The sequence below is a fragment of the Nesoenas mayeri genome (assembly GCF_963082525.1).
Source record: "Nesoenas mayeri genome assembly, chromosome: 1".
NCBI classification, from domain to species: Eukaryota; Metazoa; Chordata; class Aves; order Columbiformes; family Columbidae; genus Nesoenas; species Nesoenas mayeri.
In genome coordinates, this window is record NC_137541.1 from 194,093,960 (window position 1) to 194,198,310 (window position 104,351).

Here is a 104,351-nt window from a genome sequence, read left to right on the forward strand (position 1 = left end):
CCATAGCAGGTTTTCCCACTTCTTCAATGTCACCCCAGAGGTGCTACCACTGTCACTGATGTGCTGGGCCTTGGCCAGCAGCAAGTCTGTCCTGGAGCAGGCTGGCGTTGGTTCTCTCATCGGGGAAGCTTCTGGCAGCTTCTCACAGAAGCCAGCCCTGTATCCCTGCCTCACTCCCAACCCCACCCTCCACCCCCCCGCAGCTACCAAGACCTTGCCATTCAAACCCAGGGCTCAGGGCTCTGCTCTCGCTGTGCTGCACTCCTGGGCTGTTGAACCCTCACCTGTGGGGTTTTTTTCTCCAGCTCCTCCCAGGTTACAGAATCAAAGAATGTTTAGGATTGGAAGGGACCTCAAAAGATCATCCAGTCCAATCCCCACACTGGAGCAGGAACACCCAGATGAGGTTACACAGGAAGGTGTCCAAGCAGGTTTTGAATGTCTCCAGAGAAGGAGACTCCACAACCCCCCTGGGCAGCCTGTTCCAGTGTCTGTCACCCTCACTGAGAACAAGTTTCTTCTCATATTTAAGCGGAACCTCCTGTGTTCCAGTTTGCACCCACTGTCTCATCATTGGTTGTCACCGAGAAGAGCCTGGCTCCATCCTCGTGACACTCACCCTTTACATATTTATAAACATTAATGAGGTCACCCCTCAGTCTCCTCCAAGCTAAAGAGCCCCAGCTCCCTCAGCCTTTCCTCACACGGGAGATGCTCCACGCAGCGCTTCCCCGCGGCTGGGGCTCCCGGCGCGGCGCTCCGGGTCCAGATCCGGATCCGCCTCAGCGCCGCACGGCTCCGCCGGCCCCTCCGCCGCCGCCAGGTGGCGCCGCAGCCCCGCGGGAGCCGCCGCCGGAGCCGCCCCGCTGCCCGCCGGAGAGGGACCGCGCACCCGGCACCGACACCCCCTGGGTTTGAAGAGACACAGGGGTTTTGCCACGCCTGGGACCGCCCCAGACCCGGGGACCCAGGCGAGAGGAACGCTGTAGTAAGGCTAAACATTTCAAACATTATAAACGTGCGCGGTCAAGAGGATCAGCACCGCAAAGCAGCGGCGGCGGCGATGCCTTTCTGGAAGGTCGTGGTGCTGCCCCAGCTGCCAGGCATTAGCTGAAGTCCCGAAAGCAGTACAGTAAGTTATTTAGAAATACACATTGCTGCATCCAACAAGCTATTTGAGCCTTTTAAATGCCGGGACTCGGTGAGCAGGAGGTAATAGCCCGGCAGGGCCCCGGGTATGGCTGCCGCACCCAGACCAACAAAGATAATGGAGGGAGTGGAGCATGTCCCTTATGAGGAAAAGCTGAGGGAGCTGGGTCTCGTTAATGTTTATGAATATGTAAAGGGTGAGTGTTGCGAGGATGGAGCCAGGCTCTTCTCTGTGACAACCAGTGATGAGACAAGGGGCAATGGGTACAAGCTGGAACACAGGAGGTTCCACTTAAATTTGAGAAGAAACTTCTTCTCAGTGAGGGTGACAGACACTGGAACAGGCTGCCCAGGGGGGCTGTGGAGTCTCCTTCTCTGGAGACATTCAAAACCCGCCTGGACACCTTCCTGTGTCACCTCATCTGGGTGTTTCTCCTCCGGCAGGGGGGTTGGACTGGATGAGCTTTTGAGGTCCCTTCCAACCCCTGACACTCTGTGATCCTGTGACCGGCGCCTTTGTGCCCGGGGTGGCCGGCACCGACCTGTCCTGCCGGGACCGCAGCAGAGCAGCGCTGAGGTTCCAGACCCGTTTTTATGGCTGGGGAGGATCCCGCACAGAAATGGCCCCGCCGATGCAGAATGAAACCTCCGCGACCGACCCCGCCCGTGAGAGCGGGACGTGCTCGCCTCCCTCCCGCGGAGGGCAGCGGGGGTGCGGGCGCAGGGCGGCGGGACGCTGAGGCGCTTCGGCGCCCGCGGGAAGGAGGCGGTGGCGGACGCCGGAGCCGCCCCTCTCCCGCCCACTGCGGCCCGCCCAGGGCCCGACCGCCCGCCCGCCCGGGGCCGGCTTCGCAGCGGCGGCCGTAGCTGCAGCCGCCGCCCGTTGCAGCGCCGGCGCCGATGCCTCCTGCGGCGGCCCGGCAGGGAAGATGGCGCCGTCCCACGTCCTCAAGTGTTGCCAGAAGGTGCTGGCCTGGGTGCCCGTGGCCTTCATCGCCCTGGTCGTGGCCTGGTCCTACTACGCCTACGTGGTGGAGCTCTGTGTGTGTGAGTGGACGGGGAAGGTCGCGGGTCCGGCGGCTGCCAGCGGGGCGGGGAGGACCCCTCGCCACCCGCCTGCTCCGGGGGCCTCTTCTCCCGAGCGCCCCGGCGGGGATTCCTGTGCGTCCGTCCGCCCCAAGTGCGCCTTCAGGAGGGCGAGAGGACACCCCCCTCCCCTCGGGCGCTTCCCCCGGGGCCGGGTTTACCTGTTTGTCCTCCGGGGGCCGCGGGTGAGGACGGCGGGAGCGGTGCCTCAAGTGCCGCATGGCGGCGGGTCCCGGCCCGGGTTCCTGTGGAGAAGTGAGGGACGGGGACGGGGGAGGAGGAGGAGGAGGCCCAGGCGGGAGGTTCGGAGCCTTCGCTTGGGGACGGGCCTCTCGGGGAGCCGGTGAGGGACAGAGACCCCCGGGCTCCATGGGGGCTGCAGAGCCCTCGTGAGGTCTCTGCCCCTCTTGTCGACCCGGGAGAAGTTTCCCCTCTCTGTTTTTTCTGTTGTTAATCTTCCTTGTGTATCAACTCCTTGACCACCTTATGGGTGTATTTATTCCTTGCCCTCTCACCCCTGCTTCTAATTAAGAAGCCCAGTGTCATAGAAGCATAACGAAGCTGGAAACATCCCACTTAATCGGGCAAGGGAAAGGATTTAGGGCTTATGGGGTTTTGTCAGACCACGTCAAGGCTTTCTGGACGAGGGCTCAGCATTATGTAAATGTGACTTGCAGTAGGTGACGGTCAGGATGATATTTACCCTTATCTGTCTGCAGGAGGAGGTTGGCTTTCTACGGGCAGGGTGAACGGAGCAGTGCAGTGATGTGCAGGATTTGTCACTTGGTAAAACTTGCAATCAGTGCAGGAAAACTAAGGAACGTGTTACTGAGCATTTGGCATGTTTAAGTAAGGAAGCTGAAAAGAAAAAAAAAGTACAAAGAATATATAAGCTTCATATAGGTCTGCCTCGTGTCGGTAGGTTTTTGTAGTTGTATTTGTGTAAAATATGTGCTTTGATATGCCTAGCTAAAAATAAAAGGCTTGCAGATACTTTATATCTGGGCAGACTTGTCAGTGCATCCTGTCATTAGAAACAATCAGTTACTTTTTTTCTGGAGGACTTAGTTTTTGGATAACTTTTTGAATGCCCATGGTATTTCGCTGCCTTTTGTGTTAGCTTTTTGTATGTGGTCTGGAACATAAACCACAGACGAAAAGTTATTTGGACTTAAAATAGCAGAAATATAGTTGTAAAACAATGCTTGTTGAGCTGTTATGTGAAATGTGGATATGAAAGAACGGCAAATATGTCAGTGTATCCAAACTTGCCAGATTGCTATGGTTTAGTAGTCTGGTTTTGTGAGTAAATAATACTGGTTTTCTGAGAAAATTGTTATTAAAACTATAAACACTTAGAATCAAAATTTAGACGGTCTTCAACACTAGAGGTCTGGGGTATGGGGGCTTGTTACAGCAGTTCTGAGAGGGGCTGTGGGAGAGGTTATAGACTCAAGTTTTACAGGTGGGGTGTGAAGGTTTTCTGTACCCCTTACAGTCTCCCCAGTATGACAAAAGGCAGGTTAGGGCTATGCATTTATTCTCTTAAGCAAAGAGACATGCCCAGGGTCACACAGGTGGTCTCTGAGCTGGGAACAGAACCTTGACCTACGAAGTCCCAGTTCTGTGTCTTGATCACAGAGTGGGTCAGGGCTGGGTGCTGGTCAATAATTTCTCCTTTGCAGGCACAGAGAATCTGCAAAGACCCTTCTGAGGTCATTAGGGTTTCATTTGTGTAAAAATTATTAAGAGAGTTGGCTCCTGTTTATGCGAGAACTTTCACTTCTACAAATCTGGTTTCTAGATATATGGCACTTTTTCTCACAAATCAGCTTTATTCTTAACATCAGCACATACAGACTATTAAGAAAAAGTGATGTTTAATAAGAAAATTACTTATTTTTATTACTGTCACTGAATTTTACAGTTGTTACCTGTCTAAATCATACTCAGTGACCAAGGATTTTATTTCTCTGTGAGTTTTGTATGTTGTGGGTTTCGTTTGTGGTTTTTGTGGGTTTTTCTTGTGGGTTTTTTTTTGTTTTTAGCCTGTTGAATTTTGGTTTTGCTCCTGATAAAAGGTCATCTCATCAAGGGGGAGGAAAGAGGGCTTGGGATTTTTTGCTTGGTGGGTTTGGTTTTTCGTTGTTTTTTTGTTCCTCCATTTTTATTTGCGTGATTTTCTTTTACGCTGCAGTTGAGTTCAAACTGGCAGAGAGGATTTATAGCGAAATACAGGTTATTCTGTTTCTCTTTGCAGGTATGTTTACTTTCTCCCAGTGCTACTTATGTTTGATTTTGGTTTGAAAACCACTGAGCTGTGTACTGTGAGGAGGAGCAAGGACATGCCTTTAGCACACTACTGCTGAATGAGGTGACGCTGGTCTCTGCAGATGTTCTCATACAGCAGGTGCAGAAGCGGGGCTTATGGCTTCTTGCACTTCTGCGGCTTTGGCAAAGGGCACAATATGTGTAACGGGAAGACAGATGGCAGAAGGGAAGCTTTAGAAAAAAGGAGACACAATAGAAAATTTCGAGTAAATACTGAGAGTAAAAGAAATCGAAACCACACAGACACCAGTGTTTTTTAAAAGGTTATTCTTAAAGATTTGATAACTGTTAAGACATGACGCCAAAAAGGAGGAAGGAAGAGAGAAAGTTTTCATTCCTCCATTTCTTCTTCCTGTTTTTTTCCTCCTTGCAGTCCCTGCTCATGTATTAAAGGTTAAATATGTGTATTCAGGTAGTAGGTCAAGCTGGAAGCCAAGCTTAATGTAGTATTATAAAAGATTCCTAATAATCAAAGCAGACAGTGGTGAAGTTGGGCCTGCTTCTTTCATCACCCTCCTTTTCCTTTCAGTTTTACTTTTCTGTGCTGCTTGCCCCACCCTCCTCTGCTGGGCTAGGTCCTCTGTATCTTGCTTTTGGTGCCTGATGGGCTTGATCTTACTCAGTAATTTGCTGCTAGTATGTGTTTACTCAGTTAAGCCTTCCCTATAACCCTAAATTATATTACTTGCATACTGGCAGTGAACACTGAGGGGGACTGGTGTGGATAAGATGAAAGGCAATTTGTGAGCTGGTCTCTTGTTTTCCTCCCATGGAAACTGCCAGCATCTTTGTATCTCAAAAATCTGTAAACGTGTAACTGCAGGAACTGCAGAAGACTTCAGGCAACGTCTCATTCAGGTTTTTTGGACTGTTTTGAAGTAGAAAAACATGAATGAACATTTTCTTGTTAGATTATTTCTTCTTTTCACACATAACTTGCCCAGAGCTCTTTTTGCAAGAAAGCACACCTAGAAATACATAATGGATATTGTAAAATAGCTTTTCTTTAGTTTAAAACAATTCCATGTGTTCTTTCTTGTTATCAAAACATGTTTTGCTTTTTAACATTGCTTTTGTAAACAATGGCAGTATTATGCTGCCAGTGAATTGAACTGATTGTGTCTGCTTACCCCAGCCTTCAGAAGCTCAGAAAGAGCGGAGCTCTTCTCTTGCAGTCCATTTTAATTTATGGATGACTTGTATCTTATCACCAATCCTGAACATCTTTGTAGGTGATTTGCGGTAATACAGACTGGCTAGACGATGGTCAGAACACGCTGTTCTGACACGTAGTAGGAGTTGATGAGTGAAGCCAACCTGTTTCCTACAGGCTAGAATACTAGCAGAGTGTGGTAGTACAGTCTGCACTGAGAAAAAGACAAATAAGTTGATTTTGGTTGAGTTGTCTGGAGAACCTAATTAAGGTGTATTGTCTGGTTTTATTAAAAGAAATATATTTTGTTCAGCTTAAGGTTTTACTTCTGTAGAAAGAACTATATGTTCTGAAAAGTGCAGTCCTGGCTCTTCTGGGCTGAGAGTTGTAAGGAGAATGGCTTGTTATATAGATTTTCTAGTCTTGTAAATGTATGAGTGTTTTTATGCCTCAAACTCTGCTAAGTATGGGAAAACGTGATTTGGAAAGCTACCAGAGTGATTAGTTTGGTGTTCTTTTCGTAGCATCTACTTGCAGAAAGGTTTGCTCTTTTAATACAGTGTAATGTCTAATGTGTCTAAAATACTGGCAAACAAAGCAGTTTGTAATTTAGAATTCATAACTTCATGTTAATGGCAGAAATTGAATTCCTTACTGTTCCAGGAGACTATGCTAGTTCTTGTTAATAGGAGAGAGCTCTGATTTCCCTAAAGCACAGTCCACATGAGAAGCACATGGTGATCTGTTGTAATGCTCCCATTTGAAGAGTCTGTTGCATAAACACAGAGAAAGTAATTCCATCTGCCTCGTCCAGAAGAAATCTCTACTGAAAATGCAAATGCAGTAGCTACTAAGCAATGGCAAGGTGATATTATCAGCAGTGTATCAGTAACTTCTGATTTCCAGCTACAGCTGAACTATCAGCACTGAAGTACAACATTTGCATGTTACGCATGCAAGAAGTGTTCCCGTACGAAAAGAGGGTTACTTTTCAAGAAAGAGAACAGTAACTTAAACAGGTTAGATGTTAGTAACAGTTAACAATGTTTATGTGCCTCTCATGACTTTCTAAATAAAGAAATTTAACTGCTTTGGATGTACTTAGGTGTCTCAGCTCAAGTGCACGTATTACCGCCTAAATGAAAACCTTTTCTTTTATTATAAATCTGCAGAATTCCTGTTAAGGTGCTCAAACTGGATACCAATATATTGGAAAGCTAAACTCTCGGCTGGAGTAGAAAGATTATTTATCTTCTTATATGGTGCTTTGCACTGTACTGGTTATATTGGTTTATAAGGACGGGTAGGCATGTGCCCTTTATATGGCATGAAATCTGCTCTCTTGGCAGTCCTCTAATCAAAAATATGTTCCAGGAGCAACAGAACTAGTCCGCCTGGTTTCCTGGGGAGTTGGTTTGTGTCTGCTCTTCCTCTTCTGCCAGCAGAAGGACTCTGTCCCTCTTCTCCCTCCTGGTGCTCTGTCTGCAGTGCCCACCACAGCTCCCCATCATCAGTTTTCTCCTGTATCTGCTAAAGGGTCCCTGACAGCTCTGAAGTAGTTGGCATCTTTCCTTGATCTCTAGATGCCATTTGGTCAAAAAGACATATGGTACTGTGGCCAGCTGGGTGTTGCTCAGCTTGCCAGGGGGGCAGGCAGAAAACCAGCACTTGAGCTCAGAGCAGCTGTCTCCTAACAGGGAGTGTGGGTTGTCTCTTCTACTGGTCCAGCAGCTTTGGTGAAACTGGCTGGCATATACCTAGTGTGACACCTCCACTGAGTTTCAAAACTTGGCCAAAACTGGTCCATGCGCAAGATGGCTTCGGAGTAGGGGAGGGAAGGGGCTTAGAGAATGCTGGGAGCTGAGCACCAGTGTCTGAGCCAAAGCAGGAGCTCTGCTTGTGATGTTACTCTTGTAGCTGTGCTCACTCACTGCTGCCGTGCTTCTTCATTGCCTTTTACATGTGGGCTATAAAGCTTTTGTTCTTGGTTTGAAAGGGCTTCGATAGCATGAGTATTTAAGATAATGAAAAATGATTTCTTCAGAATTTTTCTACTCTCAAATTTTTTCTCTGGTAACAACAGTAGGAGCTTTCTGTATATCTTTAGAGTTAGATCAGTGAACTAAAGATGCACTTTCATTTTTAATCAGGGGTTTTACATTACTGCATGACTTACTAGTCTCCCAGTCTTCCCACAAGACACTATGAATAAAAGCACCAGCATTTCAAGTGTCGATTTTCAGTAGATATCACTTCGATGTCTCTGGCCCTCTGCATACTTTGAACTTCAAGTTCTGCTGTCTGTTGAAAAATATTGAAAACTTGATCTTTAGCAGCTCATATTTTTGAGTTAATGTAGACGTGCTTTCCATAATTAAAAAAAAAAAAAATTACATTGTTACAAAGATGGGTATCTGAGCTGAGGTGAAACACTTGGATGGGACTGTACTTGCTTTTACTTTTGGAACTTGAGTCTGCCTGTGATGGAAAACAGGAGTAGGAGAAATCCTAGTTGTCTGTTGAAAATTATGCCTGTAAATGCTGAGGGTTCACGGTGTGCATTTTTAATCCGTTCAATACGTCAGTGTTTATCCCGCTCTTTCTGTTCAACAGTCTCCTGCAACTGGTAAGAGTTTATGCTGGTTTAGCATGTACTTTCCTTACAAAGGTTATAAACAATAGGTGCCCGAGTTTCTGAAACAGCTTAAATGGAGTTTTCAACTCAGTCATTTCACTCCTCCCCACTTCGTACATATTTTTACTGTAACAGGACAAGAGTATCCATATTTCTCTCATTGGTATGTATGAAATTAAATGGAAACTTTTGAGAAGTAACCACAGGCCACTTTTCTGTGTGAGCTGAATCTCCACCAAGGTGAAATACATTTGCTCTTTTAGCCACTTCTCCAGTATTACTTCCTTCTGCTATCACTAAATTGTTTTCAGTGGGTTGTGCCTAAGTCTCCCTGTCCTGGGTCAAGAAAAAAACGCATGACTTTTCCCCCCTCTTCTGCTTCCTCCACACCCCCAGTCCTCAGTGGTGTGTCTCCTATGTAACCTTTGACAGTCTTCTCTTAGCTGAGCTAAAAATCAAGTTCCTCCTCTGCAGCATTTCAAGCATCTGCTTTTCCTTTTTTTTTTTTTTGAAAGACCAAATGGCTCATCCATTCCTTATTCATGTTCCCTTTTGACTATTAAAATTGTCTTAAGAGATTGTCAAAGAAAATAGGATCACAAGAGCAGCATGCTTTGCCTCTGCAGTTTCTGCAGCACTGTCTCTGATGCTATATATGGTGCAGCATTGTCTCAAATGTGAAGCACGAAACCATTTTAATTATATGATTTACAGAGAGATCGAGTGAGGGTTTTATGCAGGGTTTTTTTTGTTTGTGGTATTTCAGTTGTGCATCCTAATGTGTGTACATCTCCAGAGTGGGGAATTTTTATGCATCACTTGTGAAGCGCTAAGCAGCGAGAGAGCTCTTTTTTCTTTCTTCATTTTTTTTTAATTTTTTTTTTTTCTTTTTGCCTATTTGGGACCAAAAAAATTTAGGGATGAAAGTATAATTCATCTGGAATTAGGCAAGCTGCTGCTGCATAGACAATGAACCAAAATTTAGATTAAAGCTGAACAACCTTGAGAGGAAGAGACATGATTGGTTTGAAGCAAGCTAAACAGGCAATTATTTTAAGCTGGTTTGCAGTTGTCTGTGATAGACTTAAAACTTGGATTAAGTGCCTCAGCTACTACTTTGTCATAGTGTGAATGCAGAGAACCTGGTATTGTACCATTCTTGACAAGTAGTCACTGCTTTTAGGTTTGTCAAATTTGGATAAAAAAAAATGAGAAGTGTATTTCCACAATGCTGGGCTTGATGGTACCTGAAGGCTTTCATGTCTATGGGTTTGTGACATGCAGATTTACATTGCAGAAGAACCCAAAACAGAGCAAAATTTGTTTTCTGTTTTGTTTTGCTACAAAAATCCTTCGTAAGTAACATGCAGGTAATTTGGGTGGTTTGTGTTCTTTTTATTGTTTGTTTGCTTGTTTTAATAGTATCTGGAAAAGGATGCAAGTTCTGCGTAGGATTTTCATGTAGATCTTTTGTGTGTGTGTATTTTTATCAGTTTAATCTGTTGCTCCTTTAATTTCATGTTTGTTTGTTTGTTTTTAATAATTATTTATAAAAGAGCTCGAGTTCAGCCTAGTAATTGCATATAGAGATATTACTTGTGTTGCAGGGCAGACACCCACTGAGATAAAGCTAAACCAGCATCTGGTGCAGAGGGTAGGCTTGAATTTTTAAATAATTCAGAATGTAGACAAAGGGAAGCTTGAAGACCAGTGAGCACTAGATTCAATCATTCTCTCCTTTTGTATGGCTTTTTTTCTACTGACGTTCTTAAGCTTGTAAAGATTCTGTGTTTCTCCCTTCTTCCCTGTTTGTGAGCAGATCTGGTGGTCTGGGAGAGCCGTTGAGCACACACAGAGCATCAGGAGCAGCGCTGACCTGCCTCAGCTGCCTGGTTTTCTGACAGTCTCCTTTCCTACTGTGTGACAGTGCTCCCCTCTTGCTGCACGGCTTCTCTGGAGTCTTCAGACGAGTGGCTGCACCCCCTGATCCCATCCTGGTTTACATTTCTGTGTGGCTTCTCAGGAGGAAGCAGGTTTAAGAGTCTGGTTCACCTCACACTTAGTCATAGATGTTTAGAACTAACCACTTTCCTGATGTAACTTTCCATAACTCTGGTTTCTGACTTCTTTGTTAAACTAGTGGCAATACGTTCCTGTTCTTCACAAACATTATTTCTCGCCAGTGTAACACTCTCCAGTACTTCACCTGCAAATGTTGATATTCTTGCAACTGTATTAGGATATGTGATATCTTGGGAAGATGGCAGCGAAAGTTAATTCTCTTAGTAGATGTCATACATACATCATACTATACTCATTTCTTGTGAGGCAGTTTGCCTGTCCTGCTGTGTTACATGCAGCGCTGTGCCGTGGGAGCCCTAATACGTCTCTGAGGTATAGCAAGCAGCACCATTTCTTCCCTTGGCACACGTTACGTTAGGATTTATAGTATTTCAGTTGACCGTTTTACAGAGTCCTGAGTTAATGCTTTCCAAGAATACATGATGAACGGTCAGCAGGCAGGTGAGCTCTTAGAATTTTATTTATTCATTTACTGGGAGCAATATTACTGAATGAGAGCTATATGGATGATAGGCTATGCTCTTTTGTATGCTTGCCTCTCTGTTTACTCTGGAGTACTTTCTAAGTTTTATTATAGCTCTTCTGGAGTATCCAAAAATCCCTCTGCAGTGACGTGTGCAGTCTTTGTGCTGTCACTTTTTCATGTTCCTAAGTGGTCCGGTAGTTAAAGGAGAACTGGTGCAACCAAAAAAAAATGTCCTTCTGATCTTGTTCTCTTGCCAGAACTTCCTGTCCTGTTGTTCCTGATGGTTTTTACCCTCTGCAGCACCTTTTGTTGTGTTCATGAGGAGTCACTGGTTATGTCTTCCTTTTTGCAAAGAAGCTAGAGGAAGTAGCTTTAGCTACAGTCAAGGTTTGTCCTGAGATATTTCAGTTCAAGTAAGGTTTAATGAGTGACATTTTGTTTTGCAAGAACAAGCAGCTAAGCCTCCAGCAACAAAAGATGACAGCATTTGTTATCAACCAACTTCATAAGCCATATATGGACAGATTCTCTAAATCCCCATGAGAAGTCTTTGAACCTTTATTTATTCAATTTTAATAATAAAAATAACATTAAATGTTTATTAATATTTACAATCTAGTATGTCAATGACATTAATTCCTCACCATTAAACTTTCCCACAACTAATAGATGTGTTTTTAAATGACATACTTTTCAAAATTTCCTTAAATGCAAAAGGTTGGCTTACTAATATCTTAATTGGAGTTCATGTAAATCACATTACTGGCTGTTATGTTGTTAATGTGTTGCTGGCAGGAATCTAGCTCTTCTCGTCATAGGTGGTTCCAAATCTAATCTCAGGTGGCAAATACCACTCAAGCCTGACAAAAGCTACAAAAAAAATGGAAATTATAACTTCATTTGAGGAATCTAGTGACCTAATGCATGAAAAGAGATCAGCTTGTTGGGTGGTTCAGTTTCTCCCATTACCCGATGAACTTGGCAGCAGCAAAATCCTTCTCTCAGAAAACAGAGTGTCTAATACTTTGTAATGAGATTTACAAGGAGATTTTTATCCACTGAGTTTTTCAAGAAGATTTTGTCCTAATATTTGAGGAAGGACTTGTAAATGGGCAACTGATTTTGGAAGAGTCTGAAGCCAAATGCAGAGAAGAGTGCCTGATTAATAAAATGGATCCCTACAAGGCAATGGTTCATGTGTGCAGGTTACAGCAGCTGTGTCTGGAATTTTTGTTCCCCATGAACTGGCACCTCTGCTGTCCTGCCTTCATACCTCTCAGCTGTGTGGAATAGTTAAATACAGACTGTTGCTTTGTTTTCATCTGTCTAGAGCAGAAGTAAATAGATTTACTTGTAGCATTCTGAGCCATTAAGACACTCAGCTTTGAGTGACCTTAATATTCAACCCAGGTACTGCCTGGCAGTTACAACCACAAACTAGTGAAGAGTGTTCTTTTTTTGAAATGAAATTCTAACTCCTTAATTACCTGAAAAATTCTCTTACAAGAATGAATTGTATATTGTGGGTTTGGTAGGGTGTGTTTGTGTGTTTAAGTATATCGATGGTTTCTGGTATTACCTGGAGAACACCTAACCTCATGTATAATACAACTCTGTACAACATATGATACTACCACTCTGTCCACACCAGCTGATTATCCTGTTTGTATCTCCTATCTCTTGCAAGTGTCCTTGTTGTGTCTTAACTGTAGAACCACTGGAGACACTCCTAACACAAAAAGCCCTTTCACAAATCCAGATACTTGAGCATAGTGTTACTATGAGCTTGATCTGGCCGGCCTGAGTGTAAATACCCCTCCTTCAAATGTAAATGTAATTGATTAGTGGTGTGGACATAAGCTAGCTCCACTCAGATGCTTCTGAGTTTCCATGTCTGTCTGCCAATTCTGTCTTTTCCTATTCTCTCGTGTGCCAGAGGGAGCTCAGCTCACTGACTTGTGCAAGTAAGAGCTCTCTTTGTCTTTTAAGAAGAAACCAGGCTTTCTTTTGGCTGTGTTTGATAGCTTAAAGGCAACATTGGAAACAACTTACGTGCAGCACTTCCAAACTACTGGGAGATAAAGCTGTTATTGTTACAATAAAGTAGAATTTTTGGGAAAGATTTGAATGAAGAATGTCGAGTAATTCAAGTAAGCAGCTGAGGAGAGCGTGTAGAAATAATGCTGGTGTTTGAAATCCATCAAAATGCAAATAGAATGTGCAGTGGCAATAGTGATTAAATAGCTGAAGAAAATCAAGTTACATTAGGTTTCTTTGAGCAATTATGGTAAATTGAAAGTGAATAGTGCTTCTCAGGGAATAGGGCTTTTCAGGGACAGCAAACCTGGTATGTTGCTGCAGCCGAATGGTAACTTTATGCAGAAAAAACCTTCAGCTATTTGGGCTGATACATCTCTTAATAAATAGTGGTTCTTGACATGGACATACATTTGGGACTGTGAGGTTAAGACCTGGCAGCACATCCTCCTGCATGCTAACCAAATGTAACTCCTGGTTTTGAAATAACTTAAAACGTGCAGACACCCTCAATGAGAAAACCATTAGGAGACCTTTGGTATAACTTTCAAGAATATTTTGTAGAGGCAGAGATAAGGAGTTGTCTATAAGATTTTGTGGGCTTCAGAAGTCAGCTGCCTTTGTAGCTGTATTTTTGAACCGTGGAAGTGGTAGCACAGAATTCATTATTCTCAGAATATACAGCAGAATCTTCTCAGTTGTTATAGCTTAATTCATCACTAAATGTAACTCAGTACCCAAGGAGTATCTTGCATTGATTATGCTAATTTTTGCTGTAGCCCTGTTTGTATTTATGCATGTATTCTCTGCATTGAGGCTGAGAAGACCTTGGCTAAATAGAAAACTCCTTTGGTTTTGTGACAAGAAAATGTTTTTTGGGCAGCAAGCCTCTGGTTGCTCTTACCTACTCGTTATAGTGAAAGCATTGTGTTAATATAGTTTTAACCATACAAGACATCATAACAGTGGCTGGTAACAAATAATAAAAAGGGTCTGCAGTGCAGCTAGAACTGCCCTATTTGAAATATGAATGTTTTTTACTCTTCCCTGATAATGCTGCTTTGAATTTTGTAGCAATGGGCATTGCGATCATGAACACAGAAAATTTGGTGGCTGTAAACAACAGAGCATCCACCTTGCAGCGAGGTGTCTCTGTGCTGGCTGCATTTTCTTCCTCCTTTCTCTTTCCACCCTGTATTTCTTCCCTCTCCCCTCCCTGCAGTGCTTTTAAAGGTATCATCTTGTGATCCCTCGAAGTTGCTGAGGAGCTCACTCCAGTGCTGTTGGTGTGCACAGTGTGCATGAGGAGTTTGGGCTTTAGCTGGTGTGCTGGTGGAAAGGGCTGCTCTGCTTTAAGGTGTCAGTGGCCCTGGCAGAGTTTCTTTTCCCTCTCACGACTGACGGTGTGTGACCCAAGACAGCAAAGAGCCTGTTCACTGCCATCCGCTTTTCATCACTGCAATTTCCCGCAGTTTGTGATCACTCAAACTTGCCTTCAGTGGTGGCTCAGATCTGAGATGAAGTGCCTGGGTTCTTGCTTTTGCCATGTCTGTCTGCTACAGGAGAGTGGGCAAGAGTTGCAGCAAGAGTTGTCCACCACAGGTTGTGCCTCCGAGACAAGCATTGTGTTTGAGCTGGGCAGCGGTGCAGCCGTGCTGCACAGCAGCCGTTCTCTAAAACATTACTTTCTGAATGACTTAGCAGTGCATTGAGGGGAAACCTGTGTCCTATTCCTGGAGAACTGGAATCAAGTAAATAGTCAATCTATATGAATATGAAGATAAAACAATTCTAGGTTCATGCAGCTGAAATTGCTGCAGAGGATGTTCATTCCAGCTGGTGGCAAGTCATGTGCACAGTTCCTGGGCCCCCATAGCCTTTCAGCAGGGACCTGGCAACATCTTGCTGCGTTGGCTTTTGGCTGCATGATGCTGTCAACTCAGTCATCTTGAATCATTTATCTAAAAACAACTCCCTGCTGCTTAGGGAGGAAAGCACCTAGTGGGTGCCTGCCAGTCAGGAAATAAGAAATAGCTCATTGTGGAAAGGTCACAGAATTATGGTTTTCAGAGAACAGTGGAGAGGTGCTAAGGTCTTAATGCCCTGGCACGGTCCTGTAACAGAAGTCAAATGAGTATTTGCTCAAGGAAATTCACTTATTGTCCCACTTGTGTCAGTAAGTGATGTTTCTACCATCTTGTGAGTGATTAAGGTCTGCATTTGCCAATGGGAATTATGTTACCATCATTCTAAGTTATGCTTTCAATTAAATGCCATTCTCTGAACAAACGGAAACTTTGGGATAATGTCAGCGGTGCTTGCATTTGCAGATAGGGTAATGCCCATGGGGAGTTCCTGTTGAGTTTCAGTACTGGTAACTTCTGGAAATAGGTGCTTGTGTGTCTATGCATGTATATATGTATTTTAACCCTTTTCCTGAAAAACAGAGAAAAGTTAAGGCTGTACCTCTGGTGAAGGGATGCAGCTGCACATTTTTCAATCTCTTCTTCCCACCTATGAGGAATGTCAGCCAAAATGTGAATGTTACTCTTGAGGTTTATGGAAAGGCTGTAATACCCAAAGTATGGAGCCATTGTGGGAGGGGGCAGGGAGAAATAAACATAGCACATCAGTAACAAGATCAGTTATTTTCCTTTTCTATGCTTTTATATTATTTGCAGTTTAATTTCTTGCTTTGCAAGGAGCATATCTAGCTTTGATTGGAATATGCCTTTTGGGGGAGTAGGGAAATGTGGTGTATGGGGTTTGTTTTCTTCCAAGGTTGAAGGTGAATGCATCTTCTTTTAGCATGCCACTTCGAGGTCTTGGCAGATCATTCCACCTCTTTGCTTCAGAATAGAGAGATTTGGGTTTTTTCATATTATGTAGTGATTTGGAACATGCTTGAACGCTTCATAGCAATCCTGAAAATAAACCTGAAACTGAAAGCAGACCAGCTCCCTAAACATACCCGATCTTCCAAGATGTTCTGGGAAGTTTCCTTGAGGCAGCTTTAAAAATTCTCCAGAGCTTTCTGAAATTTGCTCCTCTGTCAGTTCATACTCCAAGAAGAATGCCTCCAACAAATGACATTTTCCCCCAGTCTCATTTGTTATACAACTAATGATGTCCCTATGTCTGCAGGATTGTTTCCTGTGATAATCTCTAGGCTTCCGCCTCTTTGATTCCTGTGACATAGGTGAGATACAAGATAACAGACAACAATGTAAGGAAGAGTGTCCAGAAGGAGGTAAACAACTGGGGTCCTGAAGAAAAAAGTGTCTTTCCTGCCAGGGGTGATGCTAGGTGTCTAAATCAGAACTAAGACAACTTCTTCCTCTGATAGAGCCAAACTTAGAATTTCTGCTTGTCCTCTAAGCTAAATTAAAAAGTACGTTTTAATCCAACTTCATAAAAGGCTATATCATGTATTTTGGAGGTGTTATTGTGTAGAAAGTGAAACCACACACTTAGTTTTGTGTACTTCATGTTGCAGTGACCCCAAAGTGCTGGGAGGTTTAATGTGTGAGCTGCTCGGTGGTGTAGGACCAGTGAGCAGAGCGTGTTGGGCCTTTGCAACCCTGGACAAGCAGCAGCAGCATGAAGTTCAGTGTAGGCCTGTTGACCTCTCTTCACTGGCAGACTTTGCTGCACTCCTTCCTCAGTCGGGCCAATTTTGGAACCCCTGAGTTAGCCAAAGTAAAGCTCTGTGCTGCAGTCAGACAGGGCTTGTTCATTTCACTTGCTTTGCTTGGTGTTGTAACACAAAGATATTGAATCCTTTGAAATTATGAGGCCATTGTGGCAACTCATTGTGTGTATGGGCATGTGAACATCTGCTTCTGAGCTCTTTGCAGTGAACTGCAGCTTGCACTGTCTAATCATATTTTTTTTGTCCTTCCCCAGCAGTATCTTGCTGGAACTTCCAAAGTCTGATCGAGAAACCAGAAAGTTAATTTTAAGAAGCCAATCCTAAGATTATTTTTTTCTCTTATTTTGCCTCTTTGTAGCTGAGAAATAGATCTGTGGGGATACGTTTTAAAATCCTCAAAAGAACAGTGCTTGCATTTCTGAAATACAGACAGGCTTGTGTTGAGTGCAGTATTGAAGGCAGTGCCAGTGCATTGTATCCAGTTTATAGTTTGTTGCGTCCTGAGGTTAACATATAAATCATATGCAGTGCTTATTTTGTTCAAAAAAATAATAGGAAGCAAAAAGGCAGTGCTAATTTTTCCCTCATTCCCCCTCCCCCCAACAATAAAACGTGTTTTAGAAATGTTTAAAGTGAAAATGCTATAAATTTAGTGGAAGCTGACAGCAATATCTAAGAGGAGAAGAGAACAGAGAGTTAAGCTTGGAACGTAAACTACAGGCCAGGGAGAGTGGGACACAATGGTAATGTCTTGTTCTGTGTTGTTTGGTTTTTGGTTTTTTTTTTCCCTGAACCAGAGTTCAAAAGCTAGAATTGATTTCTTGATCAATTATAAAAGCTGCTTGTATAAAGCTGCTTGTTACATTGCCAGCCTGGCAAATACTTAAAGGTCTGGTTTATGTCAAGATTAAATGTTAACTTATTTAAAGGAAGGCTTCTCTTAGTAGTATAAAGATCCTGTAAAAGTGTTGATTTGTCATTTGCTGAGTGAATTTGGACAAGTAGTAGGATTGCTATTTAATCTATCTGACAATGGAAATAACAACCATGAAAAGGCTAGAAACAGAACACTTAACTTGCATGGACTTCGGAGGCAGAAGAGAACTGGCCATATTTTATTTTTAATTAAACTCAGGATGATAAGACAGGATGAAAATCACAGGTGTTTAAGTGCTGACTTTTACCTGCAGGAATTTGCCAAACTAAAATTGTTCTGCACAGTGTAATAACTGCATTCTGACCTAAGAGACCTATGTATGAAAGGGAATATTATCTTTTGGTGCTGTGAAGCTTTATTATTTTTTATGAGGTTTATTTAGGGATCTTTTTGATGACGTTTCACAGGTGATATAATCTTCAGCTTTTTTTTCCTGCATGTAAAGACTGTTCATTATTTTGAGTATTCATATATCAAATTTGGCTCACAATTTTGTTTTGTACCAAAAGCAGAAATTATGCTACAAATCATGGAACTCTTTAAGCAGGAGTACTTACAAAAATTTTCCTGTAGTTTTATAGAGGATGATGTTCTCCCAACCTGTTAGAGGATAGGTAAGAACTCTTTTGTGTTTCTTGTCTAGGGAAATACATGTTTGTCCAGCTGTGTGCAAAGGTCTTTACTTAAGACACATGAGAAGCCAAAGACAATACTTCAGCTGAAGTACTTTAAGTATTTTTTTTAATTGAGCAAACAACCCTGCTCAGCAGGCTTGTTGTAATTTTCACATTTTAAATGATTTTATCTTCTCCTTGTGTTGTTGAAGAGTTTTAACTAGAGAAATAACACATTAAAATTTCATGCTAAAACACTAATAGGATTTGCTTTAAAAACAATGCGACTACTGTAGCATGCATTTAAACAGTACTGGGGTTGTATCATGGCACAACTGGACCTGTTCTTATACTCACATGCAGACTTTGCAGGTAGTTGCGTGCTTCAGGTCTGCTTTCCTGTGTGGATTGTGTCCCTGCTTCAGACAGGAACCTGGGAGGAGGATGTGCAAGTATGCATAACTAATGTGAAATTAAGGTATTCTTTAGGGCTGACCTCCTTTAGTTTGAAGCCAGCCTTGTTTATTCTAAATGGTAATTTATTTCTTCTTTATGTGGAAGAAACTGGAACCTTTTCCATTAACTTATTAGAGGCTTCCATGAATGGAAAAAGGGTGCCAAGTGGATATTTTAAAGAAAGGGAGGGGGAGAAAGAAAAAAAAATCTGCATAAAAATATGTCATCTGTACATTGAGATACCACCTCATTGCGTCTCTTGTTGACTATAAAAAGAGGCATGGTTGCATAATATAGTTGCAAACCCTTCTACTATAGATATCTGCAGTCAAGTGAGCCACATGCCACTCCTGTGACCAAAGTAACCCTTCAGAAGGGAGCCTTGCAGATTTAAGATTCTGGTATGCATCAGGAAAAAAGTCCTTTGAGCTGGCAGAGAGACACAGACTGTAGAAATGTCAGAGCGGAGTGAGAGGAGGCAATGTGGAGTGAGGTGAACTGCAGTAGGAGGGTGTGCTCTCTTAACCTTTTGCTCATGCTGATGACCAGAAGGTTAAATTTGCTGTGTAAGATGAAGAGTTGGGAAAATATCCTTTCCTTGTAGAATTTCAGGAGTTCAGCTTCTAAGGAAGAGGAGTGACATGAACAGAGCGACCCAAGAAGTACAGCAGCTCCCCGTTCAGCATCTTACCTGAACTGATGAGTGATGTGCGAAGGTTTTGGAGAAGCCTGGAGGCAGGAGGATGTACTAGTCAGGCAGTATATGAGGTAGATTTGAACAACAGAATTTGCGGTTGGGCTAAAAGGAGATGAGGACATAGGAGAGAAGGAAGTGGAGAGGTTTTAACTATGCCTGAAGAATTCAGATCAGGGAAAATAAGTCAAAAATAGCATGTGACAGGAAGAGAGAAGTGGTGGGGGAAAAAAAAAACCAAAAGGGAAGGAGGTTACATGTAACACAGTTTCACAGGGTCTTCTGTAAGAACTTTATTTCATTTTCTGCTTTCCAGTGGTACACCTGCTGGCCTAATTGTTTACATGCCTCAGAAAACTTTGCTAGGTGCATATCTGAAAGAGAACATCCATAAACTATGATCTAATTAATATCTGTGGAAAAGAGTGTGCTCACTTGGAACCGAATCTCCTCAGCTGCTCCACTGACTCACCAAGCCTCAAGGGCTGGCAGGAGGAATATGAACTACTGTTGTAACCCAGAGCAGGTTAGGGAGGCTCTACTAACACCTGAAGTGCATTTTGGAACAAGTCAGCTGTCTCATATATCTGACTTACAGCCAAACATTTGATTCACTATGGATTTACTTACCATATATCTCTTTTTTTTTCTCTTCCAGTTACTATTTCTTCAACTGCAGAAAAAGGTAATCTAATTTTTTTTTTTTTTAAGATGTGAATAGTTTTGTTGCGCACAAGTCTTAAGGGATGTTGAATTTAAATGTACTCCTTTATGTGTAAGCTCTGTGTAATGAGTAGATTAGTGCTAAGAAACAAGGTAAATATTGCGAGGTTGAGTTTGTTTAGCTTCTAGTGCCAGAAGCTTGGGATAATGACAAGACCTGTAAGTAATGCAACTATGATTTAGGTTTGCAAATATTTTTAGATGAGTACCTTCTAAAAACAGAAAAAGGAGAAGAGGGAAGTAACTGCAGCAGATCCACAAATCCAATTTCTTTTTATTGTTGAACGCACCCTGTGACCTGAAAGACTTTTGGAAGAGGAAGAACTGTTGGTTTGCTGCTTGCCATTTTCCAAAAAGCTTACGAAATTCTTCAGAACTCTGTTCTTTAGGACTGGTTGTATTTGCAAAATACAACCATTTCAAAGGTGGCTGCACATTTTAATTTTAATTTTCCAGGTCAAGTTGTCAAGGCCTTGTTTTAACAAACTTTGCTTGTCTTCTTATTGGCTTTGACGAATATATACCATAGTGAGTAGTACTTACAGAGACACAAACTGACAAAAAAAATCCAGTGTTCTTGTTCTTCTGCTTCTTTTAATTGTAAACAAAAACTAGCCTAGCGGATGATTCAGTTTCAGGAGTTCAAAATACAGAGGGTTTTTTGTAAGACTTTTTTTTTTCCTGTAAAAATACAAATGTTTACTGGGGTATTTGTTTGGGAGTTATTTCAGCTTATTGGTGGGGGCATGAGCAGTAGATTAAGCATAGATTTGTAGTTTCGCTGTGCACAGAGGGCTGTCTTCAGAGCATGAGATCATGAGTAAGAAAGAGGCACTTGTCTCTTTAATATTTTTGCAAAAGGGCATAGAAATTAGAGCTTTTCTCTTGTTGGGGAGCATCCAGGAGAACACTATGAAAGGAAGGAACCTTGACTGGATCTGTTGTCTTTCATCTTCTTATGAAGAGGTGAAATTGTAGGAAAACCTCCAAAATAAGCTGTAAGCCTTTCAAGATGGGAGCTGTGTCTTAACCTGGTGTTTTTACACTACAGTGCACAGCTGGGCTTCACCTGGACTCCACAAAATTCTGCAGATTGCTGCTTGCTGTGTTTTACTGTTGACCTGTATATGAACAAGTTATATTTTCTAGTTTCTACCAGAAAGGCAAAATCTATGGCTTAGTTAAGGAAGCCAGCAGAGCAATGATCCCTGTCACATCTCTGGCTTTAATGCCGATGTGGTGCCTGTCTGACTGAATCAGGTGCTCTTAAATCTACCAGAGGAAAAAATGCTTGATTAATTAATGAGACTGACAGCATCATTGGAACCTGACTGTTAGTCTTTTAATAGCTGTCACCTGCATGCTTTTTGCACCTTCAATTCTAAATCATGTCACAGGCATTCTGCATATATGAGTTTCTTTACCATGGAGGTTGATCTTAAAATGAGATATGAAGTCTTTTTTTTCTTTATTTGAAATGAAAGCTGTCATAAGTTTTTATGAAGTTCTTATAAGCTAGTTCACGATATCCAGGAAATAACATCAGAAGAGTCACAAGGCCAAAGTACCAGTAACATTGGTATGTAAATCAGTAATGTGTATCTTACTAAATATATTTTGCTCCATATTGCAGTGTACAGTGTTGAAATCCTTTTGATCCAGTATTTAATTATAACTTGATTAAATTAGTGATGATTTCTTCACCCCATTAAGGCTAATTATTTCTTTGTAATTTCATATTCTTGTCTAGATTTATATCCATTAGGAGATGGGAATAAAGTCAACTCTGAATCTCTCCTAACAATATAATATACTTCTATTATAGATTATTACCTCTCTGTAGTCCAACTCTGTTTTAGAAGTGTTAAGAATGATTCAGAAAAGTATGTTAAGGGCAAATCTTAGCATCCTCTTTAAATATGCTAAACCCTCCTAAGAGCATGCCTTAAGACATTGTCCTCCTGAGGGTATAAATTATGGTCTAATATGCATCAGTGCCTTTAAAAAGAAGTGACTTCACTGGGTCACAGTGTGGCATCAAGAATCCTGGATTCCCTTAGCTTAGCCAGGACTTCCTCATGACTTTGAGCCTAGCTAAACTGGCAGATATTAGGGTTTGAGACTTTTGACATATTTTCCATCTAGCTTGTAATTAAAAGAAAAAGAGCCGAATGGGAATGAAGCTGGTATATATTTGTACTGGAAACTGATGCAAGATGCTTCAGGGAGCAGTCTGCAGAGGAGATACTGCTGCCTAAAACAGTGGGTAGATGGACTGCTGAGGTAAAGCCATCAAAAATGTTCTGTTCCCTCCCTCTCATTTCCTGGGGAGCACTGACAGGAGAGATATCTGTAATTGCAGTAGGAATGGCAGCACAGGAGTGGGGAAAAAAAAAGCAAGGATTTATTCTGTGCAGGGCGGGTTATGGACTGCCGGCTGCGGGCTCTTCCTTCTCTAGACTGAGAGGTGCCTGTCACTGGAACAGCTGGAAAAGTCTTGCTCTTCCTTGAGTTGCCCCAGCTGGGCTGTGGAACACAGGCCCTTGGCTTTTAATGAGGTGACAGATTGCAAGATCACAATTATTGCAGAAGTGCAAGAGCACTTTAACAGCTGCCTCTTTCTGGTAGATACTGGTAGCACCGGCACAGACCTGTTCCCTTGCTGCAGCCAGCCTTGGTGCCTGTTGTTCTGTGTGGTGTTGGGGCACTTACAGCCTGTGACAAGACTTTGAGGTTCCGCTCTTTGAAGTATTGTGTGCGCACTAAAAATAATCCTTCGAAAGAATTTGAGTTCTGGGGGTGATTTTTATGGACAGAATAGAACTGTTTACTGTGTTAGTTTTGCTGTGCCTTGCCCTTCCCTGAATCTCATTTTCTTTCAACTCCTCTCACCCTCTTCTTCCCCAAAGCTCTGATCTGTGCAGCTGATTCCACTCCAATTTTGTGTCCATTATTCCAAACCATTTTCTCATGCTTTAATTGCTTAACCACATTATGTTTGGATGCGTATAGTATGTTTTTAATAAAAGATAATTTCTAATTATACAGTGCCTAGTAGAGTGATACACAAGTTCTCTCCTGTCAGGATGACAATTTTAGGATGACTTTAAAAAAACATTTTGCTGCTTTGCATTTTCAGTCAGCTCCACAGCTGAGAATTTACCCAATCTGTCTGTAAGGTTAGAGAAGTCGGATGCAAAGGTAAAAAGCATAGTTCTCTGAAGAAAGCTCAAATACAGTTTGTTTGGGTTTTTACTGTAACAAGCAGTGAAAATCCTGAAAGGTGATTATTTAGGATCATGTCTTTTGCAACTGTGCATATGCATTTTCAGAGCTGTTGGAAGCTCCCGAACCATCCATGCAGCATGTTGTACAGCTTCCTAAAGGACTCTCTTCATGTGCACGGGAAAGTAGGTCAAGTTTCCTTCTTCCTGCAACTGAAGATAATATAAGTGAAGATAATGTAAATGTTTAGTGTGACTTCTTTTCTGAGGCTTGTTGTTCTGGCACAACTGATCTGTTTCCTCTTGACTAGTGGTAAAATAAACTGTTGGAGGAAAGAAGATTGGAAGAAGCTTCCTGGATCATAAGGTCTGGGTCTCTGGTCTTTAAGGCAACCATATCACACAGATCCATTCACAAATTGATTGAGCTCCTGCTAAAGCCACCTACATTTTGTTGCCACTGTGTCTATAATAGCACAGCTCTTCCAGATTATATTTCTGTGATGTTTTGAAAGTAAACAACCAGACAATTTTTAACTTGCAGACAGCTCTCATCTGAGAGTGCAGTCTTCTACAAACCCCTGGTTTGGAGGTTTTACTGTCACCGATGACCAGTGTCTTCTGCAATGGCACAATACTGTGCTGTTTCTATTAGAAGTAGAAATTAAATGGAATTCTGTAGGTCAGTTCTCAAATATGATACTATAATCTAGACTGGAATTGTAGCATCTTCCTTATACACAGTCACTTACATGTCACATGTGAATCTGTGTTCAGTTCTGTTGGGGTTTTTGTTGGTTAGGTGATCGTTTTTTTTCCTTCAAAGCCTTTTTGGAATTGTACCAAAAAAAACCACTTTTTTTTTTTTAAAGGAATAGCAACCATCACATTTGGCAATTTGATTGGGTTTTCTTTTTCGTAGTGAATGCTTCTAGTCTGCAAAGTCTAGCCAGGGCAAGGGGGTTTTACATAACTTAATTTTATGAGGTGATTTGTAGTGCAGTAGTTTAGCCCTCATCAAAGATGAGGGATTTTATTTCTTGTTCTTTTCAGGTATATTCACCCAACTCTTATTTGTATTTTATTGCAGTTGTCTACCTTGTGGTTTTTCATCTGTCATTTGTCATGTTTGTATGGTCCTATTGGAAGACAATTTTCACATCTCCTGCATCCCCCTCTAAGGAGGTAAATATAAAATTAGAAAAATGTCAATGCCTTTTTCATAAATAGCTGAAATGTTTGCAGTGATGAAACTTGTTTGCAGTGCTGCATGATTCACCTTCCCCTTCTCATTATCTAAAATAGAACAGCATGACAGTGTATCGTGAATGAAAATTATCAAATTGCTGTTAAAATAGTGTATACTTTGTGTAATGACATTTCCTTATATGAAATGTGCTTTTAATTCATCAGAAGTTTGACAGCCATGTACAGTGGTTTGCTATGAATTAGCTTGCTTGAAACCTGGAATTTTTAAAAGCTATAAATACAGTGACCACCTTTTTATATTTCCATTTTGGGCAATTTTGGCCTTTGAGTAAGAAAAAGTAGTAGTTCAATGTATACTCATAACCTGGAGGACTGAACCACTTAGTAAAAAGTCAAGGGTTAAGGTTTAGTGACAATTGAGAAATAAATCCATAAAGGAGCTTTACATAATGGCAAAAGAGTGCATGGTGACTCTAAGAAGTTTTGTTTTGAAAAAGAAGTGTTAATTGCAATAAGCCTGAGATGGTTTACCTTGTTTCCTATTTTCTCTCATGCGAGTGTATGTAAGGATTAAATTCTGGCACCAAATTTAAAATTATTCCCTTCCTTGGTTTTATAAAGCTTTTAAATTGGCTAAACTGCTTGAGGTTTTGGTTGCTCTATAGGAGTTTATTTTTGGCAAGACTGACTTGCAATGCTAATGTCAACCTTAAATGTTTTTGGAAAGAGTTAAAACCATGCTTCTAAGGAAAAGAAAACACTGCTCTGCAGTGCTTAATTATGGCTTAGAGATCTGTATCTTAGAAAGTTACAGAATATAAAGTAGAAAAAGGCTAAAGACTATTCTGCTGTTTAGTTAAGCAAAAAGATTAGTCTTGAATAGTTAAACCTAAACATTAAAAGGGATTTGTCTTCAGGGTGGTTCATTTTGACTTTATCTGGGATAGTTCCATAGGAAAATGATAAAGCAGGTTAGTTCATTGAAATGTGACTAGAACCCTGTTATTCCAGGTTTTGTAAAACTATATGAACTAGAGCTTTTCATAATGCTAATGCCTAGTAGCTTTTACCGTCTGCTTGGATTTTCAATAATAGAAAACTTCTGACAGTACTTATCCTGTAGTTACAGTAATGTCATAGCAAGCTTTTAATATTCAGTGAGTGAAAGGGATGGTTTGGGCATATGGCATGTCATTAATATTTCCTGTATCAAGTGGGGGGATAGAACAGATTTAATACAGTTTTCTTGTGCAGCTAGCTTTAAAAACAAAAGAAAGAGAACGAAAGGTTTAAAAAAAAAAAAAACCACATAAAAAAACACACAAAAACAAACAAACAAACAAAAAAAAACCCACAAAAAAAAAAAAAAAAAACAAAAAAACCACAAAACCAAAAAACACATAAAAGCCAACTGAACACAAAACCTACCACCACTTTTTCTCTCTCTGGGCAAGTCCGTTCTGTTTATGTGCCAGTGAGTATTTTATGCTGGTTTTACTTAGAAACAAAACCTGACTTCAGAATCTCCCCATTGTATGAAGAGTGTAAATGTATATATTTTTAGTCATTCAAATTAGCCATTCTTGCAAAACAAATAGCATCCTGTGATCTTACGATTGAACTAAAAAAAGGATTCTGCAGCTGCTGTTGTCTTAGTGTAATCCCTTTACATTTGTCATAAGAAAGAACAATCAACATTATACAAGATCCAGAAGGAGGAAGGAAACAAAGGGACTCTTTCTGTTTTCAATAAGAACTGCCGGAACCTCATTGGAAATTCTGTTGGCTGTGTGGTAACAGCCAACTTTTGATGGCTTTGAACATATCCTGCCATTGTCCAAAGAGACTGTGGTCCCATGGCCCTATTGATTTCTGAAATTGGAACAGAAATATAGCTCTTTGGAAAAACAAAATCCTATCCAGGATTTTTGGAGTAATATTATGATGTTACTTGGACAAATTTAAAAAGTTTTAAATCTTGGAGTTTAGTTCCATTTCTGTGCATTAATGGTTTGCCATAGAAACGGCATCTGGAAGTAGTATTTCATGTTTAATGCAACTTCTGCTTGATTGCAGGTCATGGAGACAGGCATCTTGTCACCTAGGAGACTCACTAGGGCAATAGGAAGGAAGGCACATTGCACTGCTGTTTGCTGGCACGATGTTTCATATCTGTCTTAACTGGAGATGCTCACATCGAAGGTTTTTCGTATTTGAGTAAATATCTAGCTTAGAGACGGATATTAAAAAGTGAAGTCAAATTCTTGGTGATGACTGAAATATTAAACTTTAATTTCACTCTTCACAGAGATTGATCCTAGTTTCTGATTATTTAATAGAGGATTGTGATGGCTTAGGCTCAATAACTGGGATGATTCTATATGTAATAGGAGACAACTAGATTCTGTGAGATATTAGGCAGCTAATTTGCATTCTGTCTTAGGAAATAACACAGAGAAATTGCAGCAATGTCTTACTGCTTCCTCCTTTCTGTAAGTGGAGTCTTCATTGTTGCTTGCCAACTGACTGTAATCCAACAGAGGGGAAAGTACAGGATGAGAGGAAAATCCATATGAGCTAATCATATACATGTTCTTGGTAGGAAAATGTGGTCATATTAAACCACACTAAACCATTTTTTGTTCCAGTTGCACACAGAGCATTTTCCACTCACTACTATGAACACTTTGTCTATGTGTGCTCATAAAAAGGGCTCTTGTAGTCTATATGGGAAGCTCCAATTCTAAAAGTATTTCGGAACAGAAAAAACCAAAGGAAATAGCAAGTTCAGCCCCAACTGTGCAGGGCCTTGTCAGCACACTGGGTTTTGTGGGGCTTAATGGTAGAGCTCATAATTTCAGTGAATATCAAACTAAGTGTTTCCTGAGTAAGTAAAAAGGTCTCCAGGTTCTTCTGGTAAAGCTTTAACAGGAATGCTCCTCATGCTTTACTTGGAATTGTAACTCTCTCTGAACTGATCAGGCTTTGCTGAAGTTGCTTTCAATACAGCTCGTTGATTTTGAGACTAGTGCTACCTATTCCCAAGTAAAATTCCAGTTAAACTCTTTCAGCTTCTGTGCTGAAGCCTGAAAACCCCCCTCTTCACTTCTCCCCCTCCCTGGCTTGGACTCCTCTCTAAGCCAAAGAGGAAGTGGGACAAGAGAACTTCAGTGCCCTGTAGCAGCGAAGGACTGTTGCACCTTCCTCTTGTTCCCAGATCACTTAAATTTACACTTATCGGGCATTAAAGGAAAGGTTGCACCTTCTTAAAACTTCCCTGAGGCACTGGCTTCCTTTGTGTTGAAGGGAAAATGTCATAGATAATGGAACAGAGATAAAGATTATTTGCTTTAAAATATGGCCAGGACCATCATGGAGTTTTAAGGATCTCCTGTAATTCCTGTAGCATTTGTTTTCCTTTATGTGGAGTTTTTTGAGTTGGGGTTGTCCAAAGACATAGGATTAAGATACTTAGGGTCTTTTCCTTGGACATTGACTTAGGACAACAAATAATAACTAATCTCTTCCCTTAATTTAATTTTCCCCCTTCCTCCTAGTTCTGCTTGTCAAAAGCTGACAAGGAACAGTATGAAAAAGAAGAGAGACCAGAATCCCAGCAGGAGATTTTGAGAAGAGCTGCTAAAGACTTGCCTATCTATACGACAACAGCATCGAGAGGTGAGAGATAAATATAATTCTGTGCTCCTAAAGCTGCCAGTTTAATTCAGTGAAATTAATTCGATGTCACTGAATGAAAAATCTACTAAGCACATATTGCAAAGGCCATGACCTTGTTGTGTTACTTGTTTGGGCTGGGTTTTTTCCCCCCCAAGAGAAACTGGAGTCCTTTGTCTGGGGATCTGCACATGTAGCCAGTATTTGGATTTAAAAAAAAAAGTCCTCTTTTAGCAAGCAGATGGATGACAACATTTATCTTCAATTGTGGCTACAAAAAATAAACATAGCAAAGAAATATAGCTAATACAGCTCAAAACAGAGAAAACAAAACTTTTAGCTTAATTTTATAGTCGTTTATATCCCCTTTAAACTTATTTTTCTGAGCTGTATGAGTTTAGCAAGAGGAGAAACATCGTACTTAAGACTGGAATTTAAGAACGAATAAATGTTTCATTCCCATCTATAATTCAGTACAAAGCTAGTTCTGGGCTATTTCTGTATTTGCCTTTAATACATATAGGCATTTTTATTCCAACTTATGAATGAATTGTGAAACTGCTGTCTTATACATATGTATATTCTTAAAAACCCTGAGCTTTTAAATGCATATAAAACTGCTCCTCTTTCTTGAAACTAGGAATGCTGGAGAGTTTTCCAAAACTTCTCACAGTAACTGTTACCAAGGTTTACTGTGACTTTTCAAACAAAATCTAAGGACACCTGGCTTTTTTGCATACAAACCTCTCTTTCAGGGAATCCCACTCCTAAATTCCTGGAGAGGTGTGGGAGGCTCTTGCCAGCTCTCAGCAGTTCTGCGTAGCTGTATGTGTTGGCTTTCCTCCTTTCAAACTCCCTGCACTGGTTTCTTATTCCCATTGAGAAGAGCCTGAAGGCTTGTTTAAAAATATCTGGGAAAGATGAGGAAGAGCTGATTTACCAAGCAGTCTGCTAGATCGCTGTTTGCTGAAGAGGACAGAGAAAGTCGATACAGAAAGCTGGCTTGCTGAAAGAACGTAGTTTCACAATGGATTGCCTGAGTACCCTGTCCAGAGGTGAAGGAAAGCAAGTGGTAGGGGATCAGTGCCTGGGGATGAAGGATGGGAAGAGTAAATGGAAGTGAACTCAATATAGTAGTAATAGATGAGAGTGTTTTACATACTTCCATATGTTACATTTCTTAAAAAAAATCAAAAGTACATATCATGTGAGAGTAGGCACATGAAGATCTGTGAGAACAGGGGTGGCTGGGAGGGTGGGAAGCTCTTTGGGATTCAGTTCATGTTAAGGTGGAAAGCCATTGTAAAATCAAATGAATTCTAATGACTTGACCCTTGCCACTTGAATGCAGCAATCAGATACTGTGATCGATGCCAGCTGATCAAACCTGACCGCTGCCACCACTGCTCTGCATGTGACATGTAAGTTACTGCACCTGAAATGATGGATTTTTCTCTCTCCTGTGATCATCACTTTAGTGTGCTCATGTCTTCAGTGTGTCAGTTCTCGTGTAACGGCACATTTTATTATTTGTTACTCTCTCAGACCCTTAGTACCTGAATTTTGTGAAAAAGCAAAGTTCCTCATGTTGGTGCAATATTTTTATTGCAGCCCCATTGTCCAAAGTGGCAGAACTTTTTAGGAAAGTTGCTTGCAGCTTTGTAAAATAGTGCTTATATTGAAAAAAAAATAAATAAAAATCAGTGATTCGGGCAGTTCTGAGAGACCTGCAAATGCTCATTTTAAAACACTTTCATTGTGTCTTGCTTCTGCAGCCTTGAAACAGATGTATGTTACTAATCTTTTAAAATTTAAAAAAATCTTATATCAAACATTGGCAGTGGAATTACATGTCTAAACCATTTTAAAGGTATCACTGCTATTCCTCAGCCTCATTCTGGATCATCAGAGAAGTCTGTAAGGTCACTGAAGACTGAGGCTATGAGTGGGACTTAAGTAGTCTGAGCCTGAGCAAATCTAGTTAACTGAAGAACCCAATACACATCTTTTGGTTAAAATCAAACTTATTACCAAATAAAGTGAATGTGTATCTGAAATGTCTAGTATCTGTCTTGATACTAAAACTGGATGAAAATGACATGTGCACTCTTCAACCACCTGCTGTGCTGCTCTTTTCCTCAATTAGCGTTAGAAAACAAAGAAGCAAGCAGCAAACAAAAAAAGCAGCAAAAGTCTACCTGAGGTAGACTTAGTTGAAGTGAATGCCAGGCTAACATACCTTATCCACACGACTTGGAAGGATCCTTTGGATTTGTTTTCTCTCAATGTGCACAGTGATACTAGTGTGGCTTGATGAACTATTACATGGTGTTGCTCAGCATGTTAATTTAAGAGACTCTCTTCATAACTGTTCTGAATCTCACTTGGTTCTTTTGAGTGAAAGGATGGTTGCTATAAAACTGAGAATTGGCATGACTGAGAAAGACTTGGAAAAGATACAGTGGGGCAAAATACTTCAAAAATAAAAAAACTGTGGAAGCTTAAGTATGTGTCTTAGAAAACTTGGTGGGGTTTTTTTTGCTTTAGCTTACTGGGAATTATCTCTTTCAGATGCGTATTAAAAATGGACCACCACTGTCCATGGTAAGTTTATTTAAAAAAATATGAATTAGATCCTACATGATGAATTAGATGCTGCTTCAGAAATGCACCCTTGAAGTAAAACTTGATTTTCACAGAATTTCGTGAGGCTTTAATATGTGAAAATAAATTGTGTTTCTAATGTGTGTTGCAATATAGAGTTGTAGGCCCAAATCATACAGTTTCTTGTTACATAGCGAAGGCCTGGCATTAATGAGACCCATGAGAAATGGCATTTATTTTCATTAGTTTGGTATTGTTACCAGGAGAGGAGATTCCCACTACATTGTGACAATCAGTTCTCGATTCTAGATGATACGTAAGACTCACTCAGCCAGTTACTCTTCTGTAGTTTGTATTCACTGGTAGTTGGTAAAAAGATTATCTGCTGTCACTACAAAAATACTGTTATCAGTATCCGTTGAAGGTGATTGTGTAACCAAAGCAACATCCACTGAAATTGATGGAGAGGCTCCTGTTATCTTCCACGATGACTGCACTTAGTTCATCGTGTGTGAGACACTTCCTATGCAGCCTGTACATATCATATGCTTTGCCAGCTCATGTCCTGTCTGGTAGAACTTTGTGGGGGCCCTGATCATTTGGCCTGAGGAAAGAGGCTTCATTCAAAATGGTAGCTTAAAATGCTTCTGAAGCGCTAGTGCCAGACTGTTTCGGACATACCACTGACATCATACACATGTTATGCTCTGCAAAAATTGAATATATTGTTTTTTATTTTATTTTTTTGTATAGCATAGTAACCTCTTTCTTTTTCCCCTCCTTCTAGGGTGAATAATTGTGTGGGATTTTCTAACTACAAATTCTTCCTCCTGTTTTTAATGTATTCCTTACTGTACTGTCTGTTTGTTGCTGCTACAGTCTTGCAGTACTTCATAAAGTTTTGGACAGTAAGTTCTAAGGCTTTTTTGTTGTTTGTTTGTTTAATCCTGCATGTGGTAATGGAGACTGCATCAGCATGTTGTCACTCACCATTAACTCTGTCCCATAGGTCATTACCATTAACAGCATCAATCAAAGTGACTGAAGCAGGAGAACCTTTCGAATATTAGCAAATTAAATGTATTACCCTGCCCAGGATGAGTAATTGGGGGAAGAAGTTCCAATGAGGATACTGTGCAATTTCTCTATTCCATCAAAATCGGGCAGCACAGCTCAATTTTTTTTTGAGACTATTGAATATGGATAATGTAGATATAGAAAGAACTGGCTCTATCAAGCAATTACATATATATATATATATATATATATATACTTGTGTGCTTATATATCTAGATAGAAACACACGTATATATAAAAATACCGACAAATGTGAAATACACATAACAGTTTTGCATCTTCCTAGACTTGTCTATGGATAGTCTGCTACCAGATAAAGCAGATTAATTTCTTGGGAACTGACCAAGCTCTGTTTTGGAGTCCTTACATAGGCATGTCTGAACTTCATACTAGTGGCTTTTATCGAACTGATATGGGTAGAATGCTAAAATATGTACGGTGTTAATGATGTACGATTTACTTGCAACTGTTACCAGTTGTCAAATAGATTGAATAACATTTATGTGAAGGGCAACTATCCTTCTGCATCAGTGTTACATTCTTCCTATCAGTTTTGTTTGAGTCACAATCCAAGCTGAACTGAGTGTCTTCTGGAGTCAGTCCCCTTTATCTCCAAAACCTTGTACTGTGCCTTCCTGTCTTGAGGCAGAAGAGCAGCGTCAGGATTCCCTTAATTAGTTTCCATTAACTATCATGGGAAAAATCACTGTGAGTGGAAGGCGCTCCATCGCATAAGTAAATAACAGCATGTATTTCTTAGATGCTAGATGCTGTCACAGTAACTGGGAAAAACAGTTGTTATCCGTAGCTGTAGAAATAATCTTTATTGGAGCAAAAAGATGTTGCCATGTCAGGATAGGAGAAGCTTGATCATGAATTCAGAATAGCTGTACTTTGAGACAGTTGGCATTAGACAGGTAAGGTAAATGGTGCACAAAGTATGTTTGTTTGTGTTCATCTAAGCCTATGGGTCTGATCTGCCAAAGTACTGCGTTTCTCTTAGTCTGTCACTTCTGTATAGCAGCCTGTGACTGGAGAACAAGGAACTATGTGGGAATTGAGCTATCGGTACTGTGTGAGATGAAAGCCATAAATGTATTTATCAGTCATAGCTGTGGCTTGACAGATATTTTAAATGAAATGGTCTGATTCTGCTGTTCAGTCTTGCTTGACTGTAAATAGTTAAATTTTTAATTTGTGAATGTGCTGCTCCCAGACATCTGCTTGTCTGCTTTCCAGTGCCTGATATGCAATTTCTAATGAAACTGTAGATGTGCTCTTACATATTTACCAGTCAGTGCTTGAGCAAAAAAATGAATTTGCTTTGTCACCTCACTTTGTAAGTGTTAGTGCAACAAAAGTCCACAGGACATCTAACCACAACAAATGTTTAATACCAGCATTTGCTTCAAGGCCTTTCCAAAGCCCATCGGACACAATATTGAAGTGGATGCTTGAGCAGAGGAAGTAAACTTCAGAGGGAGTTTTTTATTATTATTTAGTTGTTTAAAATGCTTCCTGCAAGAATGGGCTACTCCTGAAATATGGCAATAGACAACATAGTTGTGTGCTTGCATTTGTTGCTTTAATTTCAAGTTACTTCCAAGTGAAGGGGTGGTGCCGTGATCATATCATTAGAGTAGGTCATCATTAGAGTAGGTCATCATTAGAGTAGGTCTCTGACTCACTTTACTCGTGTTAAATCACACATTCCACAAAGCTAATACTCCTCTGATTTTACAATAGCCTGATTAAAGTAGACTTCTAGGTGGCAGCACCATAATCATAGAATACCAGGTCAGAAGGGACCTTAAGGATCATCTGGCCCAAGCTTTCTTGTCAAAGCACGGTCTAGACAAGGTGGTCCAACACCCTGTTCAGCTGAATTTTAAAAGTGTCCAGTGTTGGGGAATCCTCCACTTCCCTGGGGAATTATTCCAATGGCTGATAGTTCTCATAATGAAAAGTTTCCTCCTGTGTCCAGTCAGAATCTCCCCAGGAGTTACTTGTACCCATTACCCCTCGTCTTTCCCACATGACTCCTTGTAAAAAGGGAGTAGGCTTGCAAAATTTAGTATTATGTAGGCTTGTAATGTTTAGTATGTCTCTAGTATATAACCTTTAGGCAAGTGCTGTTGGCTGCAGAATAGAGTACTGGAAGCTTCTCTGTACATCTGTATCCAGAGCAGAGTGCTGCTGACAGGCGCTGTCTGTAGGCTGCTTCACTACATTGCTAACACTCAGCTTTGTCTGCTACAGCATCAGACAGATTACTGTTCTGACATTTTCTGCTGAAGCTCTCAAGATGATTTTTCCCCTCAAAGCTTGACTATCAGAAATGTTATAGTATACCTTCAAAAGATACTGTTTCTTTTTTGCTTCCTCATAGATGTTTTTCAGGGAGGTGTGCAACAAACTGCTGTATATATCCAGTGTTTGGGTGGACAATGAACTGCCTCTTGGGGAGTGTAGCCGTGGTCACTTCAGAACTTGTAGTAATGAGGTGGTGAAGTTCACTGTGCAAACTGCACAAATTTTAGCAACCCATTGTTGTGCACTGTTGGTAGTACTTGCAAGGAGATGTGACACACATATGCAGACACTTGCAAGCATTGTGAGACAGGCACACCTACCTAACTCTTCTGTTGAAAAAAGTCTTTGTGTTTCCCACTTGCACATGCAAAACTTTTACGTACCATCTTTCATGCTCTGCAGAAGTGCTGAAGAAAGATCTTGATATTGTTCATACAGTGGTGCCACCGACTATTTACACCAAGCTGTAAATGTTTACCACAGGCTTACACACTGATGCAGATGTTAAAATCTGTTTTGTAGATCAAGGGAATGTGAATTACTCTCTTTTTTTATGTTCATAACTACTTTTCATATACTCATGAAATTTTTATTTCTACCCAGGAAATTACTAAAGTTGAGCAGATAAAACCTCAGTTTAACCAAATGTATTTGACACAAACACCAACACTGGCTGAACGCCCAGTTCTTGATGCCTTGTTTACACAGTGCATGGTAGTACTCACTCCCCCTTGAAACCTTTATATTTTCCAGCTGTTTTCAGTGTCTTTCATTGTCCTCCAAATTATTTTGGCAATCCTAAGTATAGCTTATATAAGGATGTGATATGTGTTCTGGGCAGATCGCACACGTTTCTGCAAAACTTTGGTTGTATTAACGAAAAGGAAACAGCAATTCCAGCTCCTTAGGTAGAACTCATTATATATATACCAGATCTTCTGAGCTGTTTTCCTAGATTTAAGATAGACCTAGGTAATAGAAAGTTAGTAACAACTCAAGCTCTGACAACACATTTTTGTTGTGGGTTTGGGTTTTTTTGTGACCTGATAAATGGTCAAATGCCTTTATGCTTGGGAAGGAGTTTGTAGAAGACTCTTCAGTGTAGTGGCTGGCTTTAGTCTATTACGTGTGCTAAGTAGCCTGAATTTTATTGTGCAAGTTGCTTCCCTCTGCAAGCTCTGCAGCTCCCTCACCTGCAAGCCTCTGCTTCTGTGCTGCTACTGAGCATAATGTTTTTAAATAACTAATGTCTGAAGTTGCATTCTCTTTTCACATGCTGTGGCGTGTGGACTGCTGCTAGAACACAACTGCGAATAGGCTTGTTATGTGCACTCAAAGCCTGCGTGCTTCTCTCCAGGAGGGAACTGGCCTTTTTTGAAAGATGCTTCAGTTCTGCAGCTGTCATTCAAGAACTTAAAACCAGTGGCTGAAATCAGGTAGTCAGAAGAGGGAGATGCTTCCTGCGGATAATGCAGACTATTTGTGCATAATTCAAAAAATCTTTATCCAGGTTATAGAGATACTGTTTTAGGAAAATGCAACTGAAATAAACTTCTATTTTCTGGCCCAGAGAAAACACAAAGGCTAAGCTTCTACTGCTCTTTTGAGATTCAAAATCAACTGGCCTGAGAATTCTTTATAGAAAACTATTTTGTTAAATATGCAACTCCAAAAGAGGTGTAGAAATAGAAGTTACAAAAATTAATTAGGAAACTGGGGAGCACTGCAGTGTGATCTGAGGTAAAGTCATCACAGCTTTAACATGAAGCTTAGGAATAAGTAGCGATTGGAGTGTGTATTTTGCTTTGATTTCAAGGGATCACAAAACACAACACATCCCTACAGCAGGGAAGAGATGGACTGTTGCACAAATTGTCTAAGCAAAACTGCATCAAAATAAAAGGTAGTAAATAAGGAAACTCAACTTAGATGGCAGCTCAGGGAGCTGGATTCTGCTATCATTTGGTTACTCCAGCATTTTTGAAAATGTTCTATCTGCCTGACTCCAGGGTAGAAGCTTGGGCTTTCCTTAGGCTTTTTGCACAGATTAATGTGACTTAAAAGCCATACATCTTGCCTACAACAGATGTGTTAGCGTTTTAGCTAAGACTGCTAAGAGCACTCTTTGGGTATAGAGTTGGGAATTTAAAAGTTAATTTGCACTAAGCTTTCATGTTTCTTGCCTTATTTTCTTAAGTATTGGTTCCATTTCAGATGTTATGCTAAAGATACATCCCACAAACAAATCTCCATATTGAAGGATATCGGGAAGAAGAACAACTGTACTGACATGTTACGAGTTCTCTTTTTAAACAAAATTGTGTAAAGAATGGCAATTTTTTTTAGTGGTTTTGACTGAAATGATGTCTAATGGTAATAGATACATTTTTAAGTCACAAAGATTTTGTAATTTATAAACCATTGCTTTCTGCCTCAGGAGTACTCTAAGCTTTTCAGGCCTTTATGAATGGTTTAGTCATATTCAAATCTTACTTGTGCTGCAGACAACTAGCAAGCAATGCACCTGGTGTAGTCATGCTGTTCAAGCTGAAGAACCACTTGAAAGTGATCCAGCCACAATCTGAACAGCAACACTTCCATGCTTCAGTAGAAAATTCCATGCCTTGGCAGTCAGTGGGGTGCTCTTGTGCACCCTTCCCCCTGTTCTCTTGGAGAACGGGGGCTCAGGCTGCTGGTAGGGATTGGAACTCGGTGTGTCCGACTGTTTCTTAACAAAGCCTGTGCTGTTTTCAAACACTTCATCTTAACATAATACTAGTGTTTAATAAATTGTCTCTGTTTGCGCAAAGCTTTGCCGCAGGAAAGCTGCAGAGAATTGTCCAAAGGTAAAATCAAATATTGCTGTAATTACTTAAGTATTGTTCCTTCTATAGTTTTTCTAATCCAGTCATTCATGGTAGCTATTTGCACCACCACAGAAGGAAGGAGACTTATAATATGTTGCCTATAAATGTAGACAGTGTACAGGGATATAGATACACCTATGTGCACTCGATCTTAAATGAAATGTTTAAAAAAAAAAAAAATCAGCCTTAATTAAGTGGGTATAGTGGATGACCTGATGGAAAAAGTAATGGCAACAATGCTAACTGAACAGCTAAATAAAAATAGCCTCTCTGCTTTCATAGTGCTGTTAAAGGTCAACTTAAAAATACTGTGATTTTGAGGATATAGAACTAGAATAGTATTGTTACAAATCCTGCTGGCTTCCTGAAAGTGCAAGCCTAAAAATAGTTGGGGTTGGAGGTGGAATCAACTATCTGATATGGGTGGGAGGGTGTTTTTCTTTATGGTGGTTGTACTGAAATTGTTGTGTTTCATGTAGATCTTCTGGTGAATCACTTCTGCCTGGTCAGGCATGGCAAATTTGGTTTGCTAGGTACATAGTGGTTGTTGGCTAAACCTTAAAGATCATAAAAACCTGAAGATCTGTCCCAGGTCTTGTCTAAGAGTTGTTTGGTCTTGGAAGCACAGTATGACAGCCATTTCCCTTTCACGTTCCTTAGACTGGTTCAGAAGTTGTTCAGTATTATTACTTGCCAGGAAAAGGTTTGGAAGTTTTTGTTGTATTTTCTTCCCTTCAAAGAAGGAGATTTTGGACATGTTTTCCCTGTGTCTCTTTAGGTGTGGCTGCACATTTAACATTTTTTAGTATTGGAAATTTTTTAATTTGCCCCTTACCGTGCACTTAAAAAAACTAACCCTTGGTTATACACAGTGCTATCAAAGAGATGAACACAGGCGCTCATGCTACTGACTTCAGATGTAAAGGGTGCCCATCAGCTGCCACACGCCAGTTTAACATGTCAGAGAAGGAAAGTCAGGGTTGTGCAGACCTATAGCAGAACGAGTGTGGCAGGAAATGTTTAGCAATAACACTGTATTAGTTGCTAAAAAGTGTTAATGTATTAATCTCTTTCTCTCTTTCTCCTCAGAATGAATTACCAGATACCCATGCAAAATTCCATGTGCTGTTCCTTTTCTTTGTGGCCGCCATGTTCTTCATCAGCATACTGTCACTCTTCAGCTACCACTGCTGGCTGGTTGGCAAAAACAGATCAACCATAGGTTAGTTAATTGAAATGTGGAACTATACCTTGTCCAGAAAACCAACAGGTTGATGAGAATGTGAGGCCTACAGGATATGCCATCACATATCAATGGAATTTTTAAACATTGTGCAATATGGAGGATATTTGATGAAAGTAATTAAAGGTGAAGCATACTGGAAAATGAAGCGCGTGTAGGGGTTCTCTGCTGGAGTCAAGCATGTGGATTCATGATTAATGTTATTTTCTTTTGTTTGTATTTTTGTGGCCCTGTGCATTTTTGTTCTGTTTTTATATAGTGTTAAGCGTGTAACATAATTGCTACTTGCCAGTAACTCTGTTGTAATACTTGGAGTAGCTGGGTGGCCCCAACCAAAGTGAAGTCTAGTGTATATGAACATACTACATTTTGAACCAGATCCAAAAGAGAATTCTTAAATTCTGTGAAATAAAATGGACCTCACTATTAGGACATGGCTTGTAAAAGCAGTGCAGTAAAAATTGAAACACTGATGCATGTTTCCTAAATAATAAGAGATTCCCATAATTTCTATGCCTAAAGGTTTTGAATGGCATTGACCAGCATAAGCAAGTTATGTGCATAAGTTAAAATATCTGAAGTTCTTGCTAAAGCATTTTTGAAAGTGTTTTTTTTGCAGGGTCAGGGGGACTGGAGATGGTTGGGTATTTCCACAACTGAATAAGTCAAGATCTTATACCTTTCAGTGAATGTTAAATTTCTATCCTCAAGTGAGCTGATTGAAAGTGAAATCATTTTCAGGTTGCTAGAATTTTTGATGGAGGAAAAGGAATTTCTTTGATTGCTTGACAGGAGGATTGTTTGAGTCCTTTTTCTTGTAACATATCTACAGCTAATGAATATTCACAGTCTCTCTTTTAGCTTTGAAGAAAATTTCAGCATGTTCTTTGCCCAAAAGTCAGTGGTCATAACTGGCAACACAGTCAGTACTTTATTCACTTTCTGGATCGTGACTTTAAAAAGACAAGCTGTTGGTATGGGGAGATCAATGAGTCCTTTTGGTTCCTGGCCAAGGGTGTAACTTGACCGACTAAAAAAATTCTGGTGATTTTCTGTAGTTCGTGGTGTGTCTGTTGTTTCCAATGTAATAGATCTTAACTTCCTTTGAGACCATGGGATGCTCTTGATTCAACTTCAGACCTTGACAGAAGTGAAAGAGTGACCTGTATGGATTTAGGTCCAGCAGAGCCTGTGGTGAGTGGCTTGTAGAAGAGGAAGTGTTCTGCTCAAAGGCTTCACAGGCCAAAGAGAGACTCACCATCAGTGAATAAGGGCTGGGGTATCTTTGGCGTGCTCATGGTACTTAGCTCTGTCTCAGGCCTTATGTTAGATGTAAAGAGAGAAAGATGACTGTTCTGATTACATGAACTTTCTTACCTTTCATTTCTATTTTTGTCATTAACCTTGTGATATTTTTTAATGCTCTCTGATTATTCAATGTGACTTTTTTTCCCCCCATAATACACATCAAGATCGTCTCTGCTTGCTCAACACTTTTCACAGGGGAGAAGTTTGAGTCTGTTTATTCGTCTTCCCTGACTCCTTATCGCTCTAGAGATATCACATGTGTTTCTTTTACAGAAACATTCCGTGCACCCACATTTCGAAATGGCCCTGATAAAAATGGATTTTCTCTTGGATGCAGCAAAAATCTGAGGGAGGTTTTCGGAGATGAAAAGAAGTATTGGCTACTCCCTATCTTTACCAGGTATTCAGTCTGAATGGAAATAGAGAATAAATTGATTCCATGACTTCCACCTTGCTTCCCCTTCTCTTAAAAAAAAAAAAATAAATAAAAATAATTTTTAAAAAGGCACAACTGAAAAGCCAACTTGTAAGTCCTGCAGGGTTAATGTTGGTATAGAGAAAATGTGCAGGAGAAAACTGAGCAAACTGCGCAAGGTTTTCATTCAAATACAAGGGCCTCATTGACAAGGGCCTTCTAAATATGGAAGTTTGGAAAGCTTTGAGAGGTGTATTTCAAAAATTGTACACCTTTCGGTGGTAGTATTAGTGTCTGATTACAGAGCAGAAATCAGCAGCTCAGAGGAGATCCCAATGCTTGAACTTCAGCTGCATTAAAACAACATCAGTTTAAAAACACCCCCTCTTACCCTTGAAAAAACGTGACAGCTTTTCTGTTGTTCCAAATGTAGCTACTCCTACATTTATTCAGTCCCAAAATTACATTCGGCCTTTGAAGACAACCGCGAGGCTGATGTGGCCCTGGGTGAAAATTAGTTTGACACCCCTGCTGTAGGTGACAGTTTCAGTATTGAAAGCCGCCTGAGAAAGTGCATGTAAATATGCAGTAGTGAAAAGGAAATTCTGATACAATGCAAAATACTGGGTGTAAAACTTCTGCTGAGCCAGTATTAGGGAGTTGCAGACGAGCATCAGAGCAGCTTGATGAAGTAAGAATGACCTGCTGCCCAGTCCCATCACTCCAGAAAGTCAGCAGAACAAAGTAGGTGCTGTGTTTCAACACTGCTTTTGGAGGTTTGTGTATCTGTTCAACATGGTGAACCTGTTTGTGAAGCTGAGGTCTGGTAGCAAACAGCAGAGATAATAACAAGATCTTAAGTTGCCTCAGCTGTTTGCTCCATTACCATGACTTTACATGTGATTTTAAAAAGAAGCTATATTTTACATCAGTCTGTTTTGCCACCACATTTTATCCTGATTAGATTTGTTTTAAAAGAAGGCTTAGCTAACCTTAGAATGATGGGCAGAGGGGAAAGCATGGTGACTAGAATATAATTTATGCTACAGCTTCTGGGGTTGTAAATACCAGATAGTCCAACTATGTGTGCATGGTGCATTGGGGGAAGGCTAAGGCTGCTGTCTGCAGAAACACTGATGTTTCTGAAACACATAGACTAGTGCTGTGCTCAGCAATCCCTACTTCAGTGATAAGGCAGGAATCACTTGAGCTCCAAGATTTAATTAACTGATCAACCAGCTTAGTGGTAGAACTGCCTTGTACAACTCAATGCTGCACTCAAGTGATTGATTTGAGCCTGTGGCATTTATCTTTTGCATGGGTACTTGTTCAGTGCAGTTAAAAGTACAAACACTGATTTGAATCTTTGTTTCTGGTTTAGTTTGGGTGACGGGTGTAATTTTCCAACTCGTTTGGTGATCGTGGATCCAGAGCAACTTACTGTCTCAAGCCAAAATGAACCTGCCAAAAGGTAATTATAGCATTTAAGATACTGGTTTTGTACTGTTCTGTACTTCATCTGGAAAAAACATGGTTTGAAAACTATTTTTTATACATCTTGAGATGTTCAGAGCAAGTTAGTAAGTCGTCAGAGAAGGATAGGATGGATCAAGACTACAAAATGGTGCTGCTTGATGCAGAAATGCTGTTTCTTGATTTTGACCTATAACAGAATATGGTTCTAAGGAAACTGTAGTACAGAAAGTATGAGAGGTTACTGGCTCTTGACAACAATCTAAAAAGTCCTAGGGAAGACTGAATAATGGTCATGGAAAAAAAAAAGTTTGTTTTTTTTTTTGGAATTAGAGAAAGGCAAGGTATGTATATTATTTGTATTTCACCTCCTCCAGCATGCTTAAACAAGGGATACTGAGACACAGTTTGCAAGAGAGGTGGATCACTGTGCCTACTGCTGGCTTTAGCACTGGAGGGTTTTTAGCTAATTACTTTTTATCCCTCCAAAGGTGCATGCTTTGCAGCTTCCATGTATTTTCAGAAAGCTTCCTTTAGATTCAAAGACACAGGAGCGTGTGAAACTTGTGGAGATGTTTACGTTTGTCATTTCAGAAGTCTTCTGTACAGTTTGGCGAATTTGTAGCTGTCAAATGAATTTTGTGTTGTCAACAGCAGTCACCTGAGTTATCAGGCATCAGGCAAGTCTGAGAAGAAGTTGCTTCCAATGCTACATAACCTGTAGAATTTACACAACAGGAAGGTATCCTTTTGCATTAGGAAGATGTTCAGCAGAAGACCCTACCATTTACTGATGGGATAAGGTGGCATCAGGTTGTTCTTCCAGACAGTACTGGTTAGGTTTTTGTTTTAACTCTGTGGCAGTAGTGTTGTTATTAGGATGCCATTTCTTGCCTATCAGTTTCTGCTTTTTTTCCATTAGAACTGTGAGTGGCCTATGTCAGGTAGGGGTTTAGACTGATGATTGGAACATACCTATAGGAGAATTAGGGTTGGAGGCAGGGGGCCGTTTTTAGTTGGCAGTGTAGGGCGTTTTTTGTTATTTACTTTGCTCTTAAGTAATTTCACTACTCTAGAAATGTATGAAATAAGCAGCTACTGCTATTACAGAATTCCTGTTGACTTTGCTTACTTTTCAGCTCTGGAGCCAATCAGTCCTTTTCTCCTCGACCACTCAGTGAATCACAAAATCGATTGCTAGCCAGTGACAGCCAGTGGGTGGAAAGTGGCCCAGAAGAGGAAAACATTAAATCAGGTAGCCTGCATCGTTACATTTCTGATTATTCTATTTTTATTCTTTTTTTTTTGTGGTGGGTTTGTTTTGGTTTTGTTTTTTTTTTTAAGGCCTAAAAAGTCCAGGAATTGGTTGTAGTCAAGTAGAACATCATTTGTTCTGTATAATCAAGTCAGCATGTTTGTGAGTTAAGGCTAACTTGACTCATGCTCTGCTCCAAACTGAGCTATTAAACTAAGGTAGTAGACAGATAATTCTTGCTTCCACACTTCCTGTTCTGAGATTTTTGGATCTTTTTACGTTTGATTAGGGAGAGGAAAATATTTTTCTAAAATAGGCATAACATGATAAATGAAGTCTTTCCTATTTGTTGTGCAAATCTGCAAAAACACATAATTGAAATTCTCACATTTTAGGTGCAAAAAAGCATATTATAGTTTCATTGGAAAGCTGATCTCAGCTGATTACTAACCAACCATCTCAGTGAGAAACAGGTAAGACCAACATAACTGATTGCCATTTCTGTATATGTACCAGTAAACTAAAATAGACATCTTGAAGTCAAAATTCACTAGTCAGAATGCAGAGGAGTCCTCTGATGTTGGATGAGAAATAGAAAAACCTAAATAAAACTCTGAGTGGCTGTCCAGAAGACAAGAATGGCGGTAATGCTGTAGTGCAGGAAACATGGGTTGGTGAGATCTGAGATGAGTCAGACTAATCCTGTAATTTAGGTTGAAGTGGGTAGCGCTGGATTTGTTACCTGACCAGGGAAAATAATCTAATCTGCTAAACAGGCAATTTCAAGATGAAGTGCTGTATTGAGGAAGCACTGCTCTTAATGAACAGCTCCTTAACTGTTGTCTTAATCGTTTATTGGTGAGCCGTGCTCTGCTTTCATATTTTAAGAAGCTGTGTGCACAAGGAAGTAAGATCAATACGTAACTATAGGTACTTGCATATGGACTGCTTTGTCACCCTTAAATTGACGGTGATGTTCTGTTATATAAGAGCTCAGCACACATTTTGCATTCAGGAAATACAGTGAGTGCTGCTGCGTATGTGCAAAGTTCCCTTAGTGTATTATATTTCCAGTGAGTAAATTAGATACCTTCATACTGTGGTGAGTTTATAAGCTCCTGTTAAGCGTTCCTCTTTGGGAGAGAAACAAATCTTATTTGGACAACTAGCAACTGTAGATGCTGAGGGCCGAGTCATTCACCCCCCCGCCTTTATTTTTCCTACCCAAAAAAAGTGGGAGACAGAGCTTGCAAGGAATTCCCATTTCCCTTGGAAAGAAAACAAAATATCCGAGTTTAGTGGGCTCAGTAACTTTAGGATCACTTAATTCTTTAATTTTTTTTAAATAAGCCTTACCTAGAATCATTGTTTTGATGAGGTTTGGGGATTGTTTGTTTGTTTGTTTGTTTTCAAGAAAAAAAATGTGTCTAAAAGGTCTTAGTGGGAGATGATGCAATGCTTGAACTGATATTGGTCAGACTACTCTGTAAACTTGTATAAAACCAAAATTAGGCTAATTAGTGGTACTTCTGAAAAACCTACTCAACCATGAGAACCAATCAACCAACCAATAATGATTTTTCCCTTTGCAACTTTTCTTATCGCTTTATATAAATGTGCAAGTGGATGTCCCAAGCAAGGGCTCCTTTGAGCCTCTATCTATATAAAAATAATCTAAACAGGAGACTAAAGCTTTTCTATTCACAGAAAGGAAGAGATATTGTGAGAGCAGTTCATCCCAGCAGCCTTTGACAGGGTCAGTCCACTGACCCAGAGAGGCAGCATAAGTGACCGGCTTAGGCAAGACAATTAACTGGTAATAGTTTGAGATCAGCTTCCTTTCTGTTCTCCCTCTCTAGTTAAAGTCAGGCCAAATTTATCAAAGGAAGATTGTGTACTTTGTGTCGCAATTGCCCAGCCTGCTGTAGTTTCAAAAGTTGTATAAATAAGTAGTGCATAATTGCACACAATGCAAAAACATTTTGGAATGCGTTATCTCGAGTAATGGTTAAGTCAGTAGCACAACATTTCAGCCATTCTGAGTTCAGCTGGATTTGATCACAGTTTATATAGGCCAAGGTGGTGAATTCTAGTCCCCCTGCAATTGTAAGCCACTATGCAATAGCTGTGATTCAGCATCTGTTCCATGCACTGGCGCATACGCTTTGACAAACTGATAGTTGTATTTTTCAATTTTATGCCTATAAGATGTAGCAGAAGCAGTCAAAGTTATGGCTGACAAGTAAAATTTACAGATTATTATAAAGAGCATGATTTGTAAAAGAAGGTGACACCCCAGCCAGCAGTTCCCCAGCCTCACCTGGGCAAATATAATTTGTGTCCCCATATCTATCAGTTGAATTAAATGAGCAGCTTATGCCAATCAGGGATCCAAGAGACTTTAGCCACAGGTCAGTGGTGATGGATTTGCATTCTTAGTGGAGATAATCTTTTAAAACGTAAGAAGTTTAAAACAAAACAAAGACCTCACACCTCCCAGAAGGCTAATTATGAGTTGAAGTTTCCTTAACTGCTGTCCTGAATCACGAGCCTGTAAATTACGTTACCTAGCTGCATTCCTGTAGCGCACTATGATGTGTTTTTTCAAAGCTTATGGTATAATTTTGCTAATTAACTTTTTTGTTTCACTAGGTTTCTGCAACACATTTTGTGCTTGAATATTACTTAATTTTGTTTGGAAGAAGTGAGCAGTTAAAAAAAGGAACATGAACATTTTAGAAAGAGACAAGAAATTCAAGTTTCTGCACAGTACAATGGATTCTTGTACGCACTATTGCAGAGCAGGGAAGTTAAGACAGATGCCTTAAGATTCTTAACGTGCATTTATGCAACACTGAATTATCTACTGCTACCAAAGGGCCAAATCCTGAAGTGCCCTGCTTGGATGCACAAAGTCCAGAGTGGGAACTATGCATTTCTGTCAATGCTGCAGTGGTGGGGTAGATCGCAGAGACTCCTACTTCCCCACGGGCAAACTTCATACCTTAGGCACTGCAGAAGTCACTTCAGAGCAAGTATTCAGGGGAAAGAAAGAAAGAAAAAGAAAAAAGGAAAAGAGAAAAATAAAAGGCGGTGGGGGGAGTCAACATAGAGCATGGCCAGTGAGTCTGAAGTGCGATGCTACATGGTTCAAACACCAGGTGATGGGGAAGAGGACTGGATGATGTCTCTTCCCCACTTATTAACCATTCTACATCATGGTCACAGCCTTCAAAGTCTTTCGGGACTGAGGATTCCTTCTACTAGCTGTGCTTTGGAGCAAGGCAATGCCAACAATATAAAAGCCTTTTATTTAGGTGTTGCTTTTTCTGCTATAGGATTGAGCCCCCTGATCATTATAACTTGATTTATTTAACTGTATCAAGAACAGAGTTCAAGGAAGCAAACTCATTTTTTTTAGTTGAAAAAACATTATTACCTTCCAACAATTGTCTCTCAGCATACAAAGAAAAGCCAATCCAAAAATGAATTAACAACTGTTACATTTTCTGTTAATGTCTGCAGTGTTTTGTATGAGGCAGTAACAAAATGGTAAAGTACCCCTGAGAAAAACCTTGGTGCAGTTGTGTGTTGTTAGGAAATGGAGCTGGAAGAGTACTGTTTTTTCTATGGGACTCTGGATGGTTTATAAATGCTGTTTTATACTTCTGTTTTATCTTTTTAATAAAGGCATAAGTTTTTATTGGGTCTAAGGTACCATTTAAACAAATATCCAGTACTTATGAGAAAATTAGTGTTGGATCGTACATCTGTGTTAACACACTGAAAATTTGTATGCTTTAGTCTGCCACTTTCAAGTCTAGTTTAAGTGATACTGAAATTGCTAAAGATTGAGTACTTTGTGCAGTGATGTACGTGTTCACAAAAGACAAAATGTGTTTCCTATGTGAGGAATGAAGTCCCTCCAAAGCTCAAGACCTACAGCAAACATTTTTTTCCCCCTTCACTGTTCTACAGAGAAGCTGCTATCTCCTCTTTAGGTGGTATTGGAATTTTGCACCTGGAAAAAGTGACAAGTACTATTTTCCTGTCTGTAACTTTTCTGATGTTCAGCTGCTGCTGATGACAAACAGACATGAGCCCTTTTGGTACAGACTGAAGGCAGTAACCGAGTTGATGATCTGAACAAAAGGAACCTGTTTGATTTCTCTCCCAGACTGATTGCTACTTAAGTCAAATATGTTTATGATGAAGATACGAAGGTATTAAGTATACTGTAAGGTTTAAAACAAGTATTTTTTGTTTTGGAAAGAATAAATTTTTCTTGGGTATTAATCTTCTAGAACAAGAACATTCTTTGAGAACCTATCAACATGATTTGTTCACTGTTGGATGTTCTTGAGACAGAAGTAATGGTCCAAACTTGCATGTTTTATGAAAGTTACAGAGTGTTTCTTCAAACTTTGTAGAAGAAATTTTGCATTTGCTAATTTCAAAACTTAGAAAAACATTTGCTGCACATTGGAAAGGTTTAGCTTTTTCTTTTCGAATGTCAAGTGAGAAGTGCTCATTTGAATATAAGCTCTCAGTAGTACAGCACCAGCAGCATTTCTTGGGGAAGACAACAGCCAGAAGACTGCAGGTGTAAATGGCTTGTTCTCAATAACAAAATTTGCAGCCCCAAACACTGGTGGAACTGTAATGGAGGGCCTGGGTATCATCTGGATTTTACTGCATCAGCGTATTGCAGTTGAGGTAACACATGCATGGTCATCATCTAGCAGAACTATAAGCAAAATCTGTCTCTCTAATATGGGAAATACCACTGATTCAGCAATACAGTCTCTGCTCGTCCCTCCCCCCCAGTGCTCAATATACCCCCATATGAATGTATATATACTGTAGGCTAACATCAGTATAACTTGTTTGATTTCTTAAGTCAGGATAGTTAATCTACAGGAAAAACTGCAAGTAAACAGACTGTGCTAACTCCATGCGTGGTCTCTAGCAAGTGCTGGTCCTCTGAAACCAGTTCTTTGTCTATCTGAAGGACATTTTTATGGCTTTTCATGAAGTGCTGATGTTTCTGACGTCTTTATGCAGATCACGGGTACATTTTGTCCCAGATTTTTATCACGTTTCAGATGAGAAAAGGAGACTAGTGTGCTTTGGCCACTCTTGAGGCCAGAGTTACTGCTGGTGTAAAAGCAGGCATTACTGAAAAGTCATTTGCCAAATATCAGATGTAGTAAAATGATTCAAATATGAGTCTTCCAAATTCACCATCCTTGACCCCCCCTCCTTGTTTGTTTTTTTTTCCTCTTTTTTCCAGATAACTGGTTCCTAAGAGAAAGCCCAGACTGATAGAAAGGAATGGAGTTCTCAAAGGAAGGGGTCGAACAGTGAGTGGGATGGGGGGCAGGTTTTCACGTCTACAGCAGCAGGATGTCTTCTCTCTCAGAGTTCTGTCCTGACAGCTCCCCGGCCATAAGCAAGGGCACCCTGTATCAAAGAGTAGGACAGCCAAAATGAGGAGAGGGCCAGGAATGAAAAAGCTGTCAAGGAGAAGCAGCTGTGTGGGTGTTGCAGGCAGTAGTGGGTATCCCTGTCAGCAGAGGCGGTGGCCTTAGGGCTGCCCCAGGAAATGGGTCCTGTTGGCCCACGCGCTGAGGAGCTGAGAACTCCCAGTGAACACAGCGAGAATAGCAGCCTTGCCTGGTTCAGGCCAGAAGGGAGACTGATCCTGAGAAAAGAACTGTCTAGGAGGCTGAGTCATGTTGTACATGCTGGTTTTGTGCTTTAACCTATCAGCAACTCTTGAAAATACCTAGATTGACACTAAAAATGAGCCCTTAAGCTTCTAGATCTATCAAAATAATTACTGTTGCAAGCCATAAATAGTATTGTAGATGCTGTAGAACAGTTAACATTGGCTGCAATTAGAAACTATGCTTTAGTATTTCTTACTGCTTTTTTCTTTTTAAAAAATCTACATACACACGAGTCATGTACACAAAATGACATTAAACTCCTGGTGTGAGGACAGAAGCCTGATGCAGGACAAGATTTCAGTGTGATTTCTCCTCAAGATTTCTGAAGTGTCTCTATGATTAACCTGTCCCTGTGAAGATGAGGCAGAGAAATATAAAATACTTCAAACTACACAGCTAATACTGCTTTTATCTAACTATTTATTCTCAGACTCTACAACACACAGATCATTGCTGCTCCTACCAAAGGCATGTTATGGGAAGAGGTGTAGGTTTCTGTCGTAACTGTCGTATCGTAAGCCTTTAAAACTTCCACTTTACATATTCAGAGGATTATTTTAGAGGAAGTTCAGGCACTTTTATTTTTAGGAATTTGAGTAGAAATTATGGTAAGATTTTTTTGTTAAAGCTGTCCCTTGAGTGTGGAATTCGCAGGTACCAGGCTACTTTTGGTATGCTAGTCTTAGAAACTGGTCCTGTTCTCCAGAGTGCTAAACACCTGCAGTTTTCAGGTACTGTTTCCTCCCTTGTTGGATCTTGTGTGGCTCTTCTGTATTGTAAGTAGCCTCTGGGGTTTGGAGGTTTGTTCTGGTTGTAGCTCACCAGAGCCCCAAGAGGAGGAAAAAAGCAGCGTTTGCAGCAGCATCAGTGTCTGGCAGATGGATCAAGAGATGCATTGACTGACATAAATTAACCAGATCTACCTAGATCTGGAGCACTGACTAACTATATAAATTTTTTTAAAAAAGTAGTTGAGCTTCACAGTGTATGTTCTCTGAGGACAGCACCTAAAATTGTACATAAGTGTGGGATTCAGGTATACATTAACAGAGGCTCCAAACAGCAGCTACTTTAACTCAGTGCAGATCAAGACCTCATCTCTCACAGTACCTAAAACAGTGAGGTGTGCAACATCAGTGCAACATCAGAGGCTCTTCTATCCTAAATAGCACCAAAGAGAGCAGCTGCATGTAAAGTGATTTGTTATAATACTGAAGATATTTACTACACTCATTTCTATCAATTTCTTTTGTATATATAGACAGCTTTTATATGCATTTTTCTTAATTACAAAACTGTCATGAAATGTAATGAAGCTGCAAATTATAGTTAATTTTAATGCTGATTAAAACTGGTGTTTGGCTGTTTGTTTTCTACAGCAATTACTTGAATCTTGTTTCCATTAGGTAGTGAAGTCTGATAATGTTTACAGGATTGCTTTCTTTGTTTTTCGGGGGGTTTCCACTCCTCTGCTCAGCAGTCAGGCAGGTGTGTTGGGGATGAAGTGCTGGGACCACCATTAGCACCAAAGCACTAATGGTGACAGGCAGATTCATTCCTTGTACACAGCTTAGCTGACAACTTACATGCTTAGCATGTTCCTATTTGTCCCATCCCTTAACCTGTTGCTATCAGCTTGATTGTGAGAAACTTATATCTTTCTGAATGGCAATTTACAATCATAAAATATCACCAAAAGAGGCAGCAATCCTGCTGTTAAAGATCTGCCTCCTCTCCCCTTTTTAACTTCAATTAATTAAACATCCCTGGGTTATCTCTGTGATTATTTTTGTATTTTCCAGGAGGGTCATCAACATTTGCACTAACCACAATGTTCCGGCTGTTCTGCTTCCACATAGTTATTTTTAATTGTGCTGCCTAAACTTGTAATGAGCTGTTATTTAAGTCTGAGGTAAAGTGTAAAAGATATATGTACTGATGACACATTTATTGTATTTTTTTGTATGTTACAGATAGGACCAGTCCTATGCACAGAGAAAACATGTTGCCATTTATAGTTTAATACTTGAAGTAACTTTTTTAAATGGGCTTTTATAAATGAATTAAAATACAAAATCACATTGCTTTTGCCTGGAAGTTCTTTCATGTTTTAATTGTATTGTGCAATTTCCCCATATGTATACTTTTCCATAAATGTTATCTTAAGCCATTTATAATCATTGAAAGTGCGTTCAAGAATTTGTACATCAGTGTTCAGACCTGTTCATACTTCCCTGAAGTATAATTCATGTTGAAATAAAAACGTTGTATCATTTTAGGCCTCTTTTCCAAAGTGATAAAATATGAACACTTGAATTCATCAGTGAATGCAATGTCAGCTCAATAAAAGTATGTGAAACAATCTGAAAACTGCTAAGCTGTAGCATGTGTGTATTACATCAATGAAAAAAACTGCCAACCTGGGCAACATTTTGTAACTGTTCCACGGTTTTTACACTCCAGCTGCAACAAACCTAACATTAGGATCACTCTTGAGACATCTTCCAGGTCATTTGAGAGGGCAAATAAAAAACCTCTGACTTGTGTCTGACTATATTCCTTCAAGACACTGAACAGGACTCAGAAATCAGACTGCCACTCCCACAGGAATCAGCTGTGTTCCTTTTAGGTCAGAAATAATCTCTGTAAGAGGGCAGCAACACCCAAGTTGACATTGATGTGACAGTAACACTGCCATGTAAATTCAACAGTCCTTTCCAGGAAGTTTTAAAAAATGGAGCATTCTGCAATATTCCATGAGTTCCAGCCTCATACACCTAACTTTGTAATTCTAGTTTCTTGGTCCTTGCATGCCTGATGAAGTAAAGCACTATGTCAGTAGCATCAGTTCTGTCTCAAGTATTAATGTCTACACAAGTGCCCCTTGAGGAAGGGGTGACCAGTAAGAGCCATCTGGTCAGCACCAGCAGACAGCCCCTTTCAGGAGACCAGGGGTATTCCAGCTTTCAAAAGGAAATGAGTGAAGTTATAAATCTACTTCAAATCACCGCTGCACTTGGTAACTCGCACTGTTTCATGCAAAACCCCTGAAGAACAGAAGGCGGGCAGATGGTAAAGGGCCACAGAAAGAGTCGTCTGTTCCTAAGGAGACAATAACAAGAAAACATATACTGTTCTGTAGGACTACCTTTAATGTAAGATTTTGTATACTGTAGCAAAATCTCATTTGTCATCCACCCTTCTTATATTCAATTACAAAAGTACCATACTAGGTACAACAGCAGATGCCGTGGTAGTGCATAATACATGCCAAATACAAATACACTGCGTTATTCAAGATGTCCACCTTTTTGTCACATTTAAGTGGTTTAAATGATCGCTGATGTATCTATGCTCAGGGAACTTGGATCTTGTCAGGTTTTTGAAAGCTTCCCATCTTGCACGTCTCCCTTCTGTGTTATGTCTGAACTCCTGTTCCTGCGTCAGGTAAGGTCGACTCAGCCAATATTCATTCTCTGCTTCGATTTCCAACCTTCGGATCATTGCCTGCTTCATTGCAAGGGTAATCACCCTTGGTCGCCTGTACTTTCCAATCCATTGTTTTCCAGGAATTCTCTTTCGGAGTAATACTGTTGTTAAAAACATTATGCCTTAAAATATAAATGAAAATATGAAATTTTCGTTACCTTAGGGACAAAATTAAAAATTTAACAAAAAAAGTGAAAAATCTACACACTCCACTGCCTTTTAGTGGCTGTTCTAAAGTCTGAAGTTCAGAACCTGATACAACAAACCATTACATGCAGTAGACAATACAATGACATATTGGAAACAGAAATCTTTATTTAGCTAAACAGTTAACTCAACCGTACACTGAGAGTAAGGCATGTCCTCTATAAATTATTCATGAAAAATCCAGTCCCAAATACTATTAAAGGATTCACTTTATTCACTCCAAGTAGCTACACTGTCAAAACAGGGAGTACTTCAGGTCCACCTGCTAGATCCCAATCTGGCCTTTCCTCAGTATTAAGTTTTGAACTACAGTCTCTCCATAAGCTTAGTAGTGTAGAATTATCCAGTCTTGGTTTTGAGCTGGGGGAAATCATGTTTGTAGAGAAAAACAACATTTAGAGCAACCAGCATTAAGTAGAAAGCAGGGATACAGTGTCCAACACAATACAGAGGTGTGACGGAGGCAAGAAAGGCCAAGCTACATTCAGATTTGACACACACGCTCTCCATTAACCTGTTTATTAGTCCTAAAAATGCCTCGCTCCTAGGTCTCTAACTACACAACACCTCCATCAACTAGTAAGTCAACCAGGCACTTGATCCCAGCATAAACCAGCACTGCTGCTGAGAAAAGCCACCCCGACAGACGCCGTCCCCGCGGTGCGGGCGCTCCCACGTTCCGCTCCGTTCCCCCTCGGGAGCTCGGCCGTGCGGCTCCTGGGGCCGCGGCTGCCCCAGGCCCGGGTCCCGCGGGCGGGGCCGGGCTGTCCGCCCTCAGGCCGGCGCCCGCTGCAGCCCAGGCCGGCAGAGAAGCCGACGTGCCCACCGGGACCCTCTGGTGCCGCGGGACCCACCGGGACCGCCCGGAGCTCGGCAGCTCCAGGCGGGTCTCGGCCCGCGCGGCGCCGTGCTGCTGCTCGGGGAGAGGATCCCCTGCGTGTTCCTCTCAGGGTTACCTCCAGCCCGAGGGACACCGGAGCCGACCGGCCAAGACACTCCGCGCTAAGCAGCGCCCCGAGCCCTGTCACCACCGCGCCCTTCCCCCCGCCCTCACTCACCGCCTCCGGTGGCGGCTCCGGCCGCACGGCGGGAAGCAAGATGGCGGCGGACGGGGGCGCTGGGCGGCCTGGTCTCGCGAGAGCTCGCGCGGGGTGGGCGGGGCCTGGCGGGGCCAATGGGCCGCGCTGCCCGCGGTTCGAAGCTGCGGGCGGCAGTTACCGGCCCGGCGCTCGGCTCCCCTCTCCCGTGCCTGAGGTCGCTCCCGGCGCTGGGGCGGCCGTTAGCAGCCGTTAGCAGCCGTTAGCGTAGCCCGGGGCTAGTCGTGGGGAGCGAGGCTTGGGCGGCCCTCACCGGGCGGTGCTGTCGCTGTTCCGCTGGGCTCCCCTTCCCCGAGGACCATGTCGAGGGAGTTCTTCGGGAAGCTGCGCGCGCTGGCCCTCACGCTGGAGAAGGAGGCGCGGCAGCTGGAGCGGGCCCTCAACCGGGAGGACGCGGGTAAGCGCGGGCCGCGCCTCGCCTCCGGCCCGGGCCGCCGGGGCTCCTGCTGGCCAGCCCGACCCGCCCCGGCACTGAGGCCGCGAGTCCGAAGAGTGGTCTGGAGAGGTGGTCCCAGTGACTCGTGGCGATGGGGCTGGGGCTGATGGCTCTGCTGGGATAGCTCCTCGGGAGTCCTTGGTTTGGGTTCCTGCCTGCCCTTGTGCCCCTTTGCTCCTCTGGGCCTGCGGAGACAGGCCCTCCGTGGGGCTGGTGGCTCCGGGGATGGGCCTGGGGGTAGCTCGGCAGGGTGTTACTTGGGCTTCCCCTCTATCAGTGTCTCTCCGAGCTACTCTGTGTGTGTGTAGGTGAGTTATCAAAGGAAATCACATTCTTGCTTTTACTCTTTCCATGGTTTGAGACAGGAAAACACATTGGTGTTCTCTCTCTGCATAGATAACTCAAGCTTCTAATGGGATTCATTGTTGTATTATGTCTTGGCAAGTAGCAGGTGTTCTCTTTTACATTATTTGCATTAACCTTCATTTCCACTGAAAAAAGTAACGATCACCAAGTTGGGTGGGAGTGTTGATCTGCTGGAGGGTAGGAAGGCCATACAGAGGGATCTGGACCAGCTGAATCATTGGGCTGAGGCCAATTGTATGAGATTCAACAGCGTCAACTGCTGGGTCCTGCACTTGGGTCACAACAACCCTGGGCAGCGCTACAGGCTTGGGGAAGAGTGGCTGGAAAGTGCCTGGTGGAAAAGGATCTGGGGGTGTTGATTGACAGCTGGATGTACATGAGCCAGCAGTGTGCCCAGGTGGCCAAGAAGGCCAACAGCATCCTGGCTTGTATCAGGAATAGTGTGGCCAGCAGGGCCAGGGCAGTGATTGTCCCCCTGTACTCAGCACTGGTGAGGCTGCACCTCGAATCCTGTGTTCAGTTTTGGGTCCCTCAGCACAGGAAAGACATTGAGGTGCTGGAGAGAGTTCAGAGAAGGGCAACAAAGCTGGTGAGAGGTCTGGAGCACAAGTCTGATGAGGAGCAGCTGAGGGAACTGGGGCTGTTCAGCCTGGAGGAAAGGAGGCTGAGGAAAGACCTTATTGCTCTCTACAACTATCTGACAGGAGGATGTAGCATGGAGGGTGTTGGTCTCTTCTTCCAAGTAACAAGTGATAGGACAAGAGGAAATGGCCTCAGGTTGTGACAGGGGAGGTTTAGATTGGATATTAGGGGAAAAAAAATATTCACAGAAAGAGCTGTCAGGCATTGGAACAGGCTGCCCAGGGAAGTGGTTGAGTTTGGACAAGGGTCTTAGGGACATGGTTTAGTGCCAAAGTTAGGTTAGGTCATGACTGGATCCTGAGGGTGTCTTCCAACTGAAATGATTCTATGATTCTATGACTGCTGTATGTGTGAGCAATACTATCATCTGCTCATGTGCAAACAAGGTGGACTAATGCAGCTTTTTGTTGATGTTTTTCAGTGCTTCCCATAAAAAGAAGTTTTTTCCTATTTTTATTATTATTTCAAGATCAAGCTCTTTAAGGATAAAAATTTACCATATATAATAATCCTTGATAGCCCAGGCATCTACTTATTGTACCAACATCAGCTATACATTAATTTCTACAGTATTAGCTGCAACAGTAAAATGGAAGTCTGGGCAGTTTCTCTGTGTAGTTTAACATACTGTGCAAGTTGCAGTCTCTTGCTGTGCAAAGTACCTGATATTAACTAAATTCTCTTTTATTTTCTTTATCTTGACTCTCTTTCTCTAACATGTCACTCCAACATGTCTAATATAGGAGATTACATTCTGATATGGAAGGTAATTACATGCTAAAATCCCTTTTTTCTTTCCAAACCCTTTAATGTGAACATGCATATCAAAGACTATGAAGATGAACCTTCAATAAGAGTTTTACATGACCTCCATTGTGAAATCAGGACTCTGAAGGTAATGTCTTAACACTCTTCCTTCTTGAAAAATTGGGGGGAGGGTTGTTCCATAAACTCATGGTTCTTTTTTCACCATTAAGCCACAGTAAAACTTCAGTAGTCAGCAATTTTGACAGTTATTTTGTTCATCTAAGTTCTTATAATGGCTGTGGATGTCAGGCTAATGCTCAATAACTTTTGTGTGACTTAAACGAGATTTAGCAGCATTTATTAGTTTGCAATCACTGTTATTGCTCGGATCAGTAGGGGACAAAGGTAACAGGGAAGTTGTAGCTTTGTCATTGTGTAGGTATAGGGGAGAAGGGTTCAGGAGCAGCAGCTCCCTAGAGAAGAGGTGTGCTTGTTTGTGTGCAGTGACTAGCACTTAGAATATAGAAAGTCTTCACAGAAGTTTCAGAACCTTCAGCCATTGTGAAAGGTCTTATTTCTTTAATAGAAGTAGCTAGGGTATAAGCCTGAGGTTCACCATCTGCTCTGCACCAACTCTTTGTACATGGGAAGTAAGAGCACAAGCTAGTTGCTGTTATCTCATATTTTTGTGGAATGAAAGAATAATTTTTGTTTGAGAGGTTACCAGTAAGTAGTTATATGGTGAATTGTCATCTTAGTTTAACTTTTTAAAGTTTTTGGTACACTCATGCCCTATATATTCATGATATTTTCTAACCTAGTTTTCAGGTATAGATAAGACGTAAATTTGCTACTTATCCTCATCTGAATTGAAGTTCAATACTTATTCCCAAAACACTTCTTGTGTAAACAACTACCATGTGGTGATCTGAAAACTGGTATTTCTGTTTCCATCTCCTCACTGCCCCCAAAGGAAGAAGTTAATGCCAGTCTCAGTAGGAGTTGCTCTGAAAAACAAGAAATTCAGGAATTTATTAAGGCAAGTGAAATATTGATGCAAAGAAATGCAGCAGATCTTGGAAAAATAAAAGACCTGTTTCAGAAATATGGATACAAACCACATGTCAAAGACTCTACAGGTAATATTTCTTGGCAGTATGTAAAGACAAGTGTAATTTTCTAAAATGTTTCTCTTTAGCTATGTGTATATTTCTATTAATTAAGAGATCAAGTGCATCTATGTTATTTGCTTTATAATAATATCCAGAGGGTAAAATATTCTGTTGCAATTGGTGCCATAAGAATAAACCATAATACAAAAACTTAGTTAGATCTCCTGGTGTGCTTTTAAGTTAGTGTGTAGGGTTTTTCTCCAGTAATAGTTATATTCAGAAAACACGTTAGCAAACATGTTTTCATAACCCAGAGAATTATGCTGCTTCACCTTCTCATGCATGGGAAACTATTGCAGATGTATCTAAATTAGTTTGTATTCATATGTGATGATTCCATTAATTTAAGTCGCTGTAGAGAAAATGTTAAAATAATGTGCTCCACAGCACAAATGGGACAAGAGAAGCACATATGGGGATTAGGTGACATGTGACAAGCAGTAGTAGTTTGTTCATTGGAGGGGAGGAGATCCTTAATCCAGTGCACACACACGTGTGTGAAAAATCCTGATATGCCAAATGAGTTTAAAATACTACAACTGTCAGTACTACACTTACCTCTTTAGGTTTCGAGGGCCCAATCAATCTTCAGGAAGCCTTTGGCAGGGGATACCTTAACCTTCCCCTGAGCATCATCCAGTCATTACACAAAACAAAATTGTGGTCATGGACCATGTTGACCTCTGACTTCAGCTACTACAACTCTTTTAAAAAAGATATGGCAGAAAGCTCGAATTTTATAGTACCTTCCTTCCTCTACCCTTAAAGAAAAATCCAAGCAGAGGTATAAGGTTAATTTATTTTTAAGATGTGTTTTTTAAGCTAAGCATATCTGCATATGTAATATCAATGCACATAAAAAGTTAATGCCTCTGCCATATTATTTTAAATAGGTTTTTTTTCTACTTCGTACATCAAGCAGAAATTCACAAATATTTTGGGGTATTTTGGTTTATCTAACTAGAGAAACATACAAATTACTTGTTTGCTTATTTCTACAATGGACTTTTCTGGTTACCTGAAATCTACCCTCTTTCATGAGTTTTCAGTTGCTGCTTCATAGTGTTTCTTCAATACTGTTTTTCTGAAGAATGAGTATTCTAGTACTGTGTGCAGCCTTTGTTCTTTCCCCAAAAACATTTTCAGTCATATAAAAGTTTTGGTTTTGCAATCATTTCTGTTGTATGTTTTAAATGAATTTCCACTGTTGCACTGAAATTAAAACAAATATATTTAAGATGAGTACTTCCTGCCTGCTCCCTGCAGGGAGATGAATACTATTAAAAATACACTTGTGTAAAAATATTTCAGTTCCATTTTTCCTAGAAATAATATCTACCAAGAGAGCGAAATTCAGTAAATGTGTGACCTTTATTGGAAATATAGCTTAGCCTGACATGAGCCTTTGATATCCACTGTAGCTTCAGGTTCAGTGCTTTAAAATGAAAGGAGGCGTCTGTTTTTTACACTAGTAAATTAAAAAAAAATAATTGGGAGGGAAGTCCCAATTTATTTTATAAATTTTTAAAACAGAAATTTCTGACATATTTTTTGTTGTTGTTGTTATTTTCTCAATCAGAAGAGGAGCAAGAAGTTAACAGTGATTCAACCGTGTCTGTCCAGAATAAATCTGATGAAGAAAAAGCAGATGATGTACCTCCCCTTCCTGCTTCTACTGAGAAGCCACTGGTACCCAAAGACCCACTGCGTAACCCTCGGCTTTCTGATTTTGGTCTTTCACAATATGCTTTCTCCAGGCCTTGGAGTGCAGGGAGAGGACAACAACATACAACAAATATCTATCAAGAAAATTCAAAGAACAAGACTCCACTAAAACCACAGACCCCCCGTACTTTGGCCAAAACGCCAAAATGTACACTAAAGATGGACGATTATGAGTGTATAACACCAAAACTTGAACAGTTCGGCATTAGTGAACATACCATGTGTATGAATGAAGATTATACAATATCACTTCTTCGTAAACCTGCTCAGTCAAGCAAGAAGTAAGTAAATTACTTTAGTTCAGATGTTTTTTTCTACTGATTTTTCTGTAGTTTCTTCTTGCTGTACTAACTTCTTGCTGCTATTGCTCTTTTCTTCAAGCAGGTAATGTGTTATTATATACCATCTAGTTAGTCCTGTGTCTTTACGTGTGCCCTTTGCAGTGCCAAATGCTGCCATGAAACATCTCTGATACGCTCCTTCCCTTGACTGTACTACAATAAGAATCTTCCATACACAATCTATTTACAAAGGGAAAATACGCAGTATATTTGTAATCTTTTACTTTCCTTAACCGTGGATTTGAGGACACGTTGTCTGCAATAGATACTGCATAGCAAATTTAAAGGTTTCAAAAGCTTTAGGAATGTAGACCCAGAAAAAAAACTTCTAAAGCATTCAGTAAAATGCCTCATTGTAGAAACAGTGTATTATCTCGTACATTATCCAGCCCTGCCGTACAAACAGCTCTTTTTGTGCCTGTCTTCTGTTGAAAAAACATCACCAATTTTCACTGTTCTAATTAAAATTAAAGAAAATAATTTGCAGCAGTGAGGTGTAGAACACCTTAGCAGTAGAAGTATTTTTCTATACTTCTAAGGTAGTATAAAGGTAGTTAGATCATGTTTTTATAGTTAGTATTAACAACACATTCAATTTTAAAAGCTGACAGTATTTAAAAGAAACTCATTGTTCTGCTGTTAAATATTTGGTATTTAGAGAAATCATTCAAAAAGAAAACAAGAACTGAATTCAAAACAAGTTGTGGAAATAATAATTTAACTTTTTTTTTAATCCCTGATGTTTGCAATATAAGCACAGGTGTGAAGTTCTTCAGAACCACACCAACTTAACTGACTATTCCTCAAAGATTCATTTTACTACACTGGTTAAATTTTGAGTGTTTATAATTTTAAGATTCCTAGGGGGAAAAATGAAAGTGAAAAGAAACATTTTATTTTAAAATAGTTTGGGTATCTCCCCTTTCGAATAGTTATGTAAATACTGTAATGTCTATGAAACTATATAGTATTGGAATTGTAATAACAGGAAAACTGTTACTGAATCCTGAAAAAGATTAATTCAAAAATTGTTCCCTTTCGAATAATATTTTGAAAATCATTTCAGCTTATCACATAGTTTAAGTTCTTTTGATATCAGTAACTTTTATGGTTTTGTACTACTTTTTGTATTTAATGAGAACTGTTTTAATTGTGATCTTCAGCTTGAATTACGGCTGTAATTTGTAAATGCATACATCCACTAACATAGACTCTATTCCTGTGCTTCTAGTGAAACAATTAGACAGCCCACTAGTAATATTTATATATAATACAAAAAAAAAATAAAAGAAAAAAAAACACACTAGCAGTCTTCCATGCACCTAATTATAATATTAAAAATCTGTTGAGAATTAGTTAGAGCATTATTGCTCTTTAATGCATCATCATTATTAATGACCAAAACAGATGAATACACACAAGTTGTGTTTGAACTGTGTTAGGTCTTCAACTAAGTTGTGTTAGTGAAAGCTGCGTATGGATTCGCAATTAGTAGCAGATGTGAGAGGTCCTGACGCTAAGTCATTAGAGCTAAATGGCATTAAACTGTCTTTTAGCTTGTTTTGTTTGTTTTGCAACATTAAGTTACAGGTAGCTTGTGGTTTGATGAGAGGGGCTGAAACAACTAAACAGGTTGTTACCTCCAAAAAGCACCCGTCTTGCCTCTTATTGAGAAGGATCAGCATGTTAAATGGGCAGAACGCTAAACCAGCATATTTATTTAAAAATTAAAAAAAATTACTGAATAATGTGCAGAATCCCTTCCCAAAGGATCAGATAAGTAAAAAACCTATTACAAATGAGGTGGCCTTATACCTCTAGTTTCCAGGTATGATACAAAGACAGGTAATAATTCTGACTTTCTTGTAGAAAGCCCTGCCCTTTCATATCCATTGCTTGTGCCAGCCAGGCCTTATACCTAGCTGAGATCTGTCTAGCGGCTGTGCGTTGTGTGAAAACTACTTTAAAATTTCATCTCAAATCCTCCAACTTTGGTTTCCAGGTTTTGGGTTTTGAAGCAAGTGAAAAGAACAACCTGCTTCAGGGTTCCTACTACAAAACTAAACCCAAAAGTAATTAGGAAAGAAAATAAAGGGGTGAGGAAGTGTCTGAAGAAGAGTGTTTGTTATATTTGTTCTTCTCCATTGTAAAAACTAAAAATCACATGGGTTTGAGTATCCATAATACTTCCAAGGCAAAACTGACTTGGAAAATTACTACTTTTTTTTTTTTTTTAAGCTTAGGCTTTTTGTAGAGAAGCCCTATAGTTGGTTCTCATAGTTAAGATAACTTTTTAAACAACTAAAATAAATTTCTTAAAGACACACTTCTGTGTAGAGTTTAGGTAAGCTTCCACGTTTTGTCTGGTATTGTCTCTTAACTGCCTATACCCTTCTTCCACTAGTTTATCTTGGATATGAAAAAGGACGTTTAAAAAATTTGGTTTCTAGTTTTGTAGAATCAATATTAAATGGCTTTTCACTCTGAAGGTAGCTAGTGATTAACATCAGTAAACTTATTCAAACTTAAAAACTGAATTAAAAATCTTATAGTCTTCACAATAACATTAGTAAGTTAAGAGCCACTGTTAGAGAAGTTCCTTTTTCCCTGTGTCTCCCATAGCAGAAATCTAGCAGCCAAAAAGATTTCCTCTTTTTGTTTAGAATTTTGTAGACAACAGGCAATTCAAAATAAAATAGACTGTACCCCCAACACAGAATTGATCATCTGGAACAAGGAACATTGATCCTACCCTGGACATTTTTGTTTGTTTCTTTCATTTTGCATGTTTTGTTTGTGGTGGTTTGGGTATTTTTTTTTTATTCCTTGTATTTAAATCTTACTGTATTTGATAAGGATAAACCGAAGATTTGCATGCTACTAATTGCTGCAGCAGAATCATAGATGAAAAATTGTATTTGAGGAAATGAATTTTTGCCTTGCATGTTGATGAACAAGTATTAGAAAAGTGATCAGGTGGGCAGTATTCCTTTAACTGTGATTTCTTTGTATTACTTGAGAGCTAATTGAGGGGTTTGTGTTTCAGGTTGCCGAAAAAAGACGATCGTGAAGTACCAGGACTGACATCCAGGGAAATCATTGTTACTCCTGGGCTGAAAACAAAAGTAACAGCTGAGAACAGTAAGTTAAAAATATGTGTAATAAATATACATATGTGGTTTTTTACATAATGCATGTGTAAATGCATTGTAAACACATAGTAAACTTTTAAACTGTGTTTTTAGTTAAATACAGTTAATTCAGGCCCAGTTATTGTATGAGTACTGATGTCTTGAAATGAAATGTTGGTTGCTTCTAGCGGAAAGTTTCTCACTTCATTATAAATTTTTGCTCATTCTCCTACCCATATCCATCTAGAATTATTCAGAGGGATCCATAATTTTGTAACTGCAACTTCATGTGAAATAAAAATACTGTTTTGCCAATTTAACCTTTTTTTTTCTGAGAATACCTATTACATCTGTTTAAAGATAGGAAAGAAACCATTCAAAATAAGATAATGAGACAGTAACTTAGATGTTTCAAGAGTACTGCTAAAACTTATTTGAGAGGAGATGTAATATGTTCCTTTGAAAATGGTGAAGATCTTGAGACAAACATAATGATAATCGAATATATGAGAAGCTAAAGTGATGCTGACTCAAGTTGGACTTTTTCAGTTATATTGAGTAGTGGGGCAAGATTTATTACTTTTTTTACATTTGCTGCTTTTATGGAATTCTGTAATTTGGATGGTTCTTCATACTAAAAATATCAGCTAAACTGATACAGTTGTTTTAGAATATACATATCTATGAAAAGTGAATATACTTAGAAAAACAAACTGGGGCACTGGAACTGATAATGTTTATGTATGTGTGTGTGCATGTATATATTTTTATGATTTCCCTCCTTAATTTCATCAGCTGACTGGATGGCTTCTCCTATGGTACTTGTGTTCTGTACTCCTGATGTGAAAATCCATTCCAGAACAAATAGCACAGTATTATCAAGGTCACCGGACACAAATGAACTGCCCCTTCCCAATCACGCAGAAACACCACGGGTCCCAGATTTTGAAACAAGATGGCTAAAAACAGAAGCTAAGGTAGTAAATAGCAATTACACACATTTTCGCACACTTTTTACCATAAGCAGTTTTTCAAATGTCAGTTTGGGATTGTTTTCCAATCCTATTAATACTTTTTCTTATGTCATTGTAGAAGATCTTTTTAATGGTGATTTTTTGTAAGAACATTTATTAAATAATTTACTAAATCAACTGAAGACATTTAATATCTCTTTTGCAGCAGGTAAAGCAGGAGGAAAAGATTGAGTCAGTGACAAAGAAGACAGCCAGAGAAGACAGCATTCCTTTCGCTATGAGCTCTGATGAGTACTTTAAACGTCTTGGAGACCCTTCTCCTCCCAAATTAAAACACTATGACCAGTTACTTGACACTCCTCCACTTCCAGAAACAAGGATACCAGATGATATTCTACAGGTTAGCTAATATACCTTTTTTTCCCACAAAAAATATTTTTAATATAAAAATAGTAACATTAAAAGGGATTAGTTCTATTAAATTTTGTTCTTCAAGAAGAAAGACTTCTCTGCTACTTATTAAAACTGTGTAACCTGTAATCCTGTTTTGAGTACTTAGATAATTATTTTTATTCCTTTTTATGTTTCCCGTAGATTCTCTCCAAGTATAATAATAAAGCAGACTCTTCTAAATCCAAGGAAATGGAGACCAAGGCAGGAAATACTGCAAGATATGAAAGTGATTTAAGTGATTACTGCAACAAAGAAAACAGGTAAGATTCAACTTTACAAATTTGGTTAAGTAATTTAATTTGGAGGAGCTATGAGGATTGTTTAATGCATTTAGAAACTCATGCAGCTGCTTGCTCTTCAGCTACCAAAATAGCTCTTGTGCTTTGACTAAATAAGTGTCCTTTGGCATGGTATCTGACTGCCTTTATTTTAAAGAACAAATTTTATAATTGATTGTGTGCTTGCATCCTCTCATCTTTAAAAAAATAGCTTAAGTAGAGTTTTACTGTTTTATCTGTAGGTATATTTTGCTTTGTGGCAACCAAAATGCCAGTGAATGCTTTCTTCTGAGTAAATTTAGGTAATAAAACTAAGGAATTGAAGAAAACTGTATAAGTGACATGGCTGATTTCATGGTTGTTTTGGCAAAGACAAAGTTCTTTGAAATACAACGCCACCTTATGAACAACATGAGATGAAATTAGTCTACAACTAGTATAAGTAATCTTCGAACAATGGAATAATGGCTTTGAAAATAACTCAATCAATTTGAATAGAAAGACATTCTTCTGTTAACTTGATCCATTGTAGATATTCCTGATTCAATGCAGTGTATAGTACACTTACACTTGTTGATTATCTGTTAAACTTGGGGTCAGTACAGATTATTTAGGTAAGAGATACAAGGAATGTGTATGGAGTCAAATAATTATCACAGCAGCCCAGAATGAGACTGATAAAAGTAGGCGTCTTAATATATTTGGAGTTGGAATCCATTTGAGTAATCAGAGCAAAGCTCTTGCATTAGCTTACCCTTCTTTTTTTTTCCCTTGTCAAGAGAATTTTAAAAAAAGGTTTTCAATGTTTTTATCTTCTGCTAATTCAATATGTGATTGAGATAATAAGTTCATGAACTCTTCTGGATATGTTTGCAGAGGATATCCTGGATTTCTCAAGCCCAAAATTTGAAATCAAGCCGAAGACGATGTTGAGACTGTTTCACATTCATGATCTTATCACTGGATCGCGTAACAAGCTCAAAAAGCAAAAGAAAATACTAGTGGGAGGAAAAAGCCAAACAAAAGAGAAGCTTCTTTAATAGAGAAGGTTTGCTGTGTATCTTTCAGCCAGAGGGATGAAGCAGCACTAAGCAGGAGAGGTTCACAGCTACTGCCTTGCCCTGAGGCAGGCCAGGTGTCCTGAAAGGGAAATGGAACCAGCAGCACTACTGTCCTGAGCCTTGTTGCATTCCACCCCTCAGCCCCCCTCGAACTAATTAAATTCTCAAAAGGGCTTGTAAATGTCTTTTCCTTAAACTTGAGAACAGCTCTGCACTCCGCTGTCCTTTCTCCATTAGGCACCTGCAGAGTTGTACACAGCAGTTGCTGGGGTTCTCACCGTGAACCACTTGCATGATTTTTCTTGCCTAATAAACAACATTTTCTGCTACATTTCATAGCTATTTCATTAACTAATATGAAAGGGATTCAATTACTATTTCAAGATACAAATTATCTTCAAGATGACATTTGAAATCTTAAAATCTTCTGATCTACTCAAGCTACTCAGCTTCATGCTGGCATGAAATTTCCTGGAATCTAGAAATAAATTTTCACTAATTAGTTTTGTTTTTTCTTGCCTACAGTATTACCATAATATAAGTAATATTGCTGTTTGTATTTAAGTTCTTGTTTTTAGCAAGACCATTGCTCTCAAGTAGACATAATAACAGCAGCAAAACAAAAACTAGTTTTGGTGTCTGGTGCTTTACCTTTGAAAATGTCTTAGGTTTCAGTAAGGCCTAAACAGTAGTTCGAGTGTTGGGGGTAGGGGAGGGAAAAGTTGGTGCAAGGGAAAGCCTGAGCAGCGTTGGAAAGCTGATCTGTGTTCAAAATAAGCTGGGGAGTAGGGTGGTGGAAAGTTTTGTATTTTGTTTTGTGTTTTTCCAGCTCAGATCAGTTCTCTTACACAGTTGGCTGTGTGGCCATCTGACAAACTGCACAAGGTCAAATACTAGAACAAGAAAGGATGTAGCCATGGGGCTAGAGGAGAGTAAAACCACTTCAGCCTGCTGAAGGAAGGTTTGTCCCCTTGCGTGCGCTAAAGTAATACATCAGAGTAGGGATAATGCAAAAGAACTTAAAACAGAAGTTACATGTTGGTTTGTTGGGGGATGAATCTGATAAATCCAGTGGTCCGTCAGAAACTGCAGTTTGGATAAACAGTAGCTAAATAAGTAGCAAACAGCAGTTCTGTAAGGGATGGTTGTCACCTGAATATAGGCAAAATTGACTCAGAGTACGGTTCTGTGTTGTACATAATTTATTTTAACTGGGAGCTGCATCCACTAGAGTCTGTTCCACCAATTCTGTTGCACAAAATCTAGGAGTTGTGCAGCTTTACAATAGATTCCTTCAATTTGCTGAGCCACTGAAAGGCTGATTTTGTTTTCTCTTCTAGTTTGCCCTCCCCAACAGTAATCTCAAAGTCAGCTTCTACCTGTGTGAATGCTAGATCAGATATAAGGGACAGGTGAGAATGGGATCACATCTACTAGCAGTAGCCTGAAGTCAGAAAATATTGAACCCAGCCCAAAATGGCAGTTCAATTTTTAGGAATATCTAGGGATCAACCAACACAAGTCCATGGGGGTGGATGAGATCTACCCCAGGGTACTGTGGGAGATGGTGGAGGTGCTCACCAAGCCATTTTCCATTGTTCATCAGCAGTCCTGGCTGACTGGGAAGGTCCCAGTTGACTAGAGGCCAAAATGTAACATCCATCTACAAGAAGGGCCAGAAGGAGAATCTGGGGAACTACAGGCCTGTCTGTGTGACCTTGGTGCCAGGGAAGGCCATGGAGCAGATCACCTTCAGTGACATCATGTGGCACGTACTGGACAACGAAGCTATCAGGCCCAGTCAGCATGGGTTTATGAAAGGAAGGTCTTCCTTGACTGACTTGGTCACCTTCTATGACAAGGTGACCTGCTTAGTGGATGAGGGAAAGGCTGTGGGTGTTGTCTACCTGGACTTGAGTAAAGCCTTTGACACCATCCCACAGCATTCTCCTGGAGAAACTGGCAGCTCATGGCTTGGACATGGTGTATTCTTTGCTGGATAAAGAACTGGCTGGATGGCTGGGCCCAAAGGGTTGTGGTGAATGGAGTCAAATCCAGTTGGCTGCCCATCACGAGTGGTGTTCCCCAGGGATCAGTGTTGAGGCCAGTTCTGTTTAATGTCTTTATCAATGATCTGGAGGAGGGGATTGAGTGCACCCTCAGTAAGTTTGCAGATGACACCAGGCTGGGTAGGAGTGTTGATCTGCTGGAGGGTAGGAAGGCCATACAGAAGGATCTGGACTGGCTGGATTGTTGGGCTGAGGCCAATTGTATGAGGTTCAACAAGGTCAACTGCTGGGTCCTGCACTTGGGTCACAACAACCCCAGGCACTGCTACACACTCGGGAAAGAGTGGCTGGAAAGTGCCTGGTGGAAAAGGATTTGGGGGTGTTGACTGACAGCTAGATGAACATGAGCCAGCAGTGTGCCCAGGTGGCCAAGAAGGCCAACAGCATCCTGGCTTGTATCAGGAATAGTGTGGCCAGCAGGACCAGGGCAGTGATTGTTCACACTGTACTCAGCACTGGTGAGGCTGCACCTCAGATCCTGTGTTCAGATTTGGGCCTCTCATTATAGGAAAGACATTGAGGTGCTGGAGAGAGTTCAGAGAAGGGCAACAAAGCTGGTGAGGGGCCTGGAGCACAAGTGTGATGAGGAGCGGCTGAGGGAACTGGGGCTGTTCAGCCTGGAGAAAAGGAGGCTGAGGGGAGACCTTATCACTGTCTACAACTACCTGAAAGGAGGTTGTAGCATGGAGGGTGTTGGTCTCTTCTGTTAAGTAACAAGTGGTAGGACAAGAGGAAATGGCCTCAAGTTGTGCCAGAGGAGGTTTAGATTGAATATTAGGGAAAAAAACACATTCACAGAAAGGGTTGTCAGGCACTGGAACAGGCTGCCCAGGGAAGTGGTGGAGTCACCATCCCTGAAAGGGTTTAAAAGACGTGTAGATGTGGGTGCTTAAGGACATGGTTCAGTGGTGGACTTGGCAGTGTTAGGTTAATGGTTGGACTTGATGATCTTAAGGGTCTTTTCCAACCTAAACAATTCTATGTTCCTATGGAAAGGATAGCATTTAGTTTTCCTTAGTTTGCTGTAGTTCCTTTTTTTTTTTCCCCTCGTGTTTTTAATCAAATGTGTCAGCGAACAGCTGATCCCATTTGTTGTCAAAGGTTTGTCTCAATTGTTCTACGTGGGAAGCCTCTTAAGGCAGTCAGGGCTTGCTTTGAAGTATTTTTCCTGAGGTTAAATACAAATATAGATCTCATAGTGAAATGCAACTTGCCAGGTGGTTGCCAGGTTGTCAATTGGATAACTGACAAGCACCACTTTCATTGCCTCCCATTGTGCTTTTATTGATTTGTGTTTGTTTGTTTGGTTGGTTTTGGTTTTTTTTTTTTTGGTCCAGGCTTCCTTAGTTATTGAGAACATCATGGATGCTTTAAATTTTCTAGATGTGAGATATGCTTTGTTCCCTGGTGTCATTTTTCAGATGTTCCAGTACTTGTGGTGGTTGCATGTATGTGCTCTATCAAAAGCTGTAGCTGGTGTTGGAGCTGCCTTTTATTTTGGAAGTACCTCATCTCCCATAGGACAGTAATACAGAGACTGTGGCGTTTATAAGGAGAAACAACACGATCCAGTGGCCATACTATGGAATCACATGTACTTTGCTCCACAGGAAAACAACTTTCCCCAAAGAAGACATCAGTCGACGCTGGCTGTATTATCTGTCAACCTACATGCAAAGCCCCATGCTGTTCTTAGGGTGATATCCACATTTACAAACAGGCAGTTGCCATCATGGTAGAGAGCTGACCAGGCCTGTGAATTCCTCTGATCTTGTCTAATTCAAGTTGAAGGCTTTAAAAAAAAAAATAGAAGCAGAAATGTGCCCACACAGGAAATGGTTCATGGAAGAAGATGCTCTGTTACACCAGCATTTCTCCGAGGGAGAGATCACATGAAAGATTGTTTGCAGAGTACCCAGCAGGAGGTACTCAAATACTTTCATAATTTTGGCATAATTCCGGGCTTTAAAGCCCTGAGGTTATGCTCCCTAATGACTGCTTACGCAACTGCTGTAAACCAATCTAAGGCCTTGCTGCAGGGTCCCACCTTTCGTCTCCCAGCACAGGTCCCACACCCTGAGTTGCATCACTGCAGCTGTGGCTGCAGGGGAAGCCACTCCTGCTTGCCCAGCCACCAGGAACTAATTGTTGTTTTCCAAGGTTAAATTATTCATGGACTCTGCACACTGACCCAGATCACTGCTCTCTTGCAAAGGCACTGGCGGGTGTTGAGGCAAGAGAAGGGGAAGGGTGGGGAAGTGGGATCCAGGACATCCTCCTGCACAGCAGTCCAAGCTGCTCGGGGAATCGTATCCGGGCTGGCTGGCTGCTTTGGTGAGGTTTCCTGAGGCTGTTGTTCTGTGAGCGCTCCCGTGGCAGCTGAAGCAATTCCTCTTCTCCACCCTACCACTCATCACCCCTTACTCCTCCTGGGAAAAACTACTTGGGTGGTTTTACATTAATTGGGCTGGAAGGGACACAGCTACTCTGAAAAACCTCACCCTTGGAAGGGGGCCCTGTAAATGCAGGGTGGTGTTTGTTCCTGGCCATGTAGGCTATTGTGGTGCAGGTGGGGCCCTTACTTCAACCTTCAGTGCTTTTAAATCCATGTGCTTCTCTTCTGCCTTTCAAGTACAAGCCTCCTGCTTCCCGGTGCAGCTCTCACACCAACAGCAGCAGGAGTGTGGTGTGCTGGGCAAGGGCTGGGGGATGCGCAGCCCCAGCTGTGTGAGGGGTCACCTGGAACCACTGTTGGGGCTCTACCCTCCTCTCCTCTGAAGCCTGGGGTGTGTGCTTCATGGCTTTCAGCTAGAAGACCTCAGCAGACTAGAAGGAAAAGGGTCAGTTATGCTGGCTCTTACCTCTTGTTCAGTAATGGAGTGATGGGAGGTCTTCTACATCTCCCAGATGTGCACAGAGAACTCAAGATTCAAAAAGCACACATAGCGTGGGTGTCTGGGCCAGGTGCAGTTTCAGGTCCCTGTTAAAGATCCCCAAGTCTCTTCAAGCTGGAAGACACAAACTCGTGGTTTTGTGCATGCCTGAAGCACGGGGTGGGGAATTCATTCCTCAGGCAGCACCAGAAGGAGCTCACCCAGAGGTGCCCTCGAATCTGTCACTTGGAACATGCGCTGGATTTCCTTGCTGAGTGTTGAAGAGGTCAAGTGGGCTTTTGGGCCAGGATGTCTCTACTTAAGCCTGTCAGTTCTGTGAGACTGGAAATACCCCAGGGAGGGTCCTGAAAACCCTGTCCCCTCGAACTCAGCCCTTAGCCATTTTTTATCTCCAGCACCTTGCCCTGGGTTGCCAGGCAGACATCCCCCTCATCCCAACAGGTCCTTGTGGCCAGGCACAGCGCCAGCTGTGCACAAGGTGACATGACATGGGTGTTTTATAGCTCACATTCCTCAGGGTCCCGTTCTGTTGGAGAGACTGATGCTTTTTTTTAACCCATCTGGTCTGCTGTAATGTCTAGACACAGGGGCTGAGACAAGAGCAGCAGGTAATTGGATCACTTTGGGTTTGGCAATTTGTTTCTTAGCTGTCACTTTACTTACAGCACTGTTCTTTGAACATGACCATAGCTGTTATCACGCATTTGTTCTGACACTACTGGGTTTCTGAGAGCTTCTACTTTTTCTACATTTTTCCATAGCAAGAGAATTTGCTGATAATGCTTAATGTTTCCCTGCTGCATCACAACTGTTTCTGGTTTTGAGCAGGGCTGTAAAGTAAAACTTACTTAATCCTCCACAACTGCTCCAGTCAGATGGTGACCATGGTACCCAAGCGAGGAGTGTGCCCAGGCTATTGACAAAGTTTGCGTATGAGCCTTGTCCTTGCTGCTTAACTAGGCAGGGAATTCGCTCAGATGCCCAGGCATTTGTCACTGGTTAAAGGCAAACTGAGCCCCTCTGAGGAAGGACAGGGACGAGGTGAGGCCTGAAGGGACTCCTGCAAGGAGGAGGCAGGTGTGGTGTCCCTGTGGGGGCCTGGACAGGAGGCGAGAGCTGCCTGTTAGGGCTTTAACCATCCAGAAAGAAAGGGAAAAAACCCCATGTCATCCATCTGCCTTGGTGAGGGACAAAAATTCCTCACAAACTTGCTGCATACAAAGCAAGACCTGTGGATTGACAGATCTGGATGTAGTGTTGCCTACACCACTTCGCTTTCTGAGCATATGGGATTGCTCACGGTTGTTGAGTTTTGAGACCGTGTTTTCATTTCCCTGAACAACAATCCTGTATGTATTTTGCTCTTTTTAGGGACTGACATCCTTCCTCAGCTTTTACAGTAACTTCAAAAGGGACAGACACAACCTCATTACTATGAGTAAATTCCCTCCTGTGCAGGAGCTCAGCAGATGACAACTTTCACTTACCATTCCACCTCTTGCAACATCTGGATGGCTGTACCCTGGTGCTGTCTGTTTTCACAGGTGCTCGCTGCATCTTGATGTCTGAGTTCAAAACTGCTGCTGTTGGCCTGGATTGCATCATGGATTTTTGAAGCAGCGAATCCCTAATTCTAAATGTGTTTAGGGTCTCAAGTGTCTTTTCCCATAAAAATAGGTACAGAAAGTTGAACTCTCCTCACTTCTGCATTACCTTTCTGTGTGAAGTATTAGAGGGCAAATCTCTTTCATGAGATGTTTAGCCCAAAGCGGCTGCGGAAGAAGTCAGCTGAGGTTTGCACTTCCATGGCAGTCACGTGAAGGTGAGCTCCATACCTAAGCAGTCAAGCTGACATATCTGCTACTGAAGGTGGTTCTGCATGTTCAGTTCCTGGTGATTTTGTTCCTCTTTCTCTGAAGACCTGCCCCAGGCTGGACAAGCACAAGCCCTCACTGGGCCACATCTCTCATTCCTACAGAAAATCCAAGCCGCCTCCCAGAACAGCTGAGTCACAGACGGGCTCACTTGTTGCTGTTGCCTTATATATTGACTAGATTTAATTTTGAGAATTATCCTTAAATGCAATTAAAGCAAAAACCAGGACACAAAAATGAGGAAATGGCCATATTCCTATGTACCGCTAATGGCAGGTCTGTCCTTGCCTTAGCGGGGAGGCTGTGCCATTCTGTAATTACAGGCTGGTTACTGCAGGGCTCACTCATTTCGCAGCATGGATGACACCCTGTGGCAAGCAGGCCGCTTAGCAGTGGTCTTCACTTTTCTGTATGCCCAGGTCTACAAGGTTCCAAAAACCAGACAGCTGAGCTGATGGTCATGACCCAGCACTCAAGTGACAGGGCCCTCAAGCCTGACCAAACCCACCCCTGAAGTCACTGAGCTGTTACAACACAGGGGCAGCTTTGTGGAGTGTCCCCTTCACACCTCCTTCACCCTGGCACAACACCCATCCCAGCTCTGGCCACACTAGACCAGCTCCATTGCCACTTCGGGCTCACAGTCCTTTACAATGCAGCGTTTGTATCAGGGCTGTCACACTTATTTTCACCAGGGGCCACATCAGCCTCGCAGTTGCCTTCAGAGGGTCAAACGTAATTTTAGGACTGTATGAATGTAGTAGTTATTTAGAAAGTCTTAAAATTACCTTGGGCCCTCTGAAGGCAACTGTGAGGCTGATGCGGCCCCCCGTGAAAATGACTGTGACACCCCTGCTTTATACAGTCTTTTCTTAAGCTCTGTCTCAGGGGAAAATGTCATTCAGATGCAGGTGATTCTGCAAGCAAAGGTCATTCATGAAGGCTGAAATCACAACTCCCTAACTTAGAAGCCAGAGAAGGGGGACAGAAAAGGGTGAACCATGCGCAAAACCGCTCAGGCAATACTGTGCTGAGGGATTGCTGAGAGGGAAAGAAAAAAAGTGTAAATTACAGCTCATGGAATTCAGCACACCTTCAGCAGACAGGAACACTTAATTCAGTCTTATCCTCTGCTCTACTAAGGCCTTAAGTGAGGAAGGTAAAAGCCATAAGGAGCAGCAAAAGCTTCTACTTCTGCTCTTGCCTTTCTCCCAGCACATCAGGGCACAACGTGCCAAAAAAACAAAAATCACAGGGCTCTCCCTGGCCCAGCTGGATGCACAGGGTCAGTCTGCAGAGGCACGGAGCCCAGGGACAGCTGGAACCTGTTGCAAGACCAGAGGCACCCACACTTCAAGATCTCCCCCTGCAGTGAGAGAAGAAACTGGTAGGCACTGAGCTGTGGGAAGCCATAGGCCCCATCCTCCAGCATCACTGATTTGCTGAGATGGGTCACCCCTTCTTTCTCCTGCTTCTTAAGAAGGTACCACATTACATCAGCTGCTTCCTAGAGAGTAGTGTCCATCACAAAGACCAGCCTCCTAGTTTGCCCATGGACAACCGAGGCCCCTTTGCCATCCCATCCTCTGTTTTGAGATTCTAGAAGCCAGCTGCTAGACACCAGTAACTTTTAACACAGAAGAGCCTTGAACCTTGAAACCTCACTGCTCAGTACAGGCTGCAAGTATGCTAAGTGAGATTTGTCCGGCTCAGACTGCTCAGTGTAGGGTCCAAAAGCAAATGTATTCATCAGATGAAGATGATAACTAAGGAAAAGCTACAGAATTCACCTTTGAGCTCTAGAAGCCAAAACTGGGTGTTTCCTCTTGGTCAATGTATGCTCACAATATATTGCTTGTGGTCAACAGTCCAGGAGACTGAGGTAGGCAAGCCAGCTGTCTCCACCCCGCAGGTTCACTTGGCCCAGTGGTCAGGGCCAGGACTCCCACACGTCCTGCCAGGGCACAGACTTGCTGCCTCACCTCACCTCAGTTCATCTGAGCTGGAGGCAGGAGCACCTGTGGGCAGAGTGCCTGACACTGTATTTTCATTAGCAAATAGTTCTGTTCCTTCATCAGCCTCTGTCTGAAAACACCGGATTTCTTCTGGCCAGGTCTCCGCAGACACTCCCGTCTTCTCAGACAGTGGTCTCCAAAGTGGAGTACACAGGACAATCACGATCTCCAACATGGTACATGCACAAGTGGGGTGCAGGAAGAAGATACTTTTTGTACCATTAATAAACACAATTTTAAAATATTTTTAAAATATTATCACCTTTCTTTTTTATTTCTATTCTTGTGTAGTTTTAAAATGCATGTAATATATTAGTAAAGGAGTAGATGTACATAACTGATAAAGAAACAATTTTCGGGGCACACACTCAAGTTTTTTAATGATACAGGTGTGCGATCAAAAGAAATTTGGAGACCACTGTTCTAAGAAAAGCAAGACCTCCAAAGACAGCTTTACACCTTCCATTTTTAAAAGACAACAGTAGTTCCTCCAGAACTCAAGTAATGACACGGAAGTGAGTGTGCTTACTCACATCTGATGCTGCTAAGGTCAGCAGCTCCTCAGTGTCCTGGGCTACACTGGTGTCCCTGAGGCCACTCCCAATCCATGGATCAGTGTCATTTTGGCACAAGACGGGGCAGCCCCTGGAAGGATCTGCCCTGGCCCACCCCGCCCTGCAGGACAGGCACCCTTAGGCAGCTCATCTCCAGCTTTGTCAGTGTACCTACGTCAGCTGGGAGCAAGACACTGAGGCTGCACCCGCTGACCACACCGCTCATGTGCTCATCCTCCAAAATCCAGCCAGCAGTGGTTTAAGAATCCTCCTGTACAAGGTATCTCCATGAGGGGACTCCATCCAGCTCTAGTCAACAAGCCCAAAAGTTACCAGCTAAAGGGCTTTGGCCCTTCTTTCAATTTCAACTTCTGCTAAAAGCTGACTTCCAAACTTCTATGCAGAAATCCATATTAAAAAGACCAAAAAACAAACCACCACCACACTATCAAAAAGATGAATAGCATCAATCTTTATTCCAAACAAGACAGAACTACAGGACACCTGTAATCCTTCTGGTCGTATTTTATGGAAATCTTGGAAAAATGAGCACACTGACTTACTATTCAAACTATAACAAGCAGGGATACGACGATGGCACTGCTAAAGAGAAGGGTTTCTTCTAAACAAACTAAAAGTTAAGGTTTAGAAGTTAACTTTCATTTCTGATGCTTAGCTTTATCTTCAGGTATTCTTGCTTAGCAACAAAAATAAGCCTGCTTTAGAACAGCAAGTAGGAATAAACACAAGATGTGATCATACAAAGAAGCAATAGCTTAGTACGGCCTCATGCGGCTCGATGGGGGCGGTGCACGATTCGGAGGAGTAATTGCTATATCCAAGTAGTCTCCTATCTGGAATTTCTGAGACTGCAGTGTCATGGAATCATCTGTGCCCTTCCTGCCCGACATGGTACTGCCGATCTCCTTCACCCTGCGTGCAGGAGAAAAGGCAAGGTAGTTATCAGAGGCAAATCTCTACGTGTCCAAAACAGGAACTGTACTGGCTCACAGCCACCTTCCCAGGCCGGCATCCGCACTGTATTCAGCATTTAGCTATGTACATGGGATGCTGGTTTTTATCTCTCCAGTACCAGTGCACCAAGCAAAGCCACACTGAATCCTCTTTCTGATGGAGCAGAGTGATGGGGAAACTATGTACCACGTTAAGTGAAATATCAGACGGAACCCCTTGCCCTCTTTCATACACACACAACAAACCCCGGCAGATGGGAGAGCAGGATATACCCACTGCTTGCTGAGAAAGGTTAGCTCGCACAGTTTTGAAAGACAGATACCTGCAACAAGATCACTGCTAAAACTCAAATGCATTCTCAGATACAGCAACCGAGGCCTTCAAGCACACGAGTTCATTGCTTTGGGAACATATTAACAACAACGGCCATCAAGCAATATTTAGAGTTTGCAGTGGTGGCCATCTTGTCATCAAGAACTTTAAAATCAGTGTTAGTGAAAAATAATTGACTGCTCCAGTGCCTGAAGTTTTCTACTAACCCGGAGAAGAAACATCATTTACCTATATCCAGGCCTCTTGAGATCTGTAAAAACAATTGCAAAATTGAAGTGCGTGCCCTTCTTCCGTGCTTCTGGGTAGACTTCCTTCACTAAGCTGGTCAGCTCTTTCAGAGTTGCGTCCATCCTAGATTAAACAAAAAAACAAAGCGGTTCATGTTCCCAAAAGCAACAATAAAAAAAATCTTCCCCTAACCAGCTTAAGATGAAACCAATATATTGCTGCAATTTAACCACACATTTCCTTGCTTTTGCATACTTTCCATCAATACCTGAAGACGAGTCAGATCTTACATTTCTGCTACAAACTGAGCCATTGATTTCACAACTGCATGGCATTCCAAACAATATGTTTTGGCCGAGCGATCAAGTGACAACAAGTTGCTCTAATTATTGATTAAAACACCTTGGAGAATTCACCACTTACTGTACACTGGCGGCAACACGGTCCAGTGCAAATGCAGTTCCAGCTGTAGTAGCTTCTAGTTTACCATGATATAAGACAAGTCTCTTCACCTCTGTGTATGTTTCAACATCTGCTTTTCCATGTCTCTGAAAGTGTTACTATTTAAACAGAAGGGAACTTTTTTTTCTGAAAATGCATTAATGCATTTATACAATTAATGCTTCAAGTGTTTCCTCACCTAAGTTGGTATCTATGTTTAAAAAAGCTTCTTGAACACTAGAGGAAATGTAGAAATACAAGAAAAAAAATCATGAGTAGTTTTCCATTTTCATCAAGATTTCTATTTCTGCCCTTACAGGCAGCACTCCTTTTCCAAGCTTTCAACCAGACCAAGACTAAGCTCACTTCTAGAATTTCAAGAACAAAAGGACTCAATCATCACAACTAAAGCAGCTCTCATTATACAGAGCGTACACTCACTCCCAGCTTCACGCAACCAAGGAGCAGTGTGTTGACAGACAATGCCCATTCTGACTTCTGCAGATGGCAAACAGCTCAGACACAATCAGTGGCCTGGACTGAGTCCATAAATCTCATCAAGAAGTAAATCAGAACTGCATGCTTTTCTAGCCACAAAAATGCATTTATTCAACCATGTAACATACAAGTTATAACCACAGCAGACACCTTGAAAGAAAAATAAGATTTAAAAAGTAGCATAATTCACTTTCAAAAGCATTCTTCAAAATAGTATAAACAAAGCCTAAAATGTTTGCAATGCAGACTAAAACAAGTTCTCCAAACTAAATTTCAAAGCAATACAAAGCAGCTCTCTGCTAGAGCACTGCTACCTGACCAGACAACAAGAAACATGTTATTCCACCCTCAAAAGGCTCTAATTTAAAACAACCACACCATTCACACAACAGCTCAAGCCTCCTGGGACAACTATTGAAAAACAGGGCTGTTGGAACAAAATTCAAGCATGAGTTAAAGCAGAGCCTCCGTGTTGCACAGACTAGTTGCGATAACCAAAGACACACCACAACACAAGGCTGTGGTCATGTGTATCACTAACCCAACCGCATTCAGTCCGGAGTGCGGCGATGGGCCCTCAGCTAACGCTGCGCTGCCCCGGCGCAGCTGCCACGGCCGCGGCACAACCGCTGCACCTCCGCGGCAGCCGCCCCCACCAACACTTCTCAGCGTTCCCTGCTGCCAACAAAGCCCATGGAAGTCCGCTGGCAGCTGAGCACAGGACCGAGCACTCCAGCCGGACAAGGTCCCCGGCCCCGCTCGGCTCCGCGCCCCGGGCCGGCTGCAGCCCCGGGCCGCCGCGCACTCACCAGGTGTAGATCTGCAGCTCGCTGGAGGGCACGTTGCCGCGGGAGAACTCGTCCATGCGGTGGTGCCGCCCGTTGTTGGTGGTGAAGACGCGCAGCAGCAGCGGGCAGGTCTGCGGGGAGCCGGCGGTGAGGGGCCGTGCGCCATTCCAGCCCCCCCAACCCGAGGCCTCACGGCACCGCCGCGCCCTCCCCCCATCTCAGTGCCCGCCCCGCCGGGGAGCGGCGTAAACAAACACACCCAGCACTACCCCCCCCACCTTCTCCCGGTCGATCGGCTTCTCCGGCTCCTTCTTAATCTCCTCCTGCGTAACCCGGGACTCCACCGCCATCTTGCCCCGCCGCGCACTCAACCGCCGGCCCCGGATGTCCCGCTGGGCGCTCGAGATCTCGCGAGAGGCAGGAGGGGGCGGGGACGCCGCAGTGGGGCGCGGCGGGGCGGGGCGGGGCCGGGCCGGGCCGGGCGCGCGCAGGCCCTGGTGGGGCGAGAGCAGGGCGTGGCGCGGCGCGCGGGGAGGCGGGCGGGGCCGGGTTGGGGGGAACTGGTGGAGAGAGTCCCGCGCAGAGTGATGAAGGTGATGGAGCGGAGCATCCCCCCCATGAGAAAGGCCGAGGGAGCTGGGGCTCTTTAGCCTGGAGGAGACTGAGGGGTGACCCCACTGATGTTTATAAATATGTAAAGGGTGAGTGTCACGAGGAGGGAGCCAGGCTCTTCTCGGTGACAACCAATGATGGGACAAGGGGCAATGGGTACAAACTGGAACACAGGAGGTTCCACTTAAATATGAGAAGAAACTTGTTCTCAGTGAGGGTGACAGACACTGGAACAGGCTGCCCAGGGGGGTTGTGGAGTCTCCTTCTCTGGAGACATTCAAAACCCGCCTGGACACCTTCCTGTGTCACCTCATCTGGGTGTTCCTGCTCCGGCAGGGGACTGGACTGGGTGATCTCTCGAGGTCCCCTCCAGCCCCTGTCGCCCTGTGATCCTGTGGCTCTGTCCGCAGGACCCGCAGTGTCACGGCGCTGCCGCTGCGCGGGGCCCTCGGCCGGCGCCTGAGGGGCAGGGGTCAGGCGGGGCTTCCCGCAGCCCCGGCGGGCTGGCCCCGCAGCCCGCGCTCGCCTCGCCGCAACCCGCGGGAGCGCTGCAGCCGTCCTGCGCCTGCGGGGCCGGGCAGTGCGGCCAAGGGCTGCCCCGGGCTAGTCTGGGGAGCCGGTGCCCGCCGGGGCGCCGCGGGAGCCCGATCCGGGCCAGGAACGGGTGCCTGACGGGACTTTGCGGGATCGTTCTAAAACCCGCGAACAGCCGGGACAGCGCCGCGGATCCGGGCAGTGTTGCATCCTCAGGCTCTGGTTCGGCAGGGGTCAGGGTGCGCTGCGCTCCTTGTGCTGCTCGGTGTTGGGCTCGCCTGTTCTCTGCATCACTGCCCGTGTTCTCTTGTGCTTGGTAAAGCTTTCAATAAGCTGCTGATACTGATGCCTCTTGGAAAAGGCCACTTCTTTCTATATGGAGACAGACCTAAACGAATGTCTAATGTAGGTAAATAATATAATCAACCACTGCAACTAGCGGTAGATTAAAATAAATGAGAAGGGAGTAAATCATATTTGGAATTTAGCTTCCCTTAATATTATGTTTAGGAAAGATCAAATGCCCATGTTTTCCGCTTATGGTCATGTTTTTTCCAAGAATAGGATATCGTATTAGGTTAAATTTGATTCTGCAGTTATGTCTTACAAAATAAGGAGAGAAAGCTGTGTTTCTGATGTGATAACTTTTTAAATGTTCAGCATTATTTGTTATACATATTAGAATGGGGGGGGGGGGAGTGGCTCATTTGTTTTCACAGAATTTACACTTACAATATTTCCTCAAATTCTGTGAATTTACTTCTCATTTCAAGACTAAAACAACATTAACTTCCTCTGTAAAATGATGCAGAAATGTATGTGCTCGCAGGTGCAAAACAAGCAAATATGAGAGACTCACAGAATGGCTGAGGCTGGAAGGGAGCTCTGCAGGAGCTGCCTCGTCCACCACCCTGCACAAAGCGGGATCAGCAGGGGCCAGTTGCTCAGGGCCAGGTCTGGGTGAGTTCTAAGTGTCCAAGGATGGAGACCTCTCTGGGCAGCTTGCCCCAGCGCTCAGTCACCCTCACTGTTTGAAAAACAAGCAAGTTGGTTTGTTTTTCTTCTTATATTTAAATTAAATTCCTGGTGTCTCACTACATGGCCATTGCCTTTTCTCCCATCACTGGGCACCACTGAGAAGCTGGACTCTATCTTTACACCCTCCCGTCAGATATTTATACGTGGTGATAGCATTCCCCTGAGCCATCTCTCAAGGCTGAACAGTCCCTGACCTTATATGACAGATGGTCCCATCCCTCAACTGTCCCATTAAGCTATATTGGATGCTATATTATGATAGTATTCCCTATACTGCTCATACAGTTTTCTGTTGCTGCTTGCAGCAGAGAACAGCACAGAACTATGTGCCACCAAAGCTGTCTCTGGGGATCCCCATTCTGCAATGTACTTCTCTGAGCAAGGAGATTCAGGGTGAATTTACATCTGTGCCAGGCTGCTTTCCCAAGTGTAAGTCAAGTGTCAGAGAGAAATAAATACAACAAATCCTGCACCATTAAAAAACCATATTCTTGCTAAGGTGTTATAACTCTGAAAGTAGCCGTGCTCTAGGGGTGGTGGTGCGGTTTGATTTCACATTTCCAAACACTGTAGTTACATGTTTCCAATGTATTATTTATTAAATATGTAGGAGAGAAAAACATTCTAAAAAAAAATTCACCTATGAGGTTTCTTTATATATCATAAACAAAACAAAGGGTTATGAGTCCATACTGTTAAAAAGGGAAAAAAAGCTCTTGCAGTTCACCTCCAATATAACCAACAGCATTTGGTTTAACATGTTGATTTATGGCACACTTAATACAAGAAAAGAGAACCAACAACCTGTTAGACTTCACCCTCAGCTTTTATTAACTTCCTTTTATGGTAGCCTGAATAGTATTGTACAGGTCTACATTAAGTTATATCATCATTTTATTACCCAAGGGAATGACTCGGCCTTGCCACCATTTGCAGGATTTGATTTTTTCAGGCAATGATACAGTTTATTACACTGCTAAAATTAATTTTATCTGCCCTGATCATGCTTTGGCTTAGTATGTGAACTGCCATTTCCAAAACAAAGGAATTATGTCTAGGATCAGGTATCGTAAAGAAACAGCTGTAACAAGTAAAACACAGTTCTGTTACGAATCTAAGTAGTTCCTTCTGCTATAACTTTTCAAGTGCTTTATTTATGTGAAAAATGACCTAGTGTGCTTGAATTTTAAGTAAGTTCAAGCATGACTTTATTTATTATCCATGTACTGTATTAACCTTCACAATTTATTTTCAGTCCAAAATCTTAGATTCTTATGTTACATTTTTATAAGAGAAAGTTGGAAATTATTTGGAGATGAAAATGCAGTTATGTGATCTGTAACCTGGAATGTGGGATGCAGGTTTTACGGAGACGGTGCTGTCTGGTTAAACAAGGCATAACACAGCAAACTGGATTCCCACCGGTTTAGGCTGAGGTCCCGTGTGTACCTGAGCTGGTCTAACAGCTCGCCCTTACCAAAGGAGGGGGGCTTAGTACCTCACTGCCTGTCCTTGCTCTCAGTCATGTGAGGGCTTTCTCCCTCCCTTCTGCCAGGTGTGGCCCTCACTAGATGCCTCTAAGAATAGCTTAAATTATCTAATTTAAGATAAAACTATCCAGTTGAGGGCTGTTTTTCTGCCAGTTTGTTGCGTTTGACACTTTTTAATCTGATTCCATGATTGCTAGGCCTGGCAGTGAGCGGTGAGAGTGTGTGCCCAGGAGTAGCTGGGAGACAAGGGAGAGAATAGGGATGGAACAGGGTCTGTCCCTTCGGCAGCAGTGAGATGGTTGATGGCCTCACTCTCTCTTCACATTTTCTTAGGGTTTTGGGGGTGAGGGGTCCCCTCTGCTTGTCAAGGACGCTGCATTCTGTGCAAACAGTGTATAGTTTTTGTAGAGTGTGTGAACACGTGTATACAGCATGTGCTATAGAGAAAATGAGAGCTCCTCACTGAGGTAGTGAGGCAGAGTAAAGCTCTATGAATAAGCCTTGAGCCTTGTTGTTGTAAAGCAGATACCCAAAATATGAATCAAAAATTTTCAGATAGGAATGCCTGTAGAGAACTGAGACAAGTGGTTTCAGAAGCATGAGCTGCCTCCAAGAATTGTTAACACACATTCCTATTTAAGTGGTTATTTAAATAGTGAACTTTTGATTGTCTGTTGGAGCATCTAGGAAAGGTATGAATGAGACTGCGTGCTGGTGGCATTAGGATATGGGACTGGGCAAAGCTGCCGCAGCCATTTAGAGAAAAGCATTGTGGGTCGAGTAGCCTGCTGGCCTGTGGAACACTTGCCATAAGTAAATTGTGATTAAAGTGGAAAAACAAAAGAACAGTTGATATTGTGTGACTGAAAACTCTCTAGGCAGAACAGAGAAGACAACAGTAAATAAGAAGTTGCCTTGGGGAGATACAGAAAGAAATGGCACAACTGGGCCTGGGATACCAACCACTGAGGTAAACGTCCAGGGAACTAGAAAAATTGTAACGGATTACTAGAACAAGGAACTCTGAACATTTCAGAGCTGTGAGTATACTGAATCTCAGTTCAAAGAAGCTGAATTATCCTCACCCTTTGCAGCATGCTGTTTTCAGGTTCCCAAGGCTCCAAGGGCTCATGGCCTACAGACTGCATTTTGAACTCTTCTTCACCAGGACTACACACCGCTCCTTAATTTTGCATGGTGGTATGTGTATATAATAAAGCTGGTTTGATAGAGGACTTGGTCTTTATCTTGATTGTGGAAGGTTCAACCACCCTGTTCTGATAACAGCACAATTATCTCTCAAACATCTTTACAATCAGCCTAGTGAGCAAAGTCTCAAATTGGATGGAGCTGCTACTGCAAACAGGCTTTAACTGGTGGTGTAACAACACCGTCACGTTTTTTTTGCAAATACAATTGCTGGTATTTCCTACATTTTGTGTCACAGATCTGTTTTATGTTCCTAATGCTTCATTTGCTGTAGATTTCATTATAGTTTTTTAATTTCCTGTATTTTGTACCAAAGTTAGTGTAGATTTCAAGAAGCCTGTAGTGCTGCCAGAAAATTATACTGTTTTCATTTAAGCTTCAGTTCTTATTCATTGTCTATTTTGAATTGAGATGATTTGGGCTCACAAATGCACCATAACTGTTGGGCTTCTGTGGTCCTGTTCAACTTGCAGGTGAAGGAGTCAGTGTGGGAAAGGCCAGCAGGAGCCAGCTGTTAGTCTGCCGTGTGTAAAATGACTCTGTCACTGTATATGTAAAGCACATGGAGACCCTGAGGCAGTATCCTAATTCAGGAGCAGCAGGACTTGACTGCCCAGGTGGAATCTGTACTTGTATATAGATTACGTTTATGTTTTCTTTTTCTCTGAAGTCATCAGAAGAACCACAAGTTAGTAAAAATGCTGTGAAGATTATTTTTTATTATACAATATTTCAAAATTGTTATTTAACTGCTAATGTGGCAGTAGCAATGACCCATCTGCACGGCCTTGCGCACGGTCCAGGACCCGGACACCGTTGGCAAGGCAGAGCCGCTGGTGTGTCTCATGAACAAGCTGCCTCACACTTACTGGTGCAAGACCTTATTTAAAGTTGCCTGTGATGTTCCCAAACATTAGACTTCTGACATTCACATGGAACTGTTCCACATCAGGTATTTCCTGAAAGAGCATCCTCAGGATGCTTTCTTTTCAGTTTCAGAAAAAAAATGTTTCCAAGAATAATATGTTGGGTAGATGGTTCTCATCACTCATATTTCTATTATTTTTTAGTTCATTTTAAATACTCACAGCAGTTTGTCTGAAAACCAGCAGCATCCACACACTTTTGAGAAAGAAGCACAATTTGGCAGAGATGCTTACTCCTGTGTCAGAAATGTTCTCATAAAGCAAACATATTTGACTGACCTATAACCTTTTTTTAAGAACTGTGATTTATCTGTAGTCAGCTGAGACTGGGCAGCTAAGTTGCATCTGATGCATGGTGGGTGTGTGAGGGATTCGGGAGGACGTCTGCAGTGCCCCTGTGCTCTGCAACAGGCCTGGGCACAGGAACTGAGGACAGTGGGGCACTTTCTTTTTGTCCTTAGGGCGCTGCTGCCCGCAGTGGGCACCGATTCGGGACATGGGATGTGACCCTGCTTGCGTCACAGAATCACAGAATGTCAGGGATTAGAAGGGACCTCGAAAGATCATCTAGTCCAATCCCCCTGCTGGAGCAGGAACACCCAGATGAGGCTACACAGGAAGGTGTCCAGGTGGGTTTTGAATGTCTCCAGAGAAGGAGACTCCACAACCCCCCTGGGCAGCCTGTTCCAGTGTCTGTCACCCTCACTGAGAAGAAGATTCTTCTCATATTTAAGTGGAACCTCTTGTGTTCCAGTTTGTATCCCCCGAGCCATGTGAGGAGGGAGCCGGAGGGCAGCTCCACAGCACTTCAGGCTGGCCCGGTGCAGAACTGTTTGCAACCAAAGTCAACAGGAGCGCATGTGTTATGCAAGAGAGGTCTAGCAAAATTTGTAACAACTGCTTGAGTTTCACCTGGAAGAAACCAGAACAAACTGGAACTTCTAGTTGTCAGCGGAGGAAGACAGAGTTCAGTTTCAAGTTAAGGTAAGTCCTGGTCTGTCATGTAGAGCTATTTTCTTCTCTTTACAAATACACATGAAGGTGTGATGGTGAGATGTACTAAATATTCTATTGATTTTTCCTGGAGGGGTAATAGACTTGGTTACAAAATATAAAATTAAGAAAGAAACGTTGCCAGAATCTAAATCTGGATTTCATTAAAACATGTTATCATTTCTCTATAAAATACATCTGCTACAATGTTCCAGAAATTTTAGACACACAATAGAGTAATAAACTGCTTTTATAACTTGGGTAATACTCTACCATAGATTCTTGATTTCCCCCCTACTGTTTGTATTAAATTACCTCAGTACAGAAACTTTCATACACTGTAAGGAAGGAATAACTGGGTTGTCATTGCAATAAGTGGAAATTTTAAAAATTGTGTATGAAATGTGTTTTCTAGAGAGGACAACCAACATTAGAAGTTTGTCAGCCTGTAATTCACTGCAAATAGTTAGGTTGGCAGCCTGGGCCCCTGCCCGCGCTCCCGTGTAGCTGTGTTTCCCGATTTTCCTTCACTTGGGGCAGCTCCAATGCTGACAGCAGCAGTGGGGAACCTGCTGTGAAGGTCACTTCCATCACTGGTGCTTTTCCCAGTTGTGGGTGTTGCTGCCGCCCATTGAGCTAACCAGTTTGCCCTGGGAACACTGGGCCTGCCTGACCCGCTGCCCCTGCGCCGCCTGCTCCCACGGCACCAGCACTGTCCTCCAAATGCCCTGTGTGGCAAAGCCAGCCTGTCCCCTTGCAACATTATCATCTGAAAGAGATGTCCTTAATATTGCCTTCCACGTTTCCTGTGCAGACAAATCCCTTCCCCGGCTGTTTCCTGCAGTAATGTGATCCCAGCCTTGAACACAACACAAAAGTCTGAGAAGGGGGTGTCTCCTTTGGATACTGCTCGTGTGTTGGTGGGAACATTTCCATGGATAAATATTAACAGATTAGGTTGATGGTTATTTCAGTATCATCTCACAAGTATCTGTTCTTTTCCTTTCCCATGGAAGAATAATATCAAACAACTCAAGCTTTTTCTCCTAAGGTAGAAAATTCCAAGAGATGTGACTGAGTATACTGAAGTACATATATTGTATATGCAGCTCCCTGACTATGCTGCTGTTCAGCTTGCCATACATTTCTAGAACTTTCCAGTCCACAGTACACACAGTTCCTATTGAAAACAGAAGATGAATAAAGAGGGATCCTGCACACCCAGAACAGATACTCGCCTCTCTGTTTTCTGCTCCAGGATGATGGGACAGGATGCCATCCAGAGGGACCTGGACAAGGTCAAGAAGTGGGCCCATGTGAACCTCATGAGGTTCAACAAGGCCAAGTGCAACGTCCTGCACCTGGGCTGGGCAACCCTCATGTCAACACAGTCTGGGGGATGAAGGGATTGAGAGCAGCCCTGCTGAGAAGGACTCGGGGATACTGGTGGATGAAAGATTGGACATGAGCCAGCAATGTGCACTTGCAGCCCAGAAGGCAAATTGTATCATGGGCTGCATCAAAAGCAGCGTGGCCAGCAGGTTGAGGGAGCTGATTCTGCCCCTTTGCTCTGCTCTGGTGAGACCCCACCTGGAGTCCTGTGTCCAGCTCTGGAGCCTCAGTACAGGAAAGACATGGACCTGTTGGAGGGGCCAGAGGAGCCACAGAAATGATCAGAGGGCTGGAACAGCTCTGTTGTGAGGACAGGCTGAGAGAGTTGGGATTGTTCAGCCTGGAGAAGAGAAGGCTTCGGGGAGACCTTATTGTGGCTTTTCAGTACTTAAAAGAGGCCTATAAGAAAGATGAGGCCAGACTTTTTAGCAGGACAAGGGGTAATGGTTTTAAACTAAAGGAGGGAAGATTCAGGCCAGACATGAGGAAGGAATTTTTTACAATGAGGATGGTGAAACACTGGCCCAGGTTGCCCAGGGAGCTGGTAGATGCCCCATCCCTGGAGACATTCAAGGCCAGGCTGGATGGGGCTCAGAACCACCTGATCGAGTTGAAGATGTCCCTGCTCATTGCAGGGGCTTGGACTGAATGAGCTTTCAATGTCCCTTCCAACCCAAACCATTCTATGATTTTATGAGTCTATGATGGGTCTTAACACAATGAATTTCCTTATGTCTGTGACATCTCACTGCAATTCTTTAATGTCAACAGAGCTGTTGATAAATAAAATCTCATGTCAGTCACAGCAAGAGTCATGTTTTATTTGGTTTTGTTCTGGGGCTCAGAGAGCCCCACAGAAGGTTTCTGAGCACTGCCATATCCTTCATAACAAAGGCTGATGTCGTGTAAGCTATTACATGTGTCCTGCCTCCAGAAGCACCCTCATAAAGGGTTGAGCAAAACACCCAAAATAAGTAGTTCCATGTGGCAAGCCTTGTCAAGCACAAAGCAAAGCCTCAGCACTCCAAGACATCTTCTGGGGCTCAACATGCAGGTCAGAAAACACAGTTCTGTATGGCTTTTTTTTTTTTCCTGAGTGGCCACTTAAAACCAAAATGTTCTGGCTGCAAGAAATTACCTGCAGGATTTTGAATAGTGCAATATAAACCCAAATTCTTTTCTGAATCAAGTCATATGTATTGCAGTGTCAATTAACTCAATGTTTTTTAAAGAAAGGAAATGTCCATCACTGGGAATTTACGATATGTGAAGTTTGAGCCCAGAAAGAATTCTGACAGCTTAGTTACTGTAAGCTCCTCGGAGACACAGTGCTTAGTGGAAACACTGACATAATCTTAATGATAGCGGTGGGAATAATGCCAGTAATGTAGGCATAATGTAAGGCAGAATCACTTTGGCTCCCCAGATCACAATAGCTTAGAAAGAAAAGTTGATAGAAAATTTGTGCATGCCTGTTCCTCTGACTGAGAAAGAATAGGCTCTGTATGTACCGGTGACTATTGTTATCAGCTGCGTTATATTCCATTTTGCACATGGCAAAAGGTGCTGGGAAAATGTAAAGGCCATTTTGTCGCAAATTGATGAAGTTTTGCTGCAGAGCAGTGGAGACATTGGGATTATAGATGAGCGATTGGAAGGGCATGGATGGAGACACACCCTGCAGCCAGGGTGCTACAGGGAAGAAGTCACTGCAATTACATTTCTTGCTGTTCCTTCCCTGCCAGCTCTCTTGGCAGAGCTGACCATGAGGAGCTCTCCACAGATTTCTTACAATGAAACAGGTTAACAAGGACTCCGTACTTAAATTGTTCACAATAATCTCGTTGCCCTTGCCTGGAATGGGCCAGGAAGGGTTCTCACGAGTAGCTCTTCTGGCCCATCGGTGGACCAGAGGGGATGGTGATAACAGGTGTCCTCCTGCAGTGGTTCAGCTGGAGTCAGAAAATGACATCTGCCCATAGCCTGGTGCTTTCAAATGGCAAGCTGTGGGATGTGACATGTTACGTGACAGCGTGACAGACTGTGACATTTCAGATTGCTGTGAGCAGTGCTCTTTTTTTTTGTGTTCACAAGATGTGTAAGAAAGTACAGCACTCCAAAAAAATAAATAAGTGTCTCACAGAATTGCTGAGAGGAAACTCTTGCAAATGAAGAAAGTGAAAACAAAGAAAGAAACTATTTAAAAAGAAGTGGATTTGAAAAAAAAAAAGACCTTAGGTTGACACTACTTCATAGTCAGCTTATGTTAGAAAGCTAAGAATAATTCACATTAATTTCTAGAAAACTTCAAGGCATAGAAGAGCAAGCAAAGAGGCTCCCCTACACCTCTTAGATTAGATTTGTTCAAGATGAAGCGAGATTAAATATGCTCTGGTGTTTTATTTGGGCTTGAGGAATGCAAAGGCATAATAATTACCAGCTGATACACCAATTTAACACAGTTGCTCTGATTTTTAAAAGACCATTATCACTTAATGTTACCTTTAAAAAAGAGATCTCAGATTTTTTCAATGAAACAAATACTAGAAAAACAGATATGTGAAAGGAGGTGAAATTCTCAAATATAAAAATTGCAAAAATTCTATTACTGGAGTTGTGGGTAGATTCCCTGCCTGATAGAGATGAACAATTAGCTAAGCACGATGTTTTGAAAATATAGAAATGAAATATTAAGCACATGGGCTGCAGTTACTGCTGAACTCTTAATGCAGAAATTCTGATGTACGAGCCAGACCTTAAAGATGCTGTTGAAGTACAGCAGTCTGGCTGCTGATCGCTTGTTTCTGTCTTGGGTCTGGCCTCACCCAAGCCAAGGTGGAGCTCCTGCTCAAATGTGCTTCAGCCAGTAGCATGAAGGAGGTGCAGAAAGGATTTTAGCCAAGACCAAAGATGAAATGATATGCTGTAGAAGTTGTTAATTGATTTCTGACTAGAAAGCATGAAGACTTGTCAGAATGAGGGATTCATGAGTGTTCTTCCATCTTGGGCTGCAAACAAAGTGGGAAGATCTATGTGTTAACATAGCTTGTAGTTCTTTTAAATCCAGCCAGCAGATACAAATGATTTGGTGTACAAAGACATTAAACATTTTTCATGATTTTATGTTTATATGGCAGATGAAATCTTTGGCCTGTCATGGAGAAGTTCTTGCTACATTTGCACCCGGGGATGCCTGGATTTGGATGGACACTTTTTCATCCCACATTCTTTGAGTGCTTTTTCTAAAGCTGGTAATTTTTGGCAGTGGAAGGCCACCTAGACTGGGCTGTGCACCTGCTTTTGGGGGCACTGAACCTCATACTTCTGCAGCTCTCTGCACAGGGTGAGCTGTAGAGCTCCTTTAGCTCTGTGGATACTGGATGCTGACAACTGACCTGCAGGAGATTTTACAGTTTCTTCAGGCTGCTTGAACAAGTCCCGTTGTCTTGCTGGGACGGCAATCCCATAACCTGGCCATCAGGATCAGGGTTGTGAGTGGCTTTATCAGAGACTAGCTGGCAGAGAGAATAGATGGTAAAAGGTACTTGAAAGCAGCTGGTCCTTGGTAGGTTTAAAAAATGTCAGGTGGAAGGGTTATTGGTCCTACCTGTGTGTCACTGACGGAGCACGAGCCGGGCTGTGGGGACACTGCTGAAATGTGGGAAACTACACTTCTGTTCATGCTGTTTCCTGGCCCGGCCAGGAGTGAAGCCAAAGCTATGACAAACAGCAATGCAGGCTTTTACTAATACCATGGCTTTTAAAAGATGACTCCCACAAAAGATGAATCCTGCTTTCCTGACTATAACAATGTATGTTTAACCCCAAACTACCATTTTTACTTCAAACTGCACACAAGCCCTCTGACTTCTTGGGGAGGAGCGTGCAGAACACCAGGCTCTCTGCTTGATGGATGTGTGAGAAACCTTGGCTAGCTGGAGCGCCAGAGCAGAAGAGGGGTGAGACGGACACGGCGCAGGAACGTGGTGGTGGCAGGTCCTGGGGAGTGTGCTGAGTGGCACCGAGGCACAGCCCTGTCCTGCCACACCAGCATCACCACGGGGAACAACCTGGGACGTTAAACTCCCCTCACTCAATAGGCTGCTCAGTTCCTGCACCGTCCGCATTCAAGTAAATAACATGTTTCCCCCCTGAGATTACTTTTCGTTTCCCTGAGGGGTTCTTAAAGTATACGTGACACAAAGCACAAATGAAAAACTGCTGGAATTTGATCCTGCGGAGGGTAAGGTAACAACATGAAGGATATGAGGCAAGGTACCATTTCATTGTGCTTTACTAGAGCTTGTAATTTACATCTCATCGCTTTCAAGGCCTCTGCTGTTAATATTTCCTTCTTCTAAGAATAGAGCTTAAAGGTATTTAAAGAATTCTAGTTGTTGTGCAATTAATAGCATAACACTTCGTTCCGAGTAAAAAAGATTTGCTTGTTTTGAGCAGTAACAGTATTTTGCATGTAAAAAGGGGGAACAGGGAATGTTTAATTGCTAGCACTTTTCCTTACAGAGGGATGAATCACTTACATTCTTGGCAACTAAGCTCAAATTCACAAGAATGCTCAGTTTGATCAACTTCCTTCACAACACTAAGCTCAAAGTAAAGAGGAAAAAAGAGCGAAAGAAACTTGGATGAGCTTAGACGCGGAAGACATTACAAGATGGACATCCAAGCAGGAAGACAATAAATCTAGTGTACAAATTGTTTTGCTCAGAGCAAGTTGCTGACTTGCTGTTACAGTAGGGTCCAGTCTAAATTAAGAGAATACTGGAAAGGAGGAAAAAAACAAGAGGGAAAAGAGCCAGAGAAAAGAAAGAAAACCCTGACGATCTGGCAGACATGGCGGATGTTGTGTCAAATGTGAGTTTATTTGCTAACAAAACAATGTGAATTTTCAAGAAAAATTACCACTCTTCCCTTCAGAGCGGAAAATTCTGCTGAGAAACAAAATATAAGAATACAGTTAATTTAGGCGTGAGGAAAGTGCCCGCGTTCAGGCTGTGGTTTCTTGTGACAAAGGCTGAGTGAGGGCCATGGGCGTCTTCTCTGGCAGAAGCGCGGGGTGAACCAGGCCACCCCCTGGCTGCTCCTCTCTGCCTGTGCAATAGCCCACACTGAAGAACGGGTTGCATTGAAAATGGTCACTTTTGGTTTTATTTAGGTGGATTATTTTTCAGCTGGATTGGTTCCCTGGGCTGGTTCACCAAACAGCCATTCATGCCACTGTGTGACATACCCAAGTGGCAGCGGAGAGGATGACAAGGAGAAGGGAACATGGCAGAGGGGGAATGATGAAGCTGGATGGGGATCTCTGCTGCTGTGCCACCTTGGCCATGGTCTTCAGCACAGCACCAGTCTAAGGCATGTGTGGCCCTGCCACTCACTTCTGCTCAGGGACGGTCAAATGACAGCTCCAGTCAGACCAGCACAGCTGCTTGTTGTCTGAAATAAGAAACAAAGCTAAATTAAACCAAGCAAAACCCAAAACATTATTTAGTGTGGAATTCCCCTTTTTCTAGGCCAGGTTCTAGGTCACCCTGTGGTCATGCAAACAGCTGTGCCTGGATATGAAAGCATGACTGTGAGGAGCGGTGGAAGACAAGGAGGGAAGTACTGCTCCTCAAAATTACGTGTTCCTTCTGTGTATCTGACTTGGTACCTTTTGATTTCCCCCGTCTCTTCACCTGAGTGCTCTGCCACCCCACACCTGCCGGGGAGCTGCAGCAGGGCACAGGGCAGCACCTCGGGGTGCTTAAGATAAGGGTGAGTATTTCTGTCCAGCGTGTCCCCCTAAAATATATCTTCACTTAGAGAGCCTAATAAGGGGGAAAAATAACAATTGGAGAAGAATGAGAAGGCAGAGACCCAGGAGGGCTGGGCCAGGCCACAAAAGACAAGCGTGACCTGAAACACAACCCAAGATACTGCAAAAATGTCGGTGTCTAATACCCTAAGCATCACACAGTTGGTGATGTGTTTCTTCAGGATCATAGATTCAGCGTGTTGCCTGCTTCTGTCAGGCTCTGCAGTGCCCATGCAGTAAATCCAGCACTCCCTCTCTGATTCTGTAATCAGAGATGTTGGTTGTATGGGGTAAATCCCAAACTTTTGGGACACTGAATTTACTGTGTATTCACCAAGCAACTGCATCGCATCCATAGAATAAAATCAGTGCTTCCTGGTCTGGTTTCCTGTACATACATTGTACAATAGGTCAGCACAGGTCCTGGGGATACGTCCATTTTTTTTCACAAGTTCAGCCTTCCTATCTAAGCTACAGGACAGACAATCCTCAAAAATCTGTGCAGGCAACTTTTCTGGGCAGAAAAAGAAAACACCTAGCAAACCTGGACACAGGGTAGCCTCAAGTCAGAGCCTTCAACATGACATGAAACACTGGACCAAGCTGCCAAGGAGAAATGTGTGGAGCCTTTGCACTGGAGTTTTTAAGACTAGACAAAAATCTGCCATAGCAAAGAGGGACAGCCTGAACTAGATCCTTCCCAGCCTTACATTCCTGTGATTCCCTGTGAGGAAGGACTGCTTTGACTCTCCACAGCATGAAGAATGGCAAGCACAGTCTGTTCTCTGCTCTGCAACCTGCTCTCTCTTTCTCCAGCCTCTCAGCGGGTCCAGCACAAAATCCAGGATGGACACAATAGGGTTGGGCGCTGTGAAAAGGGAGATTTACATGCAATGAGTCTGTGTTTTCATGCGTGAGAGAAAATGTGGTGTTCGCTCATAGTAATGTGGAGCAAGACGGAAATGTGATGAAGTTTTTTTCAGGATTAAAATAAGCAGAACAAGAAGCAGTTGTTGTTTTGGGGAAAAGGAAAGCAGTTCCTGTCAAAACGTTTCACCGACTTGGCAAAAATGCCAGGCTGGCCCTGCCTGCAGCATACATGGACTTCAAAGGGCTTATCTTGCATAAGGATTAGCAGGAGCCAGATCGCTGCTTCCTACACGTATTCAGCTGAGGTTAACTGATATGCAAGGCTGTAGCTGAAGGGTGTGTTTTCCTTCTGATGCCAGCCAAGTTGCTGACACCTCTGCCTGCAGGTTTGTGGGATCAGTCTTGCTTTAGCTGCTTACACCCAAAGGGAGCCCAGTTGTGACCCAGCACCCAGAGGAGTGGGTCACTCTCTCACAACTGGTCGCTTCAGGGGTGCTGCTCCACAGCGGGAACGCTACAAACCCGATGGTCAGACCCCTGTTCTAGCAGTGAGACGGACGCTCAGGAGGGGTGTGTGGTTGTCAAACAGGATGCAGGCTGAATAACCCTCCATTCCTGAAGAGGGTGGTCCTCGAAGGTCAGGGCTGCCTTCAATGGTGTGGCAGTGCGAGAGGAAACTGTCTCAGAGGGTGCTTTCATAATGCTCGGACTATGAATAAATTCAGCCTGTTGTACTCTGCGTTCCCTAGTGTTAGTCATAAAAAATGTGAATAGGAGAATAAGGTTAGGAAAAGAACAATTCTCAGCTGAACTTTCATTACAAGATGAATAGGGGTCCTCCTCCCCCCACTCAGCTTTGTTTTCAAACAAAGGGTTTTGTGTCCCATGTGGGAGTTCTCTTTGCTGCCTGGGATGAACACGTGGATGTAGGTGATACAAACCCAGTAGGGCCCAGCTCACAAAATCACATAATACCTGAGGTATTATCAAGGAGGTTGCTCAGGACAATGTCCAGTCAGGTTTTGCACATCTCCATGAACAGAGACTCCACAGCCTCTCCAGCTGGTCTGTTCCAGCTCTGAACATACACGCAGTGACCTGATGTCACTACAGACCATTCTGGCACTTTTTTGTCTTCATGGTAAATTATTTAGTAAAAGTACAACCTTAATAAGTGTATTTGATATTCACTCACTGACTGGTTCTGGTGTGGATGGGTATGTGGGCCAAGGTTGATCCCATTGCTTAATAATGAAAAATAGGCAAAGAGATGGTTGGGTGCTATATGGGATTAACACCCTGTGGCCCCATGGGAACACTCCTGGTTCAGGACAGCATCAAACATTATCCCAGCCAATGCTGTGTTAATTTAGTGGAAGGAGGTCCAAGGACCTGTGAACCTGTCTCAACAATAAATCTGGAAAAACAATGGAGATTTTTCATCCTTTAAGACACAAAGAGTTTTCTGGGAATATTTGTCCCTTAAGCTCCAGAGAGCAGGGACAGACAGGGTTGTGCTTTCTGATCCCATGCTTCTGAGCCAGCACTTTGCCCTGACCGTCACTGTTACCAGGCCATCTTCTCAGTTCTGGTGAGAGATCTTATCTGAAATCTTAATTGATGCACATTTAGGCTGTCCAAGTCAGTTTTATATTGCTCAAGCTAAAGTCATTGGAATGTTTTAATTAACGAGCAAACACAGTCTGTCGCTTTCCTCTGTGTGACGCACAGAAATCTGTCTGCTTCCTCCCCAAGTACAGTACAACACGTCTAAGCCACTGGCTACTATAATTAGGATGGGGTAAGCATTTATATGGCACTATAAAGGTGAACTGGGTGCTTTGCGAATACAAAAACACTAATCTCATTCCCAAAGAATTCAGAGTCAAACATGGTCAAGAAAAAACATGAGGCAATTGTCTTGATGGAAAAAACGGATCCCGTAGAGACCAAGAATCATCAGGGCATGAGATCCAAAGGACAGATCTGGAGAGGGGGAGTCCTTCAGCTGAATGACTGGATGCCACTCATAAACATTGGAGTTTCTTTTCTGTCGTGAACATCATAGATGATCTTTAGGAGTCAAGGAATCTGAGCACGAGTTTTCCTCCCTTTAAAATTTATACTTCAAATCATGCAGCTACCAAAATAAAGGCAGGTGAGAGGACAGAGTTGGGAGGAGGTAAGAGGTGTTGTGGCAGAAGAGCACTGGGGAGCACTCGAGAAGCAAGAAAGTGAACCAGGGAAAAGGAGAGAAAACATTTGAAGAGTGAGGAGGCAGGGACCCAATTACAAGATTAAGGAACAAGATGGTATCTTTTAGGTGTGGAGGAGGAGACTGTAGATTAACAACTTTTTTGGTTAGGCTACAGGGAGTACAAAGTAGCCTGAAGAGCAGTTGTCAGCAAATTACAGTAGCTGAAGCAAGTAATGGCCAGAGCACAGAGAAGAATTGTAGTCATGGTGACAGAAAGGCAAGGGCCACTTCAAGAAGAAGATACTGAGACAGAGACTAAAAGCTTCAGATTAGGCCTCTAATGAGAGATTGGTTGTATGAAATAAAATGAAAGAAGAGAAAAAACCTCCCCAAACCCAGAAAAAAATAGAAGTAATGAAAGCAGATTTAGAGAGAAGTGATACTTTCATATTGAAAAAAATTGAGGCACAATGAATACGTAATATCAGCGAGGAATTCAGGAGAATAAATTTTAAAAACCCCACAGGAACATGAGATTGGACAAGCATGGAGAGAATAGAAGATCCTTTCCCCACTTGAAAGGTGCAGGCAGAAATGACCAGGTGTGTTGTGGAGGAGGGTGGCACTATCAGCAGTGCCGTGTTTCAAGGGCAAAATAACTCCAACTACACTGCTACTGCCATTTGTGTCACCCACCCACTCTGTGCACACACCTTCTCTTATCTGATGAGATGAGGATTTACCATGATGTTTCAAATGGACACGAAGTGAAGAACAGCAATAACTGTGAAATTCCAAGTGGCTAGGAAAACACCCATTGCACACAAACACGGTCTCTGTTTGCATTTCACAACATTGCACAAAGCTCCTTAAAAAGCAGCTTCTAAATTTGCACACCCATATCTCTGTGTACACAGAGGATGGTTAAACAGATCTGGTGTGCATAGAAATTCATGGCAGAGTCTGAGCCTCCCCTCTTGCTACATACCCACCAAGGGGATGGTATGGCACAGAGCATCAGAGCATCTGGAGTTACATGCGATTATATGAGAAGTGGAAAATAGAGGGAAGGGCAATTAGACGGATGTTGTTGGGCTAGAGGGGGTACAAAGGAGCAGAAAGAGTAACTGTAAATAAATTAGACTACCTGAGCAAGAAATGGCCAGGGCACAGGAAAGATTTGTAGTCATGGTGACAGAAAAGCAAGGGCTGCTTGAGGTGTTTTTCATGCTGTCACGAGATACCACTTTGAGACAATTTGCTCTGACTTGTGTCTGGATTCACTTTGATTTACAGTATAATATTTCTATTCATGTGTTCATCACATTCCAAAATTTATAGAAGACTTTATTCATTTAAGTTACAGACTCAAAATGGCGATTATCATTCTAACAAAATTCTCTATTTTAATTATTTGCAAATCATGTATTATCCACCCTGCAGTTTTAGTGACTGATGATGAATAAAAGCTATGCCTGACATTCAGAGCCTTTTTTTCTTTAATCACAGAGCTGGGATTTTATGAGCTTTAGCACAATATGTAAAGGTAACATACAGCAGAGACTGAGACAAAATAGCTGAAAACTGAACATACATTTAGGACTGCTGTGGAGTTTTTTAGACAAGAAAGCGTGTTTTCCTGAAGTGAGCTAAAAACAGTGGCTGGTGTGGGAAGAGAGTTCAAAATAGATGTAGGTTGAAAGACTATGTGGAAGACCAGGAGACACGTGGTGATAATGATAGTCATCAAACAGGAACATGCGGTGGTAAAGCATTTTTAGAGTGGAAAGTCTTTCAGTTTGGATGCTGTTTTCACGGTATGTTATTCCGTGATGATACTCTAGTAGAGCATTATGGACAGTTGGGGATTTTTCAGAGTCTCCTACGCAGGGGCCTCCCAGAATTTTCCCCCAACAAGTTTTTAAGGGCTGTAACCCTGAATCTGATTTCCGTGAAACTTTATCTTTTAAATGGACGTGTGGCACATACAGATGACAAGTCCCAACATGCGATTTTCTAGTTCTATTTCTATTGCAAAGGCCAGGCGATAGTTGCTCCCAACCTTCCATCCTGCTTGTGATTACACCAGCTGATATGTAGGATTCAGGCCAAGTTATTTTATTCATGCAAGTCACTCACCTCACAGACAATAGTAAATACATTCTCTCAGTTTTGTGCTGTTGTTCTTTGCTGATAAAGCTATGTAAACAAGCACAAAGCACACAGGATCTCAACTCCCAGAGTACACAGAGGCGTGACTGTAGTTTTTCCTCAGTATCTTTCTCTCTCCGCCAAGAAAATATGTGAAGTTTGTTGACTGGAGCCTCTTACGCTGCTCTGAGATGCCTTGCCAAGATGCATGTTTTCCCACTTCCTTCCTGCAGGCAATCCAAACAGGAGAGGCTTCCCCTGGAGCCCTGCCCCACACAACTGCACCACACAGCTGCTCTTACAGCTCCAGACGGTGCTGTGCTCTGCAGGAGCTCGGAGAACATGCCACTGCCATGGGCAGACCTTGCACAGGAGAGGCTGCAAGCTCTGAGCTGCTGTGAGCCCGCGGCTGCTGCCTCACTGCTGTACCGTGGGGCTGCTCGGCGCTGCCCTGCAGATGCGATAGGTATGCCAACATCAGGCCAGCTCAACTGGCACAGCCACCATGAAAAGCCAGTTTATTTAGGAAAATGAGGCACGGTGACAGGCTTACAGCGCCACTGGAAAATTACTGTGCGTCAGAGGCTAAACAGCAGGGATCTGAACTTCTGCATACTACCTAGGGCAAGGCCTGAGTCTTACAGGTTCGTCCTAGAGCTTTGTATCTGAGCGATAGACTGGAACCCCAAAACTGGACATCCCCTCTGACTCTTTATGTTTTACATCCTTTATTCATTTTTTATTTTTACAGACAGTACGATATAGATGCTGATCGTGATTGAGGAGATGAAGATTCTGGTCCCAGCTTTGCCATTGAATCGCTGTGTTCCTTGTGAACATTCATGCAGCCTAGCCATGTTCGTTCCTCTGCTCAGCTCCTCCGTCCGTCTTATCGGTAAAGAGGTGATCTCTCCTCTGAAGAGGTTGTCCTTTATTGCAGCCTTCCAATGCACAACCAAATATAGCAAGATTAACTGGTGACTGCCCCATGCTTGTCTGGAATGTTCTCGTTTAGTAGCTGCTCCACACGTGCAGTTGCCTTGCATTAGCAAGGTCTTACTTCTGTTTCTTCTTTTAATTTATGGTCACCTCTGCCTGTCACCTCATACATCTGATATTCTAATACAAAAGCAGACTTTTTAAAAACAGAAGTACCAATAGTTTTGGGTTTTTTTTAAAGCTCACCATTTCTGTCTATAGCGGCATCTATGTCTGTTTCCACTGTAGTTTTATTCAGTGTATGTAGAATGTAAGAATGCACATAGCTCAGTCTCTTACAATTTAAGTTCCATGTTTCATATTTGCTCACCCTTTTTGCCTTGTGCGTTGCTGATGTCAATCTGCAATCTGTATCGTTCTCTTCCTCTGCACTGTGTGTCTTTTTCTTATCCGTGGTTGTACTTCCTTGCCCATCTGTACTATTATTTTAATTGTCTTTGAATACACATTAATAGTACTTCTGAACACATGCCAGTGCTCATTTTTCTATTCCATCCCTTCCTTTACTCTGTTCTGTGTCCAGTTTTGTCTCAGAATTTAATCAGCTGAAATTTGTTACTTTTTTTTCTTTCCTTTTGAGCTGATTTAGTCATAATAACAAGGCTTATAGGGAAAGGTTCAAGTCTTGTTGAAAGATCTGATCCAAAGCTCATTACTGTGGTCACTATTTTTTTTATAATCTTCTAACTACATTTCCCTGCTTCTGCAGACTCTGGCAGATCCAACGACATCTCAGAAGAGGAATGGTTTCCTCTGAGCCCCACATCTAGCCCAAACCATGCATTTTGTTGGGAACCCAGAATCTGTTCAAGTGATACCTAATCTGACACTTTCTTGTCCTTTTCTGAAGTATCGCTTTTCTTTGTATTGCTTTTGGTAAGGCAGCCTATTAAAAGTGCTAACTTCTGACTCAATTCTACCCTTTAGCTGGGAGAGAACCATTCATATGTTTGTGAGCTGAGAGGGTTACAGCCTGTCTAGTTATTTTCCAAGGATATTAGACTGACAGCATTGCTGTTGAAACCCTTTGTTAGTACATTTATTCTGTCTAGCCATACCTTCGTGTCCTTCCTTAGTACAAGAAGGATCTTGATAAGCTTCTGAGATGTGGATACCTTGAGGCTTTCTGAAATGGTCTTGTTTTTTCCCCTGAGAAGGGTCAGGAGTAATTGTGGTAAAACACGTGTGGCTCAGTCTGGTTTGAGACCAAATGGAGGTGGGTTCCCGATGAACCCCGAGATGTGAGTTGTGTGCATCCCCTCGCAGTGACTGCTGCAGCTGTGTGACATTTTCTCTCCCCGTTGGCAATTCTCCCTCAGGTGTCTCTGGTGCAATGTCTAACATGTGCATTTCTAGCGGTGTTTTGGGGGAACGTGACATTTAGCTTTAGTGACCAGGCATTAACTGCAAACAGATAATTAACTGAAAGTACCCATTTTCAAGAAAGGTTTTGTTCATTGCTACTTTGGGCTTTATTTGAGTAGATTGCAGTCCCTGTCATGAGTCATTTTTGTCTCTTCCAGGGTCTTATCTAAAAAATCTCAAATTTCCCCTGTGTATGAGCTACTCAACAGACAAAGCATGTGTCATTTTTTACTGACAGAATAACTGATTTCTGTATTCTCAGTGAAATGAGGCACCATTTTTTCTGCTTTCCAGATTTCAGGTTTTCCATAAACCAAATATATCACAGGAAATAGGAGATTTCTTCTCTTGCACTCAAAGTTGGTAACAGAAAACCACAAAACACTGGATTGAGGGTAACAGTTGAAACATATTAAACACATCCTTTCCATGATAAACTCACTTCAAAATATGTGTCGTTTATTGTAGAGATGATAAGATGGATTTCTTAGTAGCCAACAGTTTTTTAATTGATAGATCAGTCTAATGCAAAATGCAAATTTGATAGATATTTTAAAAATATATATGTTTTTATCCTGGGAAAGAGCTTCACAGGACTTCAATGCCAGGTCTTCTAAATAGGTACGGTAAATTACCAGAGAAGCAAACATACCTCTCTTTTTAATTATTGCTAAATAATGACACTGGGCCTTGAGGCATCTATTTAACAAAATGGTAGCTCACAGAAGGAAGTATTCATCCACAGATTTCTTAGTCTTTCTGTGATGTGAGAACGGTTTCTCTTTCCTTACAGACAGGGAAGCTGAGGTGGAGAAGTGAAATGGTTTGCTGGCAGTCCCAAAGTGGGTCAGGGAATGGAGAAAAGCTGATCTGTGCTATCTTTGGCTCAACAGACCTGGCTACCACTGCTTGTCTCAGACCAACATGAAATGTCCTAGTAGAGTATCATCCTTCTGAAGCCTCAGAGGGCCTCTTATGGTTGGAAAATGCCCTTGCACTGGTGTGTGTGTGTGGGCAGGGGGCAGTTTGTAGTCTCCATAGGCTGCACATGTGGCTCATGCCTCCCCACGTGCTCTAGTGCTGCTTTCCCATCCTGTACTCCTCCAGGAGTTTCCTGGTCCCAAACCCTCATGTCCCCTTCAGTGTCTCTGGGAATTCCTTTGTACTTTGTTCTCCAGCGTACTGAAGAAGAAAAGTACCTCATTTGTTACCCCAGGGCAGGGCTTCTTCACAGCTACCTCCATATTTTTCCTCCCCACACAGGCATTTTGGGAAGCTACCCTTGTTCTCTCCAGTTCCAGAGTCCCTCATTTTCTGCACCAAGCAAAGGGCTTGGAGCGTGCGTGTGTTCCTCCCACACCTTTTCTTTCTGTCTGGAGGGTGAATCACTCAGGTCATCTGCGGCAGGAAGGGCAGAGCTGTGCTGGGGGTATTGTTATGCTGGGAGATGCTCACAGCTACTGCGCCAGGACTTTGATGAAAAGATAATTACAGGCCAGACTGATGGTTGCTGGATGCCCTCACCAAATGCCAGGGTTTCATGTGTCCCATTTTCTCCAGGACCAGAAGGCACAGGCTATGGATGTGCCCTAAAAACTTTTCCTAAAATTTTGGAATTGGTTGTCTGTGATGTTCAAAAGCTATCCACATTGTATCTGAACAAAGTGATACCATCAAGCTGATTGCAGGGACTTGGCAATTTGGCCAACTCATTCCAAAACAGAGAGCACAACTGGCTTGCGCTGGTGAAATTCCACATGAAGTCACGACATTTCTGCAGTCCTCCTGGGTGCTGCCGGGGCTCCAGCTGCAGTCAATGATTGATACAAAGTGTGGGGCTGGGGGCAGAGTACTTAGGAATGTAGGTCCTTGTGAAATTCAGAGTTTTGAACCTTCTGTGTGAGGGCCATAAAGGCTGTCTGAGCATCCAGAATGCCTTACTGAGTTAACGTGAGCCTGGGTTCATGTTTCCTCTGCAAAGCTGAGGCAGCTTCCTAGTCAGATTTGCCCTATTTCACCTGCTTTGTGCTGAAATCAAATATATTTCTGAAGCACCAGCTCTTATGCTTCCTACAACTTTTCTATTAAAACCAGAACATTTTGGTGATGTTTACCTAAGGCTTTTTTCCTTGCACATCATTCATTTTGCATCACAGTGGTTTGTTCTAGATATGTTGTCCTGGTGAAGGATGTCACTACCAGCAAATTCTTCATGTTTGTACACTCATACACACGTATGTTCACATGTTCGTTATCATCTGACATGTATCTGTGTGTTCTTTTTGAAAAAAGACTAGCAGAGAACTGGACATTGCTGATGATATTCTTGCTTTACCTCTCTTTTTCAAGTTTTCTGAACGAGTTCAAGGTTTTATTGCCTACCAGTACTGCGCAAATAAAAAGTTCATCCACCCACATGACAATTATTTGGTTGCTAGGACTATTTTTAGCAGCACAGTTTGGTAATTGGTTCCAAATACAATAGTTTAGAAAGAGTTGGTATGGCCCAGCTAACAGTGAAACGAGAGTACAGGGAGCGGATGAGGTCACATACACCATTAGATGCAAGGGGACAGAGCTGCACAGACCTCCTGCATCCCTCATTGTCTCAGGTGGGTGGAAGGAGAAAGCGTGTGGAATGGTGGGGCTGTGGTCCCTCCCATGGTACCCACACAGTGGGCAGGCAGTTGGTCAGGCAAGTCAGGAGGTGAGTGCTGCAATCACCACCATAGACCCAGCAGAGTAACCCAGTGAGGCAGAGCCATGAGTAAACACACTGGCCCTCACTCAGGGTAGATTATTATCTCATGGTCTAGTCTGTGAATAGAATTACTCGTACAGACAAATTGTATTGTTCTTTTTATGTGACATCTTTCCTTATGGAGATATCTTACTGTGTAGAAGACAGTTGGAAGGAAAAAGTTGACTCAAACACAGTAATCTCCAAAAACCCACAGAGAGCAAATCATCTTTAAACAGAGCTGTATATTCCATTTCCTAAGTACTCTGAGGAACATGATTTTTTATAATTTGAGTTTCTAACGGCTAAAAGCAGAATTAGTCTAAGTCTCCTCATCTGTGGTGGACCAGCCCAATACTTTCTAGAGAGCGAGTTCAACCCCTCTCTCCTATACCTGCTGCTCTGCTGGTGGGAATTCAAAGCCAGCAGTTCTGTGCAAATGTAAGAAATTCAGAAAGTGCAGCTGGCTGGAACCAGGAGGTGAAATAGTGCAGCTGAGTTTCATTCCCAGATGGATTGGAATGCAAAAGGAAAACAAACAGTTCCAAAGGAGCAAAATAAATGAAAATACCTGTTTTACCTAGATTTAAGAATGTAGATGACAGCCAAATCTTTCGAAAGAGCATACTAGCACAAAGTAACCAATTTTTATCTTGTTGCTGTTCCTTTAAACCAGTATGAACTTTGTTGGGAAAAGGTCTAAAGCCATTGAGCAATCTCTGGTTTGGGCAATCATGTTGCTATGGTTCATCGGTTAAGCACAGCAGTAATTCAGAAAATGAAGCCATGCTGCCTCTGTCATACCATTTAAAATTTACTTCAGTTTTGCAGGTATTTGAAGATTGTTGAAGATTGCAAAATGAACCACATTACCCTGCAATATTCTGCCGATGTTGGAATCTGCCCTGAACCTAATGGGTTTCTTCAGCTCTGCAGAGTTGGAAGTTTCCTCCCCCCTCGCAATATATTCCAGTCAATGACACTATTGAAATTCCAACAGTAATTTATATACAATAACTGGCTGCCCTCAGATGAGATGCAAAACAATTTCTGTGCACCAGGCTGCATTTTTCTCATGAAATGTAGCACTCTATTGGCAGTCACTTCCCCTCCCAAGCCAGCATAATTTGTAAGCACTACTGACAGTTTGCATAGAAGGCATTAAAAAAAAAAACCCCAAACAAACAAACAACAACAAAACAGATTATGATAAACAAGCCCAGAAAAATATCCTTAGATGGGACTGTCCACAAGTGATATTACTTACAAAAATAGCCCCCGTGGCTTGGAAAAGGCTGTAAATATAGCTGCCATCCTGGAAAGACAGTCATGCACAGACTTCTCTTCATACGTGCTCTCAGTCCTGTTGAAGACACTGGGACTAGTCCCATGATTAAAGACAACCATGTGCCTTAAGCATTTGGAGGACTGACATTTCCCCTGCACACCATCAGAAAGCTTTCCCTGCCAAGCAGAGCGCCTCTGCAATGGGTGTCTCCCAGCTTTGCAACAGGATTTCAAGAATTTTGAAGTCTTATTTTAGGACTGCAGGCTTCTTCCTTGTCAATGATCTAGCTATCTGCATGTATATATAGGAAAGCTTACTTTCTTATTGTTCTTACTATGTATTAATATTTCCTGGTTATGTCTAGTGTGTGTATCATGCTGAAGGGTCAGAGCCAACCTCCCACATTCAAACACTGCTGTATTAGAGTGGGATTTTTCTAATTGATAATTGTCTTTATTACAGACCACAGAGACGTATCTAAAATCATAATGTTCCGACTCTGCTGGATCTCATCCTCACTAACAAGGAGGGTCTGGTCGAAGCAGTAAAGGTTGAGGGCTGCCTGGGTTACAGTGACCACGAGATGGTGGAGTTCAGCATCTTGTGTGGCAGGAACAGAATAGCAAGTAGAATTGCAACCCTGGACTTTAGCAGGGCTAACTTTGGCCTTTTCAAGCAATTGCTGGGGGAAATCCCATGGGCAAGACTGCTTGAAGGAAAAGGGGCCCAAGAGAGCTGGATTGCATTCAGAGATTGCTTCTTCCGCGCTCAGGATCAGAGCATCCCCACACGTAGGAAGTCAAGGAAGGGAGCCAGGAGGCCTGCGTGGTTGAATAGGAATCTATTGGGTATGCTCAAGCAGAAGAGGAGAGTTTACAGGTCATGGAAGCAGGGGCTGGCCACTTGGGAGGAATATAAGGCTGCTGTTAGAGGATGTAGGAAGGCAGCTAGGATAGCCAAGGCCTCCTTAGAATTACAGCTGGCGAGAGGGGTCAAGGACAGCAAAAAGAACTTTTTCAAATACATAGCGGATAAAACTAATACCAGAGGCAATGTAGGCCCACTGATGAATGGGGTGGGTGCCCTGGTGGCGGAAGATACAGAGAAGGCAGAATTACTGAATGCCTTCTTTGTCTCTGTCTACTCTGCCGGAGGCTGTCCTGGGGAGCCCTGTACCCCTGAGACCCCAGATGAAGCCAGGTCAATGGAGGAGCTTGCTTTAGTTGATGAGGACTGGGTTAAGGAGCAATTAAATAGACTGGACATCCATAAATCCATGGGTCCAGATGGGATGCATCCGCGGGTGCTGAGGGAGCTGGCTGAGGTCATTGCTGGACCGCTCTCCATCATCTTTGCCAAGTCTTGGGAAACGGGAGAGGTGCCCGAGGATTGGAGGAAAGCAAATGTCACTCCAATCTTCAAAAAGGGCAAGAAGGAGGACCCGGGTAACTATAGACCGGTCAGCCTCACCTCTGTCCCTGGGAAAGTAATGGAACAACTTATCCTTGGTGCTATCTCAAGGCGTATCAAG

The 104,351-nt window shown here is 42.2% G+C and overlaps 4 protein-coding genes across 9 annotated transcripts; 2 read left to right on the forward strand and 2 right to left on the reverse strand.

Moving 5' to 3' along the window:
* Nucleotides 1-2,043: 2,043 nt before the first annotated feature.
* On the forward strand, nt 2,044-51,456 carry ZDHHC20 (zDHHC palmitoyltransferase 20). 6 transcript variants are annotated; one of them, XM_080342988.1, is made up of 13 exons: nt 2,044-2,196; nt 19,951-19,977; nt 24,330-24,424; nt 28,006-28,126; nt 29,475-29,544; nt 30,695-30,727; nt 31,515-31,635; nt 38,074-38,206; nt 39,809-39,935; nt 41,332-41,421; nt 42,563-42,678; nt 43,074-43,151; nt 47,972-51,456. In XM_080342988.1, exons 1-12 carry the CDS (start codon nt 2,079-2,081, stop codon nt 43,109-43,111), a joined length of 1,089 nt encoding a protein of 362 aa, XP_080199114.1. In that variant the 5' UTR covers nt 2,044-2,078; the 3' UTR covers nt 43,112-43,151; nt 47,972-51,456. The 6 variants fall into 6 exon arrangements, with proteins under 6 accessions (XP_080199114.1, XP_080199116.1, XP_080199115.1 ...); XM_080342990.1 differs by having other exon boundaries at nt 50,213-51,456; XM_080342989.1 differs by lacking the exon at nt 47,972-51,456 and adding an exon at nt 45,331-46,283.
* An 83-nt stretch (nt 51,457-51,539) lies between these two features.
* MRPL57 (mitochondrial ribosomal protein L57) lies at nt 51,540-53,280 on the reverse strand. The gene is made up of 2 exons (XM_080343058.1): nt 53,165-53,280; nt 51,540-52,021 (listed from the first exon to the last, which is right to left on the reverse strand). Exon 2 carries the CDS (start codon nt 52,014-52,016, stop codon nt 51,705-51,707), a length of 312 nt encoding a protein of 103 aa, XP_080199184.1. The 5' UTR covers nt 52,017-52,021; nt 53,165-53,280; the 3' UTR covers nt 51,540-51,704.
* A 195-nt stretch (nt 53,281-53,475) lies between these two features.
* Nucleotides 53,476-63,580, forward strand: SKA3 (spindle and kinetochore associated complex subunit 3). Its single transcript, XM_080343075.1, has 8 exons — nt 53,476-53,600; nt 55,478-55,542; nt 56,368-56,533; nt 58,146-58,572; nt 61,679-61,773; nt 62,559-62,740; nt 62,943-63,137; nt 63,332-63,580. The coding sequence occupies exons 1-8, from the start codon at nt 53,504-53,506 to the stop codon at nt 63,452-63,454; spliced, it is 1,350 nt and encodes a 449-aa protein (XP_080199201.1). The 5' UTR covers nt 53,476-53,503; the 3' UTR covers nt 63,455-63,580.
* Nucleotides 63,581-74,385: 10,805 nt separating this feature from the next.
* Nucleotides 74,386-77,623, reverse strand: SAP18 (Sin3A associated protein 18). The gene is made up of 4 exons (XM_080343048.1): nt 77,477-77,623; nt 77,220-77,329; nt 75,472-75,594; nt 74,386-74,868 (listed from the first exon to the last, which is right to left on the reverse strand). The coding sequence occupies exons 1-4, from the start codon at nt 77,546-77,548 to the stop codon at nt 74,712-74,714; spliced, it is 462 nt and encodes a 153-aa protein (XP_080199174.1). The 5' UTR covers nt 77,549-77,623; the 3' UTR covers nt 74,386-74,711.
* Between the last annotated feature and the right edge of the window lie 26,728 nt (nt 77,624-104,351).

Coding starts and splice junctions, on each gene's coding strand:
- MRPL57 (XM_080343058.1), bottom strand. CDS start 52,016: ATGTTTTTAACAACAGTATTACTCCGAAAGAGAATTCCTGGAAAACAA.
- ZDHHC20 (XM_080342986.1), top strand. CDS start 2,079: ATGGCGCCGTCCCACGTCCTCAAGTGTTGCCAGAAGGTGCTGGCCTGG. Junction 2,197..19,950: donor CGTGGTGGAGCTCTGTGTGT/GTGAGTGGACGG, acceptor TTTCTCTTCCAG/TTACTATTTCTTCAACTGCA. Junction 24,425..28,005: donor CTGCATCCCCCTCTAAGGAG/GTAAATATAAAA, acceptor CCTTCCTCCTAG/TTCTGCTTGTCAAAAGCTGA.
- SKA3 (XM_080343075.1), top strand. CDS start 53,504: ATGTCGAGGGAGTTCTTCGGGAAGCTGCGCGCGCTGGCCCTCACGCTG. Junction 53,601..55,477: donor CCTCAACCGGGAGGACGCGG/GTAAGCGCGGGC, acceptor TGCATATCAAAG/ACTATGAAGATGAACCTTCA. Junction 55,543..56,367: donor GTGAAATCAGGACTCTGAAG/GTAATGTCTTAA, acceptor CTGCCCCCAAAG/GAAGAAGTTAATGCCAGTCT.
- SAP18 (XM_080343048.1), bottom strand. CDS start 77,548: ATGGCGGTGGAGTCCCGGGTTACGCAGGAGGAGATTAAGAAGGAGCCG. Junction 75,595..77,219: donor GAGCTGCAGATCTACACCTG/GTGAGTGCGCGG, acceptor TGTTTAATCTAG/GATGGACGCAACTCTGAAAG. Junction 74,869..75,471: donor CTCAAGAGGCCTGGATATAG/GTAAATGATGTT, acceptor TCCTGCACGCAG/GGTGAAGGAGATCGGCAGTA.